The 108,574-nt window shown below is 39.9% G+C and overlaps 7 protein-coding genes across 12 annotated transcripts; 5 read left to right on the top strand and 2 right to left on the bottom strand.

Annotated features, from left to right (window-relative positions):
• Window positions 1–4,865: 4,865 nt before the first annotated feature.
• Window positions 4,866–5,645, top strand: LOC131459704 (high choriolytic enzyme 1-like). Its single transcript, XM_058629763.1, has one exon. The coding sequence runs from the start codon at window positions 4,866–4,868 to the stop codon at window positions 5,643–5,645; it is 780 nt and encodes a 259-aa protein (XP_058485746.1).
• Window positions 5,646–7,515: 1,870 nt separating this feature from the next.
• Window positions 7,516–8,430, top strand: LOC131459671 (high choriolytic enzyme 1-like). Its single transcript, XM_058629698.1, has one exon. The coding sequence runs from the start codon at window positions 7,581–7,583 to the stop codon at window positions 8,358–8,360; it is 780 nt and encodes a 259-aa protein (XP_058485681.1). The 5' UTR covers window positions 7,516–7,580; the 3' UTR covers window positions 8,361–8,430.
• A 1,757-nt stretch (window positions 8,431–10,187) lies between these two features.
• On the top strand, window positions 10,188–11,102 carry LOC131459668 (high choriolytic enzyme 1-like). The gene has a single exon (XM_058629694.1). It carries the CDS (start codon window positions 10,253–10,255, stop codon window positions 11,030–11,032), a length of 780 nt encoding a protein of 259 aa, XP_058485677.1. The 5' UTR covers window positions 10,188–10,252; the 3' UTR covers window positions 11,033–11,102.
• A 1,757-nt stretch (window positions 11,103–12,859) lies between these two features.
• On the top strand, window positions 12,860–13,767 carry LOC131459667 (high choriolytic enzyme 1-like). Its single transcript, XM_058629693.1, has one exon. The coding sequence runs from the start codon at window positions 12,925–12,927 to the stop codon at window positions 13,702–13,704; it is 780 nt and encodes a 259-aa protein (XP_058485676.1). The 5' UTR covers window positions 12,860–12,924; the 3' UTR covers window positions 13,705–13,767.
• Window positions 13,768–15,564: 1,797 nt separating this feature from the next.
• On the top strand, window positions 15,565–19,219 carry LOC131459102 (high choriolytic enzyme 1-like). Its single transcript, XM_058628548.1, has 2 exons — window positions 15,565–15,755; window positions 18,349–19,219. The coding sequence occupies exons 1-2, from the start codon at window positions 15,602–15,604 to the stop codon at window positions 19,062–19,064; spliced, it is 870 nt and encodes a 289-aa protein (XP_058484531.1). The 5' UTR covers window positions 15,565–15,601; the 3' UTR covers window positions 19,065–19,219.
• Window positions 19,220–24,410: 5,191 nt separating this feature from the next.
• Window positions 24,411–60,457, bottom strand: LOC131459474 (multiple C2 and transmembrane domain-containing protein 2-like). 4 transcript variants are annotated; one of them, XM_058629345.1, is made up of 23 exons: window positions 60,304–60,457; window positions 53,069–53,642; window positions 48,897–48,950; window positions 46,603–46,720; window positions 43,058–43,200; window positions 42,588–42,664; window positions 41,612–41,726; window positions 41,398–41,430; window positions 39,965–40,135; window positions 38,706–38,836; window positions 38,153–38,339; window positions 36,794–36,887; window positions 36,579–36,681; window positions 36,293–36,395; window positions 35,895–35,996; window positions 35,731–35,805; window positions 34,349–34,468; window positions 31,152–31,265; window positions 29,706–29,747; window positions 27,800–27,909; window positions 27,476–27,585; window positions 26,162–26,259; window positions 24,411–25,439 (listed from the first exon to the last, which is right to left on the bottom strand). In XM_058629345.1, exons 2-23 carry the CDS (start codon window positions 53,591–53,593, stop codon window positions 25,395–25,397), a joined length of 2,670 nt encoding a protein of 889 aa, XP_058485328.1. In that variant the 5' UTR covers window positions 53,594–53,642; window positions 60,304–60,457; the 3' UTR covers window positions 24,411–25,394. The 4 variants fall into 4 exon arrangements, with proteins under 4 accessions (XP_058485328.1, XP_058485329.1, XP_058485331.1 ...); XM_058629346.1 differs by lacking the exon at window positions 60,304–60,457 and adding an exon at window positions 60,171–60,285; XM_058629348.1 differs by lacking the exon at window positions 48,897–48,950.
• Window positions 60,458–62,492: 2,035 nt separating this feature from the next.
• LOC131460021 (myocyte-specific enhancer factor 2A-like) lies at window positions 62,493–104,906 on the bottom strand. Of its 3 annotated transcripts, XM_058630253.1 has the most exons (11): window positions 104,785–104,906; window positions 96,188–96,267; window positions 85,283–85,471; window positions 80,432–80,635; window positions 70,442–70,576; window positions 70,071–70,257; window positions 69,649–69,702; window positions 67,920–68,086; window positions 64,637–64,763; window positions 63,848–63,950; window positions 62,493–63,452 (listed from the first exon to the last, which is right to left on the bottom strand). In XM_058630253.1, the coding sequence occupies exons 3-11, from the start codon at window positions 85,334–85,336 to the stop codon at window positions 63,008–63,010; spliced, it is 1,476 nt and encodes a 491-aa protein (XP_058486236.1). In that variant the 5' UTR covers window positions 85,337–85,471; window positions 96,188–96,267; window positions 104,785–104,906; the 3' UTR covers window positions 62,493–63,007. The 3 variants fall into 3 exon arrangements, with proteins under 3 accessions (XP_058486236.1, XP_058486235.1, XP_058486237.1); XM_058630252.1 differs by lacking the exon at window positions 96,188–96,267; XM_058630254.1 differs by lacking the exons at window positions 96,188–96,267; window positions 104,785–104,906 and adding an exon at window positions 86,109–86,197.
• Between the last annotated feature and the right edge of the window lie 3,668 nt (window positions 104,907–108,574).

Below are 108,574 nucleotides of genomic sequence, written 5' to 3' on the forward strand. Positions count from 1 at the left end.
TAAAAATTACTTTAAATGTCCAGTGTGTCAGGACACTTCGGTTGTCCTTCTCCTAACAGAAAGGATGTAAATATGCTCTGCAGTTTCCTCCTTCTATTTTGCTGGTTTATGCATCAGGGTTATGTGGTTTTATATCCAATCCAATCCAATCCGACGTTATCTGAAAAGTACTTTTAAAAACAAAGTGCTGTACAGAACAACAAATATAAGACACAATAAATAAAAGGCATAGGAACTCACACGAGGCAATAATTAAAAGACATAAAAAATTTGGATGAAAGTTACAGCCAAACAATTAACCATAGTGAAAACAGATCAAATAAAATAAATAAAAACAAAAATAAAATAGAAATAATAACCCACTTAAACAGTGTGAAGGCCAATGAAAAGAGATGAGTTTTAAGAGGAGATTAAAAAGACAGACAGGGAAGAGGCCAAATCATTGCACTGTTGCAGGGCCACCACAGCGAATGCACGGTGCCCTCTGAGCTTGCGTTTAGTCTTTGGCACAGTCAGGAGCAGCTGATCAGCTGACCTGAGTGAGCGGGAAAGTGTGTGAAGGTGGAGCAGCTCAGAGAGGTAAAGCAGGGCAAGACCGTTAAGGGATTTAAAAACAACGAAAATCATTTTAAAATGAATCAAACTGTAAAATAGGTGTCCTAAAGTACTGTACATATAAAATGCTTATATTGGGGCTACGGAAATCAAACACGTTTTATCTTAAAGCTATTAAGCACCAATACAAACACATGTACATACAAAAGTAGTTTTGGATTATATATTCTACAGCTAATAAATGCTCCTAAATGTTACTACACTGGACCTCTCATCAGAACGGGTGTGTATGCGGAAAGTCATTTTTACTCTGCTGTCGAGTGCTTGCAGTTCATTAGGTACATTGCAGACAGAGCTGCAGTCTGCTGGAAACGTTAACTGAGGTAGACGAGGCTTAAATCCTCCACTGTGAAGCCGACTTCCTCGCCACTCACTCTATTCCTGACACGCTGCACAGAGGAGGAGAAGGAAGGGAGTGAGGGAGGGAGGGGGAGGGTTAACTATCAGCCATAACGTGTAACTGAAGATCAGCTTTCCCCCGCAGCTTCACTCCTCCTCACCACTGTCACCACCGAACACACACTACACCCTCCTCCTCCTCCTCTATCCCTTCCCCTCCCTTCATCGCTCTCCTCTCCCAGCATCCCCTGCTGTTGTTGTTGGGGTGGTCCCTGTTTCTGCTGTCACCAAGCTGCTGGTCTTTCAGCTGCCCGGCTCCCTCCCCGTATCCCCCCTCCCTGTGCGATCTCTTAGGCGTCACGAGATTACTGAAGCAGTGCTGACATCTCTATCAGCCTGACCTAACACTCTGCCCTTTTCCTCCCACCCTCCATCTCCTCTCCCCCTCCTCCGCCCGCCTGCACTCCAGGATCCAGCACTCCCTGGCCTCAGCCACACAACTACTACTACTACTACTACTACTACTACACATTATTAACTAGAAATAGGACTCAGACCTCCACCAAGGCTGCTCACTTTCCCACATCATTACCAAACTGTTAAAATTGTTTCCCAGGCCATACTCTACAGCGTTTCATCCAAATCCATACCTTACTTTTTGAAATATGCTGAATATGTGAGAATTTGTATTTAGACTTTTATTTTTTTCTCTCTTATATGGACTTTTCAATTTGACAGGTAGCGGTACAAAGTAAATAACTTATGATGATAATAGATAAAACTACAGTTATTAGAACATATAAATGTGTCAAAGTCAGCCAAATAAAACATTGCATGATATTTACACAGCATTAATAATGTAGTTACAACAATAGTCACATGAACGTATTCTGATAATATTTTCAGTCATTTGATAGTTGTCGTTTTAATTGTGAAGTATTTTGTGAAGTATATCTGACTCACATAAAGGATTTAAATAGTTGTCTGTAAGAATAATAGTTTCTATTTCAGAGTTTTTGGACAGCTTTCATCCCACATGAAAAATACATTAAAAGTTGGAGTCAAAGCACAGCTGGTTTGGTGGGCGGGGGGGTGCTGGGTGGTGGGGAGTGTCTGCAGGCGTTTGGACAATTTCTTTTCGGAAATTTTACATGTCATTTTGAAAATGTGGCTCTCTCTTAGACCACCAACAAAAGGTGAAATGGATATCGGAGCAGATGTACAACAGTTTACATGCCATATTTTCTGCTTATGAAAAGACGCCTTGTTATTTCACACAGAGGAGGAAAACATTCACGTGGCCCGACCGCTGCTCGGTAACCACCGACGGTATAAGGTGTTTTCATGCTGTTACAGCTAATGCTTGATATTTGGTGGGATTTGGGTCACATGTAATAGGACTGATGTCACACATTTGCCCTCCAGAGACGTTTAGTGTAAGTTTCAGCTCACGGGCTGCCAGCGTGAACAGCCTGAAAAGCGAAATGAGGACAATTCCGCGGTCCAAACCACAGTTTGTTTTCCTGTACACTCCCTGAGACTGCGTGTACTTGATCCCGATGGAAAACTAGAGCAGCTGTCACACTGGTGACAGCTGTTACATCATCTCTAAAACCAATCTCACCCCATGCACAATGTCTGCATTTACGAGTGTCTATATGTGCTGAAAAGAGGAACTGCACTGTGATAAGGTCAATGCTTTCTTCCACATGTCTCGGCTTGTCCTGCACTTTGTGTAACAGCGTGTTCAGTACTATTATTAGCTGTCGGAATGTCTCGGCTCCATTGAAAGAAAAACTAATGCCCGTAATTTTATTGTTCCTGCTGAATGAAGTGATCCTTTAGCCGTGTCATTTCACACATATGACCAGTTTCTCTTCTCATAAGTGATATTAAATTTCCCTCAGCTGAATGCGGCTTCTGCTCACTGGCTGCTTTCATCCAATCACCCCCCAGTGATGGCTTTTGAAAGTTGTAAAGGGAATGATTTTCATCTGCAGACAAACTGCTGTTCTTGATAGAATTCCTCTGTGGTGTTGTTATTAAGCAACCTAAAATGACAGTCTGCTGGGGGGCCTGCAAGTGGAAAGATGCTGTCCATTAACTGTCAACAATGACCACTGGGTTTACCCTCCCATGGGACTGGTAAGCAAGGCATCGTCTCATCCTGAGTCTGGCTGAGAGATCACACAGGCCCCATTGTCTCCAGCAGCCTGGGGTCTTATTGTAGCAGTGCCTCTGGGAAAGGACAAACCTTCATGTCCGTGGTCTGTTTAAGAATGGGCTTTCTCCAGGCTGAGGCCATGAAAACTTCTCAGGACGAATCTCGGGGAACACAGGGAGGCTACGGAGTAGATTTGGAAATGGGGGCACCCCTCCTTAGACAGGGTTTGGGTTCCCCATCCAGACCTCCCTCTCCCTCTCCCAGTGCTGACCTCCCTTCTCCACCTCTGTTTAATAATGCCTGGGCCTTGGTCATTATTTTGGGCAGATGGAGACGGGGGCAGGCTGTGAAAGGAGCTGGTGTCACTCCTGAGGAGAGGATGGTAGGGATGACAGAGAAGAAAAAGCGAATCATAGAAAAGATCAAAAGCAGAAGCTCGCCTTTCACTCGCCTGAAAGCGCTAAAGAGGATAAGGAGCGATCGGGCCTGGGGTCTCCTGTCTTCTCTGGCAATTAGACTCAGCTGATAGAGAGAAAGGCGTGAATGGCAGGGTTCAAGGCCCTCTCTAGGACTCACACAACGGGAAGGAGTTTTTTCCCCGACGCCTCCTTTATCTTCCTCTCCTTTCAGAGTGTCAGAAATGCAGCTGAAATATCTCTCAAAAAAGACAGCACAATCCCCAATGCCAAACCCTAATCACAGAGGCTGATGAGGAGGAGAAGAGAAAAAAAACCCATACATTCTTTTCACAATTCATCTTTACACTTTATATGAGGCCAGGATTCAAGGTAGATGTAGTCGATGTATGTGTGATAATTAAAATCAGACCTCACATTTTGATAAGACAGGAGAATACATTTCATGCCGTGTAAGTGGTTAATACAAACAAAACATTTCTTTAAGTTGAATCATCAATGTGTATGTCTTTACAATGTTTTTAATTTAAAAAAAAAGGAAGAATAAAAGGTGCCAACGTTTTAACCCCAAAGCATCAAATTAATAGGAAACAAATGTAATGAGAATTCATATTTAAGAACCATTCAGGCATGAGCAAAAAACTGTTACTCTCATATACTGTGTGTCCCTGATAGACTGGCAGCCATGATGGTTTTATACAAGGACCTTGACCGTTTCAGACAATGTAATATTTTTTTTTTTTTGTTTCTTTTTTCTTTTTTGACAAGACATCCAGCTCAGTCACAGCACAGCAACATGTCCCACAGGAACCTATTACCATCTTCTACATACATATGCAAGAGTTTGAATAGGCCGTCTATCATCCTCAAAGAGGGACACACAGCTTTTGCTGCAACTTTAATAGCTTGTCATAAAAGGTGCATGGGGGGGTTCAATTACACAGAAACTCAGAAACTGAGCAAAGACTATTTGGGACAGACAAATTTAATTTTTACACATCTTCTTTGGTAAAGGTTGTTAAAAACACCAGTATAGCAAAGTAACATGAAAAAAAAAAGCTGAGGTAAGTGTGGCAGTGTAATTTGACACATAAAGACGACAAAATGGCCTGAAAACTGCTGTGGAGATGCCATGTTTAAAGAGAAGGTTTGTCTGTGGAGAACTCCCTACAAAGGTGTATTTAGGCCTAATAGTTTGGACCCCAGCCCATAATCCTCCTGCAGACACACCTATAGTGGAGAGTATAAAGACTCTGGACAGCACTGAGTCAAACATAGATCATCAGGAGTCTCTCCACAGAAGCTCCACAGCCTCCAGACCAACCCTGAAGATGACTCCCACTGTCAGCCTGCTGTTGCTGCTCCTGCTCGGCCTATCTCAGGCTCATCCTCTCCATGATGAAGGAAATGAAGATGAAGACGACGTTGACATCACCACCAGGATTCTAACCTCCAACAATGCCACAGATGAGATCCTGCTGGAAGGAGACCTGCTCGCTCCCAAAACCAGAAACGCCATGAAGTGCTGGTATCAGAGCTGCCAGTGGAAGACAGGAAACAATGGTCTGGTGACAATCCCATTCACTGTGAGCAGTCAGTTCACCAGCTGGGAAAAGCAGAAGATCGACTCTGCCCTGAAGGTCTACCACAGCAGTACCTGCATCCGCTTTGTCCCCCGTCAGAACCAGTATGACTACATCAGTATCGAGAACAGAGCTGGATGTTTCTCCGCTCTGGGCAGAGTGGGAGGGAGACAGGTGCTCTCTCTGAACCGACAGGGCTGTGTCTACCACGGTGTCGTCCTGCACGAGATCAACCACGCTCTGGGCTTCCAGCATGAGCAGACCAGGAGCGACCGTGACAACTATGTCAAGATCAACTGGGAGTACATTAACCCACAGAATGCCTACAACTTCTACAAGCAGGACACCAACAACCTGAACAGTCCCTACGACTACTCCTCCATCATGCACTATGGAAGAACAGCCTTCACTGTCCAGTACGGGAGAGATACAATCACTCCCATCCCCAACCCCAATGTCCAGATCGGCCAGAGGCGGGGCATGTCCCGCTGGGACATCATCAGGATCAACGCCCTCTATGGCTGCTAATAATGCTAATGTTAAATGTCCTGTTTGTGTTCCTTTTTTTCTGCCATTAATAAAAAGCAACTACAACATATGATAACTACATTCTTTGTGAATTCTGATAACAGAATATATGACCACAACATGCCTCAAATGTCCAAAATAAAGGTAAAACATCACAACTGCTGTTGTATCAGTTTTATCTGTTACAAAAATCTTTCATATGAAGTCATTTACACAAACACACAGTCACAGAGGCCAATAAAGGATCGCTAAAGCTGCATGAATGTCTGTTGCATGCAAACCTCAAAATGAGTTCACACAATGCCGATTAAGCCTGCCAGTTCCACAAGACTGTCTCTCTGTCTGTCACCCTCTCTTAGTATGACAGTGTTTTTAGTTTTTATGTCACCCAGCAACATTCCCATGCTGCACACTGTGTGTGTATTTCTCATCACGACTGAGCAGGCAAGGCAGAAGAATCGCACTGTGTGAGTAAAGCAAGACAGCTTCATACAATTACACTATGGTTGAAAGCAACAAGAAGAGATTCAGAAGTGGATTCTACTGCCAAACCAAGCACTCCCTTAACACCTGCCTGCATGCGCCACAAACATCACAGCTGCTGTTCACTACACCATGCAGCTCCATCTTTACTAATGAGTGACGCTACATTAAAAGACAGATATTCAACACATACCTTACAGAAACACCGTCAGAAGGTAGAAGGTGTCTCTGCATATGTGGGTGAATGTGTGTGAGACAGTGGGGGAGACAGAGAAGACACAGTCAGCATATTTACATGCATTTTAAAAGTCAGAGTTGAGTGGGACGAAGACAATAATTCAGTTTTCTTAATGTAATATAAGTATGTTAGTCCTAGCCTTAATCATACCAACTTACCTGGATAATGTGATACATAGTCCGATTACTCTTGCATGTATATGATTAGTCGGACTGGAGTCGGACTTCACGTTCTGCACATGCACTAAAATGTCCTCCCTGCTCTTTGACCCGGAAGTAGAAGGAGATGACATAAACTGCAGACCTGTTGCCGGGAAAGAACAAACACAATGGCGTCAGCGACAGCAAAAGCTACAGAGAAACACGATCCATCTCACTGTCCATCCCGCTGTTTGGTTTTCTGTGACGTAAAGGTCAACAGGAAACTGATTCAATGTGCACTAGCTTATTGAGAGGCGGAGTCAGACGTACATGTCCAATAAATCTATTTTCTCCTCTGCATGTGTACTTGAATTCAGCAAGTTGTCCGATTGCCTGTCTTAGTCAGACTATGGACTTAGCTTGATTAAACTGTGCATGTTAACATGGGCAGCCCATGGCCAAGTGGAAAGGGAACTTGGATTGTTATCGGAGGGTTGCCAGTTAGAGTCCCTACTATCTTCCACTGATGCAAGAGTTTGAATAGGCCGTCTATCATCCAAACAGAGGGACACACAGACTTTGCTGCAACTTCAATAGCTTGTCATAAAAGGTGCATGGGGAATTTCAATTACACAGTCTTTAGAAACTATTTGGGTCACAAAAATTACATTTTTACACGTGTATCTCTTTGGTAAAGGTTGTTAAAAACACCAGTATCGCAAAGTAACATGGAAAAAAAAGCTGAGGTCAGTGTGGCAGAGTAATTTGACACACAAAGACAAGAAAATGGCCCGAAAACTGCTTGTGAATTTCTCTGTGAGATGAATAAAGTATCTATCTATCTATCTATCTATCTATCTGGAGGATTAGATGCCATGTTTAAAAAGAAGGTTTGTCTGTGGAGAACTCCCTACAAAGGTGTATTTAGGCCTTATAGTTTGGACCCCAGCCCATAATCCTCCTGTAGACACACCTGTAGAGAAGAGTATAAAGACTCTGGACAGCACTGAGTCAAACATAGATCATCAGGAGTCTCTCCACAGAAGCTCCACAGCCTCCAGACCAAACCTGAAGATGACTCCCACTGTCAGCCTGCTGTTGCTGCTCCTGCTCGGCCTCTCTCAGGCTCATCCTCTCCATGATGAAGGAAATGAAGATGAAGACGACGTTGACATCACCACCAGGATTCTAACCTCCAACAATGCCACAGATGAGATCCTGCTGGAAGGAGACCTGCTCGCTCCCAAAACCAGAAACGCCATGAAGTGCTGGTATCAGAGCTGCCAGTGGAAGAAAGGAAACAATGGTCTGGTGACAATCCCATTCACTGTGAGCAGTCAGTTCACCAGCTGGGAAAAGCAGAAGATCGACTCTGCCCTGAAGGTCTACCACAGCAGTACCTGCATCCGCTTTGTCCCCCGTCAGAACCAGTATGACTACATCAGTATCGAGAACAGAGCTGGATGTTTCTCCGCTCTGGGCAGAGTGGGAGGAAGACAGGTGCTCTCTCTGAACAGACAGGGCTGCGTCTACCACGGTGTCGTCCTGCACGAGATCAACCACGCTCTGGGCTTCCAGCATGAGCAGACCAGGAGCGACCGTGACAACTATGTCAAGATCAACTGGGAGTACATTAACCCACAGAATGCCTACAACTTCTACAAGCAGGACACCAACAACCTGAACACTCCCTACGACTACTCCTCCATCATGCACTATGGAAGAACAGCCTTCACTGTCCAGTACGGGAGAGATACAATCACTCCCATCCCCAACCCCAATGTCCAGATCGGCCAGAGACGGGGCATGTCCCGCTCGGACATCATCAGGATCAACGCACTCTATGGCTGCTAATAATGCTCATGTTAAATGTCCTGTTTGTGTTCTTTTTTCTGTCATTAATAAAAGCAACTATAATCTATGATTCAAATGTTTAATTTAACTACATTCTTTGTGAATTCTGATAACACAATATATGACCACAACATGCCTCAAATGTCCAAAATAAAGGTAAAACATCACAACTGCTGTTGTATCAGTTTTATCTATTACAAAAATCTTTCATATGAAGTCACTTACACAAACACACAGTCACAGAGGCAAATAAAGGATCGCTAAAGCTGCATGAATGTCTGTTGCATGCAAACCTCAAAATGAGTTCACACAATGCCGATTAAGCCTGCCAGTTCCACAAGACTGTCTCTCTGTCTGTCACCCTCTCTTAGTATGACAGTGTTTTTAGTTTTTATGTCACCCAGCAACATTCCCCTGCTGCACACTGTGTGTGTATTTCTCATCACGACTGAGCAGGCAAGGCAGAAGAATCGCACTGTGTGAGTAAAGCAAGACAGCTTCATACAATTACACTATGGTTGAAAGCAACAAGAAGAGATTCAGAAGTGGATTCTACTGCCAAACCAAGCACTCCCTTAACACCTGCCTGCATGCGCCACAAACATCACAGCTGCTGTTCACTACACCATGCAGCTCCATCTTTACTAATGAGTGACGCTACATTAAAAGACAGATATTCAACACATACCTTACAGAAACACCGTCAGAAGGTAGTAGGTGTCTCTGCATATGTGGGTGAATGTGTGTGAGACAGTGGGGGAGACAGAGAAGACACAGTCAGCATATTTACATGCATTTTAAAAGTCAGAGTTGAGTGGGACGAAGACAATAATTCAGTTTTCTTAATGTAATATAAGTATGTTAGTCCTAGCCTTAATCAGACCAACTTACCTGGATAATGTGATACATAGTCCGATTACTCTTGCATGTATATGATTAGTCGGACTGGAGTCGGACTTCACGTTCTGCACATGCACTAAAATGTCCTCCCTGCTCTTTGACCCGGAAGTAGAAGGAGATGACATAAACTGCAGACCTGTTGCCGGGAAAGAACAAACACAATGGCGTCAGCGACAGCAAAAGCTACAGAGAAACACGATCCATCTCACTGTCCATCCCGCTGTTTGGTTTTCTGTGACGTAAAGGTCAACAGGAAACTGATTCAATGTGCACTAGCTTATTGAGAGGCGGAGTCAGACGTACATGTCCAATAAATCTATTTTCTCCTCTGCATGTGTACTTGAATTCAGCAAGTTGTCCGATTGCCTGTCTTAGTCAGACTATGGACTTAGCTTGATTAAACTGTGCATGTTAACATGGGCAGCCCATGGCCAAGTGGAAAGGGAACTTGGATTGTTATCGGAGGGTTGCCAGTTAGAGTCCCTACTATCTTCCACTGATGCAAGAGTTTGAATAGGCCGTCTATCATCCAAACAGAGGGACACACAGACTTTGCTGCAACTTCAATAGCTTGTCATAAAAGGTGCATGGGGAATTTCAATTACACAGTCTTTAGAAACTATTTGGGTCACAAAAATTACATTTTTACACGTGTATCTCTTTGGTAAAGGTTGTTAAAAACACCAGTATCGCAAAGTAACATGGAAAAAAAAGCTGAGGTCAGTGTGGCAGAGTAATTTGACACACAAAGACAAGAAAATGGCCCGAAAACTGCTGTGGAGGATTAGATGCCATGTTTAAAAAGAAGGTTTGTCTGTGGAGAACTCCCTACAAAGGTGTATTTAGGCCTTATAGTTTGGACCCCAGCCCATAATCCTCCTGTAGACACACCTGTAGAGAAGAGTATAAAGACTCTGGACAGCACTGAGTCAAACATAGATCATCAGGAGTCTCTCCACAGAAGCTCCACAGCCTCCAGACCAAACCTGAAGATGACTCCCACTGTCAGCCTGCTGTTGCTGCTCCTGCTCGGCCTCTCTCAGGCTCATCCTCTCCATGATGAAGGAAATGAAGATGAAGACGACGTTGACATCACCACCAGGATTCTAACCTCCAACAATGCCACAGATGAGATCCTGCTGGAAGGAGACCTGCTCGCTCCCAAAACCAGAAACGCCATGAAGTGCTGGTATCAGAGCTGCCAGTGGAAGAAAGGAAACAATGGTCTGGTGACAATCCCATTCACTGTGAGCAGTCAGTTCACCAGCTGGGAAAAGCAGAAGATCGACTCTGCCCTGAAGGTCTACCACAGCAGTACCTGCATCCGCTTTGTCCCCCGTCAGAACCAGTATGACTACATCAGTATCGAGAACAGAGCTGGATGTTTCTCCGCTCTGGGCAGAGTGGGAGGAAGACAGGTGCTCTCTCTGAACAGACAGGGCTGCGTCTACCACGGTGTCGTCCTGCACGAGATCAACCACGCTCTGGGCTTCCAGCATGAGCAGACCAGGAGCGACCGTGACAACTATGTCAAGATCAACTGGGAGTACATTAACCCACAGAATGCCTACAACTTCTACAAGCAGGACACCAACAACCTGAACACTCCCTACGACTACTCCTCCATCATGCACTATGGAAGAACAGCCTTCACTGTCCAGTACGGGAGAGATACAATCACTCCCATCCCCAACCCCAATGTCCAGATCGGCCAGAGACGGGGCATGTCCCGCTCGGACATCATCAGGATCAACGCACTCTATGGCTGCTAATAATGCTCATGTTAAATGTCCTGTTTGTGTTCTTTTTTCTGTCATTAATAAAAGCAACTATAATCTATGATTCAAATGTTTAATTTAACTACATTCTTTGTGAATTCTGATAACACAATATATGACCACAACATGCCTCAAATGTCCAAAATAAAGGTAAAACATCACAACTGCTGTTGTATCAGTTTTATCTATTACAAAAATCTTTCATATGAAGTCACTTACACAAACACACAGTCACAGAGGCAAATAAAGGATCGCTAAAGCTGCATGAATGTCTGTTGCATGCAAACCTCAAAATGAGTTCACACAATGCCGATTAAGCCTGCCAGTTCCACAAGACTGTCTCTCTGTCTGTCACCCTCTCTTAGTATGACAGTGTTTTTAGTTTTTATGTCACCCAGCAACATTCCCCTGCTGCACACTGTGTGTGTATTTCTCATCACGACTGAGCAGGCAAGGCAGAAGAATCGCACTGTGTGAGTAAAGCAAGACAGCTTCATACAATTACACTATGGTTGAAAGCAACAAGAAGAGATTCAGAAGTGGATTCTACTGCCAAACCAAGCACTCCCTTAACACCTGCCTGCATGCGCCACAAACATCACAGCTGCTGTTCACTACACCATGCAGCTCCATCTTTACTAATGAGTGACGCTACATTAAAAGACAGATATTCAACACATACCTTACAGAAACACCGTCAGAAGGTAGAAGGTGTCTCTGCATATGTGGGTGAATGTGTGTGAGACAGTGGGGGAGACAGAGAAGACACAGTCAGCATATTTACATGCATTTTAAAAGTCAGAGTTGAGTGGGACGAAGACAATAATTCAGTTTTCTTAATGTAATATAAGTATGTTAGTCCTAGCCTTAATCAGACCAACTTACCTGGATAATGTGATACATAGTCCGATTACTCTTGCATGTATATGATTAGTCGGACTGGAGTCGGACTTCACGTTCTGCACATGCACTAAAATGTCCTCCCTGCTCTTTGACCCGGAAGTAGAAGGAGATGACATAAACTGCAGACCTGTTGCCGGGAAAGAACAAACACAATGGCGTCAGCGACAGCAAAAGCTACAGAGAAACACGATCCATCTCACTGTCCATCCCGCTGTTTGGTTTTCTGTGACGTAAAGGTCAACAGGAAACTGATTCAATGTGCACTAGCTTATTGAGAGGCGGAGTCAGACGTACATGTCCAATAAATCTATTTTCTCCTCTGCATGTGTACTTGAATTCAGCAAGTTGTCCGATTGCCTGTCTTAGTCAGACTATGGACTTAGCTTGATTAAACTGTGCATGTTAACATGGGCAGCCCATGGCCAAGTGGAAAGGGAACTTGGATTGTTATCGGAGGGTTGCCAGTTAGAGTCCCTACTATCTTCCACTGATGCAAGAGTTTGAATAGGCCGTCTATCATCCAAACAGAGGGACACACAGACTTTGCTGCAACTTCAATAGCTTGTCATAAAAGGTGCATGGGGAATTTCAATTACACAGTCTTTAGAAACTATTTGGGTCACAAAAATTACATTTTTACACGTGTATCTCTTTGGTAAAGGTTGTTAAAAACACCAGTATCGCAAAGTAACATGGAAAAAAAAGCTGAGGTCAGTGTGGCAGAGTAATTTGACACACAAAGACAAGAAAATGGCCCGAAAACTGCTGTGGAGGATTAGATGCCATGTTTAAAAAGAAGGTTTGTCTGTGGAGAACTCCCTACAAAGGTGTATTTAGGCCTTATAGTTTGGACCCCAGCCCATAATCCTCCTGTAGACACACCTGTAGAGAAGAGTATAAAGACTCTGGACAGCACTGAGTCAAACATAGATCATCAGGAGTCTCTCCACAGAAGCTCCACAGCCTCCAGACCAAACCTGAAGATGACTCCCACTGTCAGCCTGCTGTTGCTGCTCCTGCTCGGCCTCTCTCAGGCTCATCCTCTCCATGATGAAGGAAATGAAGATGAAGACGACGTTGACATCACCACCAGGATTCTAACCTCCAACAATGCCACAGATGAGATCCTGCTGGAAGGAGACCTGCTCGCTCCCAAAACCAGAAACGCCATGAAGTGCTGGTATCAGAGCTGCCAGTGGAAGAAAGGAAACAATGGTCTGGTGACAATCCCATTCACTGTGAGCAGTCAGTTCACCAGCTGGGAAAAGCAGAAGATCGACTCTGCCCTGAAGGTCTACCACAGCAGTACCTGCATCCGCTTTGTCCCCCGTCAGAACCAGTATGACTACATCAGCATCGAGAACAGAGCTGGATGTTTCTCCGCTCTGGGCAGAGTGGGAGGAAGACAGGTGCTCTCTCTGAACAGACAGGGCTGCGTCTACCACGGTGTCGTCCTGCACGAGATCAACCACGCTCTGGGCTTCCAGCATGAGCAGACCAGGAGCGACCGTGACAACTATGTCAAGATCAACTGGGAGTACATTAACCCACAGAATGCCTACAACTTCTACAAGCAGGACACCAACAACCTGAACACTCCCTACGACTACTCCTCCATCATGCACTATGGAAGAACAGCCTTCACTGTCCAGTACGGGAGAGATACAATCACTCCCATCCCCAACCCCAATGTCCAGATCGGCCAGAGACGGGGCATGTCCCGCTCGGACATCATCAGGATCAACGCCCTCTATGGCTGCTAATAATGCTAATGTTAAATGTCCTGTTTGTGTTCTTTTTTCTGTCATTAATAAAAAGCAACTATAATCTAAGATACAAATGTTTAATTTAACTAAATTCTTTGTGAATTCTGATAACACAATATATGACCACAACATGCCTCAAATGTCCAAAATAAAGGTAAAACATCACAACTGCTGTTGTATCAGTTTTATCTATTACAAAAATCTTTCATATGAAGTCACTTACACAAACACACAGTCACAGAGGCAAATAAAGGATTGCTAAAGCTGCATGAATGTCTGTTGCATGCAAACCTCAAAATGAGTTCACACAATGCCGATTAAGCCTGCCAGTTCCACAAGACTGTCTCTCTGTCTGTCACCCTCTCTTAGTATGACAGTGTTTTTAGTTTTTATGTCACCCAGCAACATTCCCATGCTGCACACAGTGTGTGTATTTCTCATCACGACTGAGCAGGCAAGGCAGAAGAATCGCACTGTGTGAGTAAAGTAAGACAGCTTCATACAATTACACTATGGTTGAAAGCAACAAGAAGAGATTCAGAAGTGGATTCTACTGCCAAACCAAGCACTCCCTTAACACCTGCCTGCATGCGCCACAAACATCACAGCTGCTGTTCACTACACCATGCAGCTCCATCTTTACTAATGAGTGACGCTACATTAAAAGACAGATATTCAACACATACCTTACAGAAACACCGTCAGAAGGTAGAAGGTGTCTCTGCATATGTGGGTGAATGTGTGTGAGACAGTGGGGGAGACAGAGAAGACACAGTCAGCATATTTACATGCATTTTAAAAGTCAGAGTTGAGTGGGACGAAGACAATAATTCAGTTTTCTTAATGTAATATAAGTATGTTAGTCCTAGCCTTAATCAGACCAACTTACCTGGATAATGTGATACATAGTCCGATTACTCTTGCATGTATATGATTAGTCGGACTGGAGTCGGACTTCACGTTCTGCACATGCACTAAAATGTCCTCCCTGCTCTTTGACCCGGAAGTAGAAGGAGATGACATAAACTGCAGACCTGTTGCCGGGAAAGAACAAACACAATGGCGTCAGCGACAGCAAAAGCTACAGAAAAACACTCACGATCCATCTCACTGTCCATCCCGCTGTTTGGTTTTCTGTGACGTAAAGGTCAACAGGAAACTGATTCAATGTGCACTAGCTTATTGAGAGGCGGAGTCAGACGTATATGTCCAATAAATCTATTTTCTCCTCTGCATGTGTACTTGAATTCAGCAAGTTGTCCGATTGCCTGTCTTAGTCAGACTATGGACTTAGCTTGATTAAACTGTGCATGTTAACATGGGCAGCCCATGGCCAAGTGGAAAGGGAACTTGGATTGTTATCGGAGGGTTGCCAGTTAGAGTCCCTACTATCTTCCACTGATACAAGAGTTTGAATAGGCCGTCTATCATCCAAACAGAGGGACACACAGACTTTGCTGCAACTTCAATAGCTTGTCATAAAAGGTGCATGGGGAATTTCAATTACACAGTCTTTAGAAACTATTTGGGTCACAAAAATTACATTTTTACACGTGTATCTCTTTGGTAAAGGTTGTTAAAAACACCAGTATCGCAAAGTAACATGGAAAAAAAAGCTGAGGTCAGTGTGGCAGAGTAATTTGACACACAAAGACAAGAAAATGGCCCGAAAACTGCTGTGGAGGATTAGATGCCATGTTTAAAAAGAAGGTTTGTCTGTGGAGAACTCCCTACAAAGGTGTATTTAGGCCTAATAGTTTGGACCCCAGCCCATAATCCTCCTGTAGACACACCTGTAGAGAAGAGTATAAAGACTCTGGACAGCACTGAGTCAAACATAGATCATCAGGAGTCTCTCCACAGAAGCTCCACAGCCTCCAGACCAAACTTGAAGATGACTCCCAATGTCAGCCTGCTGTTGCTGCTCCTGCTCGGCCTCTCTCAGGCTCATCCTCTCCATGATGAAGGAAATGAAGATGAAGACGACGTTGACATCACCACCAGGATTCTGACCTCCAACAACGCCACAAATGAGATCCTGCTGGAAGGAGACCTGCTTGCTCCCAAAACCAGAAACGCCATGAAGTGCTGGTATCAGAGCTGCCAGTGGAAGAAAGGAAACAATGGTCTGGTGACAATCCCATTCACTGTGAGCAGTCAGTTCACCAGCTGGGAAAAGCAGAAGATCGACTCTGCCCTGAAGGTCTACCACAGCAGTACCTGCATCCGCTTTGTCCCCCGTCAGAACCAGTATGACTACATCAGCATCGAGAACAGAGCTGGATGTTTCTCCGCTCTGGGCAGAGTGGGAGGAAGACAGGTGCTCTCTCTGAACAGACAGGGCTGCGTCTACCACGGTGTCGTCCTGCACGAGATCAACCACGCTCTGGGCTTCCAGCATGAGCAGACCAGGAGCGACCGTGACAACTATGTCAAGATCAACTGGGAGTACATTAACCCACAGAATGCCTACAACTTCTACAAGCAGGACACCAACAACCTGAACACTCCCTACGACTACTCCTCCATCATGCACTATGGAAGAACAGCCTTCACTGTCCAGTACGGGAGAGATACAATCACTCCCATCCCCAACCCCAATGTCCAGATCGGCCAGAGACGGGGCATGTCCCGCTCGGACATCATCAGGATCAACGCACTCTATGGCTGCTAATAATGCTCATGTTAAATGTCCTGTTTGTGTTCTTTTTTCTGTCATTAATAAAAAGCAACTATAATCTATGATTCAAATGTTTAATTTAACTACATTCTTTGTGAATTCTGATAACACAATATATGACCACAACATGCCTCAAATGTCCACAATAAAGGTAAAACATCACAACTGCTGTTGTATCAGTTTTATCTGTTACAAAAATCTTTCATATGAAGTCATTTACACAAACACACAGTCACAGAGGCAAATAAAGGATCGCTAAAGCTGCATGAATGTCTGTTGCATGCAAACCTCAAAATGAGTTCACACAATGCTGATTAAGCCTGCCAGTTCCACAAGACTCTCTCTCTGTCCGTCACCCTCTCTCAGTATGACAGTGTTTTTAGTTTTTATGCCACCCAGCAACATTCCCATGCTGCACACTGTGTGTGTATTTCTCATCACGACTGAGCAGGCAAGGCAGAAGAATCGCACTGTGTGAGTAAAGCAAGACAGCTTCATACAATATCACTATGGTTGAAAGCAACAAGAAGAGATTCAGAAGTGGATTCTACTGCCAAACCAAGCACTCCCTTAACAACTGCCTGCATGCGCCACAAACATCACAGCTGCTGTTCACTACACCATGCAGCTCCATCTTTACTAATGAGTGACGCTACATTAAAAGACAGATATTCAACACATACCTTACAGAAGCACCGTCAGAAGGTAGAAGGTGTCTCTGCATATGTGGGTAAATGTGTGTGAGACAGTGGGGGAGACAGAGAAGACACAGTCAGCATATTTACATGCATTTTAAAAGTCAGATTTGAGTGGGACGAAGACAATAATTCAGTTTCCTTAATGTCATATAAGTATGTTAGTCCTAGCCTTAATCAGACCAACTTACCTGGATAATGTGATACATAGTCCGATTACTCTTGCATGTATATGATTAGTCGGACTGGAGTCGGACTTCACGTTCTGCACATGCACAAAAATGTCATGCCCGCTCTTTGACCCGGAAGTAGAAGGAGATGACATAAACTGCAGACCTGTTGCCGGGAAAGAACAAACACAATGGCGTCAGCGACAGCAAAAGCTACAGAAAAACACTCACGATCCATCTCACTGTCCATCCCGCTGTTTGGTTTTCTGTGACGTAAAGGTCAACAGGAAACTGATTCAATGTGCACTAGCTTATTGAGAGGCGGAGTCAGACGTATATGTCCAATAAATCTATTTTCTCCTCTGCATGTGTACTTGAATTCAGCAAGTTGTCCGATTGCCTGTCTTAGTCAGACTATGGACTTAGCTTGATTAAACTGTGCATGTTAACATGGGCAGCCCATGGCCAAGTGGAAAGGGAACTTGGATTGTTATCGGAAGGTTGCCAGTTAGAGTCCCTACTATCTTCCACTGATGCAAGAGTTTGAATAGGCCGTCTATCATCCAAACAGAGGGACACACAGACTTTGCTGCAACTTCAATAGCTTGTCATAAAAGGTGCATGGGGAATTTCAATTACACAGTCTTTAGAAACTATTTGGGTCACAAAAATTACATTTTTACACGTGTATCTCTTTGGTAAAGGTTGTTTTTTTGGTCAACACCAGTATAGCAAAGTAACATGGAAAAAAAAGCTGAGGTCAGTGTGGCAGAGTAATTTGACACACAAAGACAAGAAAATGGCCTGAAAACTGCTGTGGAGGATTAGATGCCATGTTTAAAAAGAAGGTTTGTCCGTGGAGAACTCCTTACAAAGGTGTATTTAGGCCTAATAGTTTGGACCCCAGCCCATAATCCTCCTGCAGACACACCTATAGTGGAGAGTATAAAGAATCTGGACAGCACTGAGTCAAACATAGATCATCAGGAGTCTCTCCACAGAAGCTCCACAGCCTCCAGACCAACCCTGAAGATGACTCCCACTGTCAGCCTGCTGTTGCTGCTCCTGCTCGGCCTCTCTCGGGCTCATCCTCTCCATGATGAAGGAAATGAAGATGAAGACGACGTTGACATCACCACCAGGATTCTGACCTCCAACAACGCCACAGATGAGATCCTGCTGGAAGGAGACCTGCTCGCTCCCAAAACCAGAAACGCCATGAAGTGCTGGTATCAGAGCTGCCAGTGGAAGAAAGGAAACAATGGTCTGGTGACAATCCCATTCACTGTGAGCAGTCAGTTCACCAGCTGGGAAAAGCAGAAGATCGACTCTGCCCTGAAGGTCTACCACAGCAGTACCTGCATCCGCTTTGTCCCCCGTCAGAACCAGTATGACTACATCAGCATCGAGAACAGAGCTGGATGTTTCTCCGCTCTGGGCAGAGTGGGAGGAAGACAGGTGCTCTCTCTGAACAGACAGGGCTGCGTCTACCACGGTGTCGTCCTGCACGAGATCAACCACGCTCTGGGCTTCCAGCATGAGCAGACCAGGAGCGACCGTGACAACTATGTCAAGATCAACTGGGAGTACATTAACCCACAGAATGCCTACAACTTCTACAAGCAGGACACCAACAACCTGAACACTCCCTACGACTACTCCTCCATCATGCACTATGGAAGAACAGCCTTCACTGTCCAGTACGGGAGAGATACAATCACTCCCATCCCCAACCCCAATGTCCAGATCGGCCAGAGACGGGGCATGTCCCACTCGGACATCATCAGGATCAACGCACTCTATGGCTGCTAATAATGCTAATGTTAAATGTCCTGTTTGTGTTCCTTTTTTTCTGCCATTAATAAAAAGCAACTACAACATATGATAACTACATTCTTTGTGAATTCTGATAACAGAATATATGACCACAACATGTCTCAAATGTCCAAAATAAAGCTAAAGCATCACGATTGCTGTTGTATCAGTTTTATCTATTACAAAAATCTTTCATTTCATTGGAATTTTAATCATGATCACGATTTTGGCTCTTTGTAAATGCCCAATATTGAAAATGCATGATCGGCAAACAGAACTCAAAGCAAATCAAGCACTCCCATAACCCCTGCCTGCATTCGCCAAATACATCATTGCTGCTGTTCACTACACAACACAGCTCCAATTTTCCTAGATGAAGTCCGGATGAGTAAAACACACCATACAGAACACTGGCAGAAGGTGGGTGAATGTGTGAGCGACAGAAAAGTCAGTCAAGTTTTAGTTGGACAGTATGACAACAATTCGGTTTTCTTAATGTCATGTAAATATGCCTTAATCAGACTAACCTGGATAATGTGATTCATGGTCCAGTTACTCCTCCTTGTTTAGTCGGACTGGAGTCAGACTTGCCGTTCCGCATGTGCACCAACATTTCCTCCCCGGTCTTTGACCCGGAAGGAGAAGGAGATGACGATCCATCTCACCATCGCTGTTTGTCTTTCTGTGATGTAGAGAGATAAAGCACCACCTACGGAGACAAACATGTCCAATAAATCGATTTTGTCCTCCGCATGTATACTCAGACAAGCCAAGTTGTCCGATTGCCTGTCTTAGTCGGACTATGGCCTTAGCTTAGAGTGTTTTAATAACATAAGTGACATACTGCAGCTTTAATTGTTACCCATTTGCAAATCAGTGGAACAGAGATATCTATCACTTAAACAAATAATAATGTTATCTTTTTGTTTGTTTTACTTTATCAGTATTTCTCCAGCTGTGTAATAATATTCGGAGAAAGAAATCCCCAACAAAAACTACTCAATGTGATAATATTAGACTAATGACATATCATACATAATAATAATAATAATAACCATACATCAATCATCGATTAGCTATACCACAAACCCTCTATGGGTCTTGGAGAAGCTCAATCTTGTAGCCAGATCCTTTAAGAAAAAATCTCAATTATTTAGCACTTCTGTTTATTTTTATGAGAAAACACTGAAGGTATTTTAAAGTGCTTTGATGTCATGAATTTGAATCATCCACAGCCTGAAGATCAAATGGACTGTGTCTGTTCCGGAGAGCAAACGCTGTAGACAAAAATAAACACTTCAGAAGATTTAAATATGGCAACAAACTGAAGAAAATGTGACTGTGATCGTTCCCGTGATGTTCAGCATGAGCTTCACTGTCCCCAACACAAGTTTATCATGTAAGTCAATCGTTCAACTCGAAATGCATTTTCCACCTGAAAGACTGTGGTTCTAACACAATTGTAGGAGAAAAAGAGTGAAAAGATAGTCACGCATCTGAATCAAAACACACGGGAGAAAAAGGCAGATTTAATATCACTTTATTGTCTCTTTCCCCAAATCATTTAGCTCCTCCTCTGTCAATCAGAGCTCTGGGTTTTCAGTAGCCTCAGGCTGTGCTGGATTAAGAGCTTTGATGTCGGCCTGCTGCGGGACAGCACAATCGCCTCGGTGCCTCTGGGCACCAGCTCAGTCAGGACACACACTGTCTGTGATTTACCTGCAACCAGACTCCCTGAAGGATTGTTAACACTCAGTGGGAAGCAGTGGGTGAGGATGTGGAAAGTCTTCACATAAAAATCACGTTCATTACAGAAAACATGTGCAGCTAATGAGTGTTGCCTGAAAGCGATGAGTCATGTTTAAGACTTCACAGAAAGATGAAACCATTGCGGTTACTGCAGGACTGTAGGAGACATGTTTTCAGCTGACAAAACTCTACATACTAATCCTTTAAAGGTACAGTCAGCAGTTTTGTTTTTGGAAATATTATTAGGCAGAATAAAATAAAGACTGGAAACAGCTACTGTGGCTCTACACACAATAATTAACATGTCACATCCAAAGACTCTACATGGATATAACAATTGTCACTTGGTTGCAGTCCAAGGAATAAACCTCATCTCCTCCATGATAGCAGATGAGATCAAATTTAAAAAAATAAAACTTTATAAGATCCCTATGTCCTGTACAAAACTGTATATGTGTAACTTTAGTGAAGATAATATTCAATAAGGACAGATATTTGGCTAAAATATTAATAGTAGCTGGAAAAAAAAAAAAAAAAGCAATTACAAAGAAATGGGGGAAAGAGGACTCCGCCACACAGGATCCATGGACACAGATTGTAGAGGAAATCTACATAATAGAAAAGACGACACACCGCTTACGGCTACAGGGAGCTCAGTTTGAAGAAAAATTGATAAAATATATTAAGACCAGAACAGGGATGAAGACCACAGGAAAGTTAGTTGATTGAGAAGAAGAAAACAGGAATATGAACTTCAAATATACGATTTGAGTTATTTCTGTGATTGTTATTACATTATTTTTCTGTTAAGATACATTTTTGATTTATTGGATTTAAATGGATTAGTGCTATACATTTTTCCCCATCAAAAAGTCACATACTTTTTGTTGAGATATATGTGTATATATATATATACATATATATATATATACATACATATATATATATATACATACATATATATGTATATATATATATGTATATATATATATATATATATATATATATATATATATATATACTGTACATAAAATCAAAGTAATCTCTGGTCAAGATCATTTTCATTTCTGACTTGCTATCATTCCAGGTTTAATTCATACATTAAACAGATCTTAACATGGTTTTAGTAGTTTCAACAATATATCTTTAATTGTTTGTTATGTTAATGCAAATGTAACTGAGAAACATAATTTCCATGCCCACTGGAATTTATTTCTACTGACACAATTAAGAAATGAGAAGCTACTCACTGCATCATCTATCCATTCTTCTTCGGCCGCTTCATCCTCCACATGAGGGTCGTGGGGGTCACTAGTGCCAATCCCTGCTGACACAAACAAAAGGCGGGGTACACACTGGACAGGTCACCAGTCCATCACAGGGCCACATATAGACAAACAACCATTCACTCTCACACCTAAGGTCAGTTTAGAGTGTCCAAAATCTGCATGTTTATGGACTGTGGGAGGAAACCAGAGAACCCGCAGAAAACCCACGCACACACTGGGAGAACATGCAAACTCCATGCAGAAAGGCCCTTGTTCTGACCAAAAATAAATAAATAACTAGTAAATAACTAGTTTCCAGCTGAACTACTGTATGTTATGATCATTATACACGTCTTATAGTGTTTGGATACAGAGGAAGAGCAGGGATATTTTACAAACAGCACTGATTTGATTTGAATTAGCTCTCAAGAAATCAAAATCTGTTATTGACGTGTACTAAATAACAATGCAAGATTAATACCAGTAATGGAATTCTAGGTGCTTGGTGTTGACTCAATAGAAATATAGTGGGTGAAGTTATGTCAAATAAATGATATATAAATAAGATATTGGCAGTAAAAAGCAATAAAACTGGCATAAACTTTTAAGCAGCTGATGCCACAGTCACACAGCTAAAAATGTGTTTGTACATTTATTTATTTATTGTTTTTTGTTGCGGGGGAGAAGGTGTGGCTGTGAGCAGTTCAAAAGTCTGATGGCTTGTGGGTAGATACTTTCTCTGAACATCCTGGTTCTGGTGCTGACGCTCCCGAACCGTCTGCCAGACAGCAGGAGCATAAAAAGTCCATAGCTGGGGTCAGAGAGGATTCATTGTGGTTAGCTTTGACCTGATCATTTTGCGTTACAGGGCGAAGCACTGTACTTCCACATGCTCTATCTACATGTTCTAACCCAACTTTTGTCCACAGAAATAACAAAAAAAATAAAATAATACAAAGAATTTAGTGCCCATACAGTTTCAAACAGCAGGGAGAGCCTGGAGGTGAATTGTCACAGAAATACAAAGCAGCCAACTGGTCTGTTGGTGTGAAAACAGCTTCCTGCTGCTCCGAGGTTTGCTCAATGCCAATGTCCTGTGTTGTGAAAAAAAAAAAAACCACACACGTGCAAACACACAGCATGCTAAGTGTAGTTTTTAATGAGTTAATATAGACTTCATAGATCATAATGGTTATTTACTATATCTTTAGTGCTTTATGTGCAGTTTCCCTCTCTATACATGCGCACACACACACACACACACACACATACACACACAGCTGACTGTTCACAGGTTCAATATGTTGAGTTATAATAAGCCTTTAGAGAACTATCAGCCGCTGTATTTGCAGCTCATCAGAATGCATGTGCCACATCACATTAGCTCCCACGTGGGAACCATGATTTTACTTGGTAATTCTGAAGCGTTGCAGCACCTATACATATTCATGCTGAACCCTAGAAGTGTCAAATTGAGACGTCCTTCCAGTGTCCTTGGCAGCAGGTTATTAATATTGAATACCTAAGTCAACATTATAGCCCGACGAGGAGATACACAGGTCACGGTCTGACATATTCTCCGCAACCTTCTGTCGTCAAGACAGCTGACAAATGTTCATATTAGTTTATATGGTGTAGTATTGTGTGGGATGTTTCGGGGAAGTTTAGTTTCACGACTGTTCTTGCTTCTTAATCAGGTCAATCACAGTCCAATCATCCTGTGAAGCATGTGCTGCAAAATCCAGCTAATTCTTATTGTGAGGAAAGTTTTTCTTTTTGTTGTTCTTTCTTTAATTTTATTAAATTCTCACGTCTGACTAAGAGCCCGTGCACACGCTCGGACTTAAAAGCCACGAATCCCGGGGTGTTAGTCCGAGCGCCAACATCTTAACTATTCCAAACTCCAATCCCTAAATTGGTGTGGCTGTTGACGCTTGTGGCTGGTTTTTTAAAATGCTGCTACTGTGTGGTGTGCAGTGGTACCGGGGTGGGGGGGCGGGGGGGCTTGTCTGGCTGGTGCTCTCGATAGGATGCTGGCTTCAGGCATCTCATCACGGCAGCTGAGAGGTGGTCGCTGAGGTCCTCCTGCTCGAGGCGACGCCCAAGGACTATCAACACAGCGGGGAGCCCGGGTGCCAGCGAGGTCTCGAGCAACCTCGCCTCGCTTCATGAAAGCCTAATGAAGAGAGGGGGCTCAGAAAACTATATTGTTCAACACCCACAATCCTGCAGCACAGGAGGATGGAGGCGACGGATACGCCATGCAGGGGAATTCAGAGAGATGCAGTACAGAACATATGAAAGCAGATAAAAAGATGCTGCAATGTGAGATTGTGTCCATTTATTCTTGTGAGAAAGGAAAGACAAAGTCTTCATCCGTGACTGTTACGGATAAATAAAAGGTGTGTCCAAAGTACAGAGCCGCTTGTGTAGGATAAATGGAAATCTTGTGCAACTTAAAATAAATGCAAATTGTCATATTGAAAGAAAATGAGTCGTCCGTACTGTGGGCATGCAGCTCTTTATCATCAATATCATTTTTCCAAGGTGAACAGAAAATATATGCATAATATTTCCTACCAACTTTTGTTACGTTGCTGTTCGGACACACAGTATGAAGTTGGAGAAGAGATTGTGACCTGAAATTTAAGAATATATAAAACCACACAGACCAAAGACCTAAAAATTATTTTCCTAAGAATTTTTAAAAGAAGCCTCATGGTGGCTCTTCTGTTTATATATAATCCTTTATAAAAAATTACCGTTATCCCAGCAACTTATTTTTTTTTTTTTAGATTTAAAAAAACAAAACAAAATAAACAATAATCTCTTTTAAGTCTGTGTCAATGTCAACACTCACAAACGTTACATACCAGACATAATACATTCACAATAATACAAAGTGATATTTCAGTTCTTTTTAGGAGGACACTACCTGGGAAAATGACATAAAAAAACATCATCTTCCTACTGAGTATCTGAGAGAATAAAACACAATAAAACACCTACAATCTTTGGAAGTAATATTACACATTGGTCCAGAAATGCTCAATAGACACAATAGTAAAAATGTGGTTATGTAATCTCTGCAGGGTCCGTCAGTGTGGACGTCTTTGTTTGAAAGGTGCTTCAGGTGCTGGTCGATGTGAGCGGGTTGGGTATCATCGGCTGTGATATATCAGCAGACACGCAGCAGATTAAGATTCAAACCTACCACACACTCTGAAACCAACAAAAAAGTGACACTGTGCAGACGTCCGGCACGTCCACTGTAAACTGTCTACAGAGCATCAGCAGCATCACGTCCCGTTTACTGTATCTTCTTCTTCTTGCCTTTGATTTCACTGTACTGAACCTGTAGGGAAAATAAGAAACAGGAGTGAAGCACTGTTACATACTGGTGCTTCTGAACAACCGCTACTACAAAAACCCGGTGTAGGACAATGCGTGCTGGGCAGAACGAATACACTGCGTTAAAGACAACAACAGCGGCCAGTGGTGAGACCACAGAGAGTCAAACACAGAGACCTAAGGCCATCGCAGAAGAAGAGGGACGAAACAAAAAGGGGTCAAACAGCTTAGACAGAGGAGGACGGAGACAGAGGGTGAGACGGACAGCGTATAAAAAGAGATGGGAAAGAAAGGAGAGTGGAAAATAAAGAGGTCAGTGAGATACTTTGTGTTTTATTTGGTGGTATTTAAATGCTGTAGTGATGCTAATTCTTCACCTGAAAGCAGCTAAATTCAGCAAATATTTTACTTTTTTTTTTTTTGGGTTGACGCGAGTTGGAGGAGACACTCCGCTCATGCTGAGTTCAAACAGGAGACACGAGGAGCAGCGTCTCCCCTCTCAGCATGGGAACAGCCGGCGCTGCAAAGCTGCTAAGCAGCAGACCTCCACCAGGGATGTATCATGACCAAAACACAACAGAAATTATACGGGGCTACGTAATTATACAGTTGATGCTAATTATACATATAAGAGCGGAGAATGCCTGGGAGTTGTTGTAGTAAAATGCAAAGCTAGCGGGCTCTGGGATTTTGGGCTTCCTGGCCGGTTGATCCGGCGGGGCTTACCTTCTGCACATCTGAAGGCACCCTCGACAGGAAATCAAGCACTTCATTGTTGTTGATGCTGTATGGGTTCCGTAATTTCTTGGTGAATTTATTGATGCCTAAAACAGAAATTCACACCAACGTATCATTAACACTAGTCTGTTGTGGCTGCACTCTTTGTTTCAACACAAACAAATCCCTGCAGAGGAGGCTCCTGCTCCTGGTTCCTCTAGTACCACCTGTACATGTCGTCTCCTTGTTTTACTTTCACTTTACAGGTAGTAAGTTACGTTGTGTAAACTAGTCTTTCAACGTAGAATATTTGGTCATTTTAAAAGCAGGCGATGGCTCAACTCATAAATGTAAGTGGTCAATGGTAAAATAGGGATTGGGAAAACTTACAACTGCCAAAGAAAAGTAAAAAAAAAAAAAAAAAAAGTATTATAAATCCAGTAAATAATAAATAAATGCAAGTGTAGGAAATGAGTAAAGCTCCAATGAGCTAATGCAGGGGTCAGGGATCTGCAACCTGTGGCTCTAGAGCCACATGTGGCTCTTTAGCCCTTCTGCAGTGGCTCCTTGTAGCTTTGAAAAAATTATTTAATTTTAATTTTCTTCTTTTTAAGAGAACACCTCTGATTTAGAGATAATAAATAAAAGTGTTTTAATATTTTGTGCATCACAATGTCTACGTCAAGTGTGATATTGACAACCAACCCAAACTTGACAAAACTTGTCCTGTCCATCTTTGGATCCACATATTTACTGAAAGCCAGGCAGGTTTTCTCCAAGCATGAACTACATAAAATTCAAATATTGCTTTATTTATTTCAAAGTGGGTAACTTTTAAATTCATTAATTTCCACATACTTGGTCTACATAATTCATAAAACAACAGGTCTATCTTAAAAGACCGACAACGGGAATCCATTGAACAGTGCCTGTGTTCTTAAATTGTTACTGCAACTATAACTCCTGCACTTTATTCGTCTATTTACTTGCACTTTTATATTTCAATGTTTGTTTTCTAAGTGTTATCTCCCTGTTTTTATTTATTATGACGTGTGCTGCTGTCACCCTTGAAAGGTCTTAATCTCAATGGGTAAATGAAAAATGAAATTCTGTGTTTTATTTTAAAGTAGTTTTTTTTTTCTACACTTATATATCTGCATAAAAAACGTACATGTTTTACATATCATCTTAATTTTAAGGGCCAAATAGGTTTTTGCGGCTCCAGATTAATTTTATTTGGAAGGAGAGGGGACAAAAATGAGCTAATGGAACATAAACAACAAACAACAAAGGATAATAAGTCAACCTGCACTCGACACTCACCCCATATTAAAACGATGTAGCGTACAGGGATGAAGTATGTGATGACTGCTGCAATGACTAGGACCAGGAGAGCCAGGCCCGACAGGAACGGCACAGACCAGTTGAATGTGCTGTCAAATTAAAATCAGGAGCAGGCAAGAGTTTAATTCTGAACTAATGTACATTAAAATACAGACGGGACTGGCCAGGACAATGGAAAATGACAATAGTTCAGTTAAATATTGCATAATTACAATGTGTATAGTTTTGGGATTGAAAAGATTTTTTAGGATCTCTTAAAGCTGAAATAAAGTGTTCCAATTCTGATGGGTTACGAGTCCTTACTTTTTAATCCTCTCCCCAAAACAAGCAATTTCATCCAGTAGGTTTTGAAGAGTGATGATGGTTTCCTGCACCATGTGGATTTTCTCTATAAGCCCTTTTCTCTCCGACTCCTGCAACACAGCAAACAACAAAAAGCAGTCTTCACACTGTCGATGACTCATTTCTCCTATTTTTAAGTATAGAGTGAATGTGGAGGGGCAAGATACTCGTGGGTTTAAGTGGATCACTTTTTTAAACAGCATACAAAGATTTATTCACTTGTGTTATTCAGAATGTAATGACTGGTATATCATCATTATTATTACTACTGCTGCTGCTGGATCTACAGTAAGCATTTCTTTTACATGTGTGCAGCCACAGTATTGAGAACTGATGTAAGAGCTAAATCTTGATTATTTTGAATTTTATCATTAATAAAGTAAGTGTTTTGTTAGTGAAGAGTATGTGAACAGGCATGACATAAACTCAATTGAAAATTAAATGAAATATAATTACAATTTAAACCTTTTTTCTGAATAAAGAACATTTATTTATTAAATTATTTATTTCATTAATTAAACACATATCCTTTTTTAAATTAGCAAAAACAGACATATTCTAAGTGAAAACAATTTATAAATCTCTACTTTGTGCCTCATTTGAGCATTTTTTTTTGTCATTTAAATGTGGTGATCATTTGTTAGCTCATACATAAACTAAGTGAGCTCGTGACTGATTGTTGAGATGATCTCAAGGCCACAGGTTTGATCCCTGCAGCACTTGATGATAATGCCCATCAAGGTCTGTGAGAAAGAAACCAAAACGCTGAGACAGACTCATTCATCGCTGCTCTGGATAAGAGCGTCTGCTAAATGTGAGTGTAAAGGCAGAGTTTGAACATGTCCTTTTGAAGTGGAGGCTCTTCAGAATGGGGACTGGACTTCACATTATGAAGAAAAAAAAAAAAATGATCGTCCAGACCCCATGAGGGAGGGACAGCTCTAAAGTAAACAGAGGAGACCAGATTCCTCTGAAGATGGCTGTGGCCAGAGCCAGACTTCAGACGGAGCCACATGTCCACATCAAACTCAGTGGAGGGTTATAGGCTAGAGACAGGAGATGTGGTCTGCGGGGACGTTGGAGTGCCAGTGATGGTTACTGGGGGAGTGTTTACTGGCCAAAGCCATGGTCTTCGTCACTATGTGATCTCTGTGATATGGGTTTGCCTCTGCTTGGGGATTTCTGGCTCAGAGCCATCAGGGCTTTTGGAGACAAGCCTGGGAAAAGAGCTGCATTTGGGATCAAACCTGGGATACTGCAGACGCACAGTCACTATCAGTCTGAAAAACCACATGCGAGATAATTTAGAGTCACCTCAGTTGAATATCCATCACTGCACTGAACCACTTCAGCCATTTTAGGGTCATGTTCCCACTGGAACCAGCATTAGAACTGCATTATTTCAGGATGACCCAGGCCATTCATAACATGTACAATAAACTGCTGCCATTCCTGAGAAATATTTCACTGCTCACCAGCATTCTAACACTTTCAACTCAAACTTTTAAAATGAGCTCTAAAAAAAACCCCATGTCTAAGTACTGTCATTAGTTCCATATTGATGGTATTATATGGCGTGTTAAGCTTGGGGACTTTCCAAAAAAGCAGCAGAACCTTCCTCCCCACCCCTCTATTAGCATATGAATGTGCCGTGACATGTGGAAACTGGTCGGTGAGGGCTTCATTAAGCCCAAATGTCTTTTGGTAACCACAAGTTCAGAAAGAAATACAACTCGCTGTTAGCAGGAATCAAAACACGTCAGATTTGGTAGTGAATGAGGAGATTAACAAAAAAGAACCACAGATCATAGGCAGACACCTTTCTCAACAGGAAACATAAGAGTCAACAAAGTGGAAATACACCTACCTTCTCATCATCTTCATCCTCGTCCGCCAAATCCATGTTGTCCTGGAAACAAAGGATTTGATTCTTCATGAATGACTAATAATGTGTCACATTTTATCAATGCTAGTGACTCAGCAGTGACCCACATTTGTTTATTGACAGGCCTTTTTCTTTTTACAGCAAACCAAAGCAGATGAAGGCCACGTCACTGTGGACATATTCACTGAGCTTTTAACACGTCTGTGAAAGGCGTAGCTTGAAGTGACAGACCTCAAACTTCAGATAAGTCAAATATTAACAACAGGAACACCTGCTAGTGCTGCTCCAAGAAGAAAATAGTGTTTTCTAAAGATCTAATTGTTTGTGCTGTCCCAAAATGGCCAGAGTGTTAACACTGTGTAAGAAACAACAAAATAAATGAAGTTTCTTTAAACAAACAAAAAACAACTAATAATCTATTTTATATTCGCTAGCTTCTTACCAAGAGAGGCTTTTTGATTTGTAACAATTTTGTTTAGTCTGGTTTGAAGAAGTTGGGAGTTCAAATTTGCCTATAACGTAATGTTATGTAATATAATATATTAATGTTAATATTCAGTAACTTTCATCTTTAAAGGGAAATGGATTGAATTGTTGTCATACTGTCTCTGCCATTCATTTAAAATGATTTAAAAAAAAAAAAAGATAAATATGCTAAAATATCAACTGGAACACTTCACATATTCATCAGTGTTTGGAGTGTTGGTCTAGTTAAACAGGGAAACAACTAAAGACATAATACTGGGTATTGTTCATGGATTTCTAACATTTAATAGTCCCAACAATTAACTGTCCAGCTGCTGAGGTAATTAAACACCTTTAAATACGTGCAAGTATCGTCGATTGAACAGTTCTCCATGTCTATCCTTTGCTATAACCTACATGCTGAACTACCATAGGTAAATACAGCTGCTAAGAGGATCCAGCATCGTCTTTAGTGGAAAAAAACAGTAACACTACAAAAACACATAGGTAATTATGACATTTTTACATGAGAGTTTTTCAAACTTCTTGTTATTCGGCCAAAACAAAAAGAGAGCAGCTGAGACAGGAACCAGGACAATAAGCAGAAATGGACGGTGAAAAAGGAGACGGTGTGAATGAAGGACAAACACAGAAAATTAGCTGAGGTATAATTACATGTTGCATTAGTCTATTCAGTGAGTTTTCTATGCTTATGCATTGTGTGTTATTGTATTATGTGTTATGTAGAGAGGTGAAGATGGTTGCTATGGAAACAAACTTTTTTTTTTATTAAATCATGAGAGCAAAATGGGGTTGAGGTAGATGTTTTTGTACTAAATACAGAAGAGAGTGTGAACAGGGGTCAGGAGTTCAGTGTGGTGAAGGAGAAAAAGATGAACGCCAAAGCTGAGGAGGATGATGATGATGATGATGATGATGATGATGCTGCTGCTCTTCACTCACCAGGTCTTGGCTGACTTGACCGGAGTTGATCCTGATGTAGTTCCTCACGATGAGCAAGACCAGGAAGAAGGGGAGCATGTAAAACTCCCAGTACCACACTGTCACCAGAAAAATCTACGGGCAGACGATGGCAGAGGTCAGTGAGGACAGACACAAGGTGGGGGGGATAACGACATATTCATACTACCATACTCATACTACCAGTTGCAGGAAAAAAATATTCTAAATTATAAAAATTAAAAGATTATTCATTGACTTTAGTGACAAACTTTAGTGTTTTTTTGTATTCATCTGTCGTCTCAATCTCATGATCATGAATAAAATACATCTGTGCAGCTGAGTGTCCTTTTTTTTTTCTTAGCAATGAGAATCCACTTCTTTTTATAGGCACATCTCAATCTAGTGGCACTCTGTAGCTGCCGTGATGTAAAATGCATCAGATTGCAATAACTGCGGCAACTTTCTTCAACAGTATTGTGAGAACTCATTTGGCATTTAAACGTCACTCGCTACAACTTTGAGTCATATTCAATGACATTTCCCTGTAATTCCTCCGTAGAAAGTGTTGGTGCTGGGCAGGGTTGACTACTGATGAATCATCACCTGGTCCCTAATAAAGACTTTCTTTCTTTCTGCTATTTATCAATAATTCCTCCATCCCGGTAAGCTAAAGGCTGATTCAGTCTAATACTGATTCCATAAGTTGCTCTCTCTCTCCAGTCCTTGCATTTGCATTGATATTTACCACGTACGACTAATTGCTCTACTTCATCTTATGTACATTACAGTGGACCACACAATTCACAGCAGCCACAGGGGCCCCGTGTGTGAATATGTCATCAACATCAATAATGGGACTTGTGATGCACATTCCACCTGTGTATGCGGCTCTGGCGAAAAGGATAACAGAATAAAGAATTATGGCTAGTGATGTCTGGACTGCATGGCTAAATGGAAACTATAAAATAATCCTGTCAGAGAGGCAGCGCTAGCCAAAGTGGCAGCCAGCCAAAAGGCGTGGGGGGGCAGTTTACAGGTTTTTAAATGCTAATAAAAATAGAAGTGAACATCTGGTAAAGACATCACTCTCCTCTGAGGCACCAACTGACATAAAAGATGGCAGATCCCTCCCCCTCCCTCCCTCCCTCCCTCCCTCCACCACCATCAACTTTAATGTGCAAAAAGCCAAGCAGGCTATTGTCTGTGTTATCAGAAGCCAAAAAACGGGGTCCGAGAAACGAGATGAAACCAGTCCTCAGTGAAGGGGTTATGTTTTATTAGTGAGGACTGAGCAAGGACAAGGGGAAAGCCAAGTCACGCTTTGGCGGAAATGTATACTCAGGCCATAAAGACTGTGATAACTGCAGCAACTTTCAACTTAAGAGGCATATCACAGTCTTCAACAGCAAAAGGGGATATAGAAATACGATCCAGATCAGAGGAGATAAAAAAGTATAAAATGTTGGGAGAGCTACTGAACCCGGAGGCTGGCACATTTAAGAAATCAGCAGGTTTTCCACACAAATTATTGTGGAAGGGTTTGCATGGCAGAGAAGTAATCCAAGTGCACTGAAATATTCTACAATTACTGACTGGGCACCAACGACTGGATGGGAAAGTACCCACAGTGACTGGAAGTGGCGTGAGGACATGTCTTTCTAGAAAAGACAAACAAAACAACATAACCATTTTCTTTAGTGCGGCTTATATACGTGTTTTATAATGTGGAGGAGAGGATGAGGCAGAAAGACGCTAACAATTCAGCCTCTTCCAATGTTTGGTGACCCTCCTTTTTCAATGGAGCATTGAGGGAGTGATCTGTTTTTTGGTATTTAAGTACTAATGTTGCATGTTCATATGCAAGTAAAAAATACACCATTTCCAAAATAAATTGATGACAGGCAGTGTAGAACAGAACTGCCCGGACTAGACGCACCTAATTTTGCACAGAGCTGTGGGACACGGAAGGTTTGTCACTATATCCTGTATTGTAGAGAGAAGCTTTGAGTCATTACTTTTATGTGGTCTTACGACTGTAAACAGCCATCTAGTGCTCCTCACTGGGGCTTAAGAAGAAAGCTGGGAGCATTGGTGTGAAATCAGAAGTACAGATGGTTGTGTTTTTCTAACCCTGAGATGCAGTAGGAGGATGTATGTGTTAAATGCTTGTATGATTTAGTTTTTTTGGCCAAGTTGTCACTAAAAATAACAACTAAGTAATTTAAATACCAAAGACACAGAGAGATAGAGGAGCATTATTTAGAATCCCATGATCAAATAATCTTTAGTCACTGTAATGTAGTGTTACATGGTAACCTGTACATTAACTGCGATTCAATTATTTAAACGGAAAACCATTTCTGGTTTTCAGAACACTGACTTCCCTTATCCTGGACCAGACACTCCCTAAAGAGAAAGATTGTACTAAAGCTTAAAAAAAAAAACGCTAAAACAAAGATATTCACTCGAGTTCAGACAACAGAGCTGTGCTGCAGCTTCCATTTTCACAGTAAATTAAACAAACTGGCTGGTGTACAATGTCACCTCACCAGTCCAATAAGAAAGTCTTCTGACGCTGTGAAAAAGCTTTAATGCCATCTGTAGGACGTCAGCTGTAAAAACAAGAAGAACTCTGAATGACCTTGATTGCCTGCATGTGTAATGCACATGTTGCTGTGTGCTGTTTGGATAAAGCTAGATTTGGGAGAAAATATTGTCAAAAAGATCAGCATCTACTTCACATTGCACTTTAAAGCCACAAACTCAGCTACTGTTTTTACTCTTACACTGAACAATGGGCTGATGGGGAATCAGTCTTATATCTGAAGAGCCTTTTAATTGGACTTCTGTCTGCATAATGGGGTCTAAATCAAACCAAGCACAGATTGGACAGAGGGTTAATGAGTTGTCAGGGAAGGAGAACAAAAATAGACCATCTCGACTCCACTGGGACTCTCCGCTCTGCAGCTGAAGCTTAACTCTGCATCAACGACACACGCAAAACTGAAAGCGTCCACTTCAACGCAGAGCCCTGGCCAAACCCCGCGTTTCTGCTGAGCCCAACACCGCATTGATTAAGATTCTCACTGGGAGGGTTCAAACAAAGGTTGGCCAGACTGTGGTTGTCTTCCACAGCCTTGGAGGGAAAAGAGAGGGAAATGCAGATAGTGTGTTGATAAGCAGTTAATGCACATCACCAGGAAGGCTAGCAGAGTCCGCTGAATGCTCTCCCACTGGAAGCAGCTTTTGATGTACTGCAGAGTCGACATGATGGCCCTGTATAATGTCTGAACACGCAGCACGTTCCTAGCCAGAGCCTGAAAGAAACACATCACAAACATGCAAAACAGATACATATTATTACAGCCGTTATGTAAAAATATGGATAATAAAAGACTTAATGATGTTTACGCACTGATCATGCCAAACTGGAAACAGCCGGGGGGTCAGATAGTGATTAGATTAGATTATATCAGACTTAATTGATCCCACACTGGGGAAATTACTAGAGTACTAGAGAGTACTAGACTAGGATTTCAAATAAGCAATATAATATACACAGATGCAAAAATTATCACAGAGTACTTAAAGAAAATGAAACCTATTTTGTACATGTTTATGTATATTACAATGCACACCTGATTAGCTTTTGAATGAGCAGTGACACACAATTATTGCACATGATGATTCCACTGAAATGTTGCACATGCACATGAAACAGTGAAACTACAGGTACTATGTTTTGGCTTTGGCCACAATGGTCACATGGCAAAGATGTCAGTAATCTGACCTGATTTTCTCAAGCAAGTCACTCGACATTTAAACAAACGGAAAACCTGCACGTTACAATCCGAGGCCCTCCGAGTGTAAGCCAATTTTAGCGTTAGGGAACAATGTTTTGTCTCACAACAATTAGTCTTTGTGTGGTGTACAGACAGTCAGGCACCCTGTGTCACAGCCTGTCATGCACACTGTACATCAGATGAATGTAGAACAGTGGACAAGAGCTCAGTCACAGTTGGGGTCAATTAAAGCTCAATTCAACTAATTTGGGTAAAGGAAGGCCTTGCCTCTGGAGTTGTTGGCTTTTAGAAAAATTCAAGGGGGAAAGGTATTTGTGTGCACTGATAAAACAATCAACACAAGATGGAAAAGACACATTTGAAAAGGATTGTTAAAGGATTGCACAGCTATTTTCACTTTAACCAACTGAGAGTTATCTCTTACAGATTCTTCCCTCTGATGTTACAGATTTAAGGCTGAAACCCTTATCTTTATTGACAAATCTTTAAAGAAAAATACAGTAAAAAAAAAAGAAAAGAAAAAGCAAAAGATTCAATATCACACAAGATGATGATGTGTTGTTTGTTCACAACTTCAAAGCTAAGAATAGTTTTGGAATTTTTCCTATAAATATTTGCCAATTCATTTTCTGCAAGTCTGATTTTATATTTAATTGTGCTGAAGACTTTCAGTTAATTCTAACACAATAAAACTTAACATATGAAGCATTTGTTACAAAGTTTAATAGATTTTTAAACCCTGAACTGAATATTCAAATATTATAACTGTGACTAACCTTTTTGGAAAATTTGGGATTATCCTCCATGAACATTCTCTCTTTGGGTTGGAAGGTTCTTAAACTTGCTCTGACCTGATGAGAAAAAGAATGATGCAATGAGAAGAAAAGAGAATCAGGCCCACATACTAATGAGCATCACTGCAGACCACACTCATACTTACAGGGTTATAAATAACCTCCAGCTCCAGAGTGATGCTCCCCTTCGACAGCCCACTTAAGTCTTCTTTCTTCAGAGGGTAGGCGATCTGCTGTCCCGTGCGGATCTGCAAGACAGAAAGGGCATCAGGTACTGAACCCAGCCATGAACCTGACTATTAGTCATAGCAGATTTCATCTTCATCAAGTCTTTCACCCACTAGAGTGCCATCGCCTTCTTTACTTGAACTTATACAATGAGTGCAAACAGATTAGCCTATTGTCCAAAACACATCGAGTCAATAGCGACTGGACTTGAAGTTTTTCTTGAAGACGTTTCACCTGTGGTCTGAATAATGATGAGAATCTGCAAATGTATTTGCTTATTGTCTGAATGATGAACTGTTGGTGATGTGGTGCATACCGAGAGCAGGGGAATGATCACTTTCCCCAGGAAGTCTGGCGCCTTGTCTCCATCCTCATCAAAAATAGTCACCACCAGAACATCATGAATGTCTTTGACAGGGCTGCAGACAAAAGACAAGGACATCAGGTTATTTGCACAAACTGCCACGTCGTGTTCAAAACAATTAGGTCCCATTTCTTTTTTTGTTTGTAGCAACACAGTAAATACAATTTAGAAGACACATGTGATTCACGTGTGCAAGCATTAGATGTGTATTTATGATTAAGTGCGATTGGAAACTGACAATGTGAAGACTTTGTTCCACTCTGGGTAGAGGCTCTTGTAGATGGTGTGGGTCTGAAGTCTGTCATTCCCCAGTTCCAGCACACAGAAAGGGTCACTCTTGCCTAAGAAACACAACAAAGACAACAACATTTAAACACTTGGCTCCTGATAATCACTTAACTGAAACAACAACATGATGAGAGAAGGTAAATCCACATGTATGACATTATTTACCATTTAAATCAGCAGCCAGCAGATCTACAGCCTTGATAACTTTGACTTGAAGGAAACCAACATCACCCATTTTTTTCAGGGAATTTTTCAAACTCTGCGGAGGAAAGAAGAAAAAAAGGAGCATGAGGGTTTGGAAACAGGGGGAATAATTAAAAAGAAATCTGAATATGTGGCAAAATATCCACAATCATGTGATACATGCACAATATTTTCTTTTTGTACCAGTGCAAGAGTTTTAAAAAAAAAAGCAAAGAAAAAAAAGCTCAAGTATAGTAGAAGAAAAGCTTAAATTCACACCTTTTGTTTAATATCTGCAACAAAAGCTGATTTATAGACCCCGGCTTTCTGCTAAAATCTAACAGAAATGTTTTGTTGGATTCACATGGCTGTGTTGTCTTTGAATGTCTGCTGCAAGTGAGGTTCACCAAATATTGCATTTTAGAAGATGACGAGATCTAAACTCAGGCTGCAAAAATGAATTGATTATTAACCAAATTTTGTAAATTTGTAAAGCTTCTTAAATGAGTGTATTTTCTGGTTTTGTTTGTTCAGCTATACAAAATAATAATTCAATTAAAAATTAAGGAAGTCGTCATTTTGAGTGAGCTCTAATAGACAGGGTGTTTGGTTCAAATGACTGTTCATCTAATTAGAAAATAACATTGTTATAGTCAAATCTATATATGCAATGTATTTCCTCTTCTAGAATGCTAAATAAACAGCACATTGTCCCCCTGTTGACAACACAAATCTCTAAATTTAGATGTCACTTTTGTTTAGGGCAACCTGGTGTACTGTTATGGTATAATATCTCAAACAGTCATTTACATTTTATTTTGTACACTCACTTATGGAAACCTCACTTCCAGTCATGCCTTCTCTTGTAACGGCTAGAAATAGGACACCCAGCTGTATCTTCACTTAACTCTCACAGACTACTGACATTCTGAAAGCTCTGCACAATTTCTCTACCTTATATCAAAAACAAAACGAGCAAACAAAAAAATCTTCGACAGCATTCTTTTACAGCAAAGATTCCTGTGACAGGCTCTCTGCAGTTTTTCCAGACAGATGCTGCCATCTGCTGGTCCTTAAACGTAAAAACACGGGACATGCTTTCAAAATGTACTCTATTATATTCACTTTATAGACACCGACACAACCACAAGTGGATTCTTGTCCCTGTTTACAAAGTTATACTGGTCTGTTTACTCAACATGACCAAGGAAATGTTTTCCCCAGAGCTTCAGGATTCGCCTGTGTTACCTTTGGACTTAAAATAAAAACTAAAAATGGAATTTTAAATAATGACTGGTATCAATCCAACGAAAATTGAATACACAGTGCAGAGATACTAACATAGTTTTCCAGTTGGTTCTGTTGTTCCTGAGGTTCATCGAGAGGTGCAGCACAGAGATCAGAGATGGAGACCCCGCTGCACGTTTCCAGGGTGAGAAGGTAAACCAAACATCCTCTGCCCTGATCCAAAGAGTGTGTGAAGAGCTGCCTCTGATTGTAAGTGACTCTGGACAGGTCCACTTCAAACCTGGACACACAATGGTGAGGAACAACCCCAAAGAAACCCCATAGCAATGAGATATTATGTATTTATAGAATATACATATATATATATATATATATATATATATATATATATATATATGCATGTGTATACAAACAATATACTGTTTCAAATAATAGCAGATAGACATTCTGGAAGTTCTGTCATTCTCATAAAACATATAAATAGTATGTCATGACATAGTGAGTTACATCATTACATTTCAGACTGGTCGGACACATTTGTCTGTCAGACACATTCTCAGTTAACGTCCTGAAATAGACCTGAAATAAAGTGACAGCGTGATTAATGTATAAACACACACATGCAGAGAGGTGAGTAAATACTCACGTTGCCAAACACTCCTCAGTTTTCCGGCCTTCCTTGGAACAGAGCTCCACCTCCAGGATTTGTTGACTGTCCAGGAACAGATTAAAGGTGAACCTCTCTCTCCACTGAGGATTAGCAACTTTGCAGTGATTCTGGATCAAAAAAAAAAGTTTTAACATACCTGTGTGTCATCCAATTACTGAAGTCTTTCAAGTCACACAACACTGCTACTGTAATTTCCCAAATTATGGCATAGACCAGAGGTCTCAAACCTGCGCCCCCCGCCCATTCAATTTCAAGCAGTCCACCACTTAATATCAAGTTAGAATTAGTTTTTTATTAATAGATTAATTTTGCATCAGAAATACATTCATATTGTGAACTATCTATTGTTCCATACCAAAATTAACACAGTTATTTTAAAATTATATATAAATATAATTTATTTAACTCAAAAAGTGGGATTTCTTTCACTTGACGCCCCCTACTGTCCAAATTTAACACGCCATTTGAGTTTGAAACCCCTCCTATAGACTTAACTTTTTCTACAAACTATACAAGTTCATTCTGTTTCAATTAAATATCACATATCATATCATATCACAGATGTTATAAAACTCTGATAAAGCCTTACATCTAATAATGAACCATCTAAATTAACTAGACTGTAATCGACTGTAATGGTAAATGTTGTACAGAGTAGCATTTTAATGTTCCTTGTGTCTGGAGTCTTGTTGTTTTTCTCTGTTTTTCTCAGTGCAGAATAGCAACAAAGTCACTGGATTTAATTTCAGATGTATGCACAAACATGAAACTGTAAATAACTAACTTAATTAATAACACATTTTAACATCAAAACCAGAGACATTTAAGTAAAAGCAAACATAACTACATTATATCTACACATATATATGTAGATATAATATATCTATATTATGCCACTGCAATTCTGAAAGGTAAACAAAGGTAAACCTATGTAATCTGTCAGCAAAATACCTGTGAGTTCTAACATCCACTTGTAAATAGGTACTGCAGTCTATATTTTCTTTATTTATAGAAAACAGTGAAGAATATAAAGGGGACAAAAAAAAGAAAGTCAAAGGGAATAAAGGGGAGCACTGGGGTTCAAGTGGTAAAGAAGAGGACAGAGCAGAGGAAGAGGAGTGTGAGAGGAAGACAGGGATAAAAAGGGGAAAGATGAGCTAGTGATGAACAAGGACAATTCAATTGGAGTGGGGGGCTTTGGAAGATGTCAACAGCATTAGTTTTCCATCCAGTACCTTGCTTTTGTATCTCAGCTCTCCCAGTCTGAAGCGAACAAAGAGCTGACCTCCCAGAGTGTCCAGCAGCAGGTCTTGACCTTCAACCAGTGTCACCGAGACAACAGACGTCCACAACTGACTCTTCTTTAGTGTTTCTGACAAACTGAAGCTCTGAGAGGAAGTTCCCGACTGGACAAGAGAGGAGAGGAGATGCATGGCACGGCATGGCAGAGTAGGGGAGGGAAAAATACAATGAAATACATAGAAAATAAAATTAAAATTAAAATAGTACACTTTATATTTTATCCAATTCCATTCAAAGAGTACACTGTAAGTCTCATATCAGCTTAATAATTAATAGTAACTCAGACAGACAAACTACGTGGGACAGCATTTTCTCTTTCTTCCTATTAAATGAATCCACTCTTCATTTGACTGAGAGATCAGGTAAAGCTAAGAACTGTGCAGAGAAAAGATCTTATTATCAGATAATTCGTTTAGACACACTGCTGCCGGGAGATACATTTATCCCTTTCTAATTAACAAGTTGACCCTGCTGTCCTGTCTGCCTCATGTACAAGAACAAAATCATCTCGGCAGAGTAGAGTGAGCATCTGTCATGCACTCGGCTCACATTATTAGTGACGGCTGTTAAATCATTCAAGCGGCTTCCAAACACACGTCTGGGAAAGAACCACATTCACCTTAAGGGCTTCATGCACGGTGTGTCCAGACAACAGTGTGATAAGCAAACAAGCATGTATGCATGCATTCAACAGCTGGAGGAGAACATCTCCATCAGTGACGAGTCACAACTTTCACTAATCAAATATTTGACTATTTGACATCTGACTATTTGACTGTCATTTCTGAAACACTTTGTTTAAGTACTGTATTGTGTACTGTAGATATAAAATCTTAGTAAAAGTCACTGTCACCAAGCTGTACCTGAGCTGACCCAGTTTTAAGTTTAACCAGAGATTAAGTGCTCCTTTCTGTGTATGTATGTACAGTTTTTTCACATTTGTGTATTTAGTTAGTGTGGAAAAAATGTGGTTAAATACTTTTATGCCACAGATGGGAAGTGGAACTATTCAGAAATAGACCGTTACACCTGCAGACGGTGCAAACGTTTGCAGGTGTTGTGTTTACTGGTGCAGGTTTACTTTACCATTAAAACCACACTGGTTTGTTTAGTTTAAAACAAATATCACAATTTATTGCCGTTTTGTGCAAAAATACACAACTAGCATTAAGTAAAATAAAACAATGTAAAGGTTAAAGCGTGAGACGATGCATGAATGAATGAATAAATGAAAACAATGTAACACCTTATAGATGTTTTTTATGTACCTCATCTTGTCTGAGCTTTAATCTAATGATTTCTCTCTTTTACGTTTTACATTAAGTAGAAAAATTCAGTCCAGTGTATTCCCTCCCTCGTGTCTTACCCTACTACTTCGTTTTCGTATTTGCGGCCACCTCTGCAAACAGGAGCATGCATGTTAGGTGCAAAACAGAAACACTTTGGTTAGTAGAGATAAACACAGAAACACTGGTTAAACAACATAAACATGTGACAATATACAGTACACAGTGCACCAACCATGCCTCGTGTTTGAAAACATTCAATTGTGATAAGTTATATTTGAGAGCTTGCCATACTTGGCCTCTTTTACTGTCTCCGTCTCTGACCGACAGACTCATGTCCACCAGCACGAGGCCCATGTCTTCCTCCAGGCTGTTCGGGTCATCCAACGACAACGACAGTTCGTTAACTCTGGGGCAAAAAAATTAAAAATCAGCTTCTATCTAAGTTAAGGAGATCTTGATGAAAAAGAGGAGAGACATTTTATTTTAATGATGTGGGGTTTGAATGTAGACACGTCATTTAATAAATTCTACAAATAAAGTAAACGTTCCTGCAGTAGATGTTCATTTTTGCTGACACCACAAAGGTAGTCTGTCACTTCTGCGAAATAAGCTTCACAAGTTTGAAACACATGATTAATGTTTAATTCATTTACAACACATCTGCACTTTATATAGAAATATGGCAACTCTGCGTGCACGTAAGTCTATGCAAAGGTGAACGTGATTTGATTTCAGGTGGTTAGGATATGAGCTTGACCTTTAAAAGGAGGAGGAAATGAGTGTGTTTTTTATATATAAACAGAGTGCTGATTAAAGCCTTTCATGTATCAGAAGTAAACAGATAATATTTTATTACAGTGGTTGCAACACAAGGTGAGGTTTCCGTGTAACCGGGGGGTTGGGAGATGATAAATGATCTAATCTTTGCTTTTTTCTTGGGCCCATTGTAAACTTACAGCCATCTATGGTGCTCAGGTAAAATGTCAATAATTTACAGGAAAATGCAATGTGAAAATGTGTGCATATAAAAAGTTAATCCAACCACTTATAATGCCTGATGAGTTTCAAAGTTAATAGGTATGTCAACACAAGTACTGTAAGAAAGGACGTTGTGTTATATACAGTACTTTGCATACAGAACAATAACAATAAAGATGACTAGATCAGTAACGGTTAATCAAATATTTCAGAATGAGTTTACGAGCTCACACCTACACATTTACAGTGCAGCTCAAGCTACTACACTCACCCACCATGAGGTACTCACTTGTCTAACTCCAGATCACTCAGGGTGACATGGGTCGAGCCCATGAAGTCATCAGTGGTCAGGTCATGGTCGTACACCTACCATTGTGGATACAGAGAGTGAGTGACACAGTTTACCATTATCATGACACGTTGTTTCACAACTGTGACTGAAGAGCAGAAACTATCTAGACATGTGATACTATCCAGACACGTAGGACTGGGAGCTACAATATTTATTATTTGCTGACCTGAGGTTAAGTACAGTGGTGACAAAATTCTCACTAAATGAACTAATGAATACATATCTAGTTTATGTGTTGATTCATGAAATGCAGCAGAAAATACACCCAAATTTCAACTACCACGAAATACAAAACGGCTCTCAACACCCGACCATCTAAAATGGATTTTTAACAGGTTTTTAAAAGTTAAATAATGACTTCTTAAAGGGGATGATACATTCAATTAATGAAGAGTGACGGACATTACCTTAATGTACAGTTTCTGATTCAGATCCTTCACAGGTAGAGAGAAGGTCTCGTTCCATGTGGGGTTGAGGTTCTTATAAATCGTTTTGCTTTTGTAGAATGTTTTCCCATCGAGTTTGAACTTCACGTAAGGGTCACTGGTACCTGAGAATGATGCAAGTCAACAGAAACATTACTACAACTCAGGTTAGGTCATTTGCTGATACTTTAGGCTGATACTCATCACATTAATCACAATGTATCACAGGGCTGGCACTTGACAAGGACATACTAAGATACACCAGGACTCTGCCACATATGATTAAACATAAACAAATCACATGACAGCTAAAGATTTAGTCTGAAATTAAGGGCTAATTATTTTAAAATTGTACGAATTGATCTGATAGTAAATCTAGGATAAAGCTTTCAGGTGTCACTCTTTGCTTAATCAAGAGCCAGAATGCCACAAAGAGGTGATACATTCTACTGACAAGATTAGGCCTTTTCTTCCATGAATAATAACAAAAACAATAACAATCAAAGTAAAAAGTGCCTTCACAGACAACATAAATGCAGGATACTCAGGGACAGGAACAACACGAAATAATTCAAAACACTAAATGTCAACATAAATAAAATCAAAAACAAACACTATCCTGCACAAGAATATAAGAGCAAATAAAACTAAAATAAATAGGTAAACAGCAACAAAAACTGTAAAAAGTGGGGAATAACATCACATAAAGGGAAGTCTGAAAAAATAGATTTTAAGAAGTGATTTAATATGATTCACAAAATCAGTGAGCCTCATCTCCTCCGGTAAATAAAGGGGACTTTTTAAAAATAATTACCCCACACATCACCAACTACTATTAATGAAGTGACACAGGGAGAGAATGTTAATAGAAGTGAATATAACAGCCAATGTTTAATTTGAGCTTTTGTTAAAAGCACTATAAAAATGAAATGTAGTATTGTTATTATTATTATTATTATTATTATTATTATCATTATCATTATTATTATCATCATCTCTGAAAATCCAAACAGATTTATCATTCTAACTGGTACATAAACCAGTGTCACCTCATGTCTCTACGGAGGATGTGGGTTTTCACCTCCCAACCAAAAGTAACCACAATTTCCTGAAACGACAGCAAATCAAAATTCAGCTCCCTACTGCAAAACAACAGCAAAAAAAAGATGCTCAACTGGTAAAGATGATTGTACCACTAAGAGTCTAACCTTGCCATTTTATATTTATTTATCTAAATGTTATACCCTTTCATTTTATGTTTGTGGCCATGAGAGTAAAAAAAAGGTACAGTCTGTGACTGTTCTGCCAAGTAACCAGCTGGGGGCAGCAGAAAATCAATAAGAGTAAGGCAGCTTCTATGAGGTTTTGATGTTGTAATACTATTGTAAGCATCGCATTATAAACCCATTAAAGAACAAAGGAGTGTTTTCCATGTCTGTATGTGCTGTGCATGCAGTGAATATAATAATCTCATCAAACAGAAACATAAGTGATTGCTCATGCACAGCTCTTAAAAGACCATATGATTCAAAACTAATGTGGTGAAACCAAAGCCACCTGACGTCTTTTTTTTCCCTTCCCTTTTCATCCGGCATTATCTTTTTTCCCGGAGCCTGGTTGTGTAAATATAAACCCAAGTGAGGGAGTGAGAAAAGGTCTAGCAAACTGAATGCTGGGTGTGGCACAGACAGGTTGTAATACGCTGTGTGGAATCCTGCCCCGGCTGTTACAGGAGCTGCACAGCTAACCTGACACTGACAGTGTTTTTATAATTCAAGCAGACATTCCTGTCTGATGTTAACAAAGCCATGGCTAAACACGTAAAATAAGGCAAAGGACACACAAAAACGTCACACACTCCTGTGGGTAAACATGAATCAATACACATATATAGAGAAAACTGATTTTTCTTTACATGCACAGTTTAATCGAGCAAAGACTGTGGTCCGTCCAAGACAGGCAATCGGACAACTTGCAGAGTCCGAGGAGAAAAATCGATTTATTGGCTGTGTACATCTGACTCCGCCTCCATAGGTGGCACTGTATCTCTCTATAAGCTAGTGCGAGTTGAATCAGTTTCCTGTTGATCTTTATGTCAAATAAAAACAAACAGTGAACGGCGAGATGGACGTGAGATGGATCGTGCTGTGGGTCTGAATGTTTCGTAACCTGCTGTACATGACAATCGTGATACAAATTACATGGAGCATGGCTCTTGTGGCTGCTGTGTTGTGTCAAGAAAGACACCGCCGCTGTATGATTTCTGGCAACAGTACTGCACTTTATACCATTCCAGTCTGACTAAGTGTTTTCATGGAGCAGTAATCGGACTGTTAGTCTCAGGCGAGCTCGATTTTTTTACATGACATGAAGAAAACCGAATTATGGTCTTAGTCCGACTAAAATCCGACTTGCATGTAAATGCACTGACTTTGGATGTAAAAGTTAAATGTCAAATGCTGCTGTAATTATTTTTAACAATGCTATTACAGTGTATTAGAAAATCACTACGACTGCCATTCTGAAAGTATTTAAATACACTTATACATCTGTTCCTGGAGTCTCTTTTCTATCGTTCCCCTTTCCCCACCTCTTCTCTCTTCACCATTCTCTCCTTTCATTTTTATCTGCAAAGGCAGATGGTTGCACATTTCTAAACTTGGCTGTGCCAGAAAAAATCCTGTTAAAAAGGGAGTTTTTCTCTCCCAATTGTTCATTGTTCACAGTGCTTGTTTTGTCCAATATACACTCCAAACCAAAATTGATAAAATACATGAATAACATTAAAATAATTTTATGAAGAACAGCGCCCAGTTCACTAAACGTCTTCCAACAAATTATTCTCATTTTAAAAAGCAAAGCGTCAGAAATGCTGTCAACATTAATATGCACTTATTAATCTGTTGGTAAAAATGATTTATATCTATGAGTGGCAAAACAATGATTTGGTCCCACATGAGGTAACAGGAATATAGAAAAAGGCCTTTTTTATTTTTCTAGGCTGAGAAATTATATGGACAGATATAGAGTTAGACTCTTACCAACCTTTTTACATTTTTAACTACGTCTGTGTTTCCCAGGATGCTACTGTATGATTTGACACTAAAAGTGTTCCATCACTTCTCAAGGAATTTTCTTATTATTTGGAAATTGAAAATAAAAAGAAGACAAGCTAAGAAAAAGGAAAGAAAAACAGAGAGAATTACAGAGAGAAAGACATCACAGACACTGAGCATCTTGTTATCGTGTTTGTTCTAAACATACAGAGCGTGTCCCAGGTATTCTGAATACATTAAGTGAGTCCATTGTGATGCACAAGTCTGAACAGAACAGCTGGCACCTTGTGCATACAATACAAGTTCTGCTCAGTACACTGTATTACTCATGTCTGCATGTAAAATGATCCCCTGTCTTTTTGTGAGCATCCCTGTTGTTCCTGTAGCATTGCCTCATTCTCACATGCACACATGAAAAAAGCTAATACTGTTATATAGTGTTGGTGCTGGTACAGAAGACGGCGTTCTTACCACAGCGGTCCCTGATGACCAGGTTGCGTCCTTCCTTCAGGTTGATGGTAAGCAGGAAGGACCTGGAAGTTTCCCTGATGCTCTCATACACACTCGGAGACTTGTTGCCCATTTCAGACTGAAAACAAATGGCAAAACATCAATAAAACAACTTGCTTTATTACTAATGGTATCAACAAAGCTATAACAGTATATACTGAAATATACTGCAAAATGTGCATACCTGTATCTGTATATGAACATACAGTACAGACAGTTAAGGCAGCTGCACATTCAGCACAGTTTTATTTAAATAAGAGTATAATGTTCATGGAAATCATTGTGAATGGTTGCACCATGTTCATTGCAGGACAAACACCATCACATTTATGCTATGGAGTTTGAGACTGATACATCACAACACGACAGAGGAAATGTTTTTGTGGACTAATGAAACTAATGGGGACTGAATACAAACTAGGGCTGAACAATTAATAGTATTTAAATCAGAACAACACAACTAGCAAATCACAAAGGGTGCAATTTGTTTATATTAATGTAGAGTAATATTTATGGAGCAAGAATCCATCACGTTTAAAATCTATAACAGTGAATATTGCAATGAAGGTTGACCGAAAAAAAAAAAAAAGAATATATCTCAAATCAAATAGCAATCACAATATCCGTCACAAAAAGCGCAGTTAAATACTCTCTATCATAATTTGGGGCTTATGGGATGTCATGTCCGGGTGGGTAAATGTCACCAAAAGATCAGCAGAAGTCTGATGGTTCAGCGTGACAATGTCCTTACACACTTCAAACAAAGAAAATCCACCTGTAGGGAGTGGTCCACAGAGCTCAGTGCTAACACAGTAGACAACCAGAGCAGTGAGCTCATAATAAAGCATAACACCACAGAACATGTCTGAGCTGAAAGAGTTTATGGGAAGTATGACCTAAAAATTCCTCCTGAATGATGTGCAGCTCTGATCCGCAGCTGCAGGGGGAGCTTGTTTCAGATGATTGTCTTCCAAGAAGTTTAACTGGTTATTGAATCAAAGAGCAAACCTTCATTCAGCAGCACTTTGCATGTGTAAGAGGTGTTCTAAATAAAGACATGACAAATTATTGCTCTAAGTGGAATAGAAAGGGACAAAGAAAATAAGACATCCCAAAGTATGTAAACCAGAAACACAAGGATTTTTTTTTTTTGTTTTAAAAGCATGCAGGTTTCGACTTTTGTAATATTAAAAGGTGGCTGAATTTACACATAACTATATTTAATCATATGCCATCTGCATTTACTGTACTTTATGCAATGTTATATTTTAGCATACACCTTACATTCATTCCTTCACAACCACTCATTTGTATACAGTAAATGGAAATACTGTACATGAGCAGGAGAAAAAAGGAAAGTGAAAATGAGTGACAGTCGCACAGCTATTTAGGGTTTTTTTTTTAACGACACATTTGGCAATGGCTGTCACGCTGTTGGACTGTCATTGTCATTGGTAGTGACATATTTTGATATCAGTCTTCAGGATTTTTTTGTGCTGGTTTTATTGTCGTTGGACAGGTTTCGTCACCTGCGTGCACACCTGAACCATGATTGTTATTGCACTACTATTTTCTTCAAAAGCAAAAGAACAAATGTTTTCAAATAAAAACTGAAATTTGAAACAACACACGTAAAACTTGATTTTATGTTAAAATCTATGACAGTAAATATTGAACTGAATCTTGACATTTAATTCACAATTGCAATACATGTAAGTAAATCCAGGTTGGAGTATTCTTTTTTTTTTTTTAAATCAGGCTTTGATAACCTTTTTGGCCAGCCCCATCTACTCCAAATAATTTGACTTTATAGCATGTAATTTATACCATGTTTTAATCTCATTTTTAGATTCAATACGAAGACTTTTATGAAGGGCTTTCTGAAGTTGTTTGCTATCTATATTACTGTCCATGCCATGGATTATTTTATCATTTTCCACCAAACCATGCCATCTTAAATACAAAGTAAAATCAAGTTGCCTAGAATCCCCGGGCTCAGCTTTCCGATAATGACAAGCCTTTGACTTCACTGTGTGTCGGCCAAATCACAACTCTGCTGTCTGCAAAAGATTCAACAAAAACCCTGGCACAGCCACCAACACAGTTTAACCACTGAGATTTAGCTCCGAATAAACATCTACACCACAGTTTCAGCACAATACTATTATGCGTAGTATAAACCATGAATAATATCATCAATAATTCAGCTCAGGAACACAGAATCACTCATTAACCAATCTACAAACAGCTCTTACATTTTGGTCGCCTCCGTCCTTTAACACATGACCGGTCAGATCATGATTATTGTACTGCAGAGGAGACACAAATAAAGACATATCATACATCCAGAGAAGAAAAGGATTTCGAAAGCATGCAAAGTCCCAACTAATGGAAAGTTTCAGTCTGTTGATCAGTCAAAGGATCGGGAACTGATCTCTCTGGCATTTCTGACACGGACAAATCCTTTAAGCATTTATTAAAAATTCCAGCATCCTGGGGACTGAACAGAGTTAAACCCAAGAACCATAGTAATAACAAAAAGGTAATACGCTTTTCTGCATTCTCTCTGTCTCTATAATTCTGACGCTTTGACTAGACTAGCAAGGTAGTGCATGTTTTGCCCTGAGAAAAACTGCTCTGGTTATTTACTAAATAGAAGGAAAAAGAGGGCAACAGTATTATTATTGGCAAAATAAAGCTGGAGGTTTGACCTTTATGGGTTTTTTAATGAAAGAAATCAGAGCTAATCAATAAATAAATATCTTAAACAGCATTTACTGTGGTCTGTGTTTCAAATATGCATTTTCATCTACTTGGCACTTTAAACTAAATAAATACTGGCAAATAACTGTAAGTACAGGTAATCCAAAAAAGTACACTTTTTCAAATTAAACATTTGGAAAAGTGAAATGTTTTAGTGACTTGTAAGCTTTAATTAAGTTTCTGAGAACAAAAATGTGCAATCTGCCAGTGACAGTTATTTTAAAAAATCAGTCTCTCTTTAATTGAAACATTAATTAATTCATTCATACCTCAATCTATCTCAAATTTTAGGTTTGCACCGCTGTTTGCACTTTGCATTACAAAGTGTTAGGGCTGCAACTTTTCTTTTTCACAATCTGTCGATTTTTTTCTCAATTAATCGAGTAATCGTTTGGTCCATAAAATGCCCAAAAATGTGGATCAGTGTTTTCCAAACCTGTAAATTATAATGTTCTCAAATTACTTTTTTGGAGCAAGTAAAGTAGAAAATGTTCACATTTGAGAGATTGAAAAATCAGAAACCTTGTTTTAGTTCTTTAAAACACTCAAACCGATTAATCTATTTTCAAAAAGTGATTAATCGATTAATTCTTACGGAAACCATTTTTTCCACATTCAAAAGAAGAAGAGGCTTTGAAGACAATGACTAGAATATCTGCACTGTCACCTCAGAGCAAAAACCAAATGCCGTTCCCTGGTCCCCCACCTTTGTTTTCAGACTGTTCAAAATTGTTTTTCTATGTGCACTGCAGTAAACCAAAACTAGGGAATTTTAATCATGTGCCATTTTCATGAATTCGAAAAATCATTGCTGTTCGCTCCCGTCCAAAATACATCCTGTGGGTACTAAAAGTGCCCTTTCCTGTCAGTGTGAATGCATTTAGGAACTCAAAATAGTAACTGTAAGTAGGTAAGCACACAGTGAGGAAGGCTGGTGCTAAATACTAGTGCACGTGGAATGGTTCCCCTGTTGAAATAAAATAAGATAATCCTTTATTAATCCCGCAACAGGGACATTTTCAATTTAACAGCAGCAAAGACAGTCAAGGTAAGGGTAATGAATAATAAACATGCATTTTTTACATCTATGAATGCACTAAGTAGAAACATATTTACTAATGAGATAATAAAAACTGAAATTGAAATACAGACTGTGAGAAACTACAATATATACAACCAACGCCTTAGTTATGTGTTATCATGATGCTAACATAAGATAGACAGCATTAAAACGTAAAAGTACAACTAAGACTGTAGAGAAAGTTGTGGAATGAGGATTATTTTACTGCAAGATTAAGAGCAAAAACATCACCAAAAATAAATTCTGAGTGGGTACAATTTCTGCAGCAATTGATTAATACTTAATTTTCTATTTGGACAAATCTGAATTTATCTGAATAATCCAGTACTAGATGTTGAACTTCATTCAATGGGTAATAAAAAGAGCTCCAACAGTGCAGTGAAAACATCGTCATCATTGGTAAGACTTTCAAGGGTGTGGTGTGAATAGACAACATTCACTATTTGCTATAATGGTCCAACAACAACAAGTTTACATCAGCCACTGTCATTTCTGAAGAACCAATGTGACTGGCCTCTATTTCACCTGTCATGCTGCATTCTAGCCACGCCCCCTCTCTCTGAACACACTGAACCGAGGTAAAGTATTTTTCAAACACTAATTAGCAAAGTACAGAATTTGAGAGTGAAGACACAGGCCAACTGAAGCCCTTCACATCAACAGAGTGGTGTATAATGTAGGTGGAGATGATTCAGGGACAAACATTTTCCTTTGTTCAATTCACTGAATACAGTATTGACTGAACTATGAGCTATTTATAGAAGTAATACATTCACCAAACGAGTCCATGTGCTGTTTAAACAGAGTCATTTTGAGGTATACAGGACCCAATACTGGTTATCCTTAACCGAGTTAAATGGTGGCACTGGTCCATGAAAGCCAGGAAATCTCAAGGTAGTTTGAATGTGACATTTGTGAGGTTAAATGTTTGGAAATGATGTCTCAATGGCCCAGAAAGTCATTATATCCACATATAAACTGAACCCATTTAAAGTCCTTCTTCTCAAATTCACTAGTGGAACATTAACGCGAACACACAAACTGTTCACACACACATTTAACTAAAAAACAAATGCATGCAAATAAACAGTTCTACACTTCTTCATGATGATGCTGTACTTTTCAAGTTTAAACTGCTACGATCACAAGCACAAAACATAAGATTTTGGAGTATTTTACACCACACACAAGTTGGATTTCAAATCATCTAAATGAGAGATAAATATTCATTAGAGATCTCCTACTGACTACACCAGATCTCTTTAAACGAGATCCCAGCAACTGTCAGCAGTATATGGGAGATGATGAGCATCAGTCGAAATATTTGCGTCCCACAAAAAACATGTTTTAAAACTTGTTGCAAATCCTTAGCTATGAAAAAGTTGCTCCACCTGTTTTACCTCAATGTTTCTCTTTTTTACACTTATCACCTCATGTGTTGAGGACTTCCTCAAAACAGTGATATAACATTTTTTTAATATACTTTTTTTGTCACTATACAGAATTTTTTTTAGATTTACCCTAAAATGTCTATTTGGTGCCCATATTCAAATCCTGGTCACTGTCAAAAAAAGGGATGATGTCAAAAAATAGGGGGATGATGTTCCATTAAATTAGAGCTGCAACTAACGATTATTTTCATAATCGATTAATCTGTCGATTATTTTCTCAATTAATCGATTAATCGTTTGGTCCATAAAATATCAGAAAACCATAAAAAATGTTGATCAGTGTTTCGTCAAACCTTGAAATGATGTTCTCAAATCTCTTGTCTTGTCCACAAACCAAAATGATTGACTTTTAATGATTAATTTGTTATCCAGAGCAAAGAAATGAAGAAAATATTCATATTTAAGAAGCTTAAACAATCAGAAATCTTGTTTTAATCATGAAAAAAGCTTCAAACCGATTAATCGATTATCAAAATTGTTGTCGATTAATTATCGATTCATCGATTAATCGTTTCAGCTCTACATTAAATAACAATTATTTTCATAAATTATTAATTTATCGTTGATTTTCTCAATGAATCAATTAGTTGCTTGATCCATAAAATGTCAAAAAATTGTTTTAAAAAATTAATTCTCAGTGTTTCCCAAACCTGGAAATTATGATGTTTTCAAATGTCAGTTTTAATGATTCTTTTGTTACGTGAAGCAAATAAACTAGACAATATTCACATTTAAAATCAGTTGACGATTAATTTTGTCATTGATAAGTAATCATTTCAGCCATAATTAAATTTCATGACATGGAGAACACACACAGCAGCAGCAGCAGCAAGTGTTTGCTCAGGGCTGTTGAAGACTATTTGATTGGACCTCCCATTTCATCTACAACTCCTCCAAGTTAAACTTGGTATGTCCTGTACAAACACACGTGACACCTCACGCCTACCAATGTGTACAATAACACAAGACACCTGATCAGAAAGACTTCAATTACTTTGTCTGTGTGGTACAGGAAAACTATACACTACTCAGTAATAGTCAAGCTTTTTTTCTACAGAATCAGTCAACTGAAAGATTAAAAAAGTAATTTTTTTTAATATTGGTGCAACTTTTTCACAAGAAATTTCTGTACCTGACTGCTGTCCTGTGAGACGTCCCCAGAGGAGACTTCTGGGCTGTAGGCAGTCATCATGTCTGATTGGGACAGGTCTTCAGGCTCCATGCCTCTGGCAGGTCTGTGGTCTGGGTTCAGAGAGCTCCTCTCTACCTCACAGAGACTGTTAAACGACTCCTGCGAGGAAGCCCAGTCTGGACAGTCTGCGGGCACATTCAGTCTGTCTTCACTCCTCCCATCTACTCCACTGACTACTCCCATTTTCAGGCCACCCCCACTTCGTGTCTGGCCTCTAGAATGATTGAAAAGTGGTGTGGAAGGGTTGCTGTAGCAGGAATTGTCACAGCGTTGTAGCTGTGGGCTGGAGGAGATGCTGGCGTATTCTGGCCTCAAGTTCCTCATGTCAGGAACCGAGGAGCTCATCCGACTGTCCATGCCATGTTTGAGCCGGTCAAGTGGGTGGCTTGAGCCGCCCTTTGACCTCCGGAGATGTGGCAGCTTCTTGCGAAGATGATGCAGCATGCCTGGCTTCTTGGAGTCCATGATGAAGGATAGGTGCAGTCTGTGTCTAACATCTGGACATCACTGACAGCTGTGGTAAAAAGAAAGAAAGAAAAGGAATCAGAGGTGTTTATGATTCTTTTAAAATGCTAAAAAATGCTAAAAAATGCTTCATGTTAACACACCAATCCCAAACCTTGAAGCTGAAGGTTTGATTTTACCCATGTGGGAAGAAATATTTTCTACTTTCTTTGCTCCATAAAACAAACAAATCATTAAAACTGAATAATTTCTGGTTGTGGACAAAACAAGACATTCGAGAATATGAGGACCAAACAACTAATCGATTAACTAAAAAAAATCAATAAATTAATCGCTTGTGAAAAAAAATCTAATCATTACAGCCCTACAGTAATTTATATGTGTTTGATGTAAATGTCCTCCTGCTCTCGTCACTGTTTATTAAAGGCAGGAGCAGTGTGAACAGCTGAGCCTGGAGATTAACTGTGGAGAACAGAGACAACAAAAGAATTGTTTGCAGAACACCACGTAGAGCACAGCAAGTGGCAGAAGAGAAGTTTCTTCTACAAATATTTTCGGACAATCGGACAACGCTGAATGTCAAAATTATTTATTCTGATTAAATGATTGTTGCATGTATATGCACGTGTAGTGTTTAGATTACTAATACTTAACGTCAATGTAAATAGGGAAGCTGTGATTTCTTGTAAGAATAACTTTAACTGACTGAAGGAAATTTGCACTGTAAAGTATGTATGGACTGCATTTATATGGAAATGTTACTCGTAGCAACAGACACGTTTCATAGACATATGCCAATAAAATTAAACCTTAACCAAGTCTTAAGAATGACCCAAACACCATAACCCTAACAATAGCATATGTTAAACTGCAGAATACGTTTTATTTATGAAATCACAAAAGGAAATGTGTGCTGTATAAGCAGAGATGAAAGGGAGAAATGTGTGTACTCTGCAATGACAGTAACCAAACGCATTATTCACACTAGCTCTCATTAGCTCAGCTTCATAGTCAAACAGCTTTTACATGTTTGACAATGAAGTCCATTCTTGGCCTATGTGCACAAGTTAAAAAAAGAGCTTTCAACTACATCTAGTGGTCATCTGAAGAGGGTGTCTAAATTCCATATCTAACAATTTACAAATCATTTTCACTCAGGTTGTATGGCATATGCCAAAATAAAGCTCTCAGAATAAACACACTGATCAGTGTGTGTATCATATTGCCATATTGCCCTTACTCGTGCAATACTATAATCGATACGGGCAAATATCGATATTTTAATTAACAAATGCTCTAAATGTAAACAGTCCCTGCCAGTTTCACTAGCCGGGTGTTGCTACTTCATGTCTCCTCACAGCTGCTGAAATGACTGAGGGAAACTTGGGTGGAGGTTACCTGGCCGAAGAAGAGGGAGTTTATAGCAGGATAATGGCGGAGTAAGCATACGTTAAGAGATGCTCCATCCACATTCAATACATAGACTTTATGCACTTTCTTCTCTATGGTGTGAATAAATAGAGAAATCCTGCACTTTTAACATGTTGTTTTCTTCACTTCGACAGATATCATGATATCAGTTTATGATTGTCTTGCAATGTATTGATCATCACAGAATCGTTATATCGTTATATCGGGATATTATTGGTATCGTGGACCATGTATAGCGTGTCGTATCGTGAGGTCCCCTGTGATTCCCACGCCTATGCATGAATAAATGAAATAAACAGTAGGAGGACATGTCAGTCATTCAATCTGTGTGTGACTGCGTTGTTTCACTAATACCAGCTGTCATCTCTCTGCCACCGCCTCCGACAAAAGCTCACTTTGTAAAGCAACAGCTCCGTAAGCCTCTTAACAGCATCATTCTTTGTGCTGCCATTAACTGCCATTGCTGACCTGCCATGTTATCAGCTGGTGGCAGGAAGTGAAGGAAGAAGCAGGGAGATAAAAGATGAAAGACTAGAAACTAGAATCAGTGTTTACGCAACCAGCGAGGATGGAGACAGATGAAGGAGTGAGACTGAAAATAGTATTTGTACATACTGTACATGATAGCCCACACACTGTAAATAAATAGTTTTACAAAAGAGATATAAGGAGGCAGAGGTGAGCTGGAATACAGCAGATTCCACAGGAATTATTCAGTCCATGTACGAGTAAATCATGTGTGGAGTAAAGGGGTAAATCTAATGACTGATATGTGCAGCCAACATTCAAAATTATCTGGTCTGACCCAGATATAAGGATTAGATGGTGGATCACTAAAACGGTGGGAGAGAGACAGACACAATCAGCAGGCAGAGGAGAGGATGATGGCCTCTCACAGGCCACACAATTCCCTGACTGCAGAGTTGTCTGTTTTTCAAATGACAACAGACATCTAAAGAACATCCAAAGCAGGGGTGACAAACATCTGGACAGTTTTGATAAAGACAACCATTGAGTGATTCATGAATACAGAAAAAGCAATTTAGAAGTACAAATATATTATTTTGTTATATTGTTTTCCTATATTATTACTTGGGCACATAAACTGATGCAAAACATTGTCTTTGAGCAGGTATTTTTCTCAGACTTTTTTCAAGAATGAGCTACACACATGGTGAAATCATGAAGTAAAGCTGAAAGAACTTTAATGAAGTGTACTTTTTGTGTACAGGATCTTAAAGTGAACAGTGTGATCGATTCCAATTAAACTTGTTCAGTGCACATCGGCCTATATTATCATTTTAATCATGTGGACAGGTGTGCAACTACATGGTTTTATAAACCTGAATATTTTCATGCATAAGCTGATACTGAGTTTTCATTGCACTCCAGCGTTTAGGATGGATTCTATATTGAGTTTAGTAAATTACACTTCTGGTCTTTTTCCATCACTACAACTGTATCTCTAGAAAATGTGATATTTTCTGTGGTCACAACTTTTCTGGATCTACTTTTTCATTAGTCATAAGTCAGTGATGTCAGCAATGACATGGACAAGCTGCATGTGTTTTGTTGACCCTGACCATGACCATGATCCTACAGCTCAGCTGACCTACACTGAAGGGTAGATAAGAGTAGATACAGAAAATAAATAAATAAAAACTAAATAGCTGTGGTTAGATTTTTTTAAATTTTCACTAAAACTAAAATATACATTTAGTCATGATCTACTAGCCAACAGATACATTGCGCTGACATTTTTAACAAAACGTCCATGTTCGTTTGAACTCAAATTAAAATCAGATCAGTTTTATTTTGAAAGAAAACGAGAGGAATCTGTAATGTCTATTTTTATTTCGGCTCTCTTATCTCAGCGTCCCTGACTCTGATCCAAGGCTGGTTCAGTGACAGATTCTGTTTCTGTCAGTGGACCCTGGAAATGGAAAGTGTCCACACTGTCAAAAAGCTGCTTTAAAGGATCAGTGTGCACAATTTAGTGCCATATCGTGGTGAGAAGGCAAATCACATGTCCTTTGGCAACTACTAATTAAATAGTTTTTTCTGTGATCGAATTGCAATCAGATAGCGCCTGACCACTGACTCCAGTACAGGTGTAAATACACCTGAGACACACTGAGGACGGAGTATTGTTGAGTGAGACACATTGTGACCACACTGAACAGAAAAGTGTAAATGCAACAGGTGTCCGATGTGTCTCTGCTCCACCCACAACAACTACATGAGCGGGAAATATGCTGGTGTAGTCTGCTGCTGGATATCTTTGCAGAAGAAGTGGGGGTTTGTGTGACCGGATAGTAATAGGATCTTGCTGTGGACATCAGAGACGGCATGTTAATACCAGGTGTAAATGCATGTGGTGAAGCGCTATCCGATTACATTCTAATGCCAGGTGTAAAGGGGGCCCTTGTTTCGTTGTGAATATAAAAATACTTTTTTTCTACCGTTTGCTCGACTCTGCAGAAACATCACATTAACATAACAAACACACGGGTCACTGGCTGATGTGAGGATCAAAGGTGTGGTGCTTTGGTGGACCTTAACTGGGATCTTTTAGTGTTTCAACAAAGACTATCGATCAATATAATCTATCAATAATTAACTCTAAATAGTCCCAAAAAAACAGAAGCATGACAAGCCTCAGGAGTCACAAAGGCCACTGTGGCAAATGACAATGATCATGTGTAAAGTTCAATTGATCTTGATCTGACTGTAAAATGATTTAAGTGTGAATTTACATTAATGACGCTAGGTTTCAGAAACAATGCAATTCAAAATCATATTCAATTAAATTCAGAAAACTTTACTTATCCTTGGGGGCAAAGCGATGGATCATAGAGCAGTCATAAAAGACATTTAAGAACAGTTATGAGGGGAAAATCTAAACAAGCAACTCACAAATTAAAGTGCATACTGGAAGTATGTGCAAACTTGTAGGAATATATATAAAACAAATATACGTAAATAAATAAAGGTATATAGGTATATATACACAAATGTGTACTTACATATACATATAGGTGGTGGTGTCTGTGTCACAAAATAGCTGTGAGTACAGATGTTTGCATTCATTTGATTTCCAATAATGATATACCAGTTGCATTGCAAAAATAATAGAATTTTAAACAAGAGACTTAACTGTGATTAACTTTTGATCTCCTGCTATGAATTGCAAAGGGGGAAAAAAATTGTTTGACAGCCCTATGAGAGAGACATCTGACTAACTTATCTCGCATCATTAATAACTGTAAGATCTTGACCTTACATACAGTGCATTGAGATAATGTATGTTATGAATTAGTGCTATATAAATGAAAGTGAATTGAATCATAGTGAAAATACAAAATGAAACCAAAGAGGAATCACACAACGACCATACATTTGTTTACATAGACAAAAGAGTATTTCGTCAGTACACACTCTACCCTAGAAACAATGTTGATTCTTGCTATAACAACAGTACACAGGGATGCAATTAACGAGTTCTCAAATGTCTTGTTTTGTCCACACAAACTATAATTATTTGCTTTTAATAATGTCTTTGTTATGTGGAGCAAAGAACTGAGAAAACATTCACATGTAAGAGGCTGAAACATCTGAGAGCTGGTTTGAATTATTTAAAGAACACGCAAAGCAATTGTTCGGCTATTATATTATATTATATTATATTATAGTATAGTTGACTTGGTTAATCATGGCAGCCCTACATGGGATGTTCCTCTGCTTTATGAGTAAAGTCACATTGTGTTAGTGATACGGTGAGGTGTATCAGCCCAATAATCTGAAGAGTAATTAATGAATTGCTAGTCATTTTTTTGGCATGAAATCTCACCTGTTGAGATATCGTACATTAACTAAGCCCCAGTATCATAACAGGGACACCACAGGATGACATGTATAGAAGAGGATGTGGTAAATCCAAAAATGTTGCAAAACCAAATTTCTAATCTACCAAATTAGCACACCATCACATACAGGATACAAACAACAAGTGATAGCACTTTATAATGACCAAGCATTAATTTGTTGTCAAACATGAAAGACTTGATCCTATAAAGTTTGCAGCTCTGACACACAAAAGCTGTGTAAAATGCTGCTTGGGCTTGAGGTGATAAAGTATTTTATGTTTTGTTTATATATCAGGTATTCTCTGTGAGCTACATTACACAAGCCTCAGCAGTGTTGTCAGAACAAAGACGAGAAGCTATTTCCTGAAACTTTTTCGATATGGGGCAAGACTACAGCTCACGTGTACCTCTTTAGTACCTGGTATAAATACTCAACTTGTCAGGACCAGAAGTCTTCATGCAAAGACTGGCGTGATTGTGAACCAAAGTTAGTCATAGACGTGACCTGGTTATGCTCAAGGTTAGGGATAGAGCCCTGGTTAGTCTGATATAAATAATCACAAATCAAAGCAGGGTCTTAACAATAAAACTCTATTCTTGTGATTTCGCCACATAGCTGAGCAAACCTACAGTATATGAGTGTGATTTATTTACTTTGGCTCTGAAGTTTAATCTGTGATTGTTGACATGCATTGGCCATGGCCCCATACTTACTTAGCAATGTACAAATCCCAACTTAGTCAAAAGACAAACGAGTCTTTGACTTTGTTTAACGGAAACATTATGTAGTTCAACGCAGGGAAACACAGTTCGAGCTTCTTCTTCTTTTTAAATTGTGTAGTAGTCATGGATATTCTCTGGTGACATATGTTAATATAGACAATTAAAAACATTCTGCCTAGATAAAAAAGTGTAATGGGCTGTGTGTGTGTGTGTGTGTGTGTGTGTGCCAGCAAATAAACAGCGACACCAAACTTCACTGAGGAAACTTGTAACTTCGACTTACTAACGTGGTGAAAGTGACTCGTTAAAGTTTAGTTTTGTTGGTTTTATAATAAACTTAAACACAACTGTTGCACAACATGTTGTGTTTGTTTGTTTGTTAGTAGCCACGATGGCTAAGTTGTGAAAAAGACAGATGTTTGAACGGAGTTTAACTTGAGTCTCATCGTCTGTCTGTCTGTCTGCCTGTCTGTCTGTACGGACGCGGACAGCACGAACGCAGCATTTATTTCACAGGACAGTGTAAAGTGTAAAATGAGGCGACGGAGGGTCCTCACCTGTCCGCCAGGGGAAATGTTTCCGGGCAGGAGGGAAACTCTCTTCAGATGTGGAGACCACCTTACACAGGTAACTAACTACGCTTTCTGCCCCTCGCTCAGAAAAAAACAACAAACACGAGAGAACATGTACCTTTTTTCCAGCCCGTTTCCAGTGTTTCCTCCTTCAGGGAGCGTTCATCTCATTCACCTCATAGCTGCGAAAAAACTGTGGTCACAAAAACGACAGCAGCTTCTCTGATCTCCGAGCGTCATACGTGTCTCTCACTTCCTCCTCCCGTGCAGCATCCCACATCAAGCCCGTGTGAGAGCAAGATTTTCAAAATAAAACAACTTCCGGCGATCTACAGGAACCAGACTTTTTTTTTTTTTTACAGAAACAGTTTATTCACACTTTCCCCCCCAAACATGTATTGGGCAATATTACTGCTTTTATTTGTCATGAGCCCGCTCAGAATGTGTGGTGGTGAAGATGTGCAATTAGAAATATTCAATTAGCAAACACGCACAGAGGGGACTGTTTACAGGCAAACAGGACTCAAATCTGCAAACAAACTGACAAACATTCATCACTTCTTCTTGCTCCAGTTCTCTAACTCGACAGTTCTATTGTTTTGTTTGCAGCTGATTGTTATATTGTCTAATGACACTTTAGTCCTGCACATAATGATGCTCTAAATGTTTATCAGTGATATCAACTGACTGAAAAGTCCTTTCTGTATTTGTTTTCTCTCCTTTTGTCTCATTCTTGCATGAATCCCAGTCTCGACACTCGTAAGTCCAGATGTGTGAAAAGTGACTGATATGTTTCCTATCCTCACTGTTGTTCAGTGGTTACACTTTTACAGCTTTTGCACTCGTCTACTCCTGCACCACTGTCTCCTCTTCACCCACTAGTTTTTCACTTTTACTAATTTGCTTCTTGGTCACGTAGTTGTTCAGTAAATTCCCTTCTTAAATGGGTCCCTTGCACAACTGCTATTTTGACACGTTTGAGCAGAAGCACATGTAACATAATGGCCACATTAAAGATGGCTCTATTCAGTCCATATACGTCCAGTGTGACTGTGACCTAATGTCAAACTGTCAAAATAGACCCTGTGCAAAAACCCCCTTCATTGTGCCTTTAGATACACACTAAGGCAAGTTGCCTTATGTGAACAACTCAACCACAGCCACAGTGTGACCATGCAACTATGCAGCGTGAGCTTTAGCTGTGTGCTGTTCATTTGATGATTCATTTGATGCAATTGTTTGTCTTGCATTTTATAAAACCCAACATGATCCTACATTCTTACCTCATGACTCTGGACAGTAGACATGTACAGTCCTGCAGAGGCCGCCAGACACGTGTCTTAACTTTTTTTCAATCTCTTGTTTGCTCTTGTTCCTCTTTTGTTAGGCAGCTGATTATATTCAATTAATTCAAAGCTGCTTTCTAGGGGGCAGTGGCCAGCATTATTGCCTCACAGCAAGAAGTTCACCAGTTTGGATCCCGGTTAAACCAAGGGCCTTTCTGAATATTCATATTCTACCAGTGTGACTATGGATTCTCATGCAGATTGGTGATTGCCCTGCAATGGACTGGCAATCCGTCCAGGTTGTACCGGATGAAAACCAGAATTGGCTCCAGCCCTTACGACCCTCATGTGGAGGATAAAGCAGGTGTCTCATATCGTATATCTTTTATATTACATTATGGAGACATGGTTTTCAGAGAATGTCATACTTCACAAAACAGATTTATCCATCTGACACTTGATGAGAAAGAAAAGGACAATGCCTCATGAATATGGCAATCCTCCACAAAAATATACTTTTTTTTTGTCAAATCTGGTGGTGTTGTCTTATTTCACCCAGGCAGATTAACAATGTATAGTTCCACCAAAAAGTGACATATATTATATATACAAATCAATAAAGACAGATTCTGGTAGTACATACAGAACAAGAGACTATGGCTTTCTGTTTTATGTCTAAATGAAATATTGTCTTATTCTGTGCACAAAATAAAAACACTCAAAAACAAATATAAAAACAGCATACTGGTTTGGCTGATATAAATAAGTGTTTTTGTAAATGGAAGTGACGTGGATGATGATGATGTGGAGGGAGTATTGCTTTCATGCTGGACTTAAATGTTTCAAACCCTGAGAAGATCACAAAATATCAACTTCAATGTATTACCACCCAATTAAGGAACACGACTGAGAGACGACTCAAAGGTCATCCATGCACTGCTGTACCTTCTGGTCACGAAAATGAAAGATGGTACTGCAATTGGACCAACACAGTCAGTGATACATACACTCAACAAAAACATAAATGTAACACTTTTGTTTTTATTCCCACTGTCCATGAATTAAAAAATATGTAAAATGTATTCTGTGCAAACTGATGAAATGATAAAAAGGCTTATTTCTTTCAAAGCATCCAGATGGATTGATGATAGATGGATAGGAAGTGCTCAATAATACATATTTAGACTAATTTGAGAACAAAGTTTAGTAGGAACAAGCTTTTGTGTGGCCTTAATCTCAATACGAGAGTAAAAATAAAGGTTGAATTTATAGTTTTGTTGAGAGTATATTAAAATGGATGGCATGTTATGTTTATGTCTATGTAAATACCACAGAAAGTTTCTGAACATTGATGAAATATTTCTGCTTGATTCACAATTTCCAGACCAATGTTGCTTAATCATTCTCAAAAGTCTGACCAACAACAATAAAAAATAAAACCAGATAACTTAAAGAACAAAAAATCAACATGACATTTGCATAATAATGTCCTTCCTGTGTTTACCCTGATGCTGTGTCACCTCATGACTGCAGGATCTATGTCACCCAGCTGTCCATTCGCATTCGTTTGAGCGTCGGACTCTCCCCGCCCTCTGACCGGCTCACAGGGAGCGAGTGGAAGTCCGGCCGATGATGCTGATGCTGATGCTGCTGCTGATGATGTTGCTGCTGATGCTGCTGCTGCTGCTGCTGCTGCTGCTGCTGCTGCTGATGCTGCTGCTGCTGATGCTGTTGATGCTGCTGATGCTCTTCCCTGTCACTACCGCCCTCATGAGAGCTGCAGGAGGAGCTGACACTGTTTGCTGGGGACCTCCCCATCTCTCCTCGGGTGGATGAGGAGTTGGCGGAGTGAGGATGAGGAGGAGCGTGAGCCTGGCTCACATACACAGACTGGTTGAGGTGGTCACGGGGTGGGGAGATCGGCTCGGCTTTGATGTTGATGTTGTGGTTGGTGTTGATGGAGAGACTGGAGCTCCCTGGCCTGCAAAGGAAAAAGAGGACAGGACTGTTTCAGGCCATCACTGCCATCAATGTAATGATGCCATCTAGTGGGGAAACTGTACACATGTTTAGAAAGAAAAGTTAACTTCCCTCTGCTTGACTAACAAATCAGTGGTAGTGTGTAGGTATTTTATATTTACTTATACACTGTAATTTAAGTAGTATTTGAATTTTTTCATTTTATGCAAATAGAATATACACATAATTAAAACATAATTAAGTATAAAACATGATGAAATTAACAACTTAACATTAAATAAATAAGCCGTAAATAAACTATATAACTAATACAATTTTTTGCAACATACAGTGAGACCGTGATCTTGATTGTGTGTCTGTATTAAAAGAGAGAAGTCAACTGTATCAGACACTTACCCCAGTGAAGCCAGCTGGTGTTGCTGCCACGCTGCCATGGAGCTCAGAGATGAGCCTGTAGGCGAGCTGAAGCCTGACAGCTCTGCACTGTTCAGTGCATAATCTGACAAACAGAGATTAGTATATTACAAAAAGTTACAACAGGATACCATAGTGAGCTGCTTAACCACCTGAAACTATTTCACTTCCTGCTGGAGAATCTTAAAGCCTCTTCTTCAGTACTTCTTGGCTTAGTGACTATTTTGGATAACCTTTTTTTCAAGATACTATTTATTTTTATATGCATTCTGTTTGAATCTATATATTTTTGACACCGTAATCAAACAAAGAATTAAATATTCCAACCCTAACATAGTTCCCCACTCTTTGTAGTATGATTTTAAGAATATTAAGACTCAACTCTGATAGAACAGTACTGTGCAATATGGTAGATAATGTTATTCCATTATATCATCTGTTATTCTGGTTCTTGCCACACTTGGTGCATCAAATGGTGTAAAAAATAAAGACTGGAAACTAAATGAGTTCATTACTTTGAGCATTTTTAATTTCAAGAGTTCTTGAGGCCAACTCCACAACATGCACTTGTTTTTCATGTTTGTTTGTTGTTTTTTGTTTTCTTTTTATTTGTCTTTTGCTTGTGTAAATTTGTAACTGTCTCAATGGGAGTTTCCTCGTTAAATAAGGTTAAAAAAACAATGACGAAACAGTCTTTTAACCATAATATGTCATCTGCAGTTGAAGTGGTATTACAGTACAATTTGTTAATTTGTAATAATGCTCAGGTACCATTGTTGTAGGTAGAGTTGATGCCGGAGTAGACCAGACTTTGGTGAGGCAGACTGGGTGTGGTGATAGAGACCACTGGGGTGGACAGAGGCTGGTTGGACTGACTGCTGCTCAGTCTCTGGTTACTCTGGAAATAAAAAAAATGGAGAGAATATTTAAATGACACTTTCATTCAAATCAACTCAAATACATGTAATGTTAATATCTGTAAAAGCATATTGCCTTTGAGTATTGCTATTCTGTGCTTTGGCTTTCTGCAGAAACAGTATTGAACTTGAGATGTGATACCCCACTTCAGCCACACGATGTCAGTATAAATACATTTTTCCAAGGAGTCTTGTCTACATTGCCCAGAATTACACAAAGCCCATGTTTACAGAAAACTCTGAAAACATGGCTGAAGTGAATTTGTTGGAGCAAAGTCTGCAAAAGATCCAGCCAATAAATGCTTTTAGAACACAAACACATTATCTTCATCACATGCAGGCCCATGCTTAAAAAACCTTTACACCTCAGGTACTTGGTTCTATGCAGTCTCCCTATCACAACCAGGTCTACAGTTACAAACATAGCACTACATAATTTGATTCAATGTTATAACATTTAATCTACAAAACAATTGATTGCAATTACTTCTTCATTAGTCATTCTCTCAAATTGAGCTAGAAGCCAAAAAGCTACTTGCACTTAAGTGGCTCTTTATGGCATTTTTACCACAAAAAGTAGCCTTCCCACTCTGCACCAGAAACCTTTGTTTGGCAAGTGGGTAGGAACACTGTGAGAAGTGTGTAACTTAACTGCCAGAATCAGGCCCAGAAATGTCTGAGGTAATACTGAACTGAGGGTCAGTTGAGACTGAGAAGTTGTAGAAAAATCTACTTTAATCTCCCATTTTCAGCAAGGAAATCTATAAAATATAAATAATTGTGAAGACAGGTGGGTGTGTTCAGTGCAGCGACAGTGGGGCCAGGATTTGGGATCATATGGAACATTTAAAGTGCTGCTTTAACTGAACGCAGTCACAGTCAGTTCTAACAGTCACTGCAACTTTTGTGTTGTTACTCTATGGGCTGTTGGCGTTCCAGCCTGATAATGTCAGTGATGACATCACCCTCAGTGAGGTCATTCACTGCTCAGTGCACACACACACACACACACACACACACACACGCACACATGCACATATTCATGCAGCTATCCTTTTAAGGTCTCTCTGTGACTTCCATTCATTTGGACAGCCTAAACAAAGCATTATCTCCAACCTTTACCACAAACACTTAACCACAATTAACCACAATTAAAACTTTAACCCTAAACTTAACCAGTTCCTCAGAAATGAGGTTCTGCCTCATTATGACCAGGTTTCCGTCTCCATGAGCACTACTGGTCCTGACAAGGTCAGTGTTTATGCCAAAGGTAACAAATACAAGCACACACACACACACACGGTTTGGTTTCCAACACTTCGGAGAACATTACAGTGACTTATATTCATTTCCTGGAGACTGACTCTAACTTAACCATGACTACTACTGGCCTAAACCTAACCCTGGGCTCATGCTTTTTTGTCTCCATAAGGAAGACAAGTCCCCACCATTTGACTGCGTAAACAAAAAATGTATGTCCCCACAACATGAGTAATATGGAACACCAACACAAACACACACACACACACACAGAGTGGGTTAACCAATGTGAGCATGCCGAAAACAAAATATTTCCAAAGTAACTTAACCCTTTGAGCCTCCTTGGACAGTTTTCATCTCTTGTTGTCTGTACTGCCTGTGCAGAGTACCCATCTCTGTTTACAAGCTAACATGGTAATGCCGGTAAACACTGACAACAATGCGGTCAGTGAGGAAAAGTCCAACCTGCTGAGTTCTTTATGAAAATGGCTTTATACAAAGTCAGTGTTCATAGTTCAAATTTGCAATCCAAAGGAGTTGTTTTTGTTTTTGTTCTTGCACTGTATAATAGTGTGTGTGCTTGCATTTGTTACCTACTTATATGTTTTACATTATATTGATTTTATAATCCCTGAGCACTGGCTAATATTTTGCATACTGTCACACAGTGGCAGCAGAGCGTTGTTTAGGTTAAGATGCATACATTTGGGTTAGAAACATTGAATTAGCATGAATTGACATCACTTCAGGGATACTAAGATGGACTATGGTTTCTAAACAAGATTATTGCTCATGGCATCCTCACAAAAAAAATAAATATATAAAATAAAACCAAAACAAAGACTTGCAAACCCAGCGACCATCTGGTCCAGATGGTTCTGAAAAAGTTGCTGACCAACTCTTTCATAACGTGCTTTATCTTTTTACTCTACGCTTCTCTGTGTCCAACATCCTTCAGGCGTGGAGCACATCATGTTCTGTTCTGGTTCCTAATAAAAGTCAGACTCAGGCACTTGAAGCCTTGAGGCCTGTGTTTGTTCAGCACTTTATCCTCTCCAACATGCTCCTTAATGTGCATCTCTGTATTCATGATTAGACTATGATGAAGGGAACATCGTCACATGGTGTTTCAGTGAGAAGGAAGTGGATCTGCTTGTGTAAAATTGATTTGTTGATTTTCTGCTCTCCACTGTCCACGACACTGATACTTAGGCAGTGATGTCCTCTTTTGGCTAACTTCCCAGAAGCTTTCTCCTTCCTCATCCCTGTGTCATCCCTATGCTTCTGTGTTTAGTGGAGGGAAGGGAGGGTAAGGTTTCTCTTAGCTTCATTAATCGACCCATATTCTGTCACAGAATATTAAGCTATTTAACACATAATATGTAACACTGCTGCATTAAAATATCTAAAAACAAGACATTTTAATGTTATGTATTTTGTTCAATAGTCCACTTACATTAACAAAAATAACAACAACAACAACAATAATAATAATAAATAATAATGATAACAATCATAATTCTATTCAGGGTAATGGACATCATTACATTTTACATCTTTACATCATCTGGTTTACTTTCTATGTTATATACTAGTGTTGTAGGTTTTTTTTTCCATTTTATGGTGTGTATTTTTCACAAATTGATCAAGAGTACTCATTGCAGTTTGCTGTGCATTCCGCCATCGAAGCTCTCCCCGCAAAGTGTGAGAGCATCCGCAGCTGAACAACAATTCCCATGATCCCACATTTTGTTATTGTTTTGAATGAGATACCCATCATGCAGAGATGATATACTATGCAGGGACATGTCAATTCTGAAAACCATTGTGAGGACTGTTGTTGATTTCTCTCATACATGAACCAAACCCACACTTACCAGTGTTTGCATCATTCCTTTGGACTGGGGTATGACCACTCTGAGATCACTCTTGCGGCTGGAAGGGCCAAGGCTGTTCCCAGGAGGTGGGAGAGAAGGAGGAGGAGATTTGGAATGTATGATCTTCCCCAAACTGCTTCCACCAGGTGAGCCCACAAAACCATTTACTGAAAAGAGAATAGAAAAATACAAGGGCTTTTTACTAGTGGTAAGAAAAACAGAGGAGCAACGGACCAAATGATGGATGAATATGGGTTTACCTGCACTGTCAAAAGTCATAGTGTATGCATGACCTGTGCAACTTAACTTAATGTTTCAGACGGGGCAAGTTGTAGTTTTTCTTTTCAGTGAAAAGTACAATGTGTAGAAATATCTTAAGATGAAAGTGCTGTAAAGACAAAAGTGTCTGTCTCTTGGTTGAAGAATGGAGGAAAGGTACAGCCTATACATTATACAAAAGATAATAATGAATAATTGATTCGGTCTTGCTCTTGACATTACATAATGGCAGAGTTCATATGGGACATGCTGTTCTGGAACAGAGATGTCAGGGAGTCTGTGAGGAGCAGCAAGGAATAAAGACAAACCACCACTGACACTGAGCCGCATCCACATTCTTGGAAAAACCCAGAATGGGACAGTGGCATTAAAGGATAAACTGTTCAAATGTTCTGATGTGAAGTAGTGATCTTCTGTGGACAATAAGATAACCATCATCACTTCACAATGGAAACTCAGCCTCCTTCAAATAACACCACAGGACTTTCTGTAGTACAGAAACAGGCTGCAATTATTTTTTATTTTTTCAAATCATTTACAGAACAGAAACACCAACTCATTGTTTTCCAACCTGGACATCAGAAATTCATCATAGGGGTGGTAAGATCAGTAACATAAGTGGAACAACCTTCTTTCAGACCGTCCTCTAATCTTTTTCACCTCTAAGAGAATGGATCCTTTATATCGAAAAAATTGTCTTTGGGCACTTTTTACAAAGTAAAATATGAGTAAAATAGTAATAACAGTAAAATATGACCAAATATCAGTCAATAATTAAATGTAAAACGCTGAATTATATATATTTTGAAAGAACAGGTAGTTTGTATTAGTTACACACACTTTACTTTGGTAGCGTATATTTTGAAACACATTTTGAGTACTTTTTAATGCTTAAGAAATATTCTGGCATGGACATTATCTGCATCGTGAGGTCATCGCTGCATATCTTAAAAGCTTACGGCACATAATAAAACAGTCTCACATGAAACCTTATACTGTAACAACATGAAACATTTGTAGATACTTATGGTGCATATTTATGACTAAGAGAGGAAGGTTAAGGCAGGTAAACTTCTGTCAGAAGGGTGACTGGGTGCACCATGTGTGAAGTCCAGACCCTTACCGCACGAGAAGTGTGATATATGTAGGCAGACAGGATGTTTAAGAGACTGTCAGCCTACATCCTGTCTGCCTTCATCTGCCTAAGGAGAAGACAGAAGAGGGAAGAGGAAGATTTTCCTGCTTCTAAGAAACTTTGGTTCTACACCTAGGCCATATTTGATGGGGCAGGAGAGGAGCAGCAGATTGTCATCAATGATGCCAGCTCGGACACTACCAGGGGCTTAAGTATTCCTTTTATAGGTTAATTCAAAACAGTTGTCGTGTTGTTGTCTGTATTAGGGGCAGTTCCCTGTTTGACAGTAAGACCCCTATAAGATTCTGTACATACCAATTGTTCCAGATCCATTCTGAAGAGCCAAGTCGGAACTGCCATGGAGACCACCTGATGGTAAACACACACACATATTCAGTTAAGTGGTTGTTATGTGGTTTCTACCAGTTTACGTCCTGTAACCACTGACATTTTAGCAATGATTTTACTTGACGGATTTTCCTTGGTGTATAAATAATTCATGTAGCCTTCAAGTTTGAAATTTGAAGCCTAGGAAGTGGGATGGAGATAGCAGTTAGCCACCAGGAAACTCCACTGGTTGCAAAAAGAACTCTGTTTGAATGGAAGTCTAAGGGAAAATGAACCTACTTCTCACTTAATTTATAATGTCAGTAAACTGAGGAATGAATAGTCTCAATTGCTAGTTTCAGGTCGCCTCACTCTGGGTTAATTAGCAAACCCACGTGTACTGTACACACCTGTGTTTCCAGTGCTGGGAGATCTGTGTGGTGAGTTTCTGTGGAGATGGGAGTGATGTGAGAGGATCCCACTGTCAGCTGCAGCAAGTGCCTGGGAAGTCACACCACCTCCTCCTCCTGCTCCAGGGCTGTATGACATGCCGCCTGGTGCTACATGCATGAAATTCTGCTGAGGATGTCCTGTGGACTGGAGGATGAAAAGAAGACATTAGATGGATGTAGGAAAATGTTTGATTCAAGTTCCTGCAGAGAAAAGTATGGGCAGGAAAAGGCATCAATAAGAAGGCTGTGGTCAGTGTCAGCAGGTTTTTAAGCTGTTTTCCATGAAAAGTGACAGTTAACAAAACCAGAGAAACTACAAAGCAACTTACAATTTTATGACTTTTCATCATGTTGTCAAATTCCTCATTGATCTTCTTGTATTTCTCCTCAGTGCTGGGGGTGAGGGTGTAGGAGCCATCGTTATCGGGGCTGTCACAACCTCTGTGCTCCTTCTTGTTCAGGGCCTGTGAGTGAAAGAAGCACAATAAAGGAGACAGATTAGAGAGAGAGAGAAACTACAACTGCATTAACAGCTATTTGGAACAACTTGCAGTGTTGCTTACACGGATGCATGACAGAGTCACATTTTCTCACACAGTGGTAAACTCTACTGCTGAGAGCAGCGATTAAGAAAACAAAAAACACTCAAGTAATTATCAAAAAACACATTTACAAATACAAGGCTGGTTAAGCTCATCAGTTCCATGTAGCTCTCATGTCATGACTGAGCAGGTGAGACAGAAGAAGCACACAACTCAAGTAAAGCGAGACAGCTTCATACAGTTGCACTGTGGCTGAAAACATCTAGAAAAGCCCACAAAAGAAGTGGGTTCTACTACTAGAAATAAACCTGGACATCCAGTAGGACTTGACACCTGTATTTTAATCATGATCAGAGTTTTGGCTTTGTCAAAGCAAATCAAGCGGTCCCAAAATCACTGCCTGCATGTGCCAAACACAACACTGTTTGCTGCTGTTCTCTGCACCGAGCAGCTCCAAGTTGCCTGCCTGCAGTCTGGGTGAGCAACACTTCCTTAGATATACACAGATATACAGCACATCATTTATAGAAGCACTGGCAGACAGTAGATGCTGCGTCTGCTTGGGTGTGTGTACTTGTATTTGTTACCTCTTTAAAACCTTTTCTGTCATAAACACCGACCTTGTCAGGATCATTAGTCCACATAGAGACCAAAGCCTGGTAATAGTGAGGCAGAACAACATTATGGTATGCAGAGACAAGATGCAGTGTTTTGGTAACAGAAGCTGTACACTGGAGCTTTGAATAAACATCATTTAAGAAATGTATCATTAAGGTCACAAAGAGGTTTGGTAAGGTTTTGGAAAAAATACAGTAAAAAAAAAGAGAAAACTAAATATAACTACTGTAAGAGAATGGAACATTTCGTAAAGGACAAAGGAACAATCATATGCACTGTTCCTTTATCCATTATAAATATATAAGAATATATAGAATAGAATAAGGACAAGAAAACATCTGATTATCATTTTCCCATATTTACATTCCTGCAGTTCTCTAAATACAATGTTTTGATTCCTGAATCAGCGTGGATGGGAAACACATACTTATTTTGTGGTAGAATGTGTAGCCAGTGTTTGGTTTATTACATATTATCTGGCAAACTGAATTGATTGCTGCTTTAATTCATGCGTGTGTCCATCTATAAACTGTTAACAACAACCATAAAGAGTTGGTAGTGCTGACTTTAGCATTTAGCCTTAGCACTAACACTTGTGAGACAGCTGCATTTATGCTTCAGCCCAAAATCCTCTTTTTATGTTGTCTGTATATTGTGCTGTTCTTCTGGATGACTGGACCAGCACTGAAGCAGCGTGGGTGACCTACAAAAAGCTGGTCTGACGAATACAGATGTTAGACGTGTACATTTTCTCTCTGGGGAGATGCTGCTCCACATCACAGTCTTACTCATCTAAGTACACAACAGCCTTATTTAAACATAATAGAGACTGGAGTAAGCAAGTAAGTAAGATATTTTTGTGGAAGGCCTGGAAAGACTTAGGTGTTTACAGTGGTGCAGGGTGGACAGACAGGGGAATACAAAGAGTCTGAAGATCATATTACTGTAAACAGCACAGCGTTCACAAATTCAACACAGCAGAAAGGCAAAGTACATGCTGCTTTGAGGAACCTGAACTTAACATCAGCTTATGTCCTTTATTGTGGTGTGTATGCATCATCAGGCATAAGTAACAATTATACATTTGAGCACAGTATTACTATTCAAAATGTACACAATGGAACTGAGTGAACACACACAAACTGGTTGCAGAAGCAGTGGGCAGCACGTATCTGCACCCAGCGAGCAATGGGATTGTTCAGGTAACTTGCTCAGGGGCACCCTAGCGATTATTCTGTTCCTGGGATTTGAACCGGCAACCCTACAGTTATAAGCCCCATTTCCTTCAACTTGGCCATGGGCTGCCTATTTATGAGATTTATGTGGGATTTAAAACAGCAGTAGCTTTCACCAAGGGTAAGAGATCTTTATTTTGCTAAATCCTGTCCAAAAAAGTCCAATATCTTGCTGACGATTTGATATTAATTTAGGTCTTGGGATCAAAGATTTTCTACATCACATCATATCTTTAGCAGATCCACCATCTGATAAACAGACTAACTAACAGTTTTACCCCTGGGCCTTGAGAACTCTAGACTCTAGACTCTAGACTCTAGAAAAAAAACAGCAACTATTCATTCAAAATCTACTGTTTACTGCTTTATTACTAATGGTGTATATTATGTTTATTTATTATTATTAGTGTCTTATGTTTTGGTCTTTTAGTTGTCAAAAAACCCACCACTCATTTTGTTGTCTTGTTCTATTCTATTCTATTACATAATTATGACATGTGCTCTGTCCATGTAAACTACATTATCATAATAACATATAGTTTTGATCTTGGCATTTACAAACACAGATTGAGAGAAAAACATGTGTTTATAAAGTGCAGTGAATAAGAAATTTAGGGTGGTGGCCTGTGACTGGAAGTTTGACACTTATCTGGAGGTTGACACTGAAAAAACAACGCAGCTTTTCTTGTCCACTGGGAGGCTGCAGAAACACGTTTAATAAACACAAAGCTGGCATTCTACCATCAACTTTATGCAAAGAACTCAACAGTCAAACTCATGCAACATTCATCCAGTCCTGTTTTTGGCCACTCTTTCAGTATTCTCTTCTTAAAAAAACCACCAACCTCTAAGGAGAAATATCTCACTCTTTAGTGACTAAGTGGGATTTAGTGGGGTTTTAGAGTTTGTAGTTTTTATTGGAAATATCTGCTTTCTGTTATGACCAAAAAGGTTGAGGTGAGTAGATCAAACCACTTATGTTGAAAACCTAGAAATGCCTAAATGAATTAAATTGATTTATTTTGCACACATTGTGCAGGAGAGATTCAGAAAACTCCTCAGAGCGTATGAGGGGCATCTCTCCTCGATATCAAATATTAGCAAACACAAAAGTGCAGTTATTCATAAAACAGGACAAATAAGTACCAATATCGTCTTGTATGTATAGGTTCACATCTGAGTGTGTGTTGATTATTACATGCATTGTTACATCTGTTTACATACACAAAAATGTAGAGGAGCAAGTCCTGAGTCTGTTTTTAAAATTCTTAAAAGATTTAGACTTAAGTACAATTTGAATGTAATTGTTCCATTGCTGAGCCCCTTTATACTGAATGAAATACCTATACCTAACACTGAACAACATAGCTCAGTTTGCTCTACACTTCACATTATACATATTGATAGTATACGTTCATTGTTAAGCTGCAAGTTATAGCAGCTAGACATTGATGTTTAGATGAACTGATGGATGTTAGGCTGCAGCACCTGGAGCTTGGTATAGGACTCGGTGGAAATCAAATCAAATCAAATCATACCAACATTATGCAGTCCAGGATGATGACATCAGCTCTCTGGTATACATCATCCCATCTCTGTTCTTCATTACATTACACATCATAGCGTGAAAAGGACAGACTGACAGACCAGCGCACCAGTGTCTGTCCAACACATGTCCTCTAAATTCCCAGACAATAGTAGTTATAAGGAGCTTTAAACACACTTGACAGTCTATTTTAACTGTAGAACTTAAACTTCACTTTAACAACTGGTGACCACTTAAGAAGTCACACGCTCAGATCCTGCTCAGTTGAATGGCAGCCTTCTCGTAAACATCAATCTGGACAGTTTAACTCCAAATGACACATGCAGCATTCGGCTTGTTGTGTTCATGATGAGCTTTCCAGCTCAACTCATTATCCTGTTACTGGACGCTTTGTTTCACAATTTGATTGAATTATTAGAAGATGGAAAATGATGTGAGTTAATGTGACGGAGTTCCAGTAACTACCAGTCTGAGTGAAGAGTGGAGAATTAATTATCCATCGATGACTTCAAAGACGTATTTACCGCATTAAAAGGACAAGGCAAAACCTACACTTGCTGCACTTTCAACATTCTTGTAGAGCTTCATTGGAAATTGTTTGACTGTACATCAGGAGTTTGTTCCTTTAAACTCATGGATTCACATGTGAACTCAACTTGACCTTACAAACATAACACTTTTTTTTACAAAAAGGGAAAAATAAAATAGCTGTTACTTAACATGTGATTTCCAGCTTCCTCCTTCAGGTAGCTTTAGAGTTTATCTTTACAAATGGAGGAGTTCCAGATCCTATGAAAGAGGCGGTTTTCTCACAGAAAATGAAGAGTGAACTGAATGAGGGCAGAGAGAAACACATGTACCCTATTCCCCTAAACTCTACAGGGACAGGATATACATGACCCACAGAGTAAGGCTGAACAATTGGGAAATATCTCTCTTGCTATTTTTCTGACTGACAATGCAATTGTGATTTAATTTGCTTTCTTTTCTTTTTAAATCAAGCTTCAGTTCAAATTCATTGTGTAGTAGGCTATAAAAGGTGATGGAGCATTAATTTAATAATTAACATTTAATAATGTGCTCTAATGCAAGAAGGAGAACCTGAAATCAATCAATCAATTGCAGCCACTGCAATATGCAAATTACATAGTTTCAAATTGCAATTTAGATTTGAAGACAATGAAATCTTTAGCCCTACTATACTTTACTGTATGTGGCCCCACAGACACTGGTTTAAAACACTACACATCATGTCTGAGAACTGTCTGTTTTGGGATTTAAGATTCTGTATGTGTGTCTTCAAAGCTGGTTTTAGTGTACCGCTTAACAACATCTGGATTATTGACACAATGCAGCAGAGGCTGCAGTGTCATAGCATCTTTGATGCCTTGCTGTTGTTGGGGCTGCATCTAAAATAAAGCAAGGCTCCGTCTTTCCCTGGAGTGAGTCTTTTCCAGGAGGGCGACTGCACCATAGACAAAGAATAGAGCAGGCACAGGGTGCGCTCACATACACCTATGTCCATTGACCAATTTCCATGACAATCAATTACAAAGCATCCCCACACACTGAACTAAACTGAGGCACCCGCTGTATGATTATGCCACGGCGTCTGTCTTTCAGAGTGTTGTAGTTTTTCCTTTCTCTAATGGTTCCCATTCATCTTTGGGCTTGCTCCGCAGGCTGAAATGAGTACACTGCATACCTTGGACAGCTGCTCTGTTTTTGTTGAAACTAAACTCCGCAGCATACAAACCTGTCTCATTATTATGACAAAAGTAATCTGTTTGCTAGATTAGCTGACCAGTTGGGACTTTGTAGTTGCTGGCAGACTGTCATTAAAAAAACCCTCTTCCTGGCTTCTATGTTGTTTTCAGCCTGAAATTACTTCTCATCTCCTCCATATGGAGCTACATCTTTAGAGTATAAAGAAGCTACAGCTTAAAAACAAACATTTCAATCAGCTCATATGAGTGATCATGAGCTTTGTTTCCTCCAAATGTCTGTCACGGGTAACTCACTTTTGCGCGGATGAACACCAGAAACAGCTCATTATTAAGCGTTACCTTAGTGCCATCTGTGATTTCAGCCCTTCAGCATTATCCCACAGTTCTGTTATTTACACCGTCTCTAGTCACGTGCTATCAACCAAGTGGCAGCTTGTAATGATGTCACCCATGAGAATCAGAAGTGTTTTGAAGCCGGACAGTCACGATTTGGCCGGCACCATATAGAGGTTTTCATAGATATCACCTGCAATCAGGCTCCTATTGGATTAAACCAGCTGTCAATCACACTTGTGGGCACTCATATGGGTTTATCATCTATTTTCCTCTAAATGGGAACATCATTTAAAAATGTGACATCATGTGTCACATGTGCAAGTATTTATTGGCATTATAAATCAAGTAAACAGTTGTGTCATATTCCCATAGACTTCAACTCAAACCAGCAGAGTTGCCTTCTGGTGGCTATTCAATACATTTTAACTTTTAAAAACAAAAAGATAGCCAACTATATTTGAGGTTGTTGTAAAAAGTTTAAACGCCTGCTATTTTCATTATTAAGCCATAAAGTACAATGTTTCTTTCCAATCTTTCTCCGAGCTGAGATGTAGATTTGACAGCAAATACAGCAACACTAGCCATCTGTCAACTGATGCAACGGAAAAAAGGTTGTCAACATTCAATACGCATATCCCCAAAGGAGAATTCCCTGCTTAACGTTATTAAAGTTTATGACACAAAAAGTGAGTGGGATTCACATTTCAATTTGACTTTAAACAAAACTTAACAAAGAGACTGAGCGTATGCTGGCTGTGGTAGTGCTCATGTAAAAACAAAAAGCCTTTTGTGTGACAGAGAAACTTGTGAGCTGTTTGCAACAGAGACATCATCATCGGCAAACAAACATCCATGTCAGCACCTCCTGACATGGACGTCTGTTGCAGCCCGTGGGGTTTTACTTTACACATAGTCAAATGCCACGCTTACATGTTGCAGATGGACTGACCGATATGTAAAAGAACTTGCCCCGGCTTTGTTTCAACCACTGTGACATTTGCGGGGAACAAACAAATAGGGGCACAAAGTAGGCAAATAAAGCCCGGCTAATAGATTAGAGAGATGACACAGGTGTCTGCGTGTGGTTTATAGCAGGAGAATGGATGTGATTATGTTACTTTGGATCATTATGGGCGAGGCCAAGTATGTACACACACACTTTCTTAGGTACACAGGACACCCATGTAATGTTAAGAGTGGCATTCTGTGTTGTCTTTTGCTGCTAAGGCGGGTCTGCTTCACGGTTTGATGTGTGTGTTCAGAGATGGGTCTTCAGCATACTTTACCCTTGTTACCCTTGTCTTAATTAGAACCAGTCTGGCCATTCTCCTCTTACCTCTTGCATCAGCAAGACATTTCACAGGATATTTCCCCATTTAAGGAGCATTCTTTTTTTTCTTTTATTCTTCTATTCTTTCTTTCTACAAGATAAAATATCATACACAATACATACAGTAGTCAATAGACTATCTCTCTTATTAGTTAAATAAGCACGCCATTTGCTCTAGGGCATGTAACTGTTTCACAATATTAACAACAGTATTAATAATGGGGCCATTTTTCTGGAGCCAGTATTTTGTGAGGGCTTTTTTACTTACGGCCAGCAAGACCCTTAAAAGATAAATGTCAGTTATATCTCAATCCGTCCTGCATGTTTCCAAGATAAAGAGTAATGAAACATACACTGATATTGAAACAAAAAAACTTTTCAAATAACTTTTGCCACTTCCTTCCAGAAAATCTGGATGGGAGGGTAGGACCAAAAAACATGGGCTCGATTAGACAATTCTTTCTAAGCCATGAAGATGGTTGAGTGTGGAAAATCCCAGTAGTTTGGCAATTCCCGGGATACTCAGACCAGCCCATCTGTAAATCACCTCTCCTTCCACATTCTGATGCTCGATTTGAACTTCAGCAGGTCATTTTAACCATGTCGTAATGCATAAATGCATTGATTTGCTGCCATGTGATTGGCTGATTAGATATTTGCATTAACAAGCAATAGGACAAATAAAGAGGCCAATGAATGCCAGTGTTGTAACAAATACTTTGTTACTTATATTTCCAGCAAATTTGACTTTTATTCCACATTTCATATTTCCCTTTATCTTGCTCAAGGACACATATAGACTAGCAGAGCCAAAAAATGTTACCCTACAACTTGCCCTACCACAGAGCTACCATGGCTCAATCCCAACTCCTCACAGAAAATTACTGTTGATACTTAAGTACAGTAAAAGTCTTAAAGTATAAGACATTTTTTATAAAAAAGTGACATCAACATCTACCAAAGTCATTTTCTGGTAAGATACTTTTACTCAAGTATCCCTTTTACATACTTTATACAAGACTGTTGTATGCATAACAACCTCTACCACTAATATCACTACATATATCACTAAAAAACATTTGCTTCATGTTTTTATTCTCAGTTCTAGAATAGTCTAGCTCTTAATCTGAGTGTGAGCGAAAAATATCTGGTCTCCCATGAAACACAGAAGCTGCTCTAATTTTTCAGGAATTATTAGAGACCACTTAAAAAAAAAGGTATTTGAGAAGTTAAGCTTCCTGTGTGTGTAGATGGAAGAGTGTGATACAGACTCTCAGCAAAGCAAATACACACTAGAAGATTACATAAACAGCCAGAAGATGAGTCATGATGACCATTCATTTTTAATGGCAGCAGCAATTGCTACATGCTGGGACAGACAGGACAGCGTTGCTCAGGGACCATGATGCAACACTGACAGTATCATCAGTGTGGTGACACTGTCACAGAACAGGTGGACGTGTGGCTCTTATCACTGAGAACATCTCTGTCTCCAGTAAGCCACCTATGACAGGGGGTGTGTTAATGCTTAGTCCAAAGTCTCACAAATGATTTGCATTTATCTAAATACTGTAACATTATGATTAGAAAATCCTGGTTTTCATAACACCAAGAAGGAATTTAAATAAACAAGACAATCTCACACCTGCTACACATTCACTTTCTACAACAAAAGTAGCTAGAGGTTTTTCCAACACATTTCAAATCTGCCAAAGAGCTAGATTTTCACACATGTCCACTAAGAATAGGTTGAATTAAAAACCAAATATGTTAATTGTTAAAACTCTTCAGATATCCATATTCCATCTTAACAGTTTCACTTTATGTGTTTTGTATGTTCATAAAACTCGATATTGTGGATTGTGTGACTACTAATAACTATTCATCTTTTTGAATACAGTATATGCTCTACTTTGTAATTTCTTTAAATCTATTATTACATACAGTAGTCTGACTTAATTTTAGTAGTGTTTCCACAATAAGTGCTAAGTGAGTCTTGGTGGTCTATACCAAGTAATGAGGCAGTTTAAGAATGACCAAACTTCCTCATCCCATCATAAGCAGAGCACTGAAGATCAGCAACAGCTGGATTAATTCTGCTGAATCTACAGTTTTACACTTTCAGACACAGTGGAGCTTCATCCATCTTAGGTTCTTTCTAAAATACAAACGATCCATCCAGTCCCCCAAATCTGTTCCAAATGAAATCAAAAGATGCATACCAAGTCTGAGGTCTAATGGAAAACAACGGAATTATGTACCTTAACTTTCATAGGAAATAATGGGTGAAACAGGGTGATTTAAAAGTGGGTTGCAGAGAAGTTGCAGCTGCAGTGCACCTGTCCTGATGCCATCAATTCCAAGTGATTACAGCACTTGGACTGTGTGTGGAGGACCTGGCTGAATCCCTGTTCAGCTATGTATTTGGCAAAGCACGAAAAAGAATCCTGGTCCTCTCCCAAAGAACCGGGTAAGGCTGGACATATTTGACCCACATGCTGCCCCAGAGGTGCAGAGAGTGGAGAGATGGAACTCATTGTAGCAGTGAATTTTGACAAGATTTTCCTGGATAGTGGGTTTATATCTGGTAAGGTTCAACTCAAAAATGTTCATCTGAAATGAATCTACATGATGGCCTAAACCATCCTGAGGTGGTCAGTGTAAATGGGTTAACTCCTTAACCTAAAGTTCTCTTTCAACATGTATCAGAGAACCGGGGATAGCCCCGTAACCTATTGTTTGCTGCTGTCTCACTTTACTAGCTGAGCTGTTATGCTTCCGCCTTCTGTCAGACAGTCGTGATATAAAACTGTGCATCACACAGCGTCATCACAGACACGAAAACAAAGAACTGCTACACTGAGAAACCCGCAGGGATTCATGTGGCGCTAAATAATACAAATAATAAACATAACGAGGAACAATTTAACTATCTGATTAACTTAAGCAGAAGATATTCTGCTCTGAGAGGTTTCTCCCACTCACCTCAACGATGTCCGAGTTAGTTCTGCTCTCATGGGGTTCGTTGTACTCAGTGTATTTCAGCAGGACTTTGTCCATGTCGGTGCTGGCGTACTGAAATAGCTTGTTGGAGCTGTTGAAGATGATGAGGGCGATTTCACAGTCACACAGAACGCTCAGCTCATAGGCCTTCTTCATCAAACCAAACTTCCTCTTCATGAACGTCACCTTAGAAAACAGACAACAAGGATCAGTCTACCGATACATTATTAAATATCGATATATTACAAACAAAACAGTGGTTAAAGAACGGATTTCTGTTCATTGACATAGGCATAGACAATATATTGTGGCGACTAAGATGATGATGTCATTTTTGTGGCTCGTGATTGCTAAAGGCTAAATAATTTTAGGGTGTAATAGCTAATGGCAGAAGGTAATGTGACCCAGTGTGCATTCAACAGCTCCCTCAAATCTAAGAGATAAATAGCTGCCAAAATGAGGTAACACAAGAAGTAATACTATCACACATTCACAGTTGTGTTTCATTTTAGCCACGTAACAACTGATCTTATTTAAAAACACTGATAATGAGGTAGTGAACACAGCTGCAGCATGTGTTATAGACACAAGAGATAAGAGGAGAGAATTGAAATTTTTTTTTTTTAAGTTTCCTTGCCTCCTCTTTCCACAAGTAAACACTCTGAGGATCTTCCAATATCTTAGATGTACTGTACCTGAAGGAGGTGAGCCGAGAGAAAGGCTCCAGGAGGAGGTACAAGCAAGAAGTATCCAATGCGCTTTTTGTCGAGTAATGCGGCACAAAAATAGCACACTTCCACATGTGACACACGTTTGAACCATGGTGGGTGCAAACATTTCTAAAAGTAAACCATCCTCAGCCATTATTTTAATTTATTAACAAGTGTTTTCTACACTGTGAATGTGCAAATTAGGGCCAGATGGGGCTAGAGAAACATTTATTTTACATAGCACACACCCAACCTCCATTAAGTCCCACTGTGGAGATCCAAAAATCCAACAATAATAATACTATACTATCATTGAAAGATACTTCTGCTTGAATGCATGATTGTGTTGAAATGATGAATGGACTATTTGACAGCTGATACAGCTTTGCCACACACTGTAGAAAGCTGATGTCGCTCAAGGCTAGTGGTGTGTAAAAGAAGATTTCTTATTTCCTCTCCCCTCCCTTGCAGTTCTTCTTCACATCTCTGCCTCAAGTCCTTGCAGCAAGGAACAAAGATGTGAGAAAGACACACAAGTGAAGGAACTGAGTAGAAAGAAAAGAAGTCTTTATGTCACGCTGAAAGGCGAGAGGTCAGATCCTTGATCGGGAGCTGTACCTAATATCCCCACAGAGGATGGTAATAACCTGGAAACATGTTTTTAATGAAACACCACTGACTGAATGAAAGGGAATGTGGGTGGATAAAGTACCATAGTAATGTTTCCCCTCCCTTAATGATAACATTCCTCATCCCTGATAGTAATCATGAAACTTTAAAGGCTACACGTTTGTCACTTAACAAACCGTTAAGTTCCCCTAAATCATGACATAGAATCTTAACATGAAACAAAAATAATCCGTTTGGAGTGGGACACATTGTATTTGCTACCTTAGGACCTTTTCTGGCATAAACACTGAGTTCTCATGGGGAACAAAACCTGGTCCTAAACATGCATTTCTGAAGAACTGGTTAAGTTTAGATTTAAATTGTGGTTACATGTTACAGGTTAAGGTTCAGGGATTAACCAGCCATGATATAGGGATTTTAAGGATAACACTCTGTTTAGACTGTCCAAATGATTGGAAGTCAGTGCAGTGTCTTAAGAAGAATAGCTGCACAAATTGCGTGTGTGTGTGTGTGTGTGTGTGTGTGTGTGTGTGTGTGTGTGTGTGGCTAACTCCCTGCAGTGAGTCAACTGTTTTTATCTGGGTCTGTCTTCCTCCATTTTAGCTTCTGGGACACTGACGCATGTCATATAAAGACGCCTCCCTTGACACTCACGTCTTCGAACACATCAGAGATTTCTAGACATGTTGAGTTATTGGGTGTATGCCATGCTGTCCTTCCTTCCTACTTGATGTTCTCACGTTTACTCTGCCATTTTTTTTGTGGACCACCTCAAGAGGTACCATAACATATGTTTCTCTCACTTTCTCTATAAGTTAACAACACAACATATTAAAACCAAAAGTAAGTACAACTGCACAAAGAAGTTGACTTTGACACAGCGGGACAAATGGAAGCAGGGCACAGTTATTTGCATTCTCAGAGGAAGTATAATCCATCCACAGTCTGTCCACATGCAGTTTTTCCACTTTCATTTTCTCCCCAAAGAGTTTGAGTTGGTGGTCTGCCAAATGTTGCAGTTCACGAAGGGGAAGTATAAATTATCCTATAAACATAACTTGGAAGAGATCTTGGGAAGTGCAGGAACCTCCTAGTCAGACTGCTACACTCTACAGGGATGTTTATGACAAGAATGTGAGGCATTTTTCATGGATATTTGATCAGCTCTGTAAAACACCCTCTCTTCTCTATGTGTATATGTTTCCGCTCATACGTGTTCCTGAAATGAATGAAGCACTGATGAGCGCTGAACTCATGAATGAGTATAATGTAACCTGTGGGTTATATCTGCGAAAGGCATGTCCAAAAGTACATGTACCAAGTAAAACATGTGTAACCAGTGACTTATAGCTGCTCTCCGTCTCAAACACAACTTGGAGGCTTTTACCAAAGGAACTGCAGAGGAGTACTATTATATGAATGATAGCACGGTGGCTCTATATATGCTTCACCACAGAGAGTCAGAGAGCGACAGATACACAATTATTGAGTGACTTAGTCGCCATAAACATACAGTTGTGTCTTCATATATTTTAACATTCTCCCAGTCGGGATAATTTAATGTTATTTGTCTCAATCCATCCATCCATCATGTCGACCACTGATCCTTTGAGGGTCATCATCATGGGGGAAGCTAGAGCCAATCCCAGCCAATGAGAGGCTCGGGATACACCCAGGACAAGTCCCCATTCCCTCACAGCCCCAACATACAGAGACAAACAACCACTCACACTCACATTCAGACCTACAGACATCTTTTTGTGAGACAGCGCCAACCACTTCACCATCATGCCACACCATATGTGGCAGGTACCGTTTTACTTGTTTTCAAAATGTCTAAAAGGAGCAAAGTGTCATCAGCAAAGATTTTGGCACTCCCGTAACAGCACACGAGTGAATGCATGCATTTTTGTATTTTGAAAAAAAGACGAGAAAACACAATAGAACAGTGTCCAAAAAAGGAGTAGATTTTTCCTGATTATCTATTAATGAACTGAATGGCATCAAATATATATTATTTACACCATCCAAAAATATACAAGTTACTTATGTTGAACCCAAATGAACTATACAAACAATTATCCAAATGGATTCACAGCCCTAATATCCACAACATGTTAAAATAAGAACACAGTGACCAGCAAAAACCCATCATCATCCATGCACCTTTTTTTTTTATCTCTCTGTTTTAACTGATTTACACTTGAGCTTTGCTTTCTATAAACCTGTCACCCAAACTATTCCATAGTCTCACATCACAAACTGTGTTCCAGTCAGGGACTCAGATGTTCGATTGAATTCATGTTCAACAAAGGAACTATGCCAGAAACATTTGGAATATTAGTGCTCACTGAATTAATATCTGATCTCCCCACTCTAACTAGATTAGCTAATATTGATGAAATGGACTCCACAGTTCATTTCGTCTGAGACAGAGTTTCTCATCATACTCATTATTTATTGAGCATGACTTGAAAATGCATAACAAAGAATGACCTTGTTCCTCTTACTGAATGTGTGTGTGAACTGATAGCTGAGATATCATTGATGCACCTATCTACTATGATATAATATAATCTGCTTCATGTGCAATAGTGTGATCATTTTACAAAGAGGAAAAAGCTGCTTGCACATGTGATGCACTTGACAGATTTAAAAAAAAAGCCAAGAACAAGCCAACTTCTCAAAATAAAGTGTAAGGACCCGACAGTTTAGGCAGTGTCTATCTAAAAATGCTCTGCCAAGACAACCAAACATCAAATATAAACATCATCCCAGATATTTATTTTCCAGCCACATCCCTATTTCCAGAGCCTGCGCCTCCCTTCCAGACAGGCTGGTATTTGTTGTGCTGTTAGAGGTGATATATATATAGAGGAGACAGACAGAGAGAGATTCCAGTGGGCAGCAGTGTGGCTGCGCGAGGAGGCTGTGAGGAGAGAAGGCCACAGTGTGTCCCTAACACTGACCCACCCTGCTAATGACAGGGTGCCGTCCGGCCCCATCTAACCCCAAATGACTGCCCTCGCCACCAGCTGTGACCACTGCGCTCTCAAAGTAAAACAGCTTTCAAGAGTCTGTAGGAGTTCTTTGGACTGAAACTATAGTATAGGAGATCTATAGAAGTGTCCTTGAGGAATCCCTTTACACATTTTTGAACCTGTCATTTATTACACAATATTGGATATTTCTTTTGACAAATTTATAAAACACAGTATCCAGCTTTACTACTTGTTCTTTTTGTGGATCTCTTATTTTAGAGTGGGCTCTCAACAGGATTCGGCGAATCAAAACTCATAAAACCTGAATATAATAACCTAAAAATGCAAACGATGTAGCTTTCTGCAGCGAAAAAACACTTATGCTTATACCTAACACTGAGGACACATGTAACACCTAAGTGTCGGGTAATGGTGCAGAAGTTTATATGCATATAATGAGGTCTTAAAAACAATTATAAAATAACAAGACAGGATAAGGAGTGGACACTGACCTGCCGGTTCCTCTCATCTACGATCCGCGTGATCTGGATCTTCTTCCTCCCCATTGTGAAAACACTTTCCAATTAAAAGGCGAAGAAGAAAATCAGCAGGCTCCAGGTAGTTAAGGACTCAACAGACGATCGTCAACATGCACTCCCACTGTCAGCTCTGTTACTCCAGTAACAGTTTGGCATGATTTGCTAAAAAAAAAAAGGAAAAAAAAGAGCAAAACAGAGTCAATTAAATTCCAGTGATATTGAGTTTTCACACGACGTGAATGAATATCACACGTGCTTTCCCAGTATTTGCACAGATTGTAACATGCATATTCAAAGAATCATATATTTATACATTTATGATATGACACTAAAGGTTGTTTGAAAACAGAGGATAACACAAAAATAAAGAAGAGGAAAGTGAAGGACATATTCAGACAGTTTTTTACTTCAAAGTAAAGGAAACACTCTACACACAGCTGTGTGGTTACGATTACAGACTACAATCTGTCCAGTCTGGCTGATGGCTTCACTCTTTTCTCTCTCTTTTTTGCCATTTTTGTCTCCCTAATGAAGTACAGTAAATTCCCATACCATGCCTTCCTTGTCATTATTAATTCCACTGTCCTTGAAAGGTCAGCTGCTTCTTAACCTTAAAGGAGGGAATGTGACCAGGACGACATCAAGCACAACTAACCAACCAAAAACAAGGACATGATCCCTCACCAGAGTCAGACCCACACATACAAAAAATACTAACTATATTTGCTGGAATCTAAATGTTTGCCATTAACCTCTTGCATCTCCTTCACTGTGCACCTCCTTCTCCATGTGAACTCACCTCTGCTCTCCTGTGTTCTCCTGTGCTGCAGGAGCGCTCCCACCTGCCTCAGTGTGTCCCTCCTCAGTCTCAGTGTTGCTCAGCCCTGTCTTGCCCCAGAGCTCCTTAGCTCTTTCCTAATCTCATCTGATCTGGGAGGAGGCAGAGAGTGGGGTGAAGCCAGGCTTTATCCTAACCCTCGCTGGATTACTGCAGCATGTGGAGCCCACAGCTGAGCCACCAAACCCCCACTGTGGACCCAGTTCACAGGGTTGGGAGATGGGGCAAATGCATTTGTCATGCACTAGTGGAAATGTATTGGTAATATTTGCTCTAAAATTGATAAATGATATTGCAACGGAGTGTCAGTCCTCAAATGCCCCATACAGCAAATAGATAGAATAAATAAAATTAAATAGCACAGAATCTAGTTGCTATTTCCCGAAGTCTTCCTTTGCCCACTCTGGTCATTTGAGTGATTGTTCCCACCACCATCTCGTATTTTTTCCATCCTTGAATATTAAGTTTTATGCAATGGCTATTGTTTTGCTGCATGCTATTTGTCTAACCCTTCCAGTTCACCACCAGCTCAGATTCCAGCTGACCCTGCCAAGTCAGTTCGGGATACACACTGTCATACACACACACACACACAGACTCCTTGCATATTTGGGATTTAAAGGTCACAAGGATTTGTGTGTTTTACAATCTGGATGATTTGATGGCACTTTAGACGACTTTTCCACCACAAAGGAGACAAGAGACTTATCTTCCAGCATTGCTTTGTGCTTCTGTTTGATTGTTATGTTATATTTTTAAGTCAGAAACAGTTAAAAAAGGTTGTACAAGCGTAAGACTGTTCAGTGATCTGATCAAGATGAAAGCACTAAAGGAGTACTATTGTAGTGTGTGTAGATGTGTCATAATGAAGTCATAATATCTATTGACATTCTGGATCACAAAAATCGAAACAGCTGTCGTGTTTTTTTTAACATTTGAAATGCTGAAACCGGGGCTGAGGATATCATGTCACTCCTGCTACTAATACTTAGTTTTTGTTTTCTATTCAGGAGGGAATGACAACAGTGTTCTGAAGTCTATACTATTTCATTTTGTCATTTTAATAAAATCTGATTAAATTAAAGTCAGTAATCATTCGTGAATGACTTCTTATTTGATAAAATCTTTGTCATGAACCCTGTCGACCCTATTTGTCTTTGTGCGTGGGTGTGGATGTGTGTATGCATGAGCATGCGTGTGTGTGTGGTGGTGAGGTTTAGTGTTTTGGCAACAAAAGGTCTCTGGCAATGGTTAGGGGAAACCAACAGATCCTAACCTTAGCTGTGCGAGCCTGAACAAAGCCATAAAACCGTTTTAAATTTATTGTAGCTGTTCAAGTTGTGTACTGTAGCAAAGCAACATGTGTTGCCGGTGAACATTTTAGTTTACATTTCACAAAGAAAGTAAGTGAAACTGCTTTTCTAACAAAAAGTGTCATTTATTAAATATAAATTAAAATTAAGAGTTGATCATGATGTATACGGGGGTTTTTACGCGATGCTTAGGCCTGGCCCCCCGCCATTTTATTCATAAATTATTTTCAAGTGAGGTGTGTCAGTTGGAAACAAAGGTTGGGAAGTTCTGCAGCAACATCTTCTAGTGGTTAGACAAAAGCCAAACTTGAAAGCAGGTCTGGTGTTATCAGTGTTATTTATTATCTGTGAAATGATGCTGTTTATAGCTGACAAACATGAGCCTGCAGAGGGTTTTTTTCTAAACCAGGTAACAGGGGCGCTGTGCCCTTTTACCAAAATGCCATTTGAGCATTGGATGCTATTTATTACGCTACTTTACACTCAGGGACGGCACTGAAACCCGGTATAAAATGGGCTCCAGGGCGAAATTTAGAAATATCACGTCATTATAGCGCTGACGTACAGTGTTGTTGACGCTGTTTGACATAATCGGGAGTCTGGAGGAGGAGAAGGAGGAGTCTGGACATTTATTTTTTCCAACAAGCGTATAGAACAATACAAATTTGTGCCTTCTTTGTCTCGGGTAACGCTAGCCCTGCCTGGTCACCTGGCTTCTGACTCTGTTGCTCAAGACACACAGGGATAGACAGAAAGAGAGAGAGGGAGAGAGAGCTCCTAAAGGCACTACAGCTCTCTCACAACACCTAAAAAGGTGGTAATACGACAATCTTATCACACATTTAGCTGACGTTCAGCACATTCAGACAGAAAAATGCATGGTGTTTGACAGCTATGTAGAGTGTAAACACTTTGAATGTATTTTTTTTGTTTTGATGTTATCTAACACTGCGTACTGCCAGATATGTTATTTTTGTACGATTTTGCAACACGTATTCATTTGTGTGGATAAATAATCTTTGTATAGCAACACCTCAACATTATTTTCAACTTTTCAGTCAAGGATATGTTTAGGCTAGTTATAGACATTTGGTGAAGCAGGAAATGGTAAAGTCTGACTCACAAGCAGACAAGCAGAGTCCGGGGAAGGAGGACGAGAGATATGGCTGAAGCGGAAAAGGGGTCGAGCTGTTTGGTAGGCTAAAGCTTGAGATCTGGATTGGGGATGAAGTCTTGTGGAGCTGTGGTTCGGAGACAGAGGCTGGAATCGGGCTGAAGTTAGTTGACAAATTTCATACAATACAAATAACATTATAGACAGCCTTCTCCATGAGAGATGATACAGTGGACGTCTTTGCAGACTCCAGAGTCTGTTTTGTACAACTGGTGCCTGTTCTCTGGTGTATATGTGCTTCCCAGACAAGTTGTCCTGATCAGTGCAGATGTAATATGTTACTATGGCAGAAACTCTATCTGGCTGGCGTGAAAATCAATACAGCACAGAGAGATGAGCCAACAGGCTGCAGCTACCAGCACTCACACAGACATCTGCAGCGCTCAGCCATTTATTATAATTTCATTACACCCAAAAGAAAAGTCCCACCTAATCTGATACAATGAGCAGCAGCAGCGTTTAAAAGTCATTTTATAGCAATGCTTGTGTCCTCTGCAGGCTAAATTATTTTAAGAGACACTTGATCGTTTTTGGCTTTATTTGTTCTAATGCTCGACTTCTACTAATGCAAAAGTACGACGGAGGATTAGGGCCAAACTGTTTTTTAATCTTTCAAGAATAAAGTCGTAATATTACGAGAATAAACTTGCTATTTAATAATAAAACACAAAAGTGTCTCTGGATTAACTATAAAAATGTTTATACACTTCTTTGGAATCAACTGTTTACTGATTACAAACCAAATTGGAAAAACATTAGTAACAACCTCACACAAAAGGATCTACATGATTCCCTTATTATTTTCCTTTAATCAATGATGAAGAATTGTACATCCTTACCGAGCAGTAAAACTATTTATTATCAGAATAGTCAGCATTTTCTTTATTTCCGATATTTAATTCATTATTTCCAAATGCTGGGGGGAAAAAATGTCAAACATACAGTAAGTGAAACAGCTTTACAGTTTTCTAATCTTCACTTGCTCTGACCTTCTCAACACCTCCCTTTAACTTCAAAACACACGCTGCCTCTGGATGTATCGTTAACAAGAAGAGCAAAGCCCCCGGAGCAAACCTGAACCTCACAGCCAAACACACGCCTCTTTATCTCTACCATGAAATCCAATTCCTGTGGATCACAGGAAGTGTGACCGTTATTTGTGTGGCTATGAAACACACTTTTCCAAGGTTGGATGGCATGGGATTTTATATATGTTACGCCAATACAATAGCACAATTGTCACTCTTTGTTGGTACATAACGCCTATGGCTCTTCATCTAACATTTTTCTGCACATTAAATGTACAGAATCCTGCACATGACAGCATGATGAGAAGTAAATAATGTTTCTGATAATGTGGCAGCTTTAGTGCCGTGTTATCATTCATCAGAAACTATGTGCACTTTGTTAATAATAAAATTAAACATCTGTCTGTCAGTCTGAGTCTCAGGATTATTAGAATAAACTACTGAACTGATAACCTCACCCTTTGTGGAGGAGAGAATCTAATTGGTGGTGCTCTCGGGATCTGTGTCTAAAACTGAGTCTAGAAGATATTAGTTCAGAAAAGAAAAAGTGATTGAAAGGCAAAGCACAAAGGGAACATCCCACCTGACTGTCCGAAAGTGACTAGCAGCAAATAAACAGTCCAACAACTTGTTCTATAAAACCCAAACCGTACCATGTTGTTTTTGCATGTGCACAATGCAAAACTGTGTGCCACTCGCAGCTGCAGTTTGAAAGTAAAATAAGGAGGAGAAGAAGAAATAGAAGGCTCATTTTCACCTGTATTATAAACAAATGCCATTGTCACTGCTCACGTTCAGGAATTCCTCCTCTACTTGTCGCCTCTCTTGAGGCTATTGACTGTATTTACCACCTTTCTGTGACTTTCATTTCTGTTTATTATTTATTTTATTTATTTACTTTGAAAATGGACCTACATTCCTTAAAGACCATGTAAAGTTTCCGGTTCTTCACACATTATAGAAAAAGTGGCCGAGGACCCTAACCCTAACCATGAGAAAGAAATGACAACTATGGAGTAAAGAATTATTGAGTGAATAGTAAAAACAGTTTCTTTTGAGTGTTCTGTTTAGGATTTTTTTAGGCATGTCTAAAGAAATACGGCTCCATGACACACAGGAGCTGTAACAGTATAAAAACCCTAATTGCACTTAATCGCTGTGAGTAAGACCAGTTTTTTTCCACCCGCTCCCACCATATTTCATGAAATGTGTCACATTTACGTGGGGCAGACACGCGATAACCCAATCAAGGAAGTCCTGATCGGAACAACTGTTTATCTGAACACCAATCGGAAGAATAGAAAGGTACTTCTTTCACACTGGGACTGTGTTCAGTCATGCTTGTCACGTGAACACGGTAAACAACCACAAGTGAATACAGAATATTTGGTTCCAGTGGTTCCTGTAATTACTAAAATGAAACAAGAAGGTGAGCTACCAAAACAAAGACCCGATAACAACGCACAGTGAAGGAATTTAATATCTCTCAGTGCTCTGAGGTAACAGAGGGCCATGAACTATGACTGTACTAGGAAGTTCCCAAAGTGTAAAAGGTAGAAAAAGGGAGTTTGAAACTGAATGGCGTGTCGCAGATGATGCATGATGTCCTTCCTTTACATTCTTCCTTTTTCTCTGAGGATTGACGACACTCGAAAACCATTTTGCAATCGCCATCGCAGATATCAACCACAATCTCAGCCAGCTCTCACACTGACAGTAAGAAGAGTATTGACTATGACAGAATAATGACAGCCACATTGGACAGAGCACAAAAACACAGAAACAGAATGAGCTAACAGGAAGTTGGCAGTGTGGAGTTTTGTTCTAAATCTGTCTGGCAGTCAAAGAGGGAGCATATGTAATTTATTTATTTTTTCCAGAAAATAAAATAAGCATCTGGTGTTCTAGAATGTCACAATATTCCTTTAACTATACCTGTCAACAAGCAATGAAGTTGACAGACTTTGGCACGTTTTCTAGCATGAATTGTGACATTACAGAGGTGCTGGAAACAAAACAAAGTCACAAGAAGAAAAAAACACCATAGACTTTGGTAATAATGTTACAGTGGTGAGAATGTAACATCTTTAACGTTGGTCTCTTCTATAAATCGAATGGTTCACATGATCTGATTGATAAAATAGCAAATATTGAATGTTGTCCCAATTTTTAAACTAAAAACTTTAATGGATAACAAATGAATGTGTGTTGCAGTGCTAGGCCGGATAAGATGCACCACTACCGGGGCTATAGGGGCAGATGAAGAAGATATTAGCACATTCCCACTAATGCAGATCAGAGTTGAAGCTGATAGAAACCCATTTGTCTCTGAAATTATTGTTGATTAAACACATTTACCCTGGTGAAAACCCCTTTTAAATCTGTTTAAATGAATTATTGATCCTCAGATAACGGTTTGTGATGCCCATCCATGTCAGTGAGCCTACAACAACATGGCAGGGCAAGCAGGGCAACTCTCACTGTTTTTTTGATCCCAATAAAACCCTAAATAAACCTCTAAAATGGGTAAACAAAGGCCATGAACCTAGTGCTCCTATTAACAGTTTTAACTTTGTGAGCACTAATTATCAGCCTCCCTTTTAACATTTCCTCATTTACAGAATAAACAAAGTTAGAGTTGGTGAAGGTTAATCATGCTGGGTCTTAACAGCACCAGGTTGTTTTCAGTGCAAAAGCGCTCAGAGTAATTGGAAACCCTTTTATCCCTCCTCCTCATTAAAGACCATGAGTTCATCTCTAATTGTCCTGACCCCGCAGCGACCTCTGCTCCAGTCACTCCAACAGTGAATCAATGAGGCGTCAAGCTGAGTGCCCAGCATGCACCACTAGATAACATCCCAACCTTTGGCTACAAGGGGAATAAAGTAGCCACTGTCCCCAATATGTGCCAGAGTGAACAGTACTTTGGTTTGGTAGATCACAGAGCTGATCCTGGTTATCAGTGTGGAAACAGCCATGGTGAAATCCATGGCTATTTGCTGGAAGAATAAAGAGTCTCACTTTCATCACTGTTTGCAAAAGTGTTGAGGACTGATGACACAGATTATCTTCTTTACTGGTATCTTTTTCTTCCCAGCAGCTTTTTCTCATCGTCTTGCTCTTCTCTCCTTCCCTTTTTTGCTCAATCTCATCCTTCTTCTTCTTCCTCTAGCAGCTTATTTGCATTGTAGCCATCAGCAGGGAGAGATTGCTTAAGGCATCACGAAGCGACTGATAGAAGATTCCTACCCTCTAGCAAGCCCGGCCATTCTTTGAAGTTCTCAGAAATGGAGTTTTTATTAAATATCTTCTGGGGACTTATTCATGGTAAACAGGCAGGATATGCGGAGGAGTTGCTCCCTCAGGAAGATGGAGTGAGAACAGGCCTGTTTACTGGCTCAAGTGTTAAACACGTCCCTGTTTACAGTACGACTATCCCCACATGCCCAGATGTGAAAATAAGTTTTCTTTGATGTAATGAAAGTGAATTACAATTTATGTAAAAAAAACAACAAAAAAACCATAATAGAGTTATACATAATGGAGCTTTAAAGCACCCGCAATTGAATTTGCATTTTTTTATGCTAATGATGCGCTGACACAATGCACAACCTTTGAATTAGGAGATGTTAATACACACGTTACAACTCAGGGCAACAGATGCAAATGAGTCCCCCCTCAGTAAAGCTGCACAGTGATGAAACCTGAGATTATTCTCCGTTCTGCCTTAAAACGTTCGATGTTTCACACTTTTCTGCGGATTACTGTAACGGGAACGTGTCTTTTATGACAAGGCAGGAACAAGGAAACTAAGAGCTGCTGTTGTCTGCTGCCAAACACAGCAGGAGCACGGACTGTGATTAATTAATCACCCACGGTCAGACAGAGTAGCCTCTGGTATCATGCAGCACAAGTATCGACACTGGCCTCTGCTGCTTTGCAGGTCACCAAGCTAATGAGTTTTTGCCTGAAATGTAATAAATAAAGTCACCTCCCCTCCGACAGCAGCCCAGCCTTCAATGCCAAGCTGAAAGCCAGTCAGATTAGATGGCTTACAACACTCACTTAGATCTTGTTCTACTGTGTTTAAAGAGTCATTAGAAGAAGGAAATTCGTGTATACACATTAACGTAGGGCACAATAACAAAATAATAAGAACCCTGTTCTTCTTGCACATAAACATGACAATATATTTGTGAATTTCACACTGATCAAAGCTGTAGTTTCAACCTTGTAGTCATCAACACCCAATGTTACTCACAAGCTTCCAGCCTAGTAAAAACTCCAAGACAGCAGTCTGTTCATTTAATTACTGACCCACTGTGATGTCATTTTATTATTGTGTTGCTTTTATGACATGGGATAAGATTTTCCTGTCTCAACACAGAGACACTGATGTCATGGCTGCAACTCAGATTGAAACACAAGCTGCCCTGTAAAATATGTTTCCCCTTCTACACGCTGTTCTTTTAAATCAAAAAAACTAAAACTGGTCTGGAAAGGAAACTTTCAACAACAATACTGTACTTTTGTCATGTTTGCCTGCAGAAAAAGAAGGAGTGACTGAGATGAAACAACATTATCCTAGTTAAAAGTCTTGTTTTCAAACTATTCTCATGCAGAGAAGGCCCAGGCTCTGTGAGTCCAGCAAAAATGAGGAAAAATCCAACTGCAGCTGCTCCTCAACCACTCCATGTCAAGGACCCTCCATCACAATGTATGAACACTACAGTGACTGGAGCACCACTTTTGACTGCAATTATTAAGCATTTATTCAAGATAGAGTCAGTATTCACTTTCTACTAATTTCTTTGAAGAAGCAAGATGAGAAATAACTAACTTTTGCTTAACAGAAGCTCCCACTGCAGATACTTTTAAAATGTGTTGACCTCTGAGTCAGTGCAGTTTCCAGAAAGTGGTTTCCAGAAAACAAAACCGATCTCTTGACCAGAGTTCCATCTGCATAGGCCCACTCACTGAACTGAACCAAGGCAAAATGGTTTCCTCATGATCCCATTCCCGACTTTCTAAACCAGTTCTCTTGAAATTTTACACATTTTCTTGCTGAATATCACGGTTGAATGCTGGTTTAGATGATTTCCAAGTCTTATTAAAAGGATAGCTCAGGATTTTTGCAGTGGGGCTATATGAGGTACTTATTCAGGGTCTTATATAAAGCTGACTGTGCTCTGTGTGCTCCCTGCGCCAAGGAGGGTGGGCAGGTACAAGCTCAGCAAAACATGGGAATGACTAGGGACAAAAAAAAATGTTTTTAGTCACTTAAACTTAAAAAGTTCACCAACTAAAATCTTTTCCAGCTTAAGTGTATGTTGTCTCAAAATTATGTTTACCAACACTTAACCTTTCTGTTATACAGCATTTTCTAAAAGGAAACGTGTTCTCTTCCCCTCACCGAAAAGCACAGAAAACAGCAGTTCTATCTTACAGGGACGAAAGTTGACCCAAACTGAATAAAGACACCTGCATTCTACAACATGCAGCTTTAACTTAACTTTGATTGAATTTGCAAAAACAAGCTCCGTAAACAATAACCACCCACCCACCACCATTATGTCTAATGCAATACCACACCGGCCCGTACCCGTTAATAAAAGCCCCACGTCATGACCCTTAACCATAAGGCTCTCATACTGACGTGCTTCTTTTCTACTCGCACATTTTCAATACAAATTTAAAATTAACAACGGCCAAAAGACAAATAATGAAAAAGAAAAACTAAAAAGAACAGCTCACACACAATTACTGTACCACTCCAGTATTCCACATTCAATGCACATTGCAATGCTGCAGAGCCATACAGTGAGTGCACAGTCTTTTTTTCCATTCATTAATGCCAGTGGCATTTGACTTTCAAAATAAAAGTAAATTTGGCTTGATAAGAGTAATTTATTTTATGATGCACATGTGTTTTATTATGAAAAACAAATATATTTTTGTTACCATCCACTGCTCGCCCAGTTTAGTTAATTTCCACCTGCGCACAAACCTCTGAATTCATCTTTTTTCACCCATGACACAGCCTTTTTGTGGGCGATGTCAGGTACCCGACCCGGTGCAGGATTCTGCTCTATATATCAGATCTGTGATAGATAGTCAACCTTTCTAGTGTACCATGAAATACACCCCCACAGCTGTCTAGCAAAAGTATAAAAAAAAGCTTCTCTATTGGACTTTACAAGACCACAGATGAGCAACTCTGCACGCAAAGGAATAAATTCTGTCATAAATGGTAATGGGAGGGAAGATGGTGGGTTGTTGGGGAAGTGGGGGGAGTACAGAAATGAGTAATCAACTACTCATGTCACAATAATATACATAAGTCATAGTAAAAGCACAATTCAATCTATACCACTGTACAATGCATACAAAACTCAATACTTAACTGAACGACAGGTGTGGTGAGTTTTTTAATTTCCAGTCTGCTGTGGAACTTCTTTTTGTCTGGTACTTCCAAATCAATATACATTCTGTTGTGCTATATAACAATAAAAAAACATAACTCACTGTAGTTGGCTTGCTGCATTTTAATTTTTCCACAGTCTGGTTTGGCACAGCCTAGAGCCTGGCCATTTGGAAGCCCGGATCTACAGAACCAAAGAGTAATCAAACAGTGCTATCATAGTACTAACATCACACACAGAGAGAGCCACAGAACTCCAGCCTGAGCTCAATCTTTTGATTCACTAAATGATATTATAATGAATTCTGTAGCATGTTTTGTTTGTTCCTGTTCTCATTGAAATTCTGTGCTCTCAGCAAAGTAATATCTTCCTTTTAATGTTGTGAAGTGATGGGTTCGTAGATCTGAAACCTCTATCCTGATGTTCCTCCAGGCAATCTCCTACACCAACCCCCCAACCATCACCACCGACTCCCCTTTACATACACACACATATACGTACATTTCCCAACACTACCATCCCTCTCTTTGAGATTACTGGGTAATCCAGGCACGTCTGCATGCACACTGCATCAATCTCACATCGGTCTGCAGAAGATCTCTTGTAAATAACACTTTAGACACGAGAACAATGAAATGTGTCCTCCATTAAATTCTCCTTTTGCAGAAATATGTCTATTTCGTTTCAGTGGCCAAGATCTAAAGCTTTTATTCAACCTTAAATATTCAGAGTGTGTTTGACACTGAAGAAAGCATTTATCCTGATCCACAGAGAGGTAAGACGTGGGTGCTTCCAATGGCTAACCATGACCCCCCCTGTTATAAGGTCATGCATGAGGACTGCAGTACTGGCTGGGCATTTAGCCAAGAAAATAAGAGCTCAGAAATGCGCAGACTGTCAGTGCTGCAGGAGTACTTTCTGTAGATGTTTTTTTTCTCCCCCCCACACAGCTTCTGTTCATCGTAAAGAAGGAAACCATTAACTTTTAAAGACCACTGTTCAAACCTGCAGCTGTTCAGTGTTTGGATATCACTTAATGGATCAGTCCTACAGGCGATGCATGGAGCACACACACAACTCAATCACAATGAAGCCTCCGTCTCTGTTTATGTAAAGATGTCATTTTAAAAGGGCTCGTAGCGAATGAAACATTTTTTTTTTCAATGCAACATAAGTTTTATTACACATTTAAACTTCCTTTCATTTCTAAAATGTTTGTGTGCTTTCAGAATTGGTTAGAATTTGTCAACAGCTTGTAGCTCATCCAATCTGTAAACTCACTCCAGACTGTTATGGAGAGGAGTTATGGCGGTAGTGTTAACTGTGTGCATTAGCTCACGGTTATTTCTCTTTCACTGATTTGCTGGCAAGAGAAAAGACATTACAGCTGGGATCGCCTAAATACTTTTTGAGCCCCCTGGGATTAGGGTGTACATTTGCTGTAAGAACTGTGAGATCACACGAGTCCTGCTGAAAACTTCAGAGGACTCTATGCCAGACAAGCTGGACTTCAGTTTATAGACCCCAAGATCCCGTCTAACATTAAAGGTCCAGTGTGTTAGCACAAATTGAATATACTTCTAGGGGTTGTGATGCGGCTCAAGATTAACACATGTTTCCAGAATATTTTACGTTTTTAACTGATCTAAAGTTGATTTCTGAGTCGGAAGTCATGCTCAAGACTCTTCCAGTGAAGACACTCTCTGCCAATCAGTGGTCGGCAGTCTGCTGACGTCACATTTAGAATCAGCTCAGCTGTACCAGGTACTGTCACTAATGGAGTAGCCGAGTGGAGCCATGCCCCAACTGTATAGTGGCATTTTGAGACAAATACTACAGAAGTGCTATTACCGGTAAAAGAAGCAGTGTTTGTATGGTGGCAGCCATCTTTAAATCCCATGTCAGGGTTGGTGAGGTCACTGGAAATCTGAGTTCAGGGGGCATTTCTGACCTCAGAAATTCCAAGTTCTGACTACAAATGGAACGCACATTTTGAGTTTTTGAAGAGGGCGCTTACAACACAAATGAAGAGGCCACCCGACCAGAGTTCCCTGGTATGCTTAAGAAAGGGAGGTATGAGCAGAGGAGTATATTTGTTACAATCCACATTATCACCACTATAGATGTCACTTATTCTTATTTACTGGACATTTAACCACCAAGTACTTTGATAATCAAGTAAATGGTTTGTGTGTTTTTGTTTTATCCAAAAACAATGTCTCTGACTGCTTCTTGAATTTAAATATGTTTTGGTTTTCTTTGCTCCTCGATGGCAGTAAACTGAATATTTAATATTATATATATATAATTTTCTGGACTAAACAACTAAACGATTATCAAGACAGTAATATAAAGAATTATCTATAATTAAAGTAAGCGTTAGTTGGAGACTCACTACCACTCAACCACAGAAATACTGTATGTAGCACCAGCAAAATATGGCAGTGCTCTAAACATATGACACCGGGGAGTATGAGGGTTACTTGTATCTCCTGCTCCTCAGCTCAGCGTGGAGTGAGACCATCTCCTTGTACAGTTGGTATTAATGAAGTGACGGCACCATTAGGAATGGTGTCAGGTCTCAGCACAGCCCTAAACTGCTCTCCTGTCTGGACTGTGTCTCTGCAAATCAACACTGAATTTAATTAAGCCTAGCCACGCTTCCACTGACCCAAACTTAACGTTTAAGTTGGCAGGGCCAAGGGAAACCTATTTACTGTGCACAACAAAGGCAGCTTTATATAACCGCAGGGAAGCAGATTGCAAGGCTAATATTTAGAAATTGTTTTATTTGATTTCTGTATTTATTGAGTGTAATTTCTGAGCTCCAGTGCAGCATATTTAGCATCAAACGAGCGGGTGTGTGGCCCAGCGGTCAGACGGCAGGCAGCCAGAGGTTTGGTTGGTTTGGAAGGACTGGCTCAGGCCTGATTGCTCAGGCGACCCTACAGGAAGAGTTCTTGAGTCCAACAGATTAGGAGCTCTTCCAGAAACCACAGAGAGAGGAAAGGACAGGAGAGGAGAGCAGAGAGCAGAGGAGACAAGGGCAGACGAGAGGAGAGGTATTTCTGAAAAGTTTTCTGATCCTTAACTCTGTGAAAAACCGGACTGAAGGAATCAGTTCCAGACAATAAATGCTTCAGTACATTAAAACATGTAGATAATTACTAATATGTTGGTTCAAATGGAGAGAATATGACTTAATATCGTATCTGAAAATGAGAACCCATCACGACAACTTGGTTTTGATGACAAACAAACAATGGAGTTTTTGTGACAGCAGTTGCAAGGAATGTATTCAATGATGTTACAAAGAGGTACCTCGAAGTACTCGGATAGGTAAAATAGATAAAGCAGTTGATGAACATTTAAAATTCAGGTCTAAGCTGCAGCTAAAGACGTTTTCTGCTCTTCTTGGAAAAGGGGCGCGTTTTATTCAGTCAATGAGAGCAGTAATCATCTCTGAAGAGCACTTCTCACTCTGAGAACAAGCCGCATGAGACAGAACACAATCAACACAAGCGTTCACATGAAACGATAACAAATGAAGCCATGTCACTGACTGGATGTGATGAAAGCATCAGCGAAACAAAATATAATGTCAGTTATAATCAGCCAGACGTTTAGTTGAGAAAATGTAAGCATGAACATTTAAGTGCAACAGACAGACCTAAAAATGAGCCTCTGCTGTTCTGTAATCACATCAGTCTGGATGTGAGCATCAGCACAGAGTCTGGTAACAAGCACATGACAAACCCACACAGCAGGAAGAGTCAGCTAAACCGCTCATCTTCTCTGCTCTTAGTGACACAGCATGTGATTGGCTTAGTCGGGCATCGCCGCAGCTAATAAAAGTGGATGAGAAATGCATTAGTCCACACAGAGGCAGCCTGCATCTGCTTGGGCCTCCTAGAGCAGGCCGTGTAATTGACTAGAAAAAAAACTAAGTCAGTCCTTCAGTCACGGAGGACAAATAGCCTCTTAATAAAACATACACACACAAACACACAGTGCAGCCTCTGTGTCTTCAGTGTGTGGTGCAAAAAAAGAGAAGCCTGTGCTGCACAAGTGTTGCTATTTCTGTTCACCACAAGGCTGAAAATATTCTATCATTAGAGAACCTAGCAGGGAAAGGAAATGCCACTGTGTCCACGTGGGCACCATGAGCCCGCAATCTACAACATAGCTGACAGACAGGGTGGACAAGTGGTTAAACACTTTAATGTCACTGGTGACAGCTTTTATTTTGTCAGTTAGTGTCCATTTAAAACTGTCACACGGGCAATATTTTATCAGAAATAATAAGTATCCAGGGTTTGGTATACTACACATTTCATGTGGATTAATACTGAACACGTGTGAATAATGCCGACTACGTAAATGTCATGGGCAGTTAAGTATAAAAAGGTATACATTGCATGTTACGTAGTTAATATCATTTTTAAACCACCAGTTTGACACATGTAAAAAAAAGAAGTATCTGAGAAAACCAAATAAGCCAAAGGGGGCATCACCTAGGCTGAACTTTACACCATTGATTCTCATATTCTGTATTTGTCTGGATGTCTTGATTCCGCCTCTCTTTTCGGGTTTATATTTATGTCACAAATAAAACTGCCACCCTGCCACAAACATATGTCTAACAAAACATGGACTGACATTAATCACCTCTATCACTTAGGTAAATTCAGGTCTGCAACACTCAGCTCTCAACCACAATGCCAAAAAAAAAGAAACTGACACACTCACCAACACTCGCAAACTAAAGTTATGCATCAACTTCAATTCATGTGGTCACATTTCTCTGGCTAGAAGACCAAGTGTATCTGATTAGATGGGGATACAATCTAGGGAATGTTTCCAGTTAGATTAAATTATGAGAAAGTGAAGCTTTAAATTCTCACAAATCAATAACAGACACCCAGCCAACCACTGCAGAGAATAACAACCAGTTTGTGGTGGGTTCTGTATCATTTTAGTGTCGATTAATGTTGTGTTTAAAATAAACCTCTGCTATGTAATGCACAAGCTCAGTATCAAACTAATGTTACTCATATGCAGGACAATAGATTCTTGTGCATTTTAACTGCAGGATTGGCTGTAACCAAAAGTCTGATCTAACCATATATAGAGAGGTTATGTTCATATACATGCACACAGGAGAAGTGTAGATCTTTATCAGATGTACATTAATCACAATATTATGTGCAAAAGATTGTGCAATTACTGTACTCACTGAAATACAGTGAAACATACAGTATCTGTTGCGCCTAAGAGAATTTACAGTACGCACAGCTTAAGTCCTAATTTGATCAAGTATGTGTGATTTCACTTGGCCACAGTGCTGCATCACAAGGCCAGATATTGACTGGATATTTGCACATGGAGCACAGTCCTCCAACAGCACACACAGTAGCAGAGACAAACTAACACAACATTTGATCACATTTTATGGAGATGATACTAAATTAGCACAAAGAAATCATGAACACAAATTGGAAGATTTATTGTCTCCTTCCAAGAAGGTTTTTTTATTTGCTTGTTTGCAGCAATGTGACAAGTAATGGACAGATCTTGATTACATTTTCTGAGGATTTGTGTTGTGACTCAAGGAAGAAATCATTTGATTTTGGTGGTGATCCAGACATGGATCTTGTTTCAGGATAAAATGACACTAAGCAGCTGAAAGCTTTCTCTAGTTTGGTGTATCAATTGCATTTTCTACTCCTTTGGCATCTGCTTAGGTCTCTGACAACTCTCAAGAGCTTTGTCACTTTGTTTGTCTGAAGTCTGCACTGATCAGACAAGGAGGAAACAAAAACAAATTAATAAAGTTCGGAAAGATAATAAAATAGGGAAACAACACAGTGTTGAGGTAAATCATTTTACTGAAACAATATGGGACCTGCATAATTTGTCCACTTCAAGCCCAAGCCCAATTAGCACCCACTTAGCACCCACTCAGTACCCAGGTAGCCTGGAAAGCAGCTCGTACAACAATGAGTTGAGCTAAATGTAAATGTAAATATGCTAACAGGGACTCACAGAAAACGATAAGTCCATCACCGTGGTGTCATTAAAATATTTTGAATGGTAAATAAGTGACACTTAACCATTTCACAGTAACATACTACTTATGAATATGGGAAACAATAGAGATGCATACAGTTAAGCCCGACTGTTACTGGCTCATTCACATGAGAAATGAAAAAAAATTAATCATTAAATTACATTGTTCTCTAGAGTAATATGCTGCACTTCACATTAGCCAATATCAGGATGTCTGTTCAGAAACAACTTACTGGAGATGGGAGTTCTTCCATCCCATATGCTCCCTGTGGTCTCAGCAGTCTGACAGGCTGACAGTGTAAGTATGACCTGATTACCTGCCTCCTGAAGCCTATAATCACTAAAGCCAGCAGACAGGCACTGTCGCTCCACTGACAGGGAAGATAATTGAAGGTGATGCTACATGCTGCTAGCCCAGCTAATGAAATATGAAAACAAAGAGCAGGGAGAACACGGCTGAGCACCAGAGATGCCGAAACAACACATCTACTGCCACACCACTTTTCAGTTTAACCTGCCAAGACATTGAGGACTTAAGTCTCTAAAAGACCATTATCCATTCTCTCTTTTGCACGTTTGCTTAGTTTCATAAAGTATCATCAACGAGAAACGGTGAACAAGAACTTCATAAGACTGACAACACGGTGAAAATTAAACTGGACGTAAGTGTTAAATAAGCAAGTTGTGGAACAATAAGAACTTATCAGGAAGTGATGTGAGTAACCATCAATTAAAAAAAAGGTCCATCCAAAAACGCAGACTAAAACGCAGCCCCACAGTAGGGGGTGTTGCAGCACCCTTCCAGTGCCCCTGCAAATATACACAATAAAATGTAAAAACTAAAGACAACACACTGGTTTACTAGTAGTACCAAATATTTCCTTTCTGATAACGGATATTTCATAAAGGGATGACCCCTGGAAATTAAAGCTGGCATATACGGTAGTGTACAAAACTTGGTTTGCACATTTGCTATGTGCTTTACGGCAGATATGGAGGTAACTAGAAGTCATGCAGCAAGTGCGTGTGTTGAAGAGTAGTGTGTGTGTGTATAAGTACATGTTGTTACCTGTTCTGGTGCTCATTAAAGCGACACAGTGTAGCATTACACGCCTTCAAATAATGTCGTCAAGATTATTGTGATGATGGCACATTAACGTACAACAGCCTGAGCAGGTTTGCATCGCCTCTATTGGCACTACGTAACTTCTGGTTTCAGGTTCATGCCACAGAAAGAACTACAACACTCTTTACATTACGGCATACGTCACAGCCCCCCTTTCCCCTCACTCGAACATTGAAGCAAACAAAATGACAAAGTTACACAGGTGGAACTATTCATTGACTGGATGTCATAGCAGAGGCAGCAAAGAAACCAAAGAGGGTTAAAAAGAGATAGAATCAGAGGCTGGACGAGGTGGAATCTCTGGCGTGAACTGAAGCCATTTCGTCCTTCTCGTTCATAAATCAACTGATTCTAAGAGAGTTTTTTAAGGGTTGCCAGATTGAAAACGCAACCGAAAGCGCTATTTGTCTTTTGTCATTGTTTTTTTTTTAAGTTAGTTTTTGTTTCTAAATTCTTGAAAAATAAGTATACGTAAGCATACTACTCAAAAAACATATAACATTGGTGTTGACATTTTTCATGTTCATGCAGAAATTTTACTTGTTACAGCTTTAAAGTGATTGCACAGGTATACTCCTAAGATCCTCCTAAAAGTTACTCACTGGACCTTCTTCTTTGAGCCTAACATATGCAAGTAGTTCTTTTTTCAGACGTTTACTCCCCAAAACTGTCTGTCTAGGACAACAGCAGTGTTTTTATTTTTATTTTTCAAACCAAACATTTAGTTTAGGTTAACTGTCAATTCTAGCAACAGAATCTATTTGAATAAGCTCACATTTGTTCAGAATAAAAGCTCTGAACTCAATATGAAATTTAATTTTTTTTGTGAAGATAAGCAAATAATTTAAGATCAGATTTGTTAAATCATCAGCCGGGCCACATACTGATGCTGGCGAGCCAGTTTTGGTCCACAGGCCCCCAATTGCTGACCACTGATATAAACTATTCCCATAAATATAAGAGATAGAACATTAAAAGCAAACAATACATGAGATAGCTATAGCTGTGCTGCTCTACTGTACTCTACTGTCTGTATGTGTGCCTCTTTAAGTTCCAGAAAAACACTTAATACTGTTTCCCCCTTAGCTGCAGATTCCTTTAACTCCATTCAAAGCAACAATGCTGTAAAGCGAGAGAGTTAAGTATTGAGTTAAGTATTATAAAGCTCTTTGGCAATCCACATGTACAGTCCACGTACTCTACACACACGAATCACAACACAAACAAGTGAACGCCAGCGGTTGTTCAACACACACACACACGCACATAGAGAGAGAGAGATCCAGTTGAGCCGCTTGTGTTTAATAAGGAAACAGTTTGTTGACAACAATATAAAAAACATGTTGACGATAAGATCACGTCGTGGGCATACTCTCCTCCCTGTCAGGCTGTACAAGCGCAGACACTACACTTCCTCCTCCTCCTCCTCCTCCTCTCATACTGTACTAAATGTATACACATATGTGTATATAAATATAAATATATACAACAACACACATACTCACCGCTTTGTTGGCTCTCTGTCCTCCACCTGCTGCTGCTGCTGCTGCTGCTCTACACGACGATATTTGTGTGTTCAGCCCAACAACTGTCTGCTTCCCAGAGAAAGGACAGGTCGTCCGTTATGTTTGAGAAACTGACACAAAGTCACACTAAGCAGCACAGCTGAGGCTCCGCCCACCGGGGGGAGTGAGAGTTAGAGAGAGAGAGAGTGGGAGAGAGAGAGAGAGGGAGAGAGAGCAAGTCAACTTGGTAATAATTGAGAAAAATCCATGTATCGCGATTTAAATGAGAATCGTGATATTTCTGAGAAGTACTCAAAGTATTTTTTCCGTTTCACTTTGAAGAATGTTAAGTTGAAGGCTGGCATTTGTGTTGTGTCCTGTTTAGAGAGGCTTTATTTATTTTGGCCCCAGCATTTTATTGAATTTCTTTCCAAGCTCAGTGAGAAGCAAAGCTAAAAACGTGTTCTTGTACGTACCACTGTCCCATTCAATGTAGATAAATGTCCAACTGACTGATGGGCAAGATGCACTGATTTTGGAAATATGACTTATATGTCATATGCCTGTTTGGAAATAATGTAGAGGGGATTTAAGTTTCTGTGAGTAGACGACCAGAGATAAAACAAACCACAGCATAATCCTCTGATCATCAAGTGTTGATACCAGACTTCTCAGCAGCAGCATGTGAGTTGCCTTCAACCCAAAACAATAGCCCAGTATAACTGAACTATTGATACTTTATTTAGCCTGGAGGAAGTAGAAGAACGCTCATGATGGTGAGGGAACAGGTTCAAGATCTTCAAGGGCCTCGGAGCGGTTTAGTCTCCATTCAGTGCTAACTGTTCCACTTGTGCTGTGTGGAGACAAGGAGAAGCATTGTCTCACAAAATGAAGATGATATAATTTTGTATAACACATTCATTCAAGCAGCGGAACTGATTAACAGATGGTGAAACAGGGTAATTGTCTTTCTGATAAACATGAACTATGACAACATGTAGAAAATCCTCCGTGATAAAGCAGCAGGGGTGACAGGAATACAGCGTCTTTTCTTCAATATACTGCACATTAAACTGACTTCTTTGGTTCGCCCACAACCACTGTACCTATGCATGGTCATCTTTGGGCTTTTCCCTTGTGTCCTCTTCTGTTACACCAACTGTCCTTGTGTCCTCCTTCACAACATCCATGAACCTTCTCTGTGATCATCCTCTTTTCCTCCTGCCCATGCAGCTTCAGCTTCAACATCTTGACCAAACCATCTCAACCTTGACTCTCTTACTTTATTTCAACATGAGCTGTCACTCAAATATGCTCATTTCTAATTCTGTCCATCCTGGTCACTCCCAACAGGAATATGAGCATCTTCAGCTCCAGCTCCTGCCTTTTAGACAGTGCCACTGTCTCCTAGCCATACATCATAGCAAGTCTCGATACCAAAGTCAGCCTACAGACTACCATCTAATGTTGCCTTGTCCCATTCTCCCCTGGCATCAGCTTGACGTCTCCTATCTCCTTCAGATCTTCAGATCTTCTGCATAGTATAACATCTACCTCCTTCACTCTTATAGGTCACACTGTGCTCCTCTTCCTGAAATGTATACATCCATTCTTTTTGCAAAATTGACGACCATCTGACCCAATTTCTCTCCTTAACCCCATACCGAGCCAACACCTCCTCATCATCTCTGTTTTTTTTCTTCTGCTCTCTCTCCCCTGGGAAGTCTCTCTAACACTTCATCCGACTTACTCCAGAACTCATCTTTCTCTTCTAACTGACAACCAGCTTGTGGGGCATAAGCACTGACAGCACCTTCAATTTCTAGCTTCTCTCGTCACCTCCAGAACACTCTTCACATATCATCCCTTCAAGATAACCTCTACTAATGTTATATACTATGGTAGAAGAAGTTTGAATCCGCCTCTGATGCTCCCGGCCTTGCTTCCCTTCCACTTGGTCTCTTGGACACATGCAATCTACCTACCTTCCTTCTCTCCATCAGATCAGCCAGCTTTCTCCCCATACCAGTCATAGTCCCTAGATTTAAGGTCCCTACTCTCATTTGCTTTTGTTTGGCTGCTTCCTAACACACCTTCCCCCTCTCCTCTCCTTTTACTTTGTCTTCAGTCAACAGTAGTACAATTTCTGATCTGATCTGCAAATGCAAATGCTCTTCCTGACGCAACCCAACCGCAATTTATTTGGGCTTGGAACCGGCACTAGGAAGACTAGTTTTTGGCTTGCAATTTTTAATCCAGCATTCTATCTATTGATCGCTGCCGCCATGATCACATGTGGTCTCAGGAAGCAGAGTAGTCAGTGTTTAGTTGAAACACAAGCATCCGAACACAAGTTTGTAGATGTGTCACGTAAATCAGATGATGCTGTGGTAAAAGCCCAAGGGCTCAGATAAAGTCTTGTGAACAGGGCTGGCAGATAAATTCATACATATAAAAGTGTTGTAATCCAAAATTACATGCATAAAATATTTAATGTTTTTGTAATGACCGAATATATTCCACACTTTGGACAAGATTCACACAACAAGATTCTCAGTCATCCAGGTCACATGGCACAAAGAAATGCTCCTTTCGACAGAGGAATTCTTCACCAGAAAGTTACAACAAGCCGAGGTGTGACTAAAATCAACCATCCACAAAAAAGCAGGGAGATACAGTGGATTCCAACCCACTAGAAAGTGTCATTTCTCCTCTGTGACCTCTACCAAGGGCATCCAATCAATCAGTCATTTCAAATGCTGCGTTAAAATGCATGCACTGGCCAAACAAAGAGAACTGGAGTGCACTCATGAGCGTGGATGTGATGTGAAGAAGATTTCCATATTATTGACCAAATCCAGAAAAAACAATGTAATAAAAGTGTTATTTTTAGTTCATATGTTTTTACTTACAAACGGCATTGTTGAATGCAGGGGGAGAAATATACTTTGGCCATATGGAAAATATTTTTCATGGATGGCTTTTCACCAGCGCATGGCTCGGTTGTTCTTAATCTCTCCTCTTTAATGTAAACATCTGAGGCCAAAAATCAGATTACAGAGTGGAACATTCCATTATTTGATTATCTTTTCCCAGCTGTAGCAGAGAGCTCCACAGCCTCAGTCTGTCGAACCCATTTCAAACATTCATGTGGAGTTTAAAAAATGACAAACAAAAAAAAACATCTTATCATTGACGAGTAAGGTAAGTTTGTCCAGACTCTGCAGATAATACAAGCAACATATCTCACGTTTGAAGTCGTTATATCACTGGAGTGTCATGCTGATGCCACCATGTGTCCTCCAGACAGATGACAACTGAAACACAGAGAGAGTTTAGACAAAGCTCAAGATCAAACTTACTACACCCCTATGTATGTATTCATTCAATCACTCATTCATTCATCCTTGTTACTTACCCTGGGTCAGTTTTTGACTCTCATTCACGGTCAGGAAAAGCTGTATTTTAAGTATTTTTTTTAGCACCTTTCACAGATATGGAATCACAGTGCTTCACAGGGCGATACAAGTAAAATACATACAATACAAAAAAAAAACAATAGGAACCCTAGTCTAACTAAAAGCCTGATTAAAAAAGAAACGTTTTTAACTGCTTTTTAAAAGCAACAACAATGTACAGGCAGGGGTGTGAAGCTGTAGCATGTCAAGAGATGCAGGGAGGAAGTTAGGATCAAGATTAAAATGGATTCGAAAATTCACTGGTAACCAGAGAAGGGAGGCTGAAACGGTCCTGATATGCGCCCTTTTGTGAGTTCCAGTTAAAAGCCTTG

The sequence above is a fragment of the Solea solea genome, chromosome 5, assembly GCF_958295425.1.
Source record: "Solea solea chromosome 5, fSolSol10.1, whole genome shotgun sequence".
In the NCBI taxonomy this organism is placed as follows: domain Eukaryota; kingdom Metazoa; phylum Chordata; class Actinopteri; order Pleuronectiformes; family Soleidae; genus Solea; species Solea solea.

What these genes read in the sequence shown, in the direction of transcription:
- LOC131459704 (XM_058629763.1), top strand. Translation starts at nt 4,866, where the DNA reads ATGACTCCCACTGTCAGCCTGCTGTTGCTGCTCCTGCTCGGCCTATCT.
- LOC131459671 (XM_058629698.1), top strand. Translation starts at nt 7,581, where the DNA reads ATGACTCCCACTGTCAGCCTGCTGTTGCTGCTCCTGCTCGGCCTCTCT.
- LOC131459668 (XM_058629694.1), top strand. Translation starts at nt 10,253, where the DNA reads ATGACTCCCACTGTCAGCCTGCTGTTGCTGCTCCTGCTCGGCCTCTCT.
- LOC131459667 (XM_058629693.1), top strand. Translation starts at nt 12,925, where the DNA reads ATGACTCCCACTGTCAGCCTGCTGTTGCTGCTCCTGCTCGGCCTCTCT.
- LOC131459102 (XM_058628548.1), top strand. Translation starts at nt 15,602, where the DNA reads ATGACTCCCAATGTCAGCCTGCTGTTGCTGCTCCTGCTCGGCCTCTCT. An exon ending in AAATGAGATCCTGCTGGAAG is followed by an intron (nt 15,756 to 18,348) that starts GAGACCTGCTTG and finishes CTCATCCTCTCC; the next exon opens with ATGATGAAGGAAATGAAGAT.
- LOC131459474 (XM_058629345.1), bottom strand. Translation starts at nt 53,593, where the DNA reads ATGGACTCCAAGAAGCCAGGCATGCTGCATCATCTTCGCAAGAAGCTG. An exon ending in TGATCATTCCCCTGCTCTCG is followed by an intron (nt 35,997 to 36,292) that starts GTATGCACCACA and finishes TCTGTCTTGCAG; the next exon opens with ATCCGCACGGGACAGCAGAT. An exon ending in CTACATCGTTTTAATATGGG is followed by an intron (nt 26,260 to 27,475) that starts GTGAGTGTCGAG and finishes TTTCTGTTTTAG; the next exon opens with GCATCAATAAATTCACCAAG.
- LOC131460021 (XM_058630252.1), bottom strand. Translation starts at nt 85,336, where the DNA reads ATGGGGAGGAAGAAGATCCAGATCACGCGGATCGTAGATGAGAGGAAC. An exon ending in TGATGAAAAGTCATAAAATT is followed by an intron (nt 70,258 to 70,441) that starts GTAAGTTGCTTT and finishes TTCATCCTCCAG; the next exon opens with TCCACAGGACATCCTCAGCA. An exon ending in GAATGGATCTGGAACAATTG is followed by an intron (nt 68,087 to 69,648) that starts GTATGTACAGAA and finishes TTCTCTTTTCAG; the next exon opens with TAAATGGTTTTGTGGGCTCA.